The 142,500-nt window shown below is 41.7% G+C and overlaps 5 protein-coding genes across 7 annotated transcripts; 4 read left to right on the forward strand and 1 right to left on the reverse strand.

Moving 5' to 3' along the window:
• Window positions 1-13,023: 13,023 nt before the first annotated feature.
• ankrd50l (ankyrin repeat domain 50-like) lies at window positions 13,024-31,688 on the forward strand. 2 transcript variants are annotated; one of them, XM_029458919.1, is made up of 4 exons: window positions 13,024-13,151; window positions 16,607-17,422; window positions 25,076-25,293; window positions 26,899-31,688. In XM_029458919.1, exons 2-4 carry the CDS (start codon window positions 16,995-16,997, stop codon window positions 30,444-30,446), a joined length of 4,194 nt encoding a protein of 1,397 aa, XP_029314779.1. In that variant the 5' UTR covers window positions 13,024-13,151; window positions 16,607-16,994; the 3' UTR covers window positions 30,447-31,688. The 2 variants fall into 2 exon arrangements, with proteins under 2 accessions (XP_029314779.1, XP_029314781.1); XM_029458921.1 differs by lacking the exon at window positions 13,024-13,151 and adding an exon at window positions 16,292-16,337.
• An 11,576-nt stretch (window positions 31,689-43,264) lies between these two features.
• On the reverse strand, window positions 43,265-63,960 carry fhip1b (FHF complex subunit HOOK interacting protein 1B). Of its 2 annotated transcripts, none has more exons than XM_029459142.1 (12): window positions 63,620-63,960; window positions 59,392-59,892; window positions 57,350-57,754; window positions 56,579-56,809; window positions 53,947-54,192; window positions 53,300-53,467; window positions 52,889-52,968; window positions 52,393-52,562; window positions 50,807-52,201; window positions 50,466-50,644; window positions 49,950-50,112; window positions 43,265-48,108 (listed from the first exon to the last, which is right to left on the reverse strand). In XM_029459142.1, the coding sequence occupies exons 2-12, from the start codon at window positions 59,518-59,520 to the stop codon at window positions 47,804-47,806; spliced, it is 3,471 nt and encodes a 1,156-aa protein (XP_029315002.1). In that variant the 5' UTR covers window positions 59,521-59,892; window positions 63,620-63,960; the 3' UTR covers window positions 43,265-47,803. The 2 variants fall into 2 exon arrangements, with proteins under 2 accessions (XP_029315002.1, XP_029315001.1); XM_029459141.1 differs by having other exon boundaries at window positions 50,807-52,204.
• A 1,971-nt stretch (window positions 63,961-65,931) lies between these two features.
• Window positions 65,932-69,013, forward strand: cnga4 (cyclic nucleotide gated channel subunit alpha 4). Its single transcript, XM_029459403.1, has 7 exons — window positions 65,932-65,990; window positions 66,083-66,189; window positions 66,563-67,146; window positions 67,238-67,483; window positions 67,599-67,764; window positions 68,034-68,509; window positions 68,987-69,013. The coding sequence occupies exons 1-7, from the start codon at window positions 65,947-65,949 to the stop codon at window positions 69,011-69,013; spliced, it is 1,650 nt and encodes a 549-aa protein (XP_029315263.1). The 5' UTR covers window positions 65,932-65,946.
• An 867-nt stretch (window positions 69,014-69,880) lies between these two features.
• On the forward strand, window positions 69,881-89,494 carry trappc10 (trafficking protein particle complex subunit 10). Its single transcript, XM_029458903.1, has 23 exons — window positions 69,881-70,071; window positions 73,557-73,638; window positions 74,130-74,265; window positions 76,992-77,191; window positions 77,301-77,496; window positions 77,999-78,110; window positions 78,234-78,481; window positions 78,825-78,971; window positions 79,090-79,204; window positions 79,839-79,915; window positions 80,144-80,235; window positions 80,950-81,090; window positions 81,415-81,524; window positions 81,827-82,353; window positions 82,493-82,634; window positions 82,841-82,999; window positions 83,605-83,834; window positions 84,387-84,487; window positions 84,598-84,721; window positions 85,512-85,676; window positions 85,880-86,060; window positions 87,251-87,445; window positions 87,562-89,494. Exons 1-23 carry the CDS (start codon window positions 70,011-70,013, stop codon window positions 87,807-87,809), a joined length of 3,789 nt encoding a protein of 1,262 aa, XP_029314763.1. The 5' UTR covers window positions 69,881-70,010; the 3' UTR covers window positions 87,810-89,494.
• A 1,380-nt stretch (window positions 89,495-90,874) lies between these two features.
• gdf3 (growth differentiation factor 3) lies at window positions 90,875-93,192 on the forward strand. The gene is made up of 2 exons (XM_029458904.1): window positions 90,875-91,265; window positions 92,096-93,192. Exons 1-2 carry the CDS (start codon window positions 90,977-90,979, stop codon window positions 92,947-92,949), a joined length of 1,143 nt encoding a protein of 380 aa, XP_029314764.1. The 5' UTR covers window positions 90,875-90,976; the 3' UTR covers window positions 92,950-93,192.
• Window positions 93,193-142,500: the final 49,308 nt, after the last annotated feature.

Below are 142,500 nucleotides of genomic sequence, written 5' to 3' on the forward strand. Positions count from 1 at the left end.
TGTAAGAAAACTAATTCCAAACCAAATATTTACCAAAATTGCCTAAAACAAAAGCTAAAACAAAATCCTCTCCAAATCTGTTTGCATAGACTCAATATAAACTCATGCTCACTTAATCTCTAAATTAAAATAATTCAGATTTTCATCATTTGTAAATTGTGGGCAACAACTGGTATTATTCATATAAAAGCAGACTGCGTTTAATTTAGTAATTTACACCTAAAAGTGACTCATTTGAGCATATGTTACCTTCATCTGAATTAAAGGTTTAAGTACCTTCTACGGTATAAAAATGACCTCCAAACCCTAAAACTTGAAACTTCAGTACTCTTCTATCGAAATTCACATTCAGTCTCGGACGTATGTTCAGGGAAGTTTAGAGGCTAAAAAAACCTGAGTGTTTTCAGTCCTCAGATGAACCCATAGACTCTCTTACAGCCAGTCAAAGGTCACCACACAGTGCTGAGCGGTGGAGAAGTGATCGCCTGGAGGATCATATGTGATGTAATGCTGCTTGCATCACACTGTATCTCCCCCAGCTGATGACAGTCAGGCCTGTTTCCCCTGCCAGCACATCCCAGCTGCTATGAGGCAATGTAGTCTGCCAGGCACAATACGGCGTGTCAGCCCTCAACAATGGACGACTTGTGCTCCCTGGATGGCATCATTGTCACAGTTTTCTTTTTCTTCATTTTTTGGAGGGAGAGCTTTGTGAGATATTGTTGTTGTTTTGTTATTGTTGTTTTAGCTACATGTCTCTCTAGGTTAGCCAATTATTATTAACCCCTTGCATTGTTGGCGGGGAGACAATAGATGCAGTGCGTGATGATACAGGGGTCATACGCAGACTGGATGTGGGTCATGGGAAGAAGAAGGGGTATGATGGTGAGACTTTTAGGTTTTAAGGATTTCTAACCAGGTCGCATAGTCAGAATTCATAAACAATAAAGAATAACGTTGCTCAATTTAGTTGCCTCATCTGTTCTTGGTCTGTCATGACCACTAGTTTATGGTGGCTGATTCTAGAAAACCTTTCTCTGAGATATTACTGAATAGCTTCGCTGACATTCTTCTTATTAAGTTTTTGTTTCAAAACATTTTACCATTAAGCATTATCAATTTCTTGTTGCCACAAATGCCAGTATTCAGCAAAAGGCACATACATAATCAGGAAAATTATTAATTAATATTTACCTGCCTTAAAGAATCATTTTAATGTGAGTCCTTGCTGCAGCGGCCCGGGGTATCGGATCCAACCTGTGGCCCTTTGCTGCATGTCTTCCCCTCCTGTTATAATAAAAATCTTTACCTTTTTAAACGAAGGAGGTTTTGTCCCCAGTGAGGGTTTTGTAGCAGAAAGAACACATTTCTTAATGGGTAAAAACAAAGGTTTTGATGAGTTTGTGTCCTAATGGAGCAGTGATGGTTGTCAATCTGTTATAATTACAGTTGTGTTAATACTCGACAGTCCTCTCACCTATGACACTGGGGATTGCCTGCTGAGTCTCTTCTCCTAAATGATAAATGAAAACTTGAGCTACAAAAGTCACACGAGCGTGGATTTAAACAATTTTTAGGGTAAAACTCCAATAATAGACCAAAACTAATACTTAACTTATGTTTTGTGTCACCTTAGTTTGGTTTATAATTAGACATTGAGTGGTGTTGGGTGTGAGGTTGGGGTAAGGGTTCAAATAAAGTCAGATTTATGTGATTTTGCAACAAAAATGTGTATCAAAGTAACCTCTAAACGTACGGTCAAATTCAACCAAAAGTTTGGACCTGAACTTTAACAGAACTGTGGGAAACTAAATGCTACATACTAAAAACCATAAATATAATTTTCCCACAAAGACCTACAACCTAAACGACGTCTTTGTCCTCTACAACGACCCATAGAAGCTGTCAATAATAATGTCATCTGACTTCCTCCGTTTACTCTCGTCATAATGATCGCCGTCACTTTAACGTGCACAGATGTCATTATGGGGAACTTCCTGAAGAACAGTCCTCCTTCTTCTTCTTCTTCTTCTTCTTCTTCTTCTTCTTCTTCTTCTTCTTCTTCTTCTTCTTCTTCTTCTTCTTCTTCTTCTTCTTCTTCACATGTGTTGTCACAAGGTAAGTCCTGCTCTTCTGACCCTCCTCCCCCCCCTGCTCCCCTGATGTAGATTTAAAGTCATAATCCCTCCTCTCCTCCCTCACCCCTCCATCTCACCAGGTCCCCTGAGCTTTACCCGTCCTCATTAGTGGGTATTTTTTCCATGTTTGTTAATTGTGTCCTGCTTTTTGCACCACCTGCCCCTCCCCCTCCCCTCATCCTCTCTGTTCCTCCTCTTCCTCCCCTCCCTCTCTCCCTCTCTCCCTCTCTCCCTCTCTCCCTCTCTTACCTCCCCTGCTCATCTGTGCTCTCTAACAGCCACTAATTGTCATCATAAGGATGCGTCCGCTGTCACAACTGGAGAACAGACTGCAGACCGACAGTGTGCAGGCTGGCTCCTCTGGCCCCTGGAGCCCTCTGCACTGGTGTCTCGGGGCCCGGAGGACCTTGGCAGGCAGGAATCCTCCCTCTGCAAGTGTAGCTAATGAAGACAGCATGAGAATTGTATCTGGCTGAGAGAGAGAGAGAGAGAGAGGTAGTGAACTCAAAGTAGGCAAACTGGGAATTAACTGCAAATGAGGAAGGACAGAAAGGTACAGTGGCTGCCTGACAAGGTATGACTATGTTTAGAACAACACACTACATACACAGAGATGAACTCCCACTGTACATGATTTCATCACTCAGACTCTTACCATGACTTATGACTTAAGTTAAATTCTGCTGCTTCACTTTTCATCCCCTGAATTAAAGCTTCTCTGCAGTCACATTTAATGTCTTCCTACATTTCATTAGAACACCATTGTTTCAGGTCATATTAATTATCTGTTTGTTTCATGATTTATTTATTACCAAGCTGACAGAACTATGATGACGCCATGTTTCTATGAGTGGACTAATACATTTAATGGAAATATGTTTTGAAGACTTGCACATCATTTTTTACACACTTCCCAAACAATTGAGGCTGATCTATTTATTTTAAAACAAGATGATGTAGGTTTGAACTAAATGTGTGTATGAAACAACAGGACAGCTTGTCTAAGCAAGAAATGTAGAAATACACATTTGACCAAACCTGCAGTAATTGCTTGATTTGTTTTTTAAATGGCCATTACTTCTCTCCTCACGCAAACTTCCCTGTCACTATGGTGGAAAGGACTTGTTTTCCACTGAGCTTGTCTACTCCTGCAGCACAATCCTCCAGGCTTAATCTTAAAAGATTCCTAAAGTCATTTTTACTGTCACTGTTAAATATCATGATTATCTGTAACGACTGAACAGTTTTCAAAACGGACTTTAGTTTTTCATGAATTGTAAAGCCGTGTCAAACTCAGTCACTTTAGTCTGAAAGGCTGAAATAACTGAAGGGACTGATTAGCAGTGGTGCGTAAGTATCTTTTAGTTTGTGTAAAGTTGACTAAATTGAGACTGAAGATTGGTGTTTGTGTCTGCATGCATGTTTGTGTCTGTATGTGCAGCCAACCGTGTGTCTCCATACACGCACATGTTAGTGTATGTGTGCATGTTTGTGTGCAAGTGGGAATTTGTGCTTTGTGGCATGTGTGCCCTCAGCATGGGGCCATGGCCGGCACCGTGCCGGCCAGCTGGAGGCTCAATCTGTTGAGGGGGTCCGCTGCTCAGTGGTGGGAGGTCGGCTGGACTCACAACAACGCCTCGACCATTCGCCCTGGCCTCCCCTCTGACCGAGACGTGCAGCTTGGCAGGCCCAGCCAGGGACTGACAGCCCTGCACAACCCAATCCACAAGACTCAAGGAGGAGGAGGGAGGACGACGGTTAGAGAGATACAGGAGAGGAGGAGGTGATAGGAGGGGATCTGGAGGTGAGGGCAACTTTAGGGAGGGAGGCAGGGGGAGACTGCTCACAGCAAGGCAGCAAAAACAGCAGTAGAGCAAAGTCCAGGCACACTGCCAACTGCAGAGAAGACGGTAGTGCAAACAGATGAAGGAGGGAGGAGTGGAATAGAGAAAGGTGAAGAGAAAGGGGAGAGAAGGAGGGAACAAGAGACAAAGGAGAGAAGATGTAGAGAGGGAGTAGAAAGGATACATTTGGGTAGGTGGTTCCTGGTGGTTTTAGTAGAGACCTCTGTCCACAGTGAATCACCTGAACCACATGAAAAAGAATCAATCTCCTCTTCTTCACCTTGTTTTCAGTTGGCAATCAACAAAACTGATTACACAAAAAAAGTCAGACGACAGAAAGTTGTCTTGTTATTCTGCTGAGTCTCCTCCTGCTCTCTGTGATCACATATATTGTGTTTTCATACAGCAGAATTCACAATATAATATATATAATAATCTGTTTCTGTTGTCAGACAACTGAACTCTGAAATAGGCCCATAAACACTGCATGTTAACCAACAGTCACTCCCAAGCTGCTGCATTGCAGTGATAAAATATTTGATGTATAGTCATGATGTCGTCTGACAAAATCAACCTAATTCCAGGTGAATAATAACAGCTCTGCTGTGTATTCGGATATGTTGGCATTTAAATTGAACGACCACAGAGAAAGTTAGAGGCTTCTTAATTTTACTGGCACTGCGGCTCACAGACCCCCCCCCCCCCCCCTAGCTCCACAGGGCTCGTTTCGCAAAAAAGCTCTGTTTACCCCGAACACACTGAAAAACCAAGCCAGCATTTTAAGATTGACACACTCTGGAGGTTGCTTTGGAAAAGTTCCATTTTGGGGGACAGAGCGCTGAATGTAGAGAAAAAGATGCTTTAATAAATCCGACCAGCTTGGACGTACTATTAGTCCAAAACCAGTGGTTTCCATCTGGTCTTGCTTCAGGTCCACGATGTCTTTTAGTCTAACACCCATTCAGTTGCACTAAAGTAAACAAAATAAATAAAGTGAAATTGAAACATAAAATCCAAACACTTAAAGTTTTATTTTGTTTTATTGTTTTAGTTTAGTTAGTATTATTATTATTATTATTATTATTATTATTATTATTATTATTATTATTATTATTATTATTATTATTATTATTATTATTATATTATTATTATTATATTATTATTAAGTTGTGCTGAACATGCCTGTGATGAAGTAATGTATCAGTAACCTATAAACAGGAAGCTTAACATTTTGTAAATCAGATCACAAATTTTCAATTTATGAATAATAATAATAAATAATCATTTTACTAATAGTGACTTATTAAACCATTTATTCATCAAAAAGCAATGTCTTTTATCATATTAAATGTGCTCAGACAAACTACTTCTGCACCAAAATACTTTAAGAGCAACTGACCTAAAGGGGCTTTTCTCAGAGCTTTATCCACATCATTTTGTTGTGTAGACACGGGTGTGTATGTGTGTGTTTTGGTCCTCTCTGTGTGTCTTTACCAGACTGGTTCGCTGCTCTCTCTGACAGTTTGATGCAGGGCACCGGGGTTACATCTGAGGGAGTGTTTTTAGCGGTCACCAGTCTACAGAGGGGACGCTAGCTGGCACCATCTGGTCATGAGATCCAACGTTTATCTGGCACAGTCTTGGCCAATGTCCATACCTGCTTGTTACACACACACACACACACACACACACACACACACACACACACACACACACACACACACACACACACACACACACACACTTACTGGGGGTCAAGCTGCCCTAAACGACAGGCTGGGAGCAGATGTCCGTCAACCCTTCCAGTCCAGTTAAGCATCACAAACAGCAAGGAGACACACACACACACACACCCACACACACACACACACACACACACTGGACATGTCCGCAGCCGGACAGTCCAACGGCTGTTTGTCCTAATAAGAAGAAGCATGGATAGCCACAAAGACAGTGTGTGTGTGTGTGTGTGTGTGTGTGTGTGTGTGTGTGTGTGTGTGTGTGTGTGTGTGTGTGTGTGTGTGTGTGTGTGTCAAAGTGAAAGTTAAAGCAGGTCTGAGCCATCAGCTGTGACTGTACCACATGTCATGAGGTGCACTGCTGTGTATCTTTGTAGTTTATTGTCGTTATGGTTTCACAGACAGACCAGACAAACCGAACGCTCCCCCAGGCATGACTCAGAGGTGATGGGCTTCAAATATTGATGCTAACACAGCTGACTGCAGAGGTAGAGAGAGCAGAGGGTGCATGAAGATCGCAAACACAAACGACACCTCAGGTTGGAAGTAGAGATGAAATGCTGCGATGCATCAGAGTAACTGGTGCCTGATTTTATTATATATCTTTTCTCATCTTTTTAAACTTCTTGTTTTATGGTGCTATATTGTACCGTATTATGTATTGTTTTTCTCTGGGGTTTTGTGTTTTAGTGGTCATACCTATTGGTGAGTTTAGATTCTTTCTGTCTCTTGTGTATTTGTTGTTGAGTTTGATGTCTTTTAAACGCCAATCTAGGGACGGGCATTGCACTATAAATGTCACGGTGTGTGGCGTTGGTTTGTTCTCCCTGTCCCTTTGCAAAGACACCTCAAAATAAATATATACATTCAACACATTCTTATAAAAGTAGTTGATGGAAACATTAATGGATACATGTACGAGTCCTGCAGGGTACTTCCATGCTCTGTCTGCCTGCTTGTGCTGACCTCTTCCATGTTTTTCACCAGGTAAACATTACTTTTACTCATCTGTTTTAAGTCCACACACATGATCAGACTATACTTTCTCAGATTTAAAGATTAAAAACCAACATTGAAATAAATTACTGACACTTTCTATATCAAAACATGTTCTTCTCATTAGACACATTACCCAGATTTGATGTGTGTGTGTTGTCGGGCTGGCAGCCTCTGCGGTTGACTGTGGCATCATATCAGCGCTGGTGAAGGGCCTCAGTGTTTCTCACCACAATTGTCATCCCAGCAGGCAGTGGGGGTGAAGTAAGGGATTGTGTGAGCCAATGAAGCGTGCTGTCATCAGAGGCTTCTGCCCCGGTCATGAAGCTGACATCATCCCATTGCCTCAGTTTAGAGCTGCATGATGCACAGCAGCAGGTCAATGGGGACGGGAGGGAGAACCCCAAAATCATTGAAAAGCCTGTGTTGTTAATGATCAAAGTCTTCTTCTTCTGCTTATTACGCCTGGTTTTGCTGGGAGGTCATTTCTGTAGCGCAAATAAACGCACCTAAACCGCAGTTTCATATCGAATGAAATAAGTTTTGTTACAGACTTGGACCTGAGGCTTAATTTACTTCACACTCTCTAGCGACTTGACAGCAGAAACATTCAAACCAAGTTTTGACTGTAAAATCCTGGGACAATACAACATTAAGACGGCAGTAGACAGGCCTTAAATAGCTTTTTATTATTAGTCCCGTGTACTGGAAGGTATCAAAAAGAAAAAGTATTAACACAGCTTTGAGAAGAACATGTTTGTGTTGTGTTGACACTTGAAAGAGTTGAATCTTTACCTCATGAATCTTTGGATTATGAAAGGCCAGCCATATTCTGTATCTTTGTACATGTTGGAAGCTGTTGAGTTGTGTGGGTTTGAACAAAGTCTGGTAGTTTGTTGAGAGTTAAATCATTATCATTGTGCAGACACTATTCACCAAAAATGAAACTGCGGGTTTCTGCCAACTGCAGTGTGTCTGCAGGGGGGGGGCTCACATTTCCACATTTCAGTCTGAAACCTCAGCTCCCCGTGGGTAACTCAAATCTCAGTAAATGCTTGAGAGGAATATAATGATCTCACACCTGCACTGACTTATCTGCGCTGCTCTGCTGGAGGGAAACAACACTTTGACAGACATACAGGCCGAAGCCAAACGTTTTACTGTCATGACGATCAGGCCCTGAAGTGGAACTATTGTGCCCTCTACTGGTGGAGAGCCAGACCTCGCGCCTGTTCTGGCTTTGAAGGTGCCTGAGGCTCAATTACAGCGGAATGAGAGACAGTGTTTAATCAGTACACTTAATTGATTCATTCTTTTCAATTAAGAGCTAACTTAACCCACTTATTACCTACAGGCCAGAGGAACTGGAGAACGCTACCAACCAAGAAATAGGGTTACATTTGTACGGGGCGTAAATTGAGCTGTTACTCTATTTAAAAATTAATTAATTAATAATAATAATAATAAGCAGATAAAGTATATAAAATAGTTGAAATTAGCCCAAACTACTAGCTTCAAAATTAATGCATCAAAAAGTATAATTATAATTCAATGATATAATATATATATATAATTCTGAAATGTATATTTTAATGCTAATACTTTTGTACTTTTACTTAAAAGTAAAGATTTGAATGCATGGCTTTTACTTAACACTGTGTTATTACTACTTGTATTTCAGTACAAGATCTGAGCTCCTCTTCCACCCCTGGTATGTATACTTGTCATTTATTGCATCTATATTACTTTGCTCTGTGGTTTCTCGTCAGCTGCGATATTTCAGCCTTGCTTTGTTTTGTTATCTCACTTGGTCTCGCACTTTATGTCCTGTTTTTGCTGCCCGCCTGTTCCCAAAATCATCCGCCTGGTAAACTCTGATTTAGCCTTACATGTTCTCTCTGAGAGACGAGTATCTGTGTGCTCATTTCACTAACTCACAGTCTTGTTCTTGAGCTAGATAACTTAGAATACAGACCGAGAAATGATTTTCTTTACAGCCAAGTCTAGGACAGCATTGGAGTAAGCAGCTCCTTCCTCAAAGAGCTCATTTTTAGGAAGGATTACTTTTACTCTTAACATTAATAAAGATCAGAAGAGTCAAAGTACCATACCAAGAAGAAGATCATGTCGTCGGGATCGGAGGGGCTGCAGCGCATATGGCCCAGGTGGTGATGGTCATCCAACTCCCAGAAGGACTCATTGGACAGCTCTGCTCTGCCATGGAAGCCCTTGAACAGATGGTCATCTGAAATACAGGACACACCCTTTAGATAGAACAATACACGTTTTATTTTGTTCACTGTGAGCTGAATCTTCAGACAGTGAGACCAGAACATGGTGTGATTTTACAGAAAGCAACACTTAATGTGACTTAACGCTCCGCAATCTCTTGACACGTGTTTAAGTGTGATTTATTTTTGAGGACACGAGGCAAGATGTACTTCCCATTTGTATTGAGATTATGAGATGAATCCTAACCAGAGACTTGGAATAGGACTTCCTGTTTGTTCACGACAACAGTGTCCATCTCAAAGCCCTGACAACGGTCAAGGTCAGCTGCAGAATATCATGTGAAATCAAAAGAAATGTTAAGTTTTTGACTATTTTTATCATTCATGATGAGAAATGTGTCGCTAATGACTAAGTACAGCAGATGTCAAAACTAGTATGAAGGCTTTCCATCAGCTCGCCTGATGCATGTGCTTCCTGGTTGAACAACACAGAGAAAATAAATGATTCTCATTTCATATTTTCAGAATATAAGATGCTTCACATTTAATATTTTAGATCAGTTGTAAAGCACTTTCATCAGATTATATTAGAGAATGTAATTATGGTTTAAAAGCATAAAACTGCGACTGAAAATAATTCTCCTCTTACTTTCCACTCAGATGATTCTGTGAAATATTCAAACCCAAGATCTTTTGATTTCAAGGCTCCATTATTACAAACAGAGAATACTCCGGGTGTCTTATGCACCATTTTACACTTTTCCACAAAAACATCCTAAAGGGTTAAAACTACATGACGGTCACTGTGATTTCCTCTGGTCCAGGAGAGACTGGAGAGGCCTGGAAAGACAGCAGAGCAGGGCAAAAGGTCCCCTGGCTGCTGCTGCAGTAACCTTTTATGCTATAGCCCAATCTCTGTGGGCGGTTTGTGTACCAGAGAAGGAGGAGCGGACAAAATCAAACACACCCCAAACGTCTGACATGCCCGAGAGCTGTCCCCTCCTGAGATCTCTACAAGCCAGCGACCAGGAATGTGAGTGAGGCAGCAGATACTCATAGAAATGATAGAAGGTTCCCTTTTTCCCATGTAAATCTAATTAATAGATGTGTATCTTATTCACCTTAAATGATATTATGACTGAGCTTTAGGTTTTTTTATGTCTTTTTTAGAATTTCACATAAGTAGAAAAGGTTTTTTCTATATTATTTTGCTTTACATGATAAAGTTTTCTAAAAGAAAAGTGTAGCCTAGTCCGTGATAAACATATTATATAGAAGTCTGCCAAATGGTATGTAATACTTATCAGTTAAAATAAAAGTTATCCACTGTGTGTAGCTCATGCATGTGCTGCATTCGCAACTTAAAAAGTAGTTCTTTGGAAACTTTACTTATACTGTAAAGGGTAGTAGACAATATGAAACTAAGTACTTTAAGTCTATTTTGATGCAGATTTGCATTTTTTGAAAACCTTCCTGCTCCCTTTTTGGGCTCTTTTGCGTGCACAGATGACCCACCTCTTTTCTTACCCTGTTAAGTTTCACTCCCTTTTCTGTGTTAATCAAGTGTCAAACATGTTCTTGTCCTATTTACATCATCAGCTATGTGGCCCTCCTGTATTTATGAATATTATGGATGGATGGATTTCCCTCTCTTGCTGAAATAATAATGGCTGTTTCACATTACTCCTAATACCAAGTGTTGTAATACATTTGATATAATATGTGTCTATTTGTGCACCTGTGAAGCTCTTTGGATCGACTGTGCCGTGTGTGAATGCTGTTTAAAGACAAGATGAGGTGAGTTGAGTATCTGATAACACAGTTAATATGTTAATAAGTAAATAGATTGTATGTATATGGCACTGTTCAAAGCAGTATAGTTACAACAGGCTATTCATTTATTATTTATTCATTTATAACAACATGGTCACAAAGTGCACAAACCACAAAATGCATAAGATCACAAAGACATAAGACGTGTTCTGTTTGTTTCTTTAAATATTTAAGATTAAACAACTTTTCTTCATAATCACTGTGTTTTTAATGAAATGTTTTTAAAGCATAATTTAACCCTGAGTCTCATTTTCATTTTCAAGTCATTGTTGAACAATCTACTGCTAAGGGCACTATAGGAATATTATACAGATTTGTATTTATTTATATTAATCTGTGAATAAATGGATTAATCTGTAAAAATGAATACAATAATATATCCTTAAATTTGCAATTAAATGATGCATTAAAAAGCTAAAGTGTTTTTGGACCGAATGTGTTGAACTGCTACTTAATGGTATCGTGCATTTCGCCTCCACAGCCTAATGATGCCTCAGTGCTTCAGAGAGGGGGGAGAGGGCGTTTGAGGACATTAATGAATTATTAATCTTTGACTGGATATGACTGACTGTGGCTGATTTTTTAATTTTCTTTTGGACTGTTAAAAACAGTGAATTTTATACAAGAAATACAGCCGATGTTTTCTATATCGTGCATGAGAAATTGTGCGATTATACACACGAGGGATAACGTTAACAATCATTTACTTAGTTTGGATGATGTGTGTTTGGTACCTATGTTACAAACTCTTTATTAAAATGCAACTCTGTGAGATGTTAAAGAAATCAAATGAAATGTGATAGTGATGCATCTTCAGCCTGTCATTACCACAGATATCCAGTAGAGGTCTCCCCTGTTAAATATAATATGACCTCCACATTGGAGACATACTGTATCATTGATAAAAAATTAACTTTGATTAGAGATGAGCTGCATTCATGACATCATCATGTTGAATACATGACCAAACCTTCAGAGGGATATATCAAAGTCATTATGTAAGAGAAGAGATGTTTGGTGTTTGTTGGTCTATGAGAGTATGTTAGAATGTGGAGAATTGGGTAACAAGGGTGAAAAGGTCATTTCTCATTTCACTGTGAATTCAGTTGTGAATGTGGGACAGTTTAAAGCAGAACATTTAAAGCAGTTTATGTAGTTTGGACAAAAAAACATCATGTCTCCAAGTCAGCTGTGAAGTCTGCTGCAACTGTTGGAGGAATGCATTAGGAAGAACTCAGGGCACCAAACTGGAAAATATAAAATACTTTTATACAGTGATTGTATATTATGGAATACAAAATATGCAGACAAATTGTTTTTAAAGTATAAATTAAAGCCACATTCACACATTTAATCTGCTTTGTGTACAACTGATCAAAACTTCACTGACTAGTCTGTGTCACTTTTATATTTACAAATGTAAACAAACCAACAGTGTCAGGAAAACAAAAGTAAATGATATTGATTTTGTTCTCTATTTACGCAAATGTAAGGTGGGGCTTTTGTTTATGGATCACAAATTGTGCATGTCAAACCAGCCAAGTTTATGGGGTAAAGCTGTACATTTAATTTATGGAGGCCAATTTCTACAGTTAAGAAGAAGAAGAAGAAGAAGAAGAAGAAGAAGAAGAAGAAGAAGAAGAAGAAGAAGAAGAAGAAGAAGAAGAAGAAGAAGGTTAAAAATACGATGTAAAAAGTGTAAATTATGGGAAAATAATCACAATTTTATGATTCAAAGAAAGAATTGTATGAATTATGACTCGTTAAGACAAAAGTCATTATAAGTTTTTATTTTATTTAGTTTTTGTACTTTGAATCTCACAATTTGACTTAGTATAGTCAACAGTATAAAGTATAAAAGTATAAATTGTCTGAATACTTTATAATTGTTATTTATTATCTCATAGGTTTTACCAGGTAAGTACATTTCTTGTTATCTTTTTTTCTGTCATTCTTAACATTTCATCTATTTTTGTATTTGTCTGGCCTCCATAGTTTACTCTCATACTAAAATGTAGACAAATGTTTAGTCCAGTCTATCAAATCTGTGTGAAACGAGCCCTGCGGAGGACGTCCATGTAACATCCCCCCCCCCCCCCCCCCCCCCTCACCGTCAACCCCCGTCTTGAACATCCTTTTTCAAGAGTGTGCACGGAAGCGGAGAGAGCAGCCCCCCCCCCCCCCCCCCTGAGAGACGGAATGAGAGAAAACGACAGTCTCTGAAATAAACAGGACATCTATACCAGAAATAGAAACAACTTCACCTTTAATGTGATGTGTGGAGGATCGTGGGAGTGGATACACGTGACTAAAACCCGGTGGAGCGCTTTCGGTTTGTCGGTAAAGAGGAAGACGGAGATGGAGAGCGAGGTAAGATTGATCAGTCACTGCATTTCTGACTTTATCGGAGCTTTTGTCAGAAACAAACTGACAAAGTATTTTGGGCAGCGCTTTGTGTTTACAATGGCGTCGACCGACCACTGCGCATGATTTTGATTAATGAGGTCAGTTAATACCGCAGGTTTAAACACACATGAGCAGGTAGATTATGTTTCATTAGCTATGCCTGGAGGGAATATCGTTTCATTGTAGGTGTAGACAGCCTGCAGCAACACCTGTAGAGCCGAACACTACGGGATCATAGCGAGCCAGCTGATACTGACACTAAATGCCACATGAAGCAGATCATTTATGTTCATTACAAATCAGCGTGGAGTTCAATTAAAAAGTGAGACAGGAAAGAAAAAGATGTTTATTTTTAATAAATACTCAATTAATAGTGATTAACACATGTCTAAACCTAAAACCTAAAAATGCAGTATAACGCATATTAATACAAACAAGACTCCTTAATATAAACTGAAAGTTATTCAAAGGAATTATTCAACATTTTTGGAAATACACTCACTTTACACTAATTAGTCTACATTGTTTAGTTTTGTGCTGCGTGTTCGCTGTATGCCTGGCAACATCATTAGACTAGAAATAACCTAGCATAGCATGTCGCTCCCCCTTTAAACAAAAAATACTTGTTTTTACATTTCAGTTTAGCCCCTAGGCACACCTGGCTTTAACTGCGTAATTATGAATTCCACTGCTTTTCTTGGCTAGACCCTCCCTATAGCTGTTGGAGGTTAGGCATTGACCTTGAGTGGTTAGGGTCAGGATAGCCCATTGGTCAGGGCACACAACCTGAACAAATCGGGTTAAGTCAGAGATATAGTTGCTTTTAATTATGGGTTTGTGTACGAATGTAGCTGCCTTGCTTGTCCTGTGTCCGTTTGGAGCGTTGTATGAGGTGTACAAGCACCTTCTTAAAAACAAGTATATCTCCGGCCTTATAGGAACTGTACCTTCTTGTGCCAATCCTAATGCTTGAATGTTACGTCATAATAACGCGTCTTCAGACAAAGCCAACTTACACAATTTGAGAACCAAGTGGAGATGAGGAAAAAGGTGAAACAAAAGGAGAGCCCTAAAGACATATCTTTCTGTTACGTCTTACGCATCAGGACGCATTAGCGTTTATGCTACAAAACGTATGTGGTCAAATGCGTCCCAGACCGCTTTTGCCAGAGGTTTGAGTGATCAGATCACAATGCGTCTTGGGGGTCACTTGTACTTAGCACTGGCCATTACGATTGAACGATTTGGAAAAAATATCAAATTGCGATTATTTTGACTTGTATTGCGATATGATTCACACAAAGTAGCCTTTCTAAGTCTAAATAAGTCTTTTTCCACCTCGGGTCCTTTGACTATTTGTTATTTAATTGTTGAGGCACGTTTTGTGCTTTAAGGAACAAGAAGCAGTGTCTTATACCACAGTTCAAATAAATACAGTAAAAGAAGTTATGCCTCCAAATTAGGGTCTGAGGCCTGTTTGGGCTGTAATTTAAATTGACTTGACTTGATTTGACTTCTGCATAAACAGCATGTCTGTGAAGAGCTAGGCTATAAAGATGCTGCTGCAGGCTTTGGTTGCTGCACCATCATCTTTACAGGCCACACACCAAGCTTAGAGGGATTTGTGAATACCACAAGTAATGACAAGAATGTAGACAACTTCACGCTTTGGTGTCAGTCTTCAGTGTGTCCCTGCTAAAACAACACATCTCTTAATTTTCCAGTTAATTGTCAGTATTTGTTGTGTAGTAAGTGTACAACATGTGTCATTCACCTGTAGGAGCTTCCATTTAGCTCTCAGTCATGCTGTCACCACGCTGTCATCTTGCATGATATGCATCGCAGTGAGATGTTTTTTTGCTCAATTCTCTTTAAGAGTTAAATCGCAGTTTTAGTCTGACAGATTCAGTTTAGTGTAGCTGGTGTTTGATCAGTCATTGACTTGAAATGCAAAGCACTCTCATCACAATGTTAACTGTCACAGAAGTCTTTGACATTCCTCACCTGGATTCCTTAAAGGTTTATCTTTCAGAGGACCAAACATCTTGTATGGCTTTTTGTTCTGCACTTCATCACGTAGTTTCATGCAGTTTAAAATGAATTATAAGTGTTGATTGGCACATGAACTCATGGTGGAAATTGCTCACAGCTGATTATACAGTGGTGGAAATATGTGCCTGTAAAACCAGAAAATTACATAATGACTGTAATTCCTTGAAAGCACTATTTAATTTCTATACTGTAACTGTAAGTCTGCAGATTCAGCAGCAGCTTCCAAAGTCTGAGTTTTATTGACTTAATTTGCCTTGTATAATTTTTTTTGATACAAAATGGTACAGTGGGATTATTATGGCTCTTAGCTCCTTCTCAGTTTGATAAACTAGAATTTCTATAAGTAAAGGAAAATTGAGAGAAATATTTTAGAAAATATATGTAATCAAATGAACGCTAAAAATACAGATTTAAATCAAGTAAATGGGGGTGTAAATGTGCAGATAAATATGTTATGTTTCAAATGATAGATTCATCCCTTGATTATGTTTTTGATTTATTTTGTAAAATGGTGAAAAATCTCATTACACCTTCCTAAAGTCTAAGATAGAAATTGCTTGTTTTATTATATTGAATTTACAATGATTTTAAACTGAGAAAAATAGAAAATCCTTATTTGAGAAGCTGGAGCCACAATGTATTTATTTTTGCGTGATAGCTTGTCTCAATCATTCTTTGTTGATTAATTAATTGTTTCATCTCTACATGAATGAATCATCCAAAAGTAAATCAGAATGAAATCAAATGGAACAATGGCACCAAACTAAACTTAAATAGCATGCTGTGGCTTTACGTGGATAAATCACCTAAAAAAAGCCCAAGGTGTAGTATTGCCCTGTGACTGAACCTTGAACCCAGGTAACCCCGCCCACCTGTCAACTATGAATCGCCCACAGCCACATGAGTCCTCCCTCTCTCCTCCCCCCCCCTCTCTCTCTCTCTCTCTCTCTCTCTCTCTCTCTCTCTCTCTCTCTCTGTCTCTGCTCTCCTGTGCATGTCAAGACATGTCGAGAAACACCAAGGGAGGGAGGAGACAAAAAAAAAAACCCAAACAGGAAAAACCGGAGCGCATGAGAGATGGAGAAAAGGAGGTGTGAGGTATGAACGCAGGGTTGTAAAGAGCTGAGGGCGTGGGAAAGGAAAAGAGAATTTAATGCTGAAGTCGCAGTTTGGGATGCTTACAATCTTAAGAGAAGGGGACAGAAACTGAGAGGAGGGGATACTCCAGCTGTAATTGGAAGACGGAGGAGGACTCGGTCAGGGGAGGGGGTGAGGGGGTGAGGTGGTGTGTCATTATATCTGTGAAAAACATGCTGTCAGTTTCTTTCTTGACTCATTCATTTCCCTCCTTTCTGATTTCTAATCAGGTTCACGATCTCCAGGGAAGGCATGATGAACGATGGTATCCATGGATCCTCTTCTCCGCTTTTGGCGTCTCAAACGGTGCAACAAAAAGATCATGACAAATCCGAATGAAGAAAATTAAGAATTGCACCATTAGCCGACTTTCTCTGACTGCTCTTCTTGTCAGAATTCCAGTTCAAGACCTGCAGGGGAAGGACAGCCACTGATAATAATCTCCTGATGCAACACTGTCGGGAACTGTCGGTGTAAGAAAATACCCAGAACCATCACAAACCAGAGGTGTCACCAGCTGCAGCTCAACCTAGAAGTCGGAGTAAATTACTAGGGGAGCATGGGACGTGGTGTTCAGAGCAGTGAGTTGTCTCCTGGAAGTCAAATCCCCAGGACAAAATGAGTAGCAGTGGATTTGGCAGCAGCCCCAGCTTGCTCCAGGGCCGGCGTTTCTACTGCCGGGAATGGGCCCTGGAAAAGCTGCGGCGCTGCCTGGACACCCGCTCCGTGCCGGGGCAGCCGCCGGGGCTGCTGGTGACGGGGGTCCCCGGTGCCGGGAAGACCGCTCTGTGCACAGAGGTGGTGTGGCCCACCTCGAAGGCAGGGCTGGCAGTCGGGCTGGCACCGCGCTGCCTGGCCTCCCACTTCTGCCAGAGAGAGGACCAGAGGAGTACGATGCTGTGGAGGTTCGTCCTGAGCCTGGTGGAGCAGCTGAGGGCCTCACCTCTCCTCCCTCCTGCCTACAAAGAGATCCTCAACAGCCCGTCTGTATCCTCTTCTCTGGAGCCTCTCAACTGTCAAAGAGACCCTGACGACACCTTCAAGAGGTTTGTATCACATTCAAATGATTATTTATAAAAGGTTTTTCATGTGACAGTCACATGCTTGGTCTGAAGAGGGTTATTCTTTATTGAGGCAGACTTGAGGGAAGTTACACGTTTCCCAAATGAGAGGGAGAAGAAAGTTAACCAAACGTAACAAGCCTGAAACGCATCCAGCATGTGTGTGCATGTTCAAGAGCGTGGCTCATTCCGAGCTGAGCACAGCAAAATGAATGCGTGGTATCACATTGTGATCATCGTGGATGAAAGCAGGAGCTGAGTTACAGCTGACTCATGTCGAAAGGGAAACAAGTGGTTTATTGGTTTCACAACATGGTGAAAACCTGTGCCACAAGTTATTTTTTTGTTTTGTAAATGTTCAGTTTCAACATGTGATTGTGGCGACCAAAAACATTCAATGTTTGGAGTCATTTCAATCCTGTTCATGAGAAGGTATTCTGGCCTGCTGCCGAGCAGAAAAGCTTCAGTTTGAGATCATAGACACTAAAGACGCATGTTTTGGTTTAATAACATGAAAGCAAGCTTAATTAAGTTAATGCTACACAACATGGATGATCTGTTTTTGATTTGTAGCCTAGTGCTACTGTCCCAACTAGAGCTGGCATTCATATCACTTACTCCTAGATATTATTATATATATATAGTATAACACAATGTATGCAAACTCCCGTCGTTGCACTGTTGTTATTGCAAGGCATGTGTACAACAGCAAAAACCTTAAATAGGACAAGATCATTTTGTACAATGATAACATAAAATTCTTATGTAAAGTTGATTAACTATTATATTGGAATATCATCCCTAGCTGCAATGTCAGCAACACTGTAATAAAACATCCATATACATATATACAGCTCCCCATTCACACATAATGAGTGATTGAGGATGAAACGCGGTGGCCGCTCCGACTCAAGTTGTGGGAAAAAGCTCCATGAAACGGAGGTGATTCTCCGCTGCTGTTTAGACTGTCAACGGACTAAAGGAGACTAAAAGAGTTGCAAAGCCTGTAAATGTCAAAACCATGTGGCCATCGCTGAATGTCACAGGAAAAAGACGGTAGCGGCTATTCTTCTTCGTCTTATATTTATTTCTCCTCTCATAATGCAGCCCATTCACAGCGCACACAATGGGCCTCCAGTGTGAATGAATGCTACAGTGTTATTTACGACACAACTTCCTTTCAGAGAGGGGAAAAAAAGAACAAAGAGGTAAAAAAAAAATGCCTCCAGTACCCCCGTGAGCATCTCAGCACCAGCCGGCGAGCTCACCCTCCAGGACTTTCTCTCTCTCTCTCTCTCTGACTCTCTCTCTCTCTCTCTCTCTCTCTCTCTCTCTCTCTCCCCTCTCCTCCTCTCCTCTTCTCTCTCCTCTCTCCCTCCTTCTCATCTCTCCTCTCTCTCATTCTCTCTCTCTCTCTCTGTGTGTTTACTTTGCGATGAGTCTGAGCCCTTTACACTCCTCCTGTGTTTGCTTACCTCTGGTGTGAAGTACCGGGGCTGGATTCCTCATTCTCCTCAGACTGGCTCACAGCCAGACGCTGTTTGTTGTTTGGAGCTCTTGTGAGAGAGAAGTGGCCACGCGGGCGAAACATTGTCATTAGAACAGTCGTTGACAACTGTGAAACATGGGGCATGCCGGCATCTGGCTGCACCGGCAAGGTCAAACTGTTAGCCGCACTTCTATTGGTGGCCGCCTCGCGCGCTGAAACCTTGTCAGCATTTGGATTCAAGTTCATAGGTCCTGTCCTGGTTATTTAAATAACAGCAACAGCTGGACCGTGTTAATTTTGAACAGTGCTGGGTTTGGTTTCCACACACGTGTAGTTCGATTTACGTGGCCCGGGAGAGATATACATTATCGCAGCGGGTGGGAGAACAGTACATCCTCTGCGCGCTGGATGAAGATGCTACACTTCGCCGTCACTCACCCCTGACACAGCTGACATGCTAATCTGTTGCACATCAAGAGCGGTGGCTGCTTTCTCTTCCTTGAGCGTGTGCTGGATGGTGTGGCAGGTGCACTGGTGGGTCTCCGGAGATCAAGGGACTACCCGGGACTCTGAATGGCCTCTACCGTGGTTGTGCCAGAGACTGTTCCCCCGGGGGCTGTTTGTCTATGTCAGGCTCTCCTCAATCTCCTATTGGCTACCCAGAGGCCCCTCACACCCCAGCAGCTGCTCACAGCAGCCTGGACACATGACACCTTGCTCACCCTCCAGGACTTCGCACAAGCTCCGAACCCTCGCACCTCTTCTGATCGATGGCCCTGGTGGCACCAAACTACTTTTTCATGCCAGCTTTGCTGATGTGCTCACGGATGTTAAGTATTGTACTCAGAAGTATCTCTGTAGCAGAACAGAGGGTCACCAGCATGCTTGCTATGGCATTGACTTTGCAGGGACCTCATCTGGACATTGAGGACACTTGCCAGCTAGCCACACATTTAGTTCCTCAGGTCACCATAAAGATAACCCCTCATTATTGGCACTGTGGATGCTGTGGGCAGATGTGCCTCCACTTACTCCTAGCACAGTAGTACCCACTCATCCATAACCCCCCTCCTGTTCTTGTCAGTCAGGAAGTCCTTCAGCTGTTAATGAGTAGTGGGCTAGTCTGGCAGCTGTTTTTAGTAAGACAGACCCAAGTGTTGAGTGCATTGTACAGGTGAAGAGGGAAATACTTCAAGACGGGATTTGAAGGGATGTGTCTGTAAAAGCTGATAGCTAGTCGGTTGTCTGTAAACCAGCCTGGTTCTACAGATGGACAAACATTGCTTCCAGTGCAGCCCGTGAGGGTTCTGCAAATGTAGCTGAACTTCTTCTGACACACGGATATGATCCACTGGTCAGTGATCAACAGGTCAAACACCACTGACTTTGGCTTCCAGGCAGGGTCATGTCAAAGTGTTGTCTGTGCTCCTGGAATGGACCAAGAGGCGAGCCAGAAACTGCAGTGCGGATGATGAGCATGTCGACAACGAAGGCTGGACTGCACTGCGCTCTGCAGCTTGGGGAGGACACAGTGAGGCTGTCCGGCTTCTTCTGGATGCAGGGGCAGACGTGGATGGATGTGATACTGAAGGCCGAACTGCTTTAAGAGCTGCTGCGTGGGGGGGGCATGAGAAATTGTCCTGACTCTGCTAGACTTGGGGCACAGGTTGACAAAGCTGACAGCAAGGCCCGCACGCGCTTATTGCTGCTGCCTTTATGGGACATCAGGAACTGTGGAGATTTTGTTGGACCACAATGCAGAAGTTAACCTAGCTGATGGAGATGGGCGCACTGCCCTGTCCGTCGCTGCCCTCTGTGTCCCTAAAGCAGCAGGAGTCAAAGGTTATGTTTGAGGTGCAAGTCAGTTACTGGAGCATGGGGCAGATCCAGGACACAGAGACCATGATGGAATGACACCATTGCTTCTTGCAGCCTATGAGGCCATGACGACGTTGTTGAGCTTCTGTTAGAAGCTGGTGCTGATGTAGATGAGACTGCTGGCCCTAATGGCAATGTCCCTGCTGCAGCTGCTGTTACTCCCCTGCTGGCGGCTGCAGCGATGGGCCACATGAAGACAGTGTCACGGCTGCTTTTCTGGGGAGCAGCTGTGGACGCTATTGATTGTGAAGGCAGAACGGCACTCTGTCTGTCAGCAGCAAGAGGCAGCGTTGAGGTTGTCCGTGCTCTGCTGGACCGAGGCCTGGACGAGAACCACAAAGATGACCTCGGCTGGACTCCACTGCACGCTGCTGCCTGTGAAGGACATCGGGGGGTGTGCGCTGCTTTGACAGAGCGAGGCAGCATGGCACGCGTTGGGGAGAGATGGATATTGAAGGACGCACCCCTCTTATACTAGCTGCCCAGGAAGGTCACTGGAGTACTGTAAGGCTGTTGTTGGCAGACGTTCTCCCATTGACCACAGGGCTTACGATGGACATTCTGCCTTAAGTGCCGCCCTCCTGGAGGGCCATGCTGAGGTAGCGGAACTGCTTATGAGGCGAGGGACTGATACTGATGTCCGGGACGCAGAGGGAAGGCCTCTTCTCTACCTCGTGGTGTTGGAGGGTCGCCTTGAAAAGGCTACTCTCCTCATAGAGAAAGGGGGGGTGCCCCTCGAGTCCAGAGACTCCGAGGGTCGTACAGCGCTTCATGTGGCTTCCTGGCAGGGGTGTGTGAGATGGTAGAGCTACTGTTAAAGCATGGGGCAAACCCCAATGCACAGGATACAGAGGGGAGACCACCATGCATTCGGTGGCTTGACAGGACATGCTGAAGTAGGACGTCGTCTCCTTGAAACCAGTGGTGTTAATATAGACCTCGCTTGTCACCAGAGGGCAACAGCTCTGAGCATTGCCGCGCAGGAGGGACATGCAAACATTGTTGCAATGCTTCTGGAAAGAGGTGCAAATCCTAATCACATGGATAAATATGGCCGCAGTCCAGTCAAAGTGGCTGGGAAACACAGGCACTTTAACATTGTCAGGCTCTTGGAGAACTACGGAGCCAGCCGTTTGTAGGCCTGTTGTCTAACTCGAGCACTGTCTCCCCTGCAAAATCTAACAAGATCCTCTCTTCAGGCATCTTTGAGAGTAATGGAGGGGAAGTTGTTACAGCTGTTACCTCCTCCTCTTCAGTATCTTCTCCCGGTTCCACTGCAGAGCGATTCCACTCCATGCACAGCTCCCAAACCTCATCTACCTGCCACTCCCAGGCCACAGTGCAGACAGTGCCAGCTGACAGCCTCAGCTTTATTCAGCAGATCCAACAGCACTCACTGCCCCGCAGTCGTAGTCGTCCCTCCACCCTGCCCCCACCAGGGAACTCAGCATGGGCAGCCTCCATGGAAGCAGCCAGAGGCAACCCAAGGGCAGCCCCCCTGACACTGTTTGCACAGTCGCTGCCATGGTGCACAACCGTGAACTGCCTCAGAAAGGTTTGTCATCTGGACTTGAATACACGACAAAATGAACAAACAAAACTCAAACCTAATAAAAGCTGACAGGACTTCTTACGCTGGTGGTAAATGGCACTCAGTCATGGCTTCCCTTGGGATAATGCCAGGGCAAGACAGCCCTAAAAACAGAGAGAGTCCTCCTCTGGGGTACCCATATAGGTTACAGAGCCCACTTCAAGTGAAAGCTTGGGATTCGTTATCTCAGAAGAACATTTTGTCACCTGCTTGCTACAGTTTTACCCTGTCCCACCTTGTAGTCCTTGCCAGAGGATGTTATGGTCGATATGACAACCACAGACCCTCAGCTTAATCTGAAACAGCCATCAAACTGCAGTTTAGGGTCCCACCATTGCAGCCTTATACAAGAGAGAACACCCCTGTGACTGGTGCTCCACGACGGGAACAAAGTCAGCTATTGCTACACTTTCTTCACAGAATCATGACGGCAGCTGAAAGGGGGGCAGATTTGTTTGAGGCCTCATTTGCCAAAGTCTAATTATTATGGAATGAGTAATTTTCTGTGTCCGTCGAAATTTCACCCCCCCACTCCTATATGTTCTGCATATGTTAATCCTGAGACGATCCTTGTTTTGACCTCATCACGTTCAGTTAATGACCCTGTTTTTAAGTTACTAATTCAACTTGACAGGCTTCTGTTTGATTCATTCTGGACTTGCCGGAGTAAACTGAAATGTTCATGCGTCTCTGCCACAACAGCTCTGTTTACAGGTTGAATGATCTCTTCCCGGTGTTTTTAAAAACACTTCTGGAGATATTTCCTTCCCAGTAGCAGCATATTCCTCTTTTACAAGATTAGAAGCGTTGCTTAGTTTTCTATTTTTAGGGTTAGGGTTGTAAAATACCTACAGACTGTTGACAATCTTGAGGCTGAAAGGATTAAGGCTTTTTTTAAATGTAAACTCAGGGTTTAAAGAGAACCAGTTTGGTTACTAAAGGTGACTGGGCCTTCTGGTCATTCCTAAATATAGACATTAACACTAATGACAGCACACACACAAACATACACCCTGTGTTTGTTGCAGGATAATTGACTTGGAGTTCAGCCTCTGTGTGACCCATTCATACCTCATTGCTGTCAAAGGGTAAATCACTGTTTGTCACTTTAAAACAAGACCCCCCCACACACACACACACCACCACCACTGTCTGTAAGTGTAGTTCTGTCTCTGCTGAGCTGACACAGAATTAAACCAGATCTGGTAAACATGTAGGTGCAGTGTTGTGTATATGCTTTTTGTTTGATGATGATGAATGATTTGTATATGGTTATATAAGACACTTTTCAGGGATAGATCAGTAAAGCCACATGTGACCGTACGAGCATTGGAAACAAGAAAAAAATAATTATAAGGGCAAAAATTCATAAAATGTTTCAAGTAGCAAACAAGGTAAACGTTATCCTGGAAACACAAACGAGACTAAGAGTCTTCAGCCATGCTGGCGGCTCTGTGAGACTGTTCGAGGGACAGTGTTGCTTTGACCTAAATGCTTACACGCTCATAGTGAGAATACTAAGGTGCTGATGTGAGTAGGTTTAATGTTTATCATATCTGAGTTTAGCGTGCTAGGATGCTAATATTAGCATCCTAGCTGAGGTATTTAACAGGTCTTGATCTGGCGCGAGAGGAAAAGTGAAGAGTTAATACAACGTTTCATGGAAATCCATCTAATAGTTGTTAAGATTTCTGGACCACAGTGGTGGGCCGACCGAGAGCTAGCATGTCCAAGCTAAGGTGACCTTGAGACCTTGACCTTTGCTCCCTGGGCGTTGTATGTGTGACGATGAAAAAATAAAAAAGACTATTCAAAATCCTCCATTTCCATGTAACGGAAAATATTTGGTCTTTTTATAAAAAGTTAAAGCAACATTCTGAAATTCAAAGTTTTATGGTCAATGATCAGTAATCCAGTAACTACTGCTTTACAAACCTCCCCTGGCTCAGTTTAATTACAGGTCTGGCACTGCCTGGCTTTGTTAGGAGAGGGTGAACATGGGTTGCTATAATAACTAGTTTTACTATACAGTTACCAGAACATTATCGTAGGTGTCAGAAAAAAATTGTTGTTTTTGTCCTCAGCTCAGGGATATTTTTTTACTGCAGCCACAGTAATTATCTGCAAGTAACAACTTTGTTCTTAACATCCCCCACTTCCCTCATACAACTTGCACTTTCATTATGAAGTGTTCATGCTCCAACAGCTCTGTACCTCATGTTCACTGCAGGATTGTATTCTCTTCAGATCAACTTGCCTCAGGTCTTAAGTCTACATTCACAGATAAATTAGCCTGGAGGTCCAAAAAACATTTGATCTCTGTGCTCTCATACCGGGAATCATGTAGGAATTTTTTGTTTTGTTTGAATGTGTGTGCGTGTGTGCGTGTGTGCGTGTGCGTAGCGCCCAGGGCGGAGCAGGACATTTCAAATGTTATATTAACCTGAGTCACCATCAGATCACGGCAGGGTGTGGGTGCTGTTTTTGAAAGGTTTAACATTGCTTCACCGTTTTACATCATATTCCAAAGTTTAATCCCATAGAAGATACAATATCTTTTCATTCTTGTTCCTTAATAAAAAGGTTTGAGCTAACTACTTTCAACGACTCATGCATTTTTTACGTGGCCGTCTTACATTTAATCACTTCTTTTGTGTGTCTCATTTCCCCATGTCTTTAGAGCAGTGTTGGGACCCCTGTTAGACCTTCCTCCTCCTGCCCAGACTCTGATGGTGTTGGTGGACTCCCTGGACGTAGGGTATGGGGTAGGTGAAGGAGGTGAGCAGAGCGGCTCCATTGCACAGCTCCTTGCCGCCAATCAACACCTGCTGCCCAGCTGGCTGCTGCTGGTCTGCTCCGTCCACCGCCACAACAAGGCTTTGTGCAAGATGTTCTCAGGTGAGAAGAAAGAACAACTCATCTGCACTTTAAGATATCATTATGTTGTAAATGTGAGTCCATGTGAGGCCAGACAGGAACATGAACTACCTCATGTGTGTGGTGGATATTGGGCAGCCATGATTGGGCATTAAAAGTGACTGTTTTTCATGTTTTCGGGTTGTCTCTCGAATTTGGTGGTCTAAGGTCACAGCGACATTACAAAACACGTTTTTGGCCATAACTCAAGAATCGATATGCTTATTATGACGGTTTCACATAAATGTCTAATAGCATTAAATGATGAAGTGATAACATTTTGGACAGACATAGATGTAAACTGCAACTTGAGTGGTTGGCAGAGGCATACACCCGCAAAGCGGTAATTCTAGTTGTGACTTTTGAACAAACAGTAAACACATGTACATTCTTATATACAAACATACTTTTCAAAATTATTACCAAGGCAGAAAGTAGCTGTAAAAAAATGTTTTCAAATGAAAATCAAGATATTTTTTTAACTTTTTATTTCTACAGCAAAGCAGCTGATCTTAACATCCAAATCAACCATACATCCAATCACTGATTAACTGCCAATTTAGAAATACAATCTGTGGCTATGATTTAAATCAGTGGATCAAATCAAAAGATGTACAGTAATGGCCTTAATATATATATAAATATATATACATATACATATATATATATATATATATATATATATATATATATATATATATATATATATATATATATATATATATATATATATATATATATATATATATATAGTAAAAGGGATCTTTGACTGTAACTCTTGTTAAAAGCTGGTATTAGGTTTAGTGCTCTGGTTATACGCTTCAGCTTCATTTCTACTAACTAATTATAAATGAAGGGTGGCTTTGTAGCAGAGCAGAACAGAACAGTAGGCTATGCATCTCCTCTTCTCAGGTAAAAAATCACAGTTTTTTATATAAGGTGTTCTGTATCATAAACACTGGGTGAAAAAAAGAATACTAGCTCAGTCAGGACCACTTTAATCAAATAAACGTTATTTATATTTGCAGTAAAGCTCTGTTCTGTGAGCTCCACACCCTTCCACGTGCACACCAGGAAAGCCTAAGGCAGCGAGAGCACACCTCCCTGCCCTTCCATGTACATACATGGAATGTCTAGGCGGAGAGAGCACTGCTCCGCTTTTCCACGTGCACACCTGGAAAGGCAGGAAGAGCAGCAGCAAAAGATCCCCCTATAGTTTACAGAACAGAGCAGGCATCAATGACATCAATAACAGAAAATACATTTGATAAGGTAGATACATCATGAAAAAAAGGAGGAGCTGCGGTGGAGGTAGGTTTATTAGCACCTTGCAAAGGAAGCAACAATGGTAGGCAGGCTAAAGCATTAAATAAGGCGCCTTGTTAGAGGTTCACCAATCGGATGCAGAGAGGGAATCGGCTGATCAGCTGATGTAGCTGGGATTGACAGCCGAGTCTGACAGCTAAGCTTGACCTCAATTTACGCTATGCTTAATGTGTGCCTAGAACAACATGTTGTTGTGTTGTGTCAAGAAGAAAGAAATGAATGTGGGTTAAATAACCTGTAATATCTCTTTCTGTGTTGTAGGTTTTCGTAGGCTCTGTCTGGATGATCTGCGCAAACCCCCGCCAGTCCGTGACGTGCAACAGTACATCCTCTGCCGGCTGGATGAAGATGCTACACTTCGCCGTCAGCTCACCCCTGACACAGCTGACATGCTGAATCTGTTGCACATCAAGAGCGGTGGCTGCTTTCTCTTCCTTGAGCGTGTGCTGGATGGTGTGGCAGGTGCACTGGTGGGTCTCCGGGAGATCAGGGACATACCCGGGACTCTGAATGGCCTCTACCTGTGGTTGTGCCAGAGACTGTTCCCCCGGGGGCTGTTTGTCTATGTCAGGCCTCTCCTCAATCTCCTATTGGCTACCCAGAGGCCCCTCACACCCCAGCAGCTGCTCACAGCAGCCTGGACACATGACACCTTGCTCACCCTCCAGGACTTCCAGAACAAGCTCCGAACCCTCGCACCTCTTCTGATCGATGGCCCTGGTGGCACCAAACTACTTTTTCATGCCAGCTTTGCTGAGTGGCTCACGGATGTTAAGTATTGTACTCAGAAGTATCTCTGTAGCAGAACAGAGGGTCACAGCATGCTTGCTATGGCATTGACTTTGCAGGGACCTCATCTGGACATTGAGGACACTTGCCAGCTAGCCACACATTTAGTTTCCTCAGGTCACCATAAAGATAACCCCTCATTATTGGCACTGTGGATGCTGTGGGCAGATGTGCCTCCACTTACTCCTAGCAGCAGTAGTACCCGCACCTCATCCATAACCCACCCTCCTGTTCTTGTCAGTCAGGAAGTCCTTCAGCTGTTAATGAGTAGTGGGCTAGTCTCGGCAGCCTGTTTTTCAGATGCAGACCCAAGTGTTGGAGTGCATTGTACAGGTGAAGAGGGAAATACTTCAAGACAGGGATTTGGAAGGGATGTGTCTGTAAAGAAGCTGATAGCTAGTCGGTTGTCTGTAAACCAGCCTGGTTCTACAGATGGACAAACATTGCTTGCCAGTGCAGCCCGTGAGGGTTCTGCAAATGTAGCTGAACTTCTTCTGACACACGGATATGATCCACTGGTCAGTGATCAACAGGGTCAAACACCACTGACTTTGGCTTCCAGGCAGGGTCATGTCAAAGTGTTGTCTGTGCTCCTGGAATGGACCAAGAGGCAGGAGCCAGAAACTGCAGTGCGGATGATGGAGCATGTCGACAACGAAGGCTGGACTGCACTGCGCTCTGCAGCTTGGGGAGGACACAGTGAGGCTGTCCGGCTTCTTCTGGATGCAGGGGCAGACGTGGATGGATGTGATACTGAAGGCCGAACTGCTTTAAGAGCTGCTGCGTGGGGGGGGCATGAGGAAATTGTCCTGACTCTGCTAGACTATGGGGCACAGGTTGACAAAGCTGACAGCAAGGGCCGCACGCCGCTTATTGCTGCTGCCTTTATGGGACATCAGGAAGCTGTGGAGATTTTGTTGGACCACAATGCAGAAGTTAACCTAGCTGATGGAGATGGGCGCACTGCCCTGTCCGTCGCTGCCCTCTGTGTCCCTAAAGCAGCAGGAGTCAAAGGTTATGTTGAGGTAGCAAGTCAGTTACTGGAGCATGGGGCAGATCCAGGACACAGAGACCATGATGGAATGACACCATTGCTTCTTGCAGCCTATGAGGGCCATGACGACGTTGTTGAGCTTCTGTTAGAAGCTGGTGCTGATGTAGATGAGACTGCTGGCCCTAATGGCAATGTCCCTGCTGCAGCTGCTGTTACTCCCCTGCTGGCGGCTGCAGCGATGGGCCACATGAAGACAGTGTCACGGCTGCTTTTCTGGGGAGCAGCTGTGGACGCTATTGATTGTGAAGGCAGAACGGCACTCTGTCTGTCAGCAGCAAGAGGCAGCGTTGAGGTTGTCCGTGCTCTGCTGGACCGAGGCCTGGACGAGAACCACAAAGATGACCTCGGCTGGACTCCACTGCACGCTGCTGCCTGTGAAGGACATCGGGGGGTGTGCGCTGCTTTGACAGAGCGAGGCAGCATGGCACGCGTTGGAGAGATGGATATTGAAGGACGCACCCCTCTTATACTAGCTGCCCAGGAAGGTCACTGGAGTACTGTAAGGCTGTTGTTGGACAGACGTTCTCCCATTGACCACAGGGCGTACGATGGACATTCTGCCTTAAGTGCCGCCCTCCTGGAGGGCCATGCTGAGGTAGCGGAACTGCTTATGAGGCGAGGGACTGATACTGATGTCCGGGACGCAGAGGGAAGGCCTCTTCTCTACCTCGTGGTGTTGGAGGGTCGCCTTGAAAAGGCTACTCTCCTCATAGAGAAAGGGGGGGTGCCCCTCGAGTCCAGAGACTCCGAGGGTCGTACAGCGCTTCATGTGGCTTCCTGGCAGGGGTGTGTGGAGATGGTAGAGCTACTGTTAAAGCATGGGGCAAACCCCAATGCACAGGATACAGAGGGGAGACCACCAATGCATTCGGTGGCTTGGACAGGACATGCTGAAGTAGGACGTCGTCTCCTTGAAACCAGTGGTGTTAATATAGACCTCGCTTGTCACCAGAGGGCAACAGCTCTGAGCATTGCCGCGCAGGAGGGACATGCAAACATTGTTGCAATGCTTCTGGAAAGAGGTGCAAATCCTAATCACATGGATAAATATGGCCGCAGTCCAGTCAAAGTGGCTGGGAAACACAGGCACTTTAACATTGTCAGGCTCTTGGAGAACTACGGAGCCAAGCCGTTTGTAGGCCTGTTGTCTAACTCGAGCACTGTCTCCCCTGCAAAATCTAACAAGATCCTCTCTTCAGGCATCTTTGAGAGTAATGGAGGGGAAGTTGTTACAGCTGTTACCTCCTCCTCTTCAGTATCTTCTCCCGGTTCCACTGCAGAGCGATTCCACTCCATGCACAGCTCCCAAACCTCATCTACCTGCCACTCCCAGGCCACAGTGCAGACAGTGCCAGCTGACAGCCTCAGCTTTATTCAGCAGATACAACAGCACTCACTGCCCCGCAGTCGTAGTCGTCCCTCCACCCTGCCCCCACCAGGGAACTCAGGCATGGGCAGCCTCCATGGAAGCAGCCAGAGGCAACCCAAGGGCAGCCCCCCTGACACTGTTTGCACAGTCGCTGCCATGGTGCACAACCGTGAACTGCCTCAGAAAGGTTTGTCATCTGGACTTGAATATCACGACAAAATGAACAAACAAAACTCAAACCTAATAAAAGCTGACAGGACTTCTTACGCTGGTGGTAAATGGCACTCAGTCATGGCTTCCCTTGGGATAATGCCAGGGCAAGACAGCCCTAAAAACAGAGAGAGTCCTCCTCTGGGGTACCCATATAGGTTACAGAGCCCACTTCAAGTGAAAGCTTGGGATTCGTTATCTCAGAAGAACATTTTGTCACCTGCTTGCTACAGTTTTACCCCTGTCCCACCTTGTAGTGCCTTGCCAGAGGATGTTATGGTCGATATGACAACCACAGACCCTCAGCTTAATCTGAAACAGGCCATCAAACTGCAGTTTGAGGGTCCCACCAGTGCAGCCTTATACAAGAGAGAGACACCCCTGTGACTGGTGCTCCACGACGGGAACAAAGTCAGCTATTGCTACACTTTCTTCACAAACCACTTATGTATGTTATGAGTATGTTAATTAGTGTGTAAACAATTAGGTCATCAACAGTAAGGTTTAAAGGAAGTCATTTATCAAGCAAATTGCCAAATACTTTGGTTCAAGCATCTCTAATGTGAGGATTTGCTGATTTTCTTTATGTTATGTAATTTTAAATTATTTATTTTTTAGTCCATTTGTTATTTTGACGAAATAATTGACAGATCAATTGTGAATGGAAATAATCCTTGGTTGCAGCCCCAGTGTGGGTATTTACAGGTTATTTTGTGGTACCAAAACTAAAATAGTCGCCTCTGGTGGCATACATTTAGAGCATTCACAGACTTTCAAATGTTAATGACATCTTTGTTTTAGGTGGAGTTGAACATTTTTGCAGTTCACAGATAAAGCTGTTTCCTCTGTATACAATGACTTTCTGGGTTCGGAAGAGAGAGGGAGTGATCTCTCTCTCTCTCTCTCTCTCTCTCTCTCTCTCTCTCTCTCTCTCTCTCTCTCTCTCTCTCTCTCTCCACCCCTCTTCAGAAAACCAGAGGAAGAACAAACTGAATGACATCAAAGCTTACATTCCTGCCTTTCCGGTGACTGTTGTGTATGCTAAACGGGCCTCTCACAGACAAGAACATGCTTATCCATTTAAAGTGTAAAGCATAACTATATCTTTTTTCAACATCGACTTTATTTAACTCTCCATATTTTGGAACACTACTGTCTAGGTTGGGTTATGTTTTAAATTATTTTTTGCTAGTAAAATCCCTTTTTTTAAGCAGTAAACAACCTTGTTTAAGAGCTTTAAGCTTGCGGCCTTGATCTTTATTGAAGCCTTTGATATTTACTATAAACTGGCCGTCAACCCCCCAGGTCCAATAGATCCATTGCTGAGAACCAAAAACAGTTTTCAGAAGAGCAAGCCTACCAAAGCCTAACCCAATGTGAGGTTTATGATACAAACTATAAAAGAAAGCCAAGTGTACGGAACCAACAGCTCGCTCGCAGTGCGTGACTGTGAGGCAGCAGGAAGGAAAGTGAAAATTGGACCATAAAAACTGAGGGAGGATGTGGGAGGATTGTTAATTCCAAACTTGTTTGTGGCCTGAATAAGTTTCTAGTTCTTAATCATTTTTGTTGGATTCATATTTAATTACATTCATTCATTAAAGTGGCATGTGGTGCCATACAATTGTCTAACTGTTCCCTGTCTGCTTATTTTTTTGTGAATGTGTGTCATGTTGTAATTCATGTACTAACTACTATACGTCACATAAAGCTTGTGATGTTGAAGCATCATGCAGAGATGAAAGTCTGGCAGTGGGCTGATGGGGGCCACATGGGAGTATAAAACCAGGCACTTATCCTCCGTTTTTGTGATGTGTTCTGAACTTTTTGTGTTACAGTTCTGAACAACATTTTCCATGTGAGCTTTCAAGAACAATCACAGGTGTGCTCTTTTTGATGTCATAATAAGCTATGATGTCGACATTTGCCCTAACGGTGCCTGAACAACATTGGACCTACAGAAAGAGCACATAGCCTTTTTTTCACCAATGTACTTTGAACATACAGAACAAAGAAAAAGGTTTCCCCCCTCAGTTGTACTTATTAAATGACTAGATCCTCGTTCTCAGCAGGTTCAATCGCTACTTTGTCACTTCAAACTCTGAGACTTACTTTGTGTTCTCTTCAAAGCCCCTCGCTATGCTCTTTACTACTTGTAATTCAACACATTTTCTCATAAAGATTCTTTCATCAGTCTTTAGGAAGCACGCTTCTTAGATCCTTATTCAAAGCTAAATGTGTGTTTACTGGGCAGTATAATTTTAATTTCTTGTCACTTTGACTGCCAAAAAAAGCTATTTTCCTCTTCCATTTTAAAAAGGCTCAGTGGGACATGTCAGCTTGCTGTGGCCAGAAGGTCAACTACGGGAACAAGGTTTGCTTTGAAATCATACATATTAGTGAAGACAAAGTGCAGTCTGACCCCATCAGAGTTGTGCTTTATTTTTAGCTCCATATTCAGCACTTGTCACCAAGGTGACACACAAAGAGACAGCATTGTGTACATGCTACATACTATATGTTTTTATGTGTAGACCAGTCACAAGTCGTGCTGACATCTCTGTGCTTTAATAATGGCAAGCTGGAAAAACCGGCAGTAGCTTTTAACCACTGTAGCCCTCTTTAATCTCTGGTAGAAACACACTGTCTTTAATGTAAGGTAAGTACAAAAGCAAACTTGTTTCTTTGGAGATGTTAGTGTAACATTTGTGAAAAGCATCACTTGCCCTGCTTTGTAGACAGGTTTGGTTTTCAAAGGTAAACATCTGTTGCTCACAGGTGTACAGAGACTCAAACGCTTAAAAGAAAATACAGCAATGGCTGGGGAATACAGCAAAATTCATATTTTCTTACGAGAATCTAAAACTATGAGCCTCTTATTAGGTCCAAACGCACTTTACTCTGCAAATAATCTGGTAATTTTTGCGTTGGTGTTTTGTGAGTAGGAGCAAAGTTATTTCCATAATTCTTCCTCCACAGCTCAAATGTTAAATCAACGACAATGAAAACATTCAGCACAAGGTTATTATGTTCTTGTATAAATGCATTCATCTACAATTAAAACAGTGCATTGCTCCTCACAGACAGACAAACTGAACAAGTGTTTATTTGGTAAGTGTATTTACTTTGGTTTGAAGACATCTCATCTCTGTCTTTAGCCAATCAACTGCAAAATAAAATCCATCATTTAGTTGGATTCTGACTATTGTGTGAAAAGATTTCATACATTAGGTGATTTTGCTGGATAATTAGGGGAGTGAGAGAGAAAAGCTAGATTCGTTGCATCCAAATTATCTACTGTAAATACAATATATGAGCTAATATAATTGGGCAAGTGAAAGGGGCAATAGAGGGCTAGTGAACTGGAAGGAGGGGTTGAGGAACAGTACAACTGGATGACAGGGGGACCAGCTGGCTAGGAAACAATAAGGCTGACTGGAGAACAATGGAGAAACTGGATCATTCCTCAGCTGGGAAACAGCTGATAGGAAACCACAGTGAACCTGATGACCTGGGAACAGGAAGGTTTTACTCTTTAGTAACACCTGGTGGCAGGAAAATGCAAGTGTCTTCTCTGCCTATCACCCAATATATTTATCTCTTTAAAAATGGGTTTGGACATGACTCAGAGAACTTTTACAGGCTTTGTATCATAAGATTTTGTACAACAACCTAAATCCTGCACTGACTATATATTTGTCTCCACCTGCACAGTGTGACTCGCTAGCAGTAAGCTAAAGATAGCATGCTGAATATTTGAAGTGTGTTTAAATTCTGTAAATTAGCTGACATAACCAGCACTGTTGGAGGTTTATTAAATGGTTATGAAAGATGCTGTAGAGATTATATTGCTTTGTTTTTTCAACAACAAACATTAGTTTGCTAGCTTATGTGGCTCATGTTAGCCAATTTTCTTCACATTATGGGTTGCTTTCCACCAAACGTAGAATGTCAATTCTACTTTTGAGAGCAAACTGAGTATCGCTATTCTTGTGCCATGAGATGTCGAGCAATTCCAGAAAATACACAGAGCCACACCTAGCCTTACAGTGCAGAAAATACCCAGCAAATACCCAGGGCCGGAAGATAGTTCAGGAGACCTGAGAATGTGGAGCATCCCAGGAAATGCACTCACAAACTTTTAACAGCTCCAGGAGTGTGCTGGCAGTTATTTCACACAGTGTTGGTAATTCAGAGCACATTTTTTAATGTAAAGATCTGTGAAATAAATAATTTGGCCTAAGTAGTGTAGTTAAATCTACTGTGCCTGCTGTGACCGCTGATGAAAGTATTTACGGTAGGCTAAATAAACATAACTGTACCGTATAAATCATAAAGCCTTTGAGGAAGAATGCTGTAATGAATTTGTTTATATGCTAGGGTAAGTAAAAAATAGCAAAACTGTGCAGCAGTTGCGGTAAAGTAAATAAATAGTGTAGATATACACTTTAAACAGCTGGAGGTATGATATGAATACACTATAGGTCAGATATATACAGTATGGTCAGTGTATGATGTTTTTTTGGCTCAAGCCTCTAAGCACACTGCTCTTATGTGGCTAAATAACATGCCTTGTTAGAAATTCATAATCAGCCTAAAATAGTTATTTTAATTCAAAGAGAGGAAGGACTAAACTGTTTACCATAGAATTTCCTAAAAGCACCAGTGTGGATGGTGAAGAAAGTGAAACAGTTTGACCTGAGGAGAGATTGGTATGAATCTCTGATGTGCAGAAAATTGACTTGAAAATGCAAACAAAACTCTTGTTACTGTTCACTTGGAAACAGATATGAGTGTTAGACCCAAGAGATTCCGCCTTCAGATCTTTCTGTGTGCAAGTTCATTTTGTGGTTATTAATTTTTTCATTGGCTTTCAAACTCTAGTTGTGGTGTATGAACGATTTAACTCGTGATGTCCCACTAGTGCAAGAGATAGCTGGCATATTGTGTCAAATAGATTTTTATTTTTTAAGTTGTTGTCAAATGCTTCTAATGTTACATGAAATGTAGAAAATTGCTTGATATAATTTATTGAAAAAGTCTCTTCAGTAAATTAATTTGTACATGCAATATTGATATACACCAATACTCAGATGACTCCATTCACAAATGAACTGTAGCCTAATATTTTTTAATATGTACGTAATGTTTCATGGAATTTCATTTAGCTGACACTCCTGATCAAAATACATTTCTAGCCAAATGAGGAAAAAAAAATCACAAGAGACAATATTTAAGCAAACATTTTTTAAATTACTATCAACAAGTCATCACAACAGTATATTTTCCAGGATTAAACATATCTATAATATAATAATCTCTCTTAATTATATAGGTTAGTCATAAAAGCAAACCAATGTGCAACCATACCAGGTACATCTTAATTTGTTATGGCTTAATCTAAGAGAGCATGGGAATGTTTGGGATGTAACCCAATTACAAGAAAAGCACTTCAATCTCTCACTTTAGTAAAAAGAAGCAATATCAAAAAAGAAGAAGAAAAAAACTCCATTATATGTAAAAGTCTTGTATTAAAAATTGTACTTAGGAAAAAGTATTAAAAATGGTGTCTGTCACAATGTAAAATGATTGATGCATTAATATCTAAGCAGCATTTAAGCTACATTAAGCTTTGTTTGTGATACTGTTGGGGATATAAACTACAGCAATATGTCATATTGTTGCTGTCTAGAATCTCAACTTTTGAGAATTGTTGAAGGATGACAAGCTCCTTCAGAGGTTTAGAAAACTGTCTAACCTCATCCCATTCCTAAAACGGATTAAATAATGTCAGAAATGCATTATTGAAGTAAAAAAAAAAGGCTGATGTAGAAGTTCCTTTTACACGACAACAGTAATGTAAATTTATCTCATACTGAATGTAAAATCTTAATCTGAAAAGTAATGAGTAACATAAAATTGTCAAATAAATGTAGTGGAGTAAATATAGAATCCCAAAAATGAAATACTCTAGTAAAGTAAATTACTGCAAATATAACATTCTTGTGCAAATGTGCTGTAACTTCACAACTGTGCCTGATCACAAATAAGCAACGATCCTGCTATAAACAGACACATTTCACAGAAAATAATTTGGATGTGTGTGTGTGGTTTCAGTGCTGATGATTCACCCACCCTGTACTTTCTGGCAGCAGTGCATCCACATGATAAATACAGAATCCATTAAAGAGTGGAGGATATACATTACAGATACTGCTGGTGAAAGAGGGAAGTGGGAGGATTGAAAAAAGCCATCGAGCTCCAGTGGTTGTCAGAAGAGATCAGTGACAGCATGAAAAATTGTAGAATTACTGAAGAAAATCGTGACAGGATTCCATTGAACTATTTAAACCATTCTCGTTTTAACACATCAAAAATAAAAATGCCACACTGGATAATAAAGTACTGCATTCGTATGTGTCTTTGATCTTATTGAATTTATTAAATCAATTAATGGTGAATACCTTTTGGAGTCAATATGCCAGTTTTAATCTCTGCATGTTAGCAGCTGTGGGTAAAAACTCTTACAAATTAAAGGCAGCACTTAGACTATTTTACCCTTAACAGTTGATCGCAGCAAAACTAAACCAAACTTAACTTATGCTCTACTAAGCACTGTTCACTTAGTGAAGCACCAACTAATGTGTTTCTTTATAGTTTAACTTTACCATCATAACTTTTGCATTGATCATTAATGGATAGCCTTTGACTTACAAATCCAGGTGGACACATAACTCTGCTCTTAAGGTACCACTAGACCAAACACCAATATATCATTTGTCAATCTAAATGCACTTGGGCTTCACAAGTGAAGTTTATAGAATCAGCACAGGAGCTGCATCGCACTGCAGTTCAGCAGTAAAATTACCCAAATGAGTTTTTATTAAGAATAAAGTCTTGGCTGTGATTGGTTGACTCACCACAGTTTTCTTTAAACATTGTGTATTTTTAAACATCACCACTTTTTACTGGTGAATATTACCCTCTCTAGTTCTGGGTCGCTTTGTACTGGTATATCTTTATGCAATGGTGCATGCTGTCGGATACAGCTAGTTGGCCCTCAGTTAGCAGGGTCAGTCCACGTGGACTACTCAAGCCCTGGGTTACTATCGGCCACCCCACTCCCTGTGCTGGGTATAACAGGACTCTGTGCTGCTCCCCCCAGTCTGCTACCAGTACATTACCATCTGTATCTATAGAGATTCCCCAGGGGCACACCAGGACCGGTCCCATACCAGCACATACACCCAGAACTCTCACTGTGTTCCAGCCTGGCTCCAGCACTTTGATACAAGGCACACAACCTGTTTCGTTGCCCCTTTCGGACACAGCTACCATGCCTGAGCTCAAGCAAGCTGCCACTAAGTAGGGCCGGTGGAATCCGGTCACCACTGTGCGCTCAAGACGGGAGCCTGTCTTTGGATCAAGCCTCAGGGCAATGAGGGTTCCTTTCCGGATATCAGCTACCAAGAACTCATCCAGCCTGGTAACCGTCACACCCCTGGGAGCCTCAAGTTCATCTTTTGCGCAGCCCAACCCTGACCCTCCAAAGGTCTGAAGCAGGCGACCATGCCGGCTGAAGACAAGTAGGGCTCGCTCTGCTGCACAGCTTAGTGCAATTAAACCCTTAGCATTGACAGCAATGTCAAAGTAGTTCCGACATCGTCTGGCCGAACCGTCAGAAGTTGGGGAGGCCACTTGCTGGATGACATTGCCCCGAGGATCAGTCACCTGTTTAAAAAATTTAATTTAGCATTAACATCAGTGGCAACTTCATTTGCTACAGCACACATACTGTATGTCAGATTTTCTTTTAAAACAACATATATACCTGAACGCGTGCATTTCCACAGTCAACTATATAGAGTTGGCCCTGTGGTGTGGCATGGATACCACTCGGCAGCGTAAGGTCAGCCCGACCCGAACCCTGCTTCCCAAACTGCCTGATCAGATTGACTCCCCTGGGGTTGAATACTGTGAAGGACGAGTCTCCCTCCTCCTCCAACTCTACAAGGGCTGGCTCTCCTCTTTCTCCTCTGCCTCTCTTTGGTTCTTGAGAGGAACCATCTATGACAGACATGGATAAAGACCTAGCTACCAGGGATTGTTTAGAGCCAGCCACTTTGAATTTCTTCTGTGGCTGGTGCAGAATTGTATGACCTCTATATGAGAGGGTCTGCCCCATGTCAGAGACCCTGGACCCCCTACTGAGAGTTGGGGAGGTTGAGCTCGACATGGAGTTGAAGTTGCTACTCTTCACACTCCATATTCCTACGTGCTCATTTGTCCCACTGCTGATCATCGGACGTGTCTTGTGTGTCAAGTCCACTGCAGACTTTGATAGACGGCAATTATAATTCAAAGAGCCTCTGTTCATGCTGTAGTCATTAGGTGGACTAACAATGAAAGTATAGTTTGAGTCAAGGCTGTCTGTTGGGGATGGTGCTCGGCCAGAGTCACAATGGGTCCCTAGAGAGTGTTCATCAGAGGACTGGCTAAGGCAAGAGTGAGGTCGTCCCCTGGAGGTGAGATCTAGGCAGCTTTGGCTGGTCAGAGGCTCTCTTGGAGTCATCCTGGGAGATGTTAGGGTACTGTTGCCGTACCTCAAAAGTCTACTATTAGAATCTTGACTCACTTTTTCTCTATCTCCTCCCTGGCTGTCTAAACTCAAACAGGGACTCAACTTAGCATGTCTTCGTTCAGGTGAGGGGGACGGCTTCCTAGCAGAGACCACAGTAATCGACTTCCTCACATTCCTGGGAGAGTAGTGCTTTCCATTACTATTCATTTTGTACACCTGCTCCTTGCCCTCAGTATCCATGGTTTTAAGTACTGTAGGGACAGCCAGAAACACATCCTCAACTTGTGGCTGAAAGGATGCTGGTTCCATCTCTTCATCCTGGGATGACTCCCAGTCAGACTGCTCACACTTTGGAAGCCAGCGACATATCTTTGTTGAGGAGAGGTTTTGTTCCTCCTCTGATTCCAGATCACTCCGGGTAGAAAGACTGATTTTTCTGACAACCCTGCCTGTTGGTGAGGTCCACCCCTGTCCCAGGGTGCTTTTCTCTCCTCCAGCACCTTTATGGTGTGTGTCTTCACACTGCATCTCATGTGAATGGAGAGCACACAGCTCCCCCTGTGGCCCACAACCTCCGACATGCAGGCACAGGCTTTGTTCTTGCACACGGATATCCCCGAAGATGACAGCATTAGGTTGGGAGCTGGGTTTGAAGTTCACTTTCTTTAGGGAAACTGAGACTTCCCAGGGTTGAAGGAACTCTGCAATGTCTTTAAGTAGCTGGTTTGGCCCACGTTCCTCCGGACCTGACTGTTGACTTACCTCCTGAATCCGCTGCTGAAGTTGAGCCACTATACGGAGCCTTTGGTCCAATAGTGAATGGCTGACCCGGGCTGCTGCCATGTTCTCCCTCTGGACCTGCTCCAGACCTTGCTGAGTGTCACGATGATCCTGCACCACCCTCTCTAGCAGGCGCTGCTCTTCCCTGCGCGCTCCCATGATGGCCCGCTCTACACCCCGCTTCACAGATTCAGTCTCAGTTACATGCCTCTCTTGTAGGCGACGCAGCTCTGCCTCTGCCTGCGAAAGGTCGCACCGTGACTGTGTTGCCCAACATGGAGGGGACTGAGGCAGGAGAGCAGGGCAAGGACCGTCTGACTGACGATCAGTACTGGGGCTGTGGGCTGGGATAGGGGAGGAGGAATTGCTACCCAAAGGAGTTCCCACAAACATCATGATGGATGGATCTTTTCTTGTTTTCTAGCATTCAGTTTTAGTTCCTACAAAAAAATGGAAAAGGGAAGGTAAATGCACACTTAAACAACCAAATCATGAACATAATAAAGGCTAGGGAACCAGGGTATGTCAGGTAAATCAGTGTTTTGACATGAAGATGAAATCAGAATGAATATATACATGATTGTGATTGTATGCTGGTTGAACACCTAATGTTTTTCAACAGGCAAATGCATTCCTCTATAGTTTGCGATTACTGACATATGCTTTGAAATAACTTAAATTGTAAGCTATTCCTATTCAAGTTTGGTTAGATGTCCCAAGTGTGTGGGCCACTCATACTGTATATAGCCCAATTAAATATCTTTTACTTCATAATGTGTCTTTCCAAGGTACTTTTTGAAGCTGTAAGTAGCAGTGTGGTATGCAGTACGTTGAGTGGTATCCTTATATGAAACATGTCACAACAAATGAAAATGACCATGGGACTGGATTTTCTTTATCGTAAAATATGTGACCGTCACAAAAAAAGAAGAAGTAGTTTCTGACATACTGTAATTCAGCCTGGCAAAGGTGAATGAGCAACCACTTTACCAAGTATTTGCACCAGATATGTCTTTTAGTAAAGCTATTTCTACACTGCCAAGTGAACAGATGCTTGTGGAAAGGTGATACATCTATAAAGGAAGGCCATAAGAGAGAGGAGTCTGTGGGCAGAGAGAACTAGCATAGAGAAAGAAGAAAGTTTTACACTGAGAAATCTATTAGCATTTCAAATAGAGGCAGACAGCCAGAAGCATCCAGAGTGAGGGCGAGAGTGGGCGGTAAAGAGACAGCCTAAGTGTCAACACAACAATACTTCTCAACTCCCCAGTTCTGCAAACAGACCCCACTTTGATATTTTATTCATGAGACGAACAAAGTGATGTAGAGAAATGGCAGTGAAAGATGTCTGTCCTCCTGTGTGATGTTTTTTGATATTACTGGAACCCCAGGGAGCCATCACATAATACACAAAGTAGCATTCTAACCGAGTCTACATGAAGAAGTTTATGGCCCCAAACTACTTTTTCATGTAAAGGAATGGCTACGCTTGCCAGTCAATATATATGAATACTATATAATGCTTTTTTGTATTTATGTAATAGAAAAACTACTTTTAACAAATGTTTATTACAGCTGTACAAGGATTTTCTGAAGTCTGAAATTGCTAAATATTAATTTAGGTTTAAGACGACTATGGTGTATCTTTGAACTGTTTTAAATCCTGTTTCGCGTGTTGTTTAACATTCTCTTTGTTGAATTAGTTTAGTGTTGAGAAGGCAGAAAGGCATTTAACAAAGCGGGAGCGTAAGGGCCTCCTGGGGAGAGAAGCATGGCTACTAACCGAGGATAACTGTGTGCTGCTCAGCAGCGGGGATGAGTGAACGACTGGAGCAGTTGATGTAATAGTTGTGGGCATGCACTTCATATATTTTAATTAGTGTGGCTTTTGTATCAGAGGTATAAATAGTCCAAGTACTGTAAGTCTACATTACTAATTAAACATGTTCTTTTCTTCATACGAGTTGCTTGTAGTTTTGATTGTTGAGAAGATTATTTGTTGACTTTTACTTGCAATGAATTGGTTTATTTCCATTGTTGTGTGGCTACTTGTATTTATGGAAAGTGTTTTGAACAGTGAAGTTGTTTATGTCGGAGATATAGTGACAGGTGTATCTGAGGCAACGTCCCCTCTCTTTGTGTCACAGACCAGGTTCCCACTCGTATTACCAAACTACATTATAGATGAGGAGGGTCCGGTTGCTCGTCTTGTGAGTGGGATAACTGGGTCGCATTATGAAAATAGTCAACGAGCAAACCAGTGTTATTACTACACGGGCATATTAAAAAAAATACTAATCTTTAGACATTCTCAAAAGATATTGTAAAATTGTAGTCACTGTTTTCACATATAATACAAATGAAACCAAGGAGTACTCAATCAAATCATACTTTACAATAAAACCATTGAACTTTGTAGAATAATAAAAGAAACATGTATTGCTGCGTCTTACCTGCCGTCAGGTACCAGCCCTGCTGCGACCCCATGTTCTGCTCTTCTTCAACACATCTCCCCACTTCCTCACTTTTACCATCCACCTCTGGCCCTCCCTCTGTGCCGTGTCCCCTCCTTGTTGGCTGTTGCTAGGAGACCGCCAAGCCGACTTCCTCTGTATGCAAACTCGGGATGTGCATCTGCAAGTGATATTTATTCTGGTCTTCAAGCTGTTGGACTTTATGGTTTACGGTTATTGGAAGTGTTCTCGTTTGAGGTTGATTAGGGGCTCACACAGCCATCTGCACTAAACATTGATTTCTGGGGTCGGTTTGCATTTCCGTCGTAGTGTTTGGCACATGCTCAGTTCATGGTTTGAGACAGTTCCTTCTGGACTGTATGTACCGTCAGACATTATTATTTTATGTACAGATTATTTTCTTAATTGATCAATTAATGCTTCGTCCATAAAATGGCAGCAAATAGTGAAAAATGACCATCATCAGGAACCATCAAGTTCCTAGACTGTTGATTTTTAGTTTAGTCACACAAAACCAGTAAATATTCACATTTGAGAAGCTGGAACAAATTCATCTTTGCTTTAAAAATGAATTCTACAGTTTTCTTATAATAAAATTAATATTATTTATGGTTTATGGTTCTAAAATTATAAAGGTTGCAATTTAAGATTATGAATTATTAAAATGTTCAATAATATATTATTACCTAATTATTATCTTCATTAATCGTTTCGTCTGTGAATGTCAGAACATTTTTGAAAATGCATGTTATGGTAAATCACTATTAAAATGATTTTTCATGGATTACTTTAATTTAAGCTTCATTAGTTATGGAACATGATAGTGATGAGAATTATTAATTCATCATCACATTACCATTGTCGACAGGTTTCTGAATCTAGGATGTGTAAACGTACAAACATGACGCTCCAAAAAACCCTAAATTGGTCACTAGTGTGTAAGTAAACCTCAATCCTCAATACATGCTGGGATCGGCTCCAGCCCACCGGATGGATACATAATACATGAACACTGCTTAGTGTTTGTGCAGTGAGCATGTTAGCATGCGTACTAGTTAGTGTTGCAAATGTCATCAGATGCTCCTATTACACACAATCATCTATATTTCTTTCAAAGGTGTTTGCTGTTTTTCATGTTAAATACTGGATAGTTCCACCTTTTAGTTCTCTATATTTAATGTCTCTCTTTCCAATTTTATGTAAAATCCCTCTTGAATTGTTTGGCCTTCTGTCCACACTAAAGCCATATATGGTGAGAAGTCACAAGCAGACATTACTTATTGTAGAAGCCAAATATAAATACTGGAGATGTGATGTTCACATGGACACACAGTCACAAGACCACAAAGAAAGGACACCAGGACAAATGCGATATTGCTAGGCAAAGAATTTATAAATTAATAAAAACATTCCCTTTGTAGTGTTCGTGTGACAGCTTTTCCCACTTTGTATTTTTGTCCTTTTTTTCTAATGATTTCAAAATATAGAAAAATATTTCTGACAACATTCATCATTACATTATTTTTTAGCATGATTTTCACTCTGTCCTGTTGGTTAGTTCACATACCTCTGCATTTCAGACCCATTGCTTTTTCTTTTCTTTTCTTTTTTTACAGTATTTACACATTGAATCAGTCCACATCATCTGTCAGCCTCAAACGGGGGACACCAGAGCAGGGTTTGCATAGATCACATGGGAGAAATCGGTCGGAGGGGGGGGGGGGGAGTCAACGCTTTTCAAAGAAAAAAAAAGGTAAATTGAGAAGATACTGTACATCCCGTGATAAGCATTACAAGTCAACACATGAGAAATCAATTAAAAAAAACGTGTGTACATGATGTGTAAAGAAATCAGCTGTGAAAACAAAATCTGCAACCTTTTCAGATGAACTGGATACATTTTCAAAGCTAAAAATAAAAAGCCCCAAAGTGTTTCTATAGTTATAGTCACACAGTTAAAATCACTTGCAGAAAAGAACAAACTGTAAGTGTGTTTGAAACTGAAATGTGTTGCAGATTTAAAGTAGGAAACCTTGTTGGGGGGGGGGGGGGGGGGGGTGAGGGAACAAAAGGCCGTGCTATAATTCTTATTCAAATGAAAGTCATTGACAGTTGAAGACTTTGGCTTCCTGTTTGCATTTACCCTTTAAATATAAAAAACAAAACAACATGCTTTGAATTTTAACCACAAATAAACAACAGAGTGTGTGAAGTATCTGATGCTATTTTTAACTCCGATAGATCAATTGTAGTGTTCAAGTACATTCTGTCTGAAACGCAGACACAAACTAAAAAAACATCTGTGACATGACGACATTTCCTGAAGCTTAGCTTTGGGTTCACCGCTCACCACAGTCTGTCAGATAACAGTCGGAAAAAATCTCAAAGTGATCAAGCGGATAAACTACAGACAAGGAAACGTCAACCACCACAGCTGAGACGCATGTTTATCAAGCCAACACATCACAAACATAACACTTTATTCATTTGGTTTTCTCTCGTCACTTCATGACAGTAAGATGCATTTGGTGACAGTGTGTGTGTGTGTGTGTGTGTGGTGGCCATTAAAAAGGAGCTGCAGTTAAAGACATTTCTGTGTTGGCTTCAGCGTCCAGCGATCGTAGTTACTGCATATTCAAAACCCCTTTCTGTAATGTAAATCAGTATTGGTGTGTGTGTTTTTTAACAGGCTGCCCACGATCCCAACTGGTGCCTAAACAGTATGAGGTCTCACTTGTCTACCAGCAGAGGAAGCCACTTGCTGCCGTTCTTGTGGAGTGTGAAGCTAGGTAGTCCATCACGGTAACCACACAGCCTACATCATATTTGCCAAAACGGCCCGTTTTATTCGACTGTATCTCCATATCAGCGCTGTACTAAATTAAACAGGCAGGAGATATTCCCTTGTAATAACGCCCCCCTTACAAACGCCACATCTATCGTCTTTGTGTTCTTAAAAATTAAATACAAGTAAATGTTAAAAACAACAGTAAGCAGTGAACAATGACTGCAGGGAGTGTAGACAGGGGTACATGGGCGAAAATCCCAAATGAGAAAGAATGAAATAAAATCAGTCACATAGGACAAATGCCAACTATTTAGGTTTTGCATCTCAGGGTTACTGAGCAACTCCCTTTTTTAGAAATGATGGACGAGTTAAAAAAAAAAACACGAGCCCTGTCCAATGAGCTTCAGCTGGTAAATGTCTCCTATTTGGGGATGATTCCGGTTTATTGCAGCTTTGGTCTTATTCTTACAGGTTTGGACTTCTGACAATGTTGTCGCGCCAATAAAATGTTATCATAATCATGTCCTTGTATTTTACTTTTATTGTAAGTGTAGTATGTTAGACATTGGTACCTTTTGTTGTGGGTTTATTTATAGGCCTTTCAGCATTTAACAAGTGCGACATTAATAAGGTTCATTACAGATCGGATTGCTTAGAGACACTGGGAGTTTCAGCATTGTCAGAGATGTCTTTGGTGTCCACGAATGAGTCACGCAAATACAGATAACTGACTGACAGGTCTTCGGAACAATGCGACTGACCCACGTCTTTAACAGAAGTGTTTGTAAAAAATAGTTTAAAAACACAATCTTGAGTGTAAACGTAGACCTGGTGATCTAGATCTGTGCACGGGAAACATTAACCTGACTCGGTGAACGGATGGATGGATGTTCGGATGGCAGTGAGTAAAATACAGAAGTGATTTCTCTATCAAATTGAATTAACAGGAGCAAACATTCAGTGTGAAACGCTGATCTCCAGGATGCCTTACTGACCTCTAAAAACCTACTGCAAGCTAGTTTCAGCTCTGCACTATTGCACAAACCAAAGAAAACTTACTCTTCACTATCCTTATTATTTAATTATAAACCTGGCCTCAACAGGCATGCGGAAACTCTTAACTAAATGGTATAAAAACTGCAGGGTGATACGAAATGTGTCTAGAAATTCCATAGAAAAGTGAGTTACAGCAGCAATAAAGTACTACAGTTACAAACATGACGACCATGGATATGTGGTGTTCAAAGATTAAGACTTTGCAGGATGGCAGACGCTTTTAGCAGCTTCTCTGCTGCGAAAGGTTGAGAGAGAATGTGCAGGAAACCAAAGGAATTCACAAAAAGCTGGAGCATAGCAAGATGGATCTTACAAATAATGCTTCATTTTACAGGTTCTTCATTTCATAATAATTTGAAAGTGTTACAGAAAAGAACAAGAAAATTATTTAGAAATGACAGAACTGTACAATTAAGAATTACCATTTTATAAAACAAAGTGAACGTTGAGAATGTTTTTTGTTTTTTTATATACGAATTTCCTCTTGGCAAATGCTACTAACACTGTGGCTGCGACTTCATTCAACCTCAGACACGAGAAAATAAATTACACGTCGATCACAACACTGGCACTGACTCCGGCACATCCTCACATGCACATTTATACTTGGTACCTAACAATAAAATGAAGAGATAGTAGCTATTAAACGAATACAAATGGGGGTAAGTGTTAAAAAAAAACAAAAAGCATAGCAGCAAGTCCAACATGAGCAGTCGTATGTTCATTTTGGCCCGTCTCATCCTAAAGAAACAATATTTCTAAAAACCAAAAATGGAAAAAAGTGAAATTGCTTCGTACAAGCTTCATGTTTAGCTCACAAACTAAAGAACCGTTTAAAGAAATGTCAGTGAATGCCCGATGAGGACCTTTACAAATGTCAGTTAAAAGTTAATAGAAATGATATAACGCTCCCTAGAAAAAAACATCTACCTTTTTTTTTTTCTGGCAGACTCGTCTTTTAAAAAGACTACATGACACACAAAAAGTATGAATTATAAAGCAGCGCTGCCTGTTCAATCCAACAGCCTCCTTTATGGCAACAGGTGAATGGCTTACTGATGGCCTGAAGAGTTGGCGTCACCTTTTAGAAAGGAGTCATTCAAAGAAATGTTCAACTAAACCTCAAATACACAACGACAGACACACCTGCTCCCGCACGCTGTAGATATGTCTAGAAAATGGTGCAAATGCAAGAGACAAAAACAAAATGATTAAAAAAAAAAAAAAAATGGTATTCATTACCCAAAGTTTTCCAGTACATTTGTGTTGGCCGTGCTGATTGGCAGGAGAGAAAGTGGCACTCTCCCTTACCTGTGTGTTCCAGTTTTCGTCTCGTTCATTGATGACTAGTCTTTGCAGCAGAGCAGCCTTTAAAAAAATAAAATGGACATTTGAGACGCTCTGAGGAAGATTGACTGTTCCCCTGTGAGCCGTCTCTATTGGCCAGTGCTTAACGGAGGACGAACGCAAACGTGAGCTTGTCGTACAGAGATGGCCAAAGCTGATTGGATCACGTTGTAGTTATAGATGAGTCTACACTTTCAATGTGTTCCTGCCAAACAATTTTTTGGTGTTTGTCTTTTTTTATAATTTTGTTGAGGACAAAACTTTCTTCTCCTCTGTGCCGCCTGAAAGCACCCTTTCAACTAAAAAACATAAAGAGACTAGCACCAATATGTTCATCTATTTCTTTTACCTGTGGCTTTACTGCGTCACATTATACCATGACATGGCATCTGTATGTACAAGCTTCTAAACCTCAAGCATTTACTGAGATTTTCTGTGTATAGAATGTAAATATAATACATGATATGCACAATATCGTATAAGTGTACAGATGAGGAAAATTCTTCCAGTCATATTAGGTATCCTATAACGATTTTGGTACAAAAATGCCACCGTCATCATCTCGTCTTTTTGTCTGCGTCATTGCAGACGACCCACTTCAGTGACAAGGAATTCTCAATGCTTCAGTCCGTCCCTCTGGTGATGGGAGAATCCTATAGAACTCTTTTTACAGTCTAATCAGATAGAAATGGAGGCTAAGATTTAAGGAGTTCACCTTCTATTCCTCTGCCTCCTGGCTGTGAGGGAAAGGCAGAGTGACAGAGTGCTCTTGAGCCAGGGCAGCCAGCTCTTTGAGGAACTCACAGAAGATAACGGCACAGTAGACGGCATTCTTCACTCGCAGTGCCTCAGCTTGCTTCTCCAGGCCAGAGGCCCCTCCAGCGCCTCTGAACAGAGCGCTGTGCAGAGATTGGCTGCCGTCCCGTACATGTGCGAGGGCCAGCTGAGCGGCGTGTCGAGCCCGGGTCGGGCTGTTGGTGTGGCGCAGGATCAGGTCTCCGAGAGATGGCTTACGGCTCTTTACTGGAACATGAAAATGTTAAGTTTACAAGTCAGCACAGTGCTAACGAGGATGTGACATGAAATACTTCTGAACTCAAGGGACACTTTCTATGTTTTCAGGGCTTTCAAAAGGCTGAAAGCTCTGGGGAACAAAGCTATTAGGTGGAGCTTAAGTACAGATTATTTTGTAGAAACACTCGATCCCTTTAAGCTTAAAGTTCACACTACTTCTTCCCAGTACAGTTTCCAAGACAAAATAAGAAATCCGTATCACAAAAGTGACAACTGTAGGAAATTCTTTAACGACATTGTGTCAGGTAAAATGTAATAAAAATGCTTACTTCTTGAATTTTATACGTGTCTATCCATACGAGCATTTCTTTCTTTAAAATTAATTTAAATAGTTTCATTATTGTGATGGTCTTCTTTTTAATCTTTTGTAAATTAGTGGTCAAACATTCTTCAGTTTAAAAACAATTCCTTTTAAAGTTAAATTGTAAGTAAATCACTTTGAAACTACTCCAGTGTATGAATTGTGCTTTATTAAACCAAAACCCACCTTCCCTCGTTTAAAGAGGAGAATTGAACTTTAACAATAGAGAAATAACTTGTTACATGAATATTTAATTTTTGTGTGAAAAGAAAAAGAAGAAAAAAGCAATTTATCTTCAAGGTGTTAGACCTTGATAATTAACTGAATCACATGCAAAGAAGTTTTACAAACGTCTAAGGAAATCTGAGTCCTTTCCAGTTAAATAGCCGGAGAAGGGAAGGCATGAAAAGGCAAAACTTGACCGTAAGTGGTCCTAGTCTGCCTGATTAGACACTAGAGAGACAGAGACACAGAGAGACAGAGAGACAGAGAGACAGAGAGACAGAGAGACAGAGAGACACGGAGACAGAGAGACAGAGAGACACAGAGACACAGAGACACAGAGACACAGAGAGCGACAGAGAGACAGAGAGCGACAGAGAGACAGAGAGACACAGAGACACAGAGAGACACAGAGACAGAGAGACAGAGAGACACAGAGACAGAGAGACACAGAGACACAGAGACACAGAGACACAGAGAGCGACAGAGAGACAGAGACACAGAGACACAGAGAGACACAGAGACACAGAGAGACACAGAGAGAGACAGAGAGACAGACAGAGAGACAGAGACACAGAGACACAGAGAGACACAGAGACACAGAGAGAGACACAGAGACAGACAGAGAGACAGACACAGAGACACAGAGAGACAGACACAGAGACAGAGAGACAGACACAGAGAGACACAGAGAGACAGAGAGACACAGAGAGACACAGAGAGACACAGAGACACAGAGAGACAGAGAGACAGAGAGAGCCACAGAGACAGAGAGACAGAGAGACACAGAGAGACAGAGACACAGAGACAGAGAGACACAGAGAGACAGAGACACAGAGACACAGAGCCACAGAGAGACAGAGAGAGCCACAGAGACAGAGAGACACAGAGAGACAGAGACACAGAGAGACACAGAGAGACAGAGAGACAGAGACACAGAGAGACAGAGACACAGAGAGACACAGAGAGACAGAGAGACAGAGAGACAGAGAGACAGACACAGAGACAGAGAGACACAGAGACAGAGAGACACAGAGACAGAGACAGAGACAGAGAGACAGACACAGAGACAGAGAGACAGAGAGACAGACAGAGAGACAGAGAGACAGAGAGACAGACACAGAGACAGAGAGACAGACACAGACACAGAGAGACAGAGACACAGAGACACAGAGAGACAGAGACACAGAGAGACAGAGACACAGAGAGACACAGAGACACAGAGACACAGAGACACACACACAGTCTCTCCTGTTTCCATGCTCACCTAATGAATCAGAGCGCCGCAGGGTAGGAACTGCTGCAGGCGAGTCAGCCCAGTCCACTTTGCCTCGGGCCACCAGGTACTGCTGGGCTTTCTTCAGCATGGCGGGGAAGTCCTCATGGGAGGCTGCAAACGCCTCGATACGGTTCTTCACAGAACCTAGAACCTGGGGGGGGGGGGGGGCTATAATCTTTACTATCCAATACAGTATTAGTCATCCATTTACAGCATCTTAGAATACGGACGAAAATGCAATATGAAAAAGAAACTCTACGCAAATGCATTGTGGGCCTGATGCTTTTGGAACAGAAGCTAGAACAGAAGTGATGTGGGCTGGAAGACAACTATGCGTACCAACAAGAGACTAAAAAACTGTCATCACTTCAAGTAAAAACACAGAGCTCTTTTTATTCCAGTTTGTGCTGATACCTGGTGTAGAAATGTAATACCCGTAAGTTAAATACAGAGTATGGAGAGCATTCTTGGTCATTATCGCAGGTTTCGCACGGTGCAGCGTACCTGGATCAATGACTTGACGCTGGGCTGGAAGACCATGTTGGTGTTGAGCAGGAAGGAGCGTAGGAGAGGCTGAGGATAGCAGGCCAGCTGGGCTACGATGCCCGTGAGCAGGATGTTGACGTACAGCGAGTTTTGGAGCATGTTCTCCAGCTTGGCAAACAATACAACCATGAACGGACCTGCGCAGAAAGGTTTATGGATCATTTATGGAACAATAGCGCACACAACTTTAGCTCGGCTGTATTTGAGTGTTAGGGACCACAATACACCCCCCCTGAAATAAAATACATTAAATACCAGTTATTGCACAACCAGAGTGACGTGAGCGATGAGAGTCTGACCTGTGTACGGCTGAGAGGCAGGTTGATTTAGTGGTCTAGCAGGACTGCAGAGGCCCACCATAGGCCCTTCTCCCTTTGCGTCACCCGTCAGCTTCACCTCCGGGGCTGACGACAGCTGTTGTTCCTCCTCTTGTCGCTCAGAAGACACAGACTCTCTGGCAGTTTCCTCCTGCTGGAAGGCTGCTCTGCTGCGTTCCTTCACCCGGTCCTCCAGCTCCCTCAGCTCCTGTGTGAAGGCCTCGATGCTGATGCCCTGGCCGTTGGAGTCTCCAGGGAGCTGCGGTTCTCCTGGTGCCTGCTCCAGCAGCTCCTGGATAAGACTCTCTACAGATTGTTGCGCCTGCTTGGCTTCTAGAAGATCTGAGGATGCACTGTGTGGGTTTGAGGTGTCGCTGGTCAGCAGTTTGGTGTCAGACGTCGGCTGGGTGACGGGGCTTTGAGAGGAAATCTGGTTAGGGCAAAGCGATTTTGCGTCACTCATTTCACTGTTACTAAAAATGGACTGTGGGAGAGCGGTGCAGCTTTGGGAGGAGCAGGTGACAAGGGATCCATTTTGATTTGCGTTTTCATCCAAATACTGCTGCTCCCCTAAGTCTCTCTTCACTTTCTTTACCTCCAGTCCTCTGTCTCGATTGTCTGAGCACCCGTCGCCCTGCGCCATCGTTCCATTGTACATGGCCTGGTAGCTAACAGTGATGGTGGAGGTGGGATTGTGAGGTGCTGGGGACGAGGCGGGGTGGGAAGTCGATAAAGGGTTGGATGAAGGCGAGGAGGAGGGGACGAGACGAGGTATAGGCTTTGGCAGGAGCTCTTCTCTCTGCAGGCTGCGTTTCTTGGAGCGTGGCGTGAGGCTGATGCAGTTGTTCTTGCCGATCGTAACGTCCCACTCGCCGCTGTCCCGTTCTGAGCTGCTCCACTCGGACCGTGCTGCAGCAACAATGGCCGCCCTCTGCTGGCCTGGAGGGGTGTTGCTGCTTCCTCCCGGCTGGAAAGAGAAGTGCTCAGGGAACATAGCCATGGAAGGATTCGCGGTAGGGGGAGGTGGGGGTGGAGGGGCCGTGTTCGGGGAGGGGTTTTCACCATCATAGGGCGCAGACCAGTCACGGCAGGCCCAGGAGCAAATCTCAATGCCTCGCCGGGAGTCTTTGAGGTACTGCAGATAACCCGAATCCCAGTCCAGACAGTCTGTGTTAGTCTGCTGCTGGTGCATGGGGCTGTCAGGGGACATGGGGTGTGAGCTGGAAGGACCCGACTGCAGTGGCTCCATGCTGGTGGGGGTAGCGGGACCCCCTCCTCCTGATCCACCTTCCCTGCTCTGTTGGCGGATGAAGAAGGCTAAGCGGGATGGGGTGCTGGGTCTGGCTGGTGCTGGAGACTCTTTGCTGGGACTGTTCACTGCTATCGGATGACAAAATACAGACGCATGAGAGAAAGAAAAAAAACTGCACTGGAATTAAGATTTTGTGCTTGTAAAGAATGTAATTTGTACCACCCAATAGATGGTAAAAAAAGAGTTTAGAGTGTTCAGTGTTACGTAGAGCTGTAAGTGTCACCTGTTCATTTTCACACAGGTGTTTGTTGCTCACCTTTGGCCCATAATGCATTTTCCTCGTCCCGCTCAGCAGAGGACGCTGCATTCACTCGGCAGCACTCTGGGATCAGGGACAGGAACTTGTCTGCCGACTTTCCGTACAGGTCAGTCTCCCTGATAGCACGACGCTGACTCAGCATTACATGGGTACAGGGCAGTAGATACCTGGGAGCACACACACCACACAACACACACATCATTTCAGTCATTAGCAATGTTTGCTATTCTATCTTTCTGTGACAGTTACACACTTTAGTTAACATGTTAATCATGTTTAGGGGCTGCTCCTTGTTTAATTTTTCAACATTTTGAAAGAAGGACCCATATCTCGGTGACAAAGTGTGTTGCTTTGCCAATATGTAAATGTATTTCACAAAAACATTTTTTATTGATCATTCAAAAGAACCCAGGCAGTAGATCTAAAAACAGAGTGACTTTGTGACTCATAGATTAACCTTCCGTTGGGATGATGCTGAGATGTGCACACATACCTGAGAACGAGCTGCAGCATGACATCTTCACAGTTCAGAGACAGAAGAGTCCTGAAGAGGCTCAACGATACCATGCAGAGCTGCAACACACACAGATTAGCAGAGCAATTAGATTATTATCTGGAAAAAATACCTTTTTAAAGATGAAATCTTTAGTGACTGAAATTTAGGATTATATACACACACACCACTGGATTGTTTTACCAACTACACACAATGTCCAATACAACAGCCGATAGATTCAAATGACTTCAACTCTCCAAACCCGATACTGCTGTATTCTGCCAGAGACACTTTCAATCAATTCTATTTCTCAGCCCCCGCACCACCCACACAGCGGAGTTCATATAAGGGCTTTGAGGCTCCTTATCTCTCTCACTCTCACACACACACACACACACACACACACACCCTTGAATTACTGCTGATGCGTGTGAGCAGCGTGTCCAGGATGGTGTCGTTGTCGTGGCGATGCAGCAGGATGAAGCGCAGGAAGGTTTTAATTAGGGACGTCTCCGACACGCTGCGCAGGAAAAGGTCCAGGTAGGCGGTGCTGGCAATCATCTCGTCCACTGAAGACTACAAACACAAACACATTGAAATGTTGATCAAAACTGCAAAAGAGGGCAATGCAACAACTGTACATAAGATGAAGCCTAAGATCAAAAACCAGCAATTAGACAATTTCTTCAAATATTTAAATATCATTTTTTGCTTTGACTCACTCTGACTCATCTTTTGAAAAAAGTCCAGCACAATTGTTCTCCTTCCAGTAACTCAAGAGCAGCCATAAACAAGTGGTCAATTTCCATCTGTGTGGTCCACCATATCCTGTTTTACTTACAGGGCCAGTTTATCCAAATCACACAAAAAAAACTTTTTATTTGATTTATTATTTTTACAATTTACCCCACATTCCCTGAATGGTATCTGTCCATGCAGATACTTTGTTGTGCACAAAGCCTTGCAAAAAATAATCATGGGAACTATTTTCTAACATAAAAATGGTTCCAATGTCCAATGCAATGTATTCTTCCTGCCACCCATCACTTTCTTACCTTATGCAGCGCGGGTCCCATGACGGGCACGAGGAAGCCGTTGTGGAGGTAGTCCAGGAGCTGCGATTGGACCAGGGGATGAGCAACCTGCACCACAGCGTTGCAGAACTCCAGGGAGTTCATGAACAGCACGAGAGATGACACGCCCATCCAGTCCTCCCGCCGTAGGGCATGCCAGTCGTCTCCTCGAACTTCAATCTTCCTGGGCAGAGAGGAGTAGAGAGCGCTGAGGCCCGTCGCCAACACCTGAGAAGAGACAAAGAAGCTTTAGATAAGACAGCTGTGTGTCAGCAGGAGATTCAGGTGCTGCACAGCTCTCATGTCAAAAAGTGTGTATATCTTAAAGCTCAATGGGGTTTCCCCCCCTGCATATTTCAAAAGATAAATACATTTTTTAACTTACGTCATTAAATCTATTGTGCATTTGTCAATCAAATTTTTTTTGGGTTTGGACTGTTGGTCTGACAAATAACTTAATTTAAGATGTCACCATGGGCTTTGGTGAATGGTAATCTTTAGCAATTTGTAGACATTTTATAGACCAAATGATTAAATCAAGTAATCAAGAAAATTAATATGCAGATTAAAGAAATAGTAAATTGCAGCCAGATAATAAAAATCCCCGTTTTAGTCCCAGAGATGGCTCGTTTATACGGTGTATAAAGTACTTGGCAGTGTTCTCTTGTATCTTGGCTGTAACACATTTTGTTTTTATAATACCACTAGTAATATGTAGGAGCTACTATATGTATAGACATGATGGAAAAGTCAAGGTAAAAGCTCTCATGTCAGTGTTTTGACAACAACCTTTATAAAACTGTCATTTTGCTTGCTGGACCAGTGAAAATATGCGATACGGAAATCTGGACCCGGTGGCCAACAATTCATTGATGAAAATGAATAATAAAAAAGAAAAAGAAGAGAAGAGTGTGTTGATGAGCACCGCTTACAGAACCACACAGCAAGGGGCCTTCTACAGTACAGCAACACATTTATTGCTACATCCACAAATGTCAAACAAAGCTGATTGTAATGTGTGAGCATTCACAGGCAGAACATAGTGAGCATTTGTTCCTTAATGCCACCTCCACTGACCCTTCTAGCCTGTAAGTAGGTCAGACTGGAGCTGCTGGAGAGAGGGCAAGCAGAAAATAGCTGAGCCAGCTCTTTACCAACAGAGTGAACAGGCAGAGGAAAAGAGAGCAGTCCTGACCACAGCATTAAACTTTGTTATACAGACATACTTCTCAAGCCACGTCGTAATCGCTCCTAATGCAGTTTTGAAGCTAAAATGTGGCTCAGTTTCTGTAATTTGTGAGCAGATTTTGGCTGTCGAGACTGTATTTAGAACGATGGTCTGGATGTCATGTGCACACAAACCTTCGCCTCGCACTGAATCGCTATCAAAATTAAAATCAAGCGAGTTAATACAGTCTAAAAGTGCCATGAGCAAAAATATGGCTCTTTAATCACACCTAGTGGCAGCTGGAGGAAACTACAACAACATAGGCAGACTCAGCTCCAATCTTTCATATTTTTGATCATTTGCAGACAAAATGAAAATATTTCAAAACAGCCGTTGGTGGTGGGTTTGCTTCTTCTTCTTTTTTATTATCTAAAAGTAACAGCTGTCCTGGTAGTTTAGACCTTATTGATTTATGTAACACAGCAGCAAACATGTGGTTATTTTTTAAGATGCCCACAGGAAGTTGAGGCAGAGCTGATAGGATGCTGATAAAGATGAACGGGTCTGTCAGAACGCAAAGTCACATCCTTCCCCTTCCATTATCACACACCATCACTGATGCACCAGTGTGTATATGTGTGTGTTCATGTGTATATAAAACGGATGGCCCTTTTCTGTAAGAGCCAAATTTGACTAGCATATAAATAATAGAGTTGAGTTTGATAATATATGCAGAGTATTGCATAGTAATGGGAATTACTGTCAGCTAAGGTAACCGCTTGTACATTTTCGAATGCTTCCCTTTGAAAAAGACGCTCAGGTGGATTTACCTTGTGGATGGAAAGTGAACACTTGACATTGATATTGAGGATGTTAATAAACTATCAAAACCAAATGATCGGCCCCCTTTTGTAGGCTGCTAACAATTGCGCAATATCATTAATGAATGCTTGAATACGAGTCAAGACGTTCTACCTTTCTGACTTACGATTAAAGCTATTAAAAATATGCCAAAATACCAACACCAGGGTGAAAATATTACAAGTTGTGCAGTTGTTTAACCTCAAATCCTGATTGGCCGTCGTATATAGGAATTAACCTTTAACTTCATATTCAGATAATGACAAAATATACTACAACATATATTCTATAAGTGCTTGGACATAGTTACGGCCAAGTGCAGTCTCAGTCAGACCCACAACAGCAACAGTTTCTAGCTAAAGATCTCTTTTAGAGTGACAAAAACTCCCCCCCAAAAACCCAAGCACATAAAACAATGTAGGAAACCTCAGGCCAGGAAGAAAACTTGTATTACTGTAATCAAATACAAATCAAATACAAAAGACGCAGGCCAAATTCAACACCATCCTCTACCAGAACCCCAGTTTAAGTCTAAAATACAACACTTTTCATAAGAACTTAGTATCCATGAGCACCATTACTCACCGGGCAGAAGTAGGAGTTCTCAGAGATGTAACGTGCCACGGCCTCGTGGCTGGCCGAGGTCGCCATAACCAGCAGCAGCGCGTCTCGGGCCTGCTGTCCGATGGCTCCGTCCCGGTGGATGAACGGCACGAGGAGGGAGAAGATCAGCAGATTGGTGGAGCCCTGCTGAGCTGGTGATGCCCGGAAAAACATCTCTAGAACCACAGGCTGCCGCGCCATGGACACACAGATCTAGTGGGCATTTACAGAGTGACAGTTATAGACAGTACTACGGCATAATCCAAAACACAGAACAGGGTATGGTTAAAAAAGTTTGGACACAGTCTCTTGATTTTAGCAAAGAGAGTTGTTCTATAATTTAGTTCATCAAGTTTTAGTGCAGAAATCATATAACATTTCCAAACCAATCTACCATTTCATCCAAATTTGACTTTTTTTTTCTCTTTTTACATGCATATTTCAGCTAAATTAGCAAGGTTCACTTTCTGCAGTGCAAACTTCCCCCTAAAGTGCTTTACATGGATTTCTGGAGTGATTTAACTTGTGCTCCTTTCTAAATGTCAAGTCAAATAAATCTGTGTAATGTTGATCGAAATAGTCAAGTTTGACGTATCTAGTCTTCGTAACTCTCAATAATCTTAAAGTATGTTCTCATTTTTATATTCCATGAAGAAGAAGAAGACTAACAACAAACAACTTCTTATGTAGATTGTATTAGACATTGTACATTAGAGACATATATATATATATATAGACTGTAAGTGAATGTACCTGGTTGAGCAGCAGTACCAGGCTGTTTTCCAGGGCTGAAGGACAACCAAGTTCTGGGTCAGCGCAAGCTCCCAGCAGCCTCAGCAGGGAGTGGAGGACGGCTGTGTGCTGCAGCAGAGGCTGCTGGGACTGGCCGATGAGCATCTCAAACAGCTTGAGCAGCGCCCCCTGGCTGTCAGGGTCCAGTCCGCGGCGGAGGTGCCACTGAACCAGGCACTCTAGAATATTCTCTGTGACCACCAGCTCCAGTATGGGGCCCATGGGTGCCACTCCAGCGGCACCCTCTGGGCTCTCAGCAGGCCGCTCCTCTGCCAGCAGACATAACATCTGGTCGGTGTGATTCCTCACTGCCGTCAGGTCATCGCTGGAGGATGAAGGCTCCTGCTGCTCCAACACCCAAGAGACCTGAAAAAAAAGTAAGTTTAACTCTTAACATTTCTGTCCTTGTTAAGGAGTTAGAAAGTAGCAACAGTGACCTCTAACAGGCATTTTGTTCCATTTCAATTAAGTTCTGAACAAGTTTGGAATTCATTATGCATATGACAGCGAGGTCATTAGACTGATTAAATTCATTAATCTGGACATGGCATAGCAGGTGTAAAAATAAATAAATAAAGATGGCCGAATTCCATTTAGCCGCTTCAGTTTCAGAGTATCGTATGTGGCTTATTGACCCAGTGGCCGTGTATGAAACCACTATATTTACGGTCTGCCATTGTATTCGCGTGTCAAGTGTCTTGAGTGTGAAATCTATACTGACGTGCACTCAAACCCTTCAACAGTCGAAGGAGAAAAGTCATGTCCATGAGGTTTCACAACATCTATAAAGTAGTCTACTAGTCAGCATGACTGCAGCAATGATGAGTTTGCAGATCTGCACACAGATTGTGCAGATAAGAGATGTTCTTCTTTGTGTTAATGCAGTTTGAGTTAAATGTATGAGAACCAATGTGGTGAATGTTGCAGGACACATTTGCGTTTGAAAATAAAATAAAAACACACCATCCCACAAAACCTCTCTTTCTTATCATCTCCATTTACATGGATTATGGATTATGGATATATATATATATATATATATATATATATATATATATGGTATAACTCTACCCTTCCCTTACAACAGTTATGAAAACATGAAGGATTGATATTTCAAAACATTGACAGGGCACTACAGTTTTCCTCCACTCCAAAACATATGCATGACAGAACTAGGAATCATGTAGTGACATGTAGGTGTAGGGAGCACCTCTGCATATCTGCTGGATATGTTGCAATTCAGTTGCAACATATTAAGACTACCGTCTGCTTCTTCTATAATGGATTTCTAATTAAAGGAATTATAATAAGCCTCCATGCAAAATGTCTGGTCTGGGAAGAGTACAGTTTACACACACCATGAGCTTCCCACAACAAACCAAGAAGTATCACTCAGATGTCTGATTCTGCCTCTGAGGAAATTCAACAGTCAGGCAGTGGCAAGGCTCTGTAACCTATAAAACCTTCAGCCAGTGATTGGATATAAGCCAGCCACACTGTTGTTGACTGTCTGACCACTCTCATCAGCACTGGCACAGCCAACTCAATGTGTGAACATCCACACTTTGTGTCTGTTCGAATAATCATTCACTAAAACAAAGAAAGAGCCTTGACATTCAAACTGGTCTCGCTATCTTTAACCGTTAACCAAAAGTGAACATTTATAAAATATTTTCTCAACCATTGTTAATGACTTGAAGTGCAGAGTGTAACTGATTTAGTGCTGAAATGATGATCTAATTACTTTATCAACAGAAAATAAATCTTCTGTTATAATCAATTAATTAAGTCAATTATCAAGCAAAAACTTTTCAAATGTGAGGATTTTCTGCTTTTTTCTGTTTTATATAATTGTAAACTGAATATCTTTGCACTGTTGGTTGATCACAAAGTGTAAGCCAAACTTTATCCAAGATATGAAACATGTCTGTGTGTTCAGATGTGAGTTATGACTAAAGGCATTAAATCAAAATTCAACGAAAAAAGGTGCATCTTCCGCTCACCTGTCTCCAGTGGTTCTCAAACACCATCAGGCAGGTCTCCGGGTCAGCAGTGCAGGGGCTGGAGGGGGCGGCACTGCGGCCGGACCGACTCCCAGGACCCCGCGGGTTCAACCTGCTCAGCCAGCTCATACTGGACCCAGTGAGAGGCAGGTCAAAGGTCACAAGAACTCAAAGATGATGGAGGGAGTTCCCGTATTAAAAGATTTAAATGGAATATAGACGCAACAGAAATTAAGAGGGAAGAAAAGGGAAAGATGTGGGAAGGGGGAGGAGAGGGAGATGGGGAGAAGAGGGGGGAGCAAGGGGAGGGAGAGTGTTTCCAAACAGAGAGGAGGAGGGGAAGGAGGTCTGCTGCAAACGCGCTGTCACTGCCAGTCAGTGTACATCTAGGAAAAGCCCGTTGCTGCTCTAGAATCTGTGCGACCCTGTCCGCCCTGTACACCCTGTCATCCAGTCTGAAGCCAACACCACTCCATAGCCAGTCAGGACGGCCCCTCTGCGCTGTGTAAACAAGCACACAACACATCAGCATGTAATCCTGCAGACACACACTATTCTCACAACTTTTAAACTCCCACAATATTCATATGGAATTGTGTTTTTTTCCAAGTGTATATTACGTGAATATATTTCTGTATTTCCATTAGTAGATTCTAAAAATGGTTTGTAAAAGCCTTTATGTTTATGGTAGTCACTGTGCATGTTTAGCCTTCAGTGGGAAACACATTTTAACACCAAATCTAAAACTGATTGGAATCTGGATTAGACGGAGCTAGTGCAGTGTTTATAAGTGTATTTATTCCAGAGGTCCTGGAAACATTACAGTAGATTTAATGTTTCATCATGATAGAAAAACATTTTCTCTAAATTTCTATAGATAAAAAAAATAACCAGATGGAAATGTCTGTTTTGGCTAAGCCAGTGAAATAAATGTCAATTATATACATCTGTAAATCCAAGAAAATGCAATCCAGTATTTCCATAAAACAGCCTGACTCATTAATTTGCAATATAGTATGAAATGGTCTCATACAGCCAGACATATTAAAGTGATAGCTACCTCAGTGGAAAATAAGTATGCAATTAAAACACCCATTGATTCAGAACTCTATCACTTGTGTTGAAGAGCGTCTGTGTTTTTTTTCTGTCTTTTCCTAAACAAACACATAGGTCAGCCTCTACAGTATGTTGTTACCAGGGAAACCATTCAGTCGCTCTGTGGAAACGCTACATCCAGTCCACATTATGCTCAACATGGGAGTAATTGTATGACCTGTATTATGTGTACTCATTTCAAGCATTTTCCATGCTGATAAAGTAATAACATGAAATGGGCTGCTATCAAAGTCTTGATAGTTTTTAAAATGAGAACATGAGAGAATTTACACGGTCGGAGCCGATTGTGTTCTCCGCAACTGCTCGTAAAACATCTGGTTAATCAGTTTTACATGTTATTGCATTCGAGCAAAGATAAACGAGGAAGCAGTCATGATGAAGAGTTGCAGGCAACAGGACCTTACTTCAATTTGGGCTCAAACCTCCATTTTTAAAATCAGCGACACCTTTGCATTTAAGGGACGGTGTTACTGTTGACTTTCTGAGGTCACTGGATGTCTTGGTGCAATCAATTATGGAAATATGTGGTTAAAGATCTTTAAAGTATCCAATAATCTCCACCTGTTATCATTGAATAACATTTTCCACGGCAGAGCTGAATACACTGCTGTGTTGGCCATCAAATCGTAATAGCTCCTAAAAATATCTGCCGGAAGTTGTGTATTTAGTGATGTATTTGGAGGATTATTTGGAAAGGACTGAACAGATGTATTACAGATGAGCAGTGGATTATGCTGCAGGAGTGCCTTTTTTTTTTTTTGCTTTGACCCGACATCTAAAACCAACAGGCTTATTTAATACTTAAGATAGATTTTCTTTGGCATATTCAGAACCTGTGGATGCGGTTATCAAAGTTTAATTTCTGCTGGAGAATCCTGATTTCACTGTGATGCATGTAGTTCTTAGTAATGTCACCAGCTTTGATAAAAGGAGATTGAACGCTATTTCTGTGAACATGTTTGCTTTCATCTCCCAAGCGTTTGAGTAAAAGATCATTCACAAGACCCCTGTGGTGGTTCCAGAAAGGTTCAACGGGTTAATGAGTTCAATGCCACACTGCTAATAAGGAAGTATAGACAAATGCATTTTAAAAGTTAATTTATTTTATCTTTTATGGCACAAATAATGTGGACTAAAGCCATGACGTGGACTTCCCTAAATCAATAACGAGCCATGCTTTTCTTTATTGAATTTCTCATACAGCTGTTGAGTATCTACACAAACGGCACTGAAAAAGGCAGGTGACATGTAACGGCCTACCTTCTTTTAATGATTCACCAGCCCTCAACGCGTGAGGCAAAGTTACTCATAGTCATGTTGCTCTGAGAAAATCTAATCTTTCCTTTAAATGAAATTAATCCATACACAGACATAAAAGCAGAAAGAAACTCAACCTACAAAAGAGTCTAAACAGAGATCTGGCTATGATTCACCGTAAATGCCATTACCTTAAATGCACGTCAGCCAGTCTTCCTCAGCATTGAATACAAAACCTTCGGCTCAAATTTCAAAATGTGTTTTATGTCACGTCACACGCACGGAGCACCATAAAACGACACCCGGAAAATGAGTTCAAAGTTCAACTGCAGATTCCACTAAAGGGAGACTGCCTTCATAAAGCCAAGTGAGTTTGTCAAAGGTTAGTGATTAAACACACCATACCACAGATAGGCTCGACTGTTATCTCACAGCAAATTGTCTAAAAAAAGCCCAGATATACTCTCTCAGGCATTCACACAGACTGAAAGTGGAAACAAGTTTGTTTCCAAAGTTTCTGTGACTGCCTACGGACAAAATGACAGCCACACCTGTTTTCTGCAGACATTGTGCAGTGTGCACAGGTGAGAAAACAGGTTACAGCACTCAGCAAATTCTGTCCTTCACGATCCTCACATTTCTCCTTCTGTACCCATGTGTTTTTAATGTTGAACTTCACTGATCACGTCTGCTTCTGCAGTGGTATAGGCAGTGAGTGTTCATAGCAGCAGCTGGGACAGATATGAGCAGTTACAGACCTTCACCTGATGTGCATTTTCAAGTCATGGCAAAGCTGATCTTAAAAACACACACCAGAAAATGTGGCTACCTGTGTGCTTGTAAATGCAATCATTTATTTCCTGCAGCCTGCTTACAAATCTCTTGTCCCAACAGATACTTCTGCTCTGCTCTGCTGTACTGTTGCTGAGTGTAATATAGTAATATAGAATGTAGTAATCAGCAAATGTTAAAATTAGTTTAGCTGAAATCAGTGACTTTTCTTTTTTTAAATCATTGCTTATTAAAAAAAAAACCTGATCAATTGTCCAATTTGTTGCTGATTAGTTTTCCTTTTTCTAATTGTTTCTGGTCTAATGCATGAAAATGTACTCTTGTTAATGAAAGCATTGAGATGCACTTGGAAAGTTTCCAAAGCTCTGTGCAGTATACCCATTTTAGCAAATACTCCAAAGATATTGGTATTCAATATCCAACGCTAAACTTTAGATAATTCATCTCTATCAGAATACAATCTGTTAAAGTACTCTGCACTTAATCAGAGTGTAACTTTAGCTATTTGCCTTAGATCATGAAACCTACTCACCTTTTAGGTGAATTTAGATTACAGATTATTGAAGGATTAAGTGCTTTTGTCATATCTGACAAGGATAAAGATGACTACCAAAGTTTCTGGGAAAACAATATCTTCTGATTAAATTCAGACCACCAACGTGAACAGATTGTACCATAACAAGCCAGACATCAATCACTGCAGTGTTGTGTGTCATGTGTCCCCTTCAGTCTGACAGACTGTTAGCGCACCTAGTTCTCAACCATCAAAGAGGACGACCTTGCCTTTAAACTAGGTGGTTAATTAACGTTGTCTTAATAGCATTTGGGAATTACACCTGATCCTGTTGTCATCATCCTGCGCCAGATCTCATATTAGCCAACCCAAGCGGCTTACGTTAGGGTCCGCCGAAAAACAACAATCAATGCATTTTAATAGTGAGATGATGTAGCAGGCAGCTAGACAGTACTGCAAAGATAATTAGCTATGTTAGAAATGTCAACCATGTATTTGGTTAATTTATCGAGTTGAAGTGTCTTAATAGAAGGTAATAAAATAACTTACCTTTGATATTTTTGTAGAAGTCTCAACAGTTGTTGCGAGGTCCTGATTTCCACGGATACCTGCTAGCTGGTTGCTAGTAAGTTAGCGCTGGTAGGTTGCTAACGACTAGCTGCTAATGAATTCCACAATGTCAGAGCAGTAAACGGATGACCAGCACGCAAGTAACCTGGAGACACCTGGCGAGCTAGACCATATTGAGCCGGGGAAGCTAACAAATTAACCACTCCTTCATTCGGGCTGCTGTGCATCCTGTTAGAGACAGATAAACATCCCATTTGATGATTTCTCAAACACTCTTCCCTTTCCCGCAGCCATCTTACTTTAACTCCTCCCACACGACTTCTCTGACTCACACCCACAGCGACGCTGCTCCTCTGGCTCTGCTCCTCTCGGCTGTATGAAGGGTTCAAGTGCCACAATTAAGGAGATAACACGGTGAACCAATTATATACGAACAAATGTACACACAATGTCGGCTACTAACGGTTTCATTTTGACCGTTAGTACATGAAAACACTGAGGAGAAAACAGCTCATGACGACTAAGCATCATTCTTGATCTTAAGTAGTTTAATAAAGTAGTTTGACAACACAACTCAGTCTTTTCCTGGTGCTTTCAACTATATCGCATCTTCATCAGTTTGCTTCATTAGTGTATGACATTAAATTTAGAATTGCTTTTTTTCTCCGTTAGCTTATGAGCTCTTCAGGAGCCCAGAACGGACAAACCAAACTTTGGTTCTGGAGAGGGCCTTTCACATTTTTAGGTTACCTGAAAACCACAGTAGTTCTCCGGTACAAGGGAAGGGTGAGCGGAGGGGTACTCAGTTGGTTGCAATCTGCAGCCTCAACACTAGATGCCACTCAAGCAGTCTCAAGTTTCAAACCCAAACTGAGATAGCCCTGGTGCCATTACTGTGACGCCATCTGGGTTATTTTTTCAATCCTTAGAAAAAAGCTCCCAGGTCGGCTAGAACTCCTCCAGACAAGTAAAGTGAACTTCATGTGTCCTTATTAAAAACTGATAAGAATAAATAGAATTAAAAAACGTTCTCTTATAATTTTCAATGTTCTCTTTTAATGTGGTATACTTATGTACATACACAGTGCACTCAGTATGTTTAGTGACAGTGATACACATAGTTTGCGCTCTGCCCTCCTGTTATTGTCACTAACAGCGTCTGGGATGTGCAGAGAAAGACCTCCCTAGTTTTCTAGGCGAAGGAAGAATTCCCAGAGGACACATGACATCTGTTGTGGTTTTCTTCCATGGAGACCTGCATCACCAGGCAGTGCTCAGGTACATCCGGTATGTTGTTAGGTGAACCACGTAGTACCGCCTGATGCAAGTCAACGAGGTTGTTTGAATTATCGTCCAAGAAAGTGCAACACGCTCATGCAGGACGGAACAAGATCAAGAGCAAAGGCCATGCTCACTTAGAAAGATGTGTCAGTGTTAGGCTACACTTTTAGAGAATGGATAAAACAGGGGATGTAATTATTAAAGGTAACCAATGGCAGAGACTGCTCAGGTGGCAACAGGGGCAGAAAGCGACCGAAGAAGGACAAGATGGAGTCAAGGATGAAGGGAAACCTAACACCAACCTGGATCTGAAATTGAAAGTTAAGTGAGTAATTAATTCATCATAATCATGAAATTAATTCAGACTTTATCATCTCTGAATTAGTGAAGAACTACCAAGCATCTTGGATGAGAGAATAAATACAAATGTATTCTACGAGAGAGCATTTTTAGCTACAATAACAGCATTTTCGCTAAATGCATATTCTTGTTTTTGCCTCTTAATTTGTTAGAGGATTTAAAAAAACAGGCAGGCAGTTTAAGACCTTACACACAAGCAGGGGTGTGCTATGGTATGTATGAAAGCATTCAGAATCATTTGACAAACAGTGATAATCATGTAAGAATAGAATAGAATTATATTTATTTTCATTATACGCAGGTACATTTAACATATGCATGGCGTGTCGAGCCGAGCTACCGCATGAGCCCGCTATTTAGATGGATCAACATCTGCTTCAATGTTTTGGGGTATTTAAGAAGTAATGCTGTGACATATTTTGGTAACATTTAGCTTATTATTCATGTAGATATGAGAACCATAAACCACAGTCTCCTCATGTCACACCGACGGCATCTTGACTGATCATCCTCATTTCCCTCTGTCTTCTCTTCCTCATCATTTCCCTCTGTCTTCTCTTCCTCATCATTTCCCTCTGTCTTCTCTTCCTCATCATTTCCCTCTCAGCTGGAGAGAGTGGGTGTTTGATCCGGCAGAACAGTTTTATTATGTCTGGCTACAGGTCATGATCTTTCCCATAGTCTACAACTGGGTGATCATCATTATGAGGTATAAACAATGAATATCAAATAATAATAATATCTAAAGATATGACCTGTAATCTTTGGACGTCCATTGTCTGTTTTGTTATGTTTTCTCAGGACATGCTTTACTACGATTGCACTGAGCTACCTGCCTGTGTGGCTCACACTGGACTATCTGGCAGACTTCATGTATATGATTGACATGATCATCACTGTCCACACAGGTCAATGTTTTTATTGTTGAGACTTTGAAATGTAACTTTTATTAGTCACATCTAAGTCATATAAGACGTGAAATAGAAATAAACACTATACAGAAACAAATATAAAGTATTAAAGAAGCATTTAAACAATCATACCATCGACTATATAGGCATAATAAGTAAGTATGTTATGTAATATACTTGCACCTTTCTGGTCAAACAGACTACGAGACTCCAAATAGCCAAAATAGAGCCTTAAATTATTTTTATGAACAACCAATTGACATTGATATTCATATATAAGTAGAAGTGACAATCTACGCTTTAGTTTTTTTTTTTACCAGTGTATGAAGTTTACTCTGAGCTTTGTTAAACCCTGTTCTTCCCTCTCCAGGTTACTTGAATCAAGGCATCCTTATCAAGGATCTAGCGCAGCTGAAGAAGCGCTACCTGCGCTCTAAATGTTTTTTCAGGGACCTGGTGTCCTTGCTGCCCACCGACGTCCTCTACTTTGTCTTTGGCATCCAAACTCCGCTGGTGAGGATCAACCGCCTTCTGCGTATGCCACGACTCGACGAGGCCCTGGATCGCATGGAGACAAGAACCTCCTACCCCAACACCTTCCGCATCACCAAGCTCATGATCTACATCTTTGTGTTGATCCACTGGAACGCCTGTCTCTACTTTGCCCTGTCCAACTACATCGGCTTCGGAAGTGATCGTTGGGTCTACCCCAACATCACCAACCCGGAGTTTGCCTCCATGCGGCGTCAGTACTTTTACTGTTTCTGGTTCTCTGCCCAGATTTTCACCACAGTGGGAGACACCCCCCTGCCGAAAAAGGAAGAGGAGTACTTGTTCATGATCGCAGACCTGCTCATTGCTGTGCTGGTGTTTGCATCGATTGTTGGTAATGTTGGAAATGTCATCACCAGCCTAAGGGACCGTGATAATGTCTTCTTCCCTAACCACGAGCTGGTAAGAATACCTCAGTTTTTGAAATGAGTCTCCTTCCTGACAATTTCATTTCTTCTCCTGGAAAATAAGGTTTCTTCTTTTCCTCTCCCAGGTTAGGGCTTACCTGCGCAGCCATCACATTAGCAAGGAGCTTCGACAGCGTATCGACAACTGGTACCAGCATCTTCACATCAACAAGAAGATCATGCGAGAGAAAGAAATCCTGCAGCAGCTGCCCGTACACCTGAGGACCGAGATCGCTGTCAGCGTTCACCTCACCACACTCTCCAAAGTCACCATCTTCCAGAGCTGTGAGAAAAGTCTGCTGGAGGAGCTGGTGCTTAAACTAACACCTCAGGTCTGGGGGAATGCTCAAATTGTCACCTTGCCTAGTTAATCTAATACATCATAAATGCTTTCAGAAAAGAATTGTTTGAGAATAAAGAGCTTTCTCACGCCTTTTGTCTTTGAAGGTGTTCAGTCCGGGAGAGTACGTCTGCAGGAAAGGAGATGTGGGCCATGAAATGTACATCATCAAAGAGGGAAAACTTGCAGTTGTAGCAGATGACGGGGTCACAGAGTTTGCTGTGCTGAGTGAATCGAATTTCTTTGGGGAAATTAGTATCCTGAACATCAAAGGTAAGTCAAGTGTCAAGTATGTTGCTTATGGACATACAGCATTTATTAATGCATGTGGGTGGGGGGGTAATGGGCCAGTTAATGAAACAAAACAAGGCATTTTATTGTGCTTGACAAAATACACTCAGAATAGAGACTTTAGTTGAGAACAGTGCAAAAAGGTACTAGGCTATCGATGCTTCAAGCAGACATGATTTGATACCAAGAGAAGGGGAACCTTTCTGTGGTGCTTTTGCATATTTTTATTTTAAAAACATGTTTTCTTTCAGGTAACAAGTCAGGCAATCGTCGCACTGCCAACATCCGAAGCATTGGTTACTCTGACCTGTTCAGTTTGTCCAAAGAAGACCTGACAGACGTGCTTTCCGAGTTCCCTGCAGCCAAACGTCACCTGGAGGAGAAAGGCAGACAGATCCTCACAAAGATGGGCATGTTGGAGGAGAGTGGGCAGGAAAATGGAGGAGAGCCAGATACATTTGAAACCAAGATAAACAGGCTGGAGAGCAACTTGGAAATCCTGCAAACCAAACTAGCTCGACTTATGGCGGAATTAGAGTCGAGCAACCGCAAGATGCAGGCCAGGGTGGAGCAGCTGGATTGGGAGGTGGCAGCACTGGAGACTCAACTTCCAGAAGATGGGGAAGAAGGAGAAAGAGCACAGGGAAGAGGGGAAGGGGTGGGAGGGGAAGTTGGATGGGAGCGAGAAGAGGCAGAGGGAGAGGAAGAGCAGGGTTCAGATGCAAAGGTAAAAAAACAGGGACAGGGAGAAGATGGTAGTGATGTGACCAAAGAAGGTGATGGAGAGAGCACTAAAAGTACAAAGGGAGATATGGAAAGGATGGTGGAGGGAGATAAATCTGGGCTGAAAGACCCAGATGATCAGGAAAAGGAAAAAGAAGATGAAAAAAACAGAGAGAAGAGAGATGACAGACCTGGGAAAGGAGATGGAGTTGAGATTGAATCTGAAGTTGAGAAAGAAGAGAAAAGTGGAGAGAGAGATTCTGAAGAGGGGAGACAAAAGACTGAAGAAGAATCAGAAAATAGAGAGATGGAGCAGAAAGATGAAGGGGAGAAAAAATAAACAAAATGGACAATTATTTTAAATTATTTATAATTGTGTATTTTTTTCCTGTAGGAATGTGTCTGTTTTATATTAATAAAACTATTTATAACCTCAACATCTCATTGACACACTTTCTGCAATACAACCTTTTACCCCTAGATGGCAGCATTGTATTCCCCACTGTAGATCAATGTTTATCATTCAAAAGCATGGAGACTGAAAACTACTGCCAGAAGCTCTTTCAGGGACAGTGACAAATTGCAGTGACTTTCCAGGATATATACGTTATTTTCAGGAAACACTGTTCAATGTGCAAAAATAAAATGTAATCACTTGTTTTTAGATATTAGATTTTGTGATTGATTACATAACAATTTTGACTTCTTTCAAAAGTGTTTTCTAAATACATTTTACCTTGCTGAATAGTGATTTAGAAAATGATTGATGTCATGTAATTCAACCCATATTTTCCTGTATAGTAAAATGAATCCAGGTAACACCAGCTGTGAAAAGTTGTGTTGCTGTATGTGACTTTATACATATAACTGGTGCTGTAAATTATGTCCAGGGGATAAAAGTATTGTGTTCAATGTTAACATGAAGATACATACATAGTGACATATTTTAAATCACCTTTCAAAACTTAAATAAAAATAAGCTTTTTATTTATTCTTGCATAATAAGACATTATTTCCAACATGTCTTATCTGTTTTTTTAAATGTTATATTATTGTTGGGTATTTTATTTTCATTTAGTTTTTCTATTATACTATTATTCTAATTGTTTATTATTTGCCTCCTGGTTCTGCCATGTAAGTGCTGTATAATAAAGTTGATTATTATCATCATTTACTTTTGATAGTACATTTTACTGATAATACTGATAATACTTTAACTTAACTGTAACTCTACTTTTATAATGTGGTATTGCTACTTTTTACTTACTTAAAAGGATCAATTCTGAGTAAAAAACACAAACATACTAGCTTACTGTTCAACTCAGATGAATAAAACGCATGAAATGTGTCAGGTCGGCCCTTTAATGACGCACAGTTTACGTACTTCCCGGAAGTGCAGTGGGGACACAGGCCCCATCGATTCAACACAACTGCATACATAAGCATTTACTAATAATAAAGCTCGGTTTGTATATAATTTTCATGGAGTACTACCGCTAACACACATGGAGTGTCAAGAGGAAAAGCCGATCATCTATACTATGGAAAACAAGCCGATTGTGACATGTGAGTGTTTATTAAAAAGGAGACGTCTTATTTTTTCTGGTCTTGACAGTTCGCCAGCTAGCTATATTCAGCAGCTCGTTTTAGCTAAGCTAGCTGGTACCCTTATATTAAACAGCTTGGGCACGCTGCGTGTGTGTGTGTGACGAAGTGTGTCTTAATTTGTCATGGCTATAATAGTTACTTACTTACATACTACATCACTGTCTGTTCTAAATGTTCACATGGGAAACGGCATCTCTCAGCTAGCTTAGTAGCTACATTAATTAACAGGCCTAGCTAACGATATAACGTCACGGCTAGTTGCTGCAGTTTTAGGAAGGATATCACCTTGTTCCCTGATGGACAGCCACAGTTTGCTCCGTTCGCAGCGCAGACTGTAGTCGCCACATCATGTTTGGTCAGTGGGGTCATGTCGCCATTCATAAATCCCTTGGAATCTTATGTAAGCTTCTTGGAGGGGTTATTTTAGGAGCCGACTCTGGTAGTGGGTGCCAGCTTTATCTTACATCGCAGGCTGCTCCATTTTTAGGACAGAGTGGTCCAAAAGCTTCATTACTAGAGCAGACTGAAGCACTGGAAGTGAGAATATGATAGGAAAGCATAAGTGTGGCAGGTAACTGGTGGGGTTTGTTGGTGGTTTCAAAATCTATGGCACAGGTTGCCCCAAATGAGATTCAGGGAGCAGGTGTCCAAACTTAGGTGTATCTCTGTATCTCTCTGCATTTTGCATTGATGATTATATTCATAAATGAGCAATTTAGTAAACAAATAAACCCTGAAAGTTGTGTAACAAACAGATTTATAGGGCACATCCATATACCCCATTGCATCTGTAACCATGGTGTGATTCAAAGGTTTTGATTAAAGGTAATTAATTTGATAATTGCATGATAGACACAAATTAGGTCTAAGGTAGAAAAGGGCACTTGCAAGTCAGAATATGTATTAAATGTAATGTGTCAGGTTCCCATCAATCATTAATGTTTACGTTGATTTAAATCACCTGCAGACTCTACTGCTTGTGTCACTCAGATTTTGGTTCAGTTTGGTTTATCCAAAAAATGCAACTTTTGCCAAAACATTGATTTATGAATATAAACCTTGCATCAGAGTTATGAGTATACAACTCTCTGCCCCTTCTGCTTTTACTGGAGTCCCCAGCAAGATAAGCGGTGTTGCACTTTCACTACAACTTGCCGCTGTGTGTACGATTGGCTCACACGGTCACAGGGCTTATACTGGTGTTTGCTGTGCAGGGTTGTATTTGGTCTGTTTTTGATAGCCTTTTGTGAACATTCAAAGTTCAGTTTTGTTTGGACTATGCTTCAGTAGAGCTGTACTACCCTGGAAAGATGTTGAACATGAACTAACGCACACAGTGTGCACACTGACTGGTTCATGCTGAAATCACATTGAGAAAATACCACCGAATGACAGTGTGTGCTGCTGGCAGGCATGCAGTAGTAAGAGTGACCCGTTCATATGTTATTGTGTTGATTGTGCATGCAAATCACCCACATTTTCACATTCATGGCATATGATGCAGTATGTCATACGTCCGCCACACAGCAAAACTCCACACCCAGTGATGTCTTGTATCTTTACAGGTGATAAACAGCAAGGCACATTTATTAACAATGCAGTCAAATTGTCAGCATGGGGAAATGTGTTGGCCCACGCCCAGCACACTGGATTAAAATAGAGCTCACTATGAGGTGTAAGTGCTGAAGTCCGTCTTGCAGGATGTTTGAGGGTGTTTACATTAACACTGGATGAATAGTGTAGAACGAGTAGTCCTGTGCTTTTCTTGTGGCTAGCCTATTTATAAAAAGGGCTTGTTATGTGGTTCATTGGACGTGGCCCAGTTCCAGTGTAGCCGGAAAACAATTACCTCAGCCCTACAACTCTCTGTTTATTGAAATACACACAGCTACCATGGATGACAGAGTTTTAACGAGCTTGTCTGAAATGAGGCACTGGTGAACTGAGGGGCTGCTCCACAGGACTGGTGGTGATTTGGAGGATGGATCCACACAGTTTAGGAGCCAAATGTTAGAGGCTCTGTTGGTGACTGTCTGACTCTCAAACACAAATTCAGCCGTTGAGCCGAGCAACCGCAATGTAAAACCCCTCAAACTAAAGTTGAACATCAGCACCTTATTCTCATATTCATATTTACATTTTAAAAAGCAATATGGACATCTCTCCATATTGAGGAGTATAAGATGATCTGAGGAGCCGATTTAACTTTAAAGCACTGGTGCGGTGTGAGAAGCTCGCCATGGTGAAAAAGACCCAATGTTTGTCTTTCCAATAGGAACGACTGATGCAGTTTATGTTGTTGCAAGGCTTCTGTGTAGGATAGGCCCAGACTCTGTGCACTAAGGATAGGCTTAGAGAGGGTGTTGCATGCTGTGCAGATCATAAAGACCTCTGTCATAAACTATGACTACAAAGGTGATGGTTTTAAACTGCTGTGAACAAAATGACTTGTCAGTTCACTCACAGCATTTACCGGTCGGTCAGCAGAAAAGACGGATGTGGCAGTTTTTAGAAGTGAATAAATAATCAGTTCCACATTTAAAAAAAACATTATAATGAGTAGTGCTGTCCTTGACTAAAGACTTTCTCAGTTAGTAGAGTAACACTAATACGATTTTGTCGACTAATCAATTAGATGATTTCATCGACCGATCTGTAAAACTGAGTTTCTTTCTCTACAAATAGTCATGCAAATAAACCACCACTTTAAATCTTGTGTTCGCCAGAGATGTGTGTTCAGCGTGAACACAGGATGAAACCAAAATGACCAGTCAGTTGACTAATCGACTAAGAGGGTGCCGCCCTAATTATAAAGGCTGAACGATTTAGAAAGAATATCTGACCTTAATTGTGTTTTTTCTGACCATTTTGGAGGGAATGATCCTTTATGCATCACCTAACCCTCAATTTAATTTGAAAATATATTAAAATTGTCGTACTTGATTTAGAAGGATATTTTGACTCATATTTTGCCTTTTAATAAATATTGCGCCTCCTGTGATTGGGATATTGGTCTAGTCAGTTGAAGGAAATGGTTCCCTTAAATATGGGCAGGACAAGTAGAAATGTCAAATTGTTAGAAGAAAAGTATCTTTGTGTTTTAGAAAGAAGTTAGAATTTATGCTACAGACCTGGACAGCATACTTTACGTTCTAGCCCTGCTTTTCACTCGAGTTTTTGGGTATAATCTTTGTATTTACATTTGATTGATTGCAAATGAGCTTTCCGATTATGTGTAATTTGGCCCAACATAATCCCCCATGTCCCTCAATACTGAAACCTTTTAAGTATTGAGACATTTTGGAGCAAAATATCTTTTGTCTACAGTTATTTTATGAAGACATAAGAATGAGTAGATATTAGATTGAAACGCTATTTGAATTCTTAATTTCTGTCCCAAGTTTTTAAATGCTCATTGTCCTGCCCCCCCCCTTTCATCACAGGTGCTGGAGACCAGGGCTTGTTTACGTCTCTCTATACCTCATTGGCCCAGCAACTTCCCCGGGAGCCAATGGAGTGGAGGAGGTGAGTACGGCCCCCGTGAAGAATGGAAGAACACAGTGATGCATATCATTGTAAAGCTTTACATTTGTGTTGATGGGCTGCTCTTGAATTTCTGTGCACTCCCATTAATGTCATTGATAATGTTTTTGGTACAGGTGGTCAAACAGTTAACATGATTATACCATGCATTTTTTACATAACCACAGAACATGACAGTAAACGACCAGAAGCCCGTCTGAAGCGTTGTGTTGTGGTGAAGAATGAAAAATATAAAACATTGTCATCGTTTTACAGCAACAAACCGGTCTCAAACACTTGATAATATTATTAGTCAAAATGATGTAAATAAGCGTCCAATAAAGCTGCTGATCCAGTGACAGATTAGTGTTATTGTTTATTTTAGAGTTTGGCATTTGTCTAGTCCATATTTTGTCCCGCGGGCAATACAAGTAATCTTCATCGACCGTAAACAGCATATAATTGATCCTCCTCTTGCTTTCTTTCCTGTGCAGGAGTTACGGCCGTGCACCAAAAATGATCCACCTTGAAGCTAATTTTGTCCAGTTTAAAGAGGAGCTCCTCCCCAAGGACGGCAACAAGGCTCTCCTCACCTTCCCCTTCCTCCACATCTATTGGACCGACTGCTGTGTGAGTAGCTTGACACGCACACACACGCACGTTCATTATCAAACTGCGCAAAGATACAAAGATTGTAACTCAGAGTTCTTCCAAAGACACACTTCCTGTCCCAGTGGGAAAATGAAGGACTGTTCAATTAAATTCTACCCTGCTGGTAGATCAGGTGCAAAGACTCGAGTTTTAATATAGTCGAACACACAGTACAGATGATGTTATTGTGACAGTTGCATGAGTAATGATTTTATTTGTGATCATAAAAGCTCCATGTCAAATAAGACTACGCTGTAAATACGCTGCTGCAGTGAGAGTTTAAATGGCTGTTTTATTGTCATTATCATTGAGTTGTCTGAGACCATAAATATAAAGATGCATCAGTAAGAACACGTTTATTGTGCGATCAGATACGTTTCCATACAAACTGATTAATCATTGAGCGCTACCGGCAACACAAGTCTGCTTTTTAACGTTGCTGCCACTTTTTATGTCTAAAAAGTCAAAAAGAATAACACAGAATCTTTGATTTTTGTACATCCTGTGTGTTCTGGAGGAGAGGCGATGTCTGCTTGTCTGCCCTCTACGAATAGATGAGTACTTATGGGCATCAAATGAGCAAAAATAGGTCACAGACAGCTCTGTATGCAAGATTTGATGTAAGATTTGATGTAAGATTTGATGTCGGAAAATAGCATTTTTAAATGCATCTTAAGTTGTAGAGCGTTTTTTAAAAGCTCAGTTTTATGGAGTGAAAAATATCTGATTTGTGCGGACGGAAGAAGAGAAGAATATGTTTTCAAATGTATCTGCGATGTTGTATACATGGTCTTACTTGATGCGTTTTAGGAGCCTGCAGTCACCAGCCTAAATTGAACTTGACATCTGCTTTGCAAGACTGCTGCTTAGGGAAAGCAGGCGGGAGGGAAGCAGGAACCTGCTGCTGCTGACTGAGCAGCTGGTTAGTTTAAGGAAGTGCTGTCATCAGCGCGTGACTCATGACATTTCTTCGGGACTATGCCTGTAGTGTGGGTGTAGTGAGCCTGTTTGTGTTTGCAGTATGGACACAGTCTTACAATTCAATACACCAGACCTGCAATAAAGACTGCCTTTGTTGAGACTTCGTAGGACGGTGAATCACCACGTCATTGATAAACAACTCTTGTTTTGCAAAGAGTTTTGGAAGGCTTAAAATGAAAAACACAAAGAAAATAAAGAAATCTGACCTGTTTTTTTAATTTGTGCACAAATAATTAAAAACAAATCCAAAACTCAAAACACACAGGCTCATACTTCCCCTTATCTATAAGCAGCACAGGTTGTATCAGATTGTCCAGTTTCCCTTTACCAGTCCTTTCTCACTAGCACGTCACTGCATAGTTTTACAAATCATGACACCCCGAGTGTGTCTTATAGGCTTTTCACTCTGCATATCCTTTGCCCTGGACTAAGAGTTGGCCATTGGATAACTAAGCCCCTTTTTCACACACACACACACACACATTAGGGTGAACCTAAGCCCAGAGCAAGCCGTGGGTTAAGTGTTGTAACAAAGCTAAATGGAGATTGAGGAAAATGCCAGTCTTAACGGTGTAAGCGGACTGTGCGTGGCAGCGAGTTAGGGCTGCAGCTTCACACTGCCTGACTGTGTTGCAGATGGTGAGGACAGTTGGGCTGTGCGGTAAACAAACATTGAGCTGCGACGGGCCGGCTATAAAACCACAGTGCACCCTGTCACATCTGTATTTATATGTAAATAATGTAAATTACAGGCAATTATTTGACTGCTAAAATAAAAACATTGTTCACATGCAGCAACCAAAGCAGAAAAGACACTCAGCTGTAGGAGGCAGTGGCTAATAAGTCATTTCTATGAATACGTGAGTGCATGTGCAGTGTGACTCATATGATCACCAAGATTCACTTCCAAAACATTGTGAAACACCCCGGTCTTCAGCTCCGCCCCCTGCCACTGGACACTGTTACATAATAACTGACTCGTCTTATTACATCCCACCTCTACTCAGTAAAAAAACAAACCGTACCCACAAGTAGCAAACATCCCAGTCACAGCATTCAGCGGTCTACAAGTTAAGGGACATTTCTGTATTCTTCAAGGAGAAGTGTCGTTCTAAAAAACTCCAGAGAGGTCACTTGTTGGCGGAAAACAATGGTGGAAATATGAGTGAGCCGGAAGTTGGGGAAAGGAGTGCCGGGAAGAGTTGGTGTTAGCTTAGTGTTATCTAGAAATATTTTCAATGTCATGGTTGAATATTTAGCTGATTTTGAAAATGTGGATGTGGCCTAACTCTCCTGTGAGATTTTAGAAGAAGACTTCTCCTTGAGCAAGACTTGGTTAGACACAATAACAAACAGACTGGATCAAAAGGTGAAGACATTTATTTTTAAATGTCTCTGTTGGGTCCTTTTCACAAGGTTGTCAGACACTTATAATAACACTCCTGTCGGTGCACTTTTAGCGGACGTACATTGAAGGTGCGCAATTGCCCGGGAGGATTACATTGTCGCTCAATACTGGACCAATTTCATAAAAAGTTTATGCCCATTAGACACAAACACACGGGAAAATAGGATCCTGGTTTCCCTTTTTAGTTATCATGAAATGCAGGCCTTGCTGGTCACTTAAAGGAGAAGTATTATGGGAGTTCACGTGAGGCAATCGGAGAGAGAGAGAGAGGATGATTCCCGCTGTAATGATCGTTTTATTTTTTCTTGATTTGTAGGACACAGAGGTGTATAAGAGCACGGTGAAGGAGGACATGATGCGCTGGCAGAACAGCTTACGGACTCATAGCTCAGCAGACTGGGTCATCATCGTCGTGGAGACCAACGATACTAAGAAGAAGAACAAGACCAACATCCTGCCTCGGTCGTCCATCGTGGACAAGATCCGCAGCGATTTTTGCAACAAGCAGAATGACAGGTGAGGACACGAACATGTTCTCACAGCAGGCAACATAAGCGAGACTATAAGAAACCATGTTGATTCAACTGTCCCTGAGAATATAAAGGTTATTCCCCTTTGGACGCAGGTGTGTGGTGCTGTCAGATCCTCTGAAGGACTCGTCTCGCTCTCAGGAATCTTGGAATTCTTTGCTGCTCAAGCTGCGAACTCTCCTGCTCATGTCCTTCACTAAGAACCTGGGGCGCTTTGAAGACGACATGCGAACGCTCCGAGAGAAACGCACCCAGCCTGGCTGGAGCTTCTGTGAATACTTCATGGTCCAGGTACATAGAAAACGTTAGGCGTGCGTCTGCACAGAAAGAGAACTAGAGGATGTGCCATGGCTGAAGCTGACTGAAACTGCAAACTTGCAAAGCCTCTTCACTTAAATTACAGATTTTATATTCACCGTTTCTGTATCTTTAAATACAGAAAATGACATTAAACCAATCTCAGAGTGACTTAACCCCGCCCTGTTTGCAGTTGTGGATTACAGTGCTTAAAGCCCCTTTCCCACTGGACAAAAAAACCCACCAACAACAACTTGTTATTGCACAAAGAATTAATCTGCTCTTCTTAAAGCTTCCAGACTCCATTGAAGGAAATAGTAATTTTTACCTTGTAAAGTACAATTCATGAGAGCCCGACAGAAACTACATAAAATGAAATCTGTTTAAAAAACCTGCCTATACGCACAATTTTTTGGGGAAAAGTACATAAGTGTCACAGTTCAGTTGAGTCTCATATGTCAGTGTGTGATGTGTGTGTGTGTGTGTGTGTGTGCAGGAGGAGCTGGCGTTTGTTTTTGAGATGCTGCAGCAGTTTGAAGATGCCTTGGTCCAGTATGATGAACTAGATGCTCTTTTTACCCAATATGTCCTTAACTTTGGAGCTGGGGGTAGGTAACCAATGGTTGGCTTCAATACAGCAAGCACAAATTAAGATGAGCATTTTGTGTTTCCAAGATCAAAGGTCCATTCTGGTTTTGTTTTTTGTCTGACACGTGTGCTTCGATCCACAGATACAGCCAACTGGCTCGGCTCATTCTGTGCCCCAGTGCGCAGCTGGAGCGGCCTGCTGCTTCGGCGACCCATCGACATGGAGAAGAGGGACGGGATCCAGCGCGGGGAGGCCAGCCTGTTGGATCTGAGGAGCTACCTGTTCTCCCGCCAGTGCACCTTACTCATCTTCCTGCTGAGGCCCTGGGAGGTCACTCAGAGAGCCCTGGAGCTGCTGCACAACTGCGTACAGGAGCTACGCCTACTGGAGGTAAACAGACATGTTTTTATCATGTATTTATACTGTAATCAACATGTACTTTATAAGCTCTTCAGACTCTGTAGCCAATTATAGAAAAAGCAAAACATTTATACTTCATATTTAAAAATATGGACAGCTCTACATCCTAAATGAATCATATTTCACAGAAGCTAAACAAGTTCATCTCACTGGCAACATGAAATGTTCATTTAGGGAATGTGTAGACCTCACTAGACCACAGATTAGGGGTTACCCACAAGCATCATAATCCATATTGTGATGGATGGACAACAAAGCTACGTTGAAAACCTAAACATTGTCATTCATCATAATGCCGTGCGTTGTTGTTCAGGTGTCGGTGCTGGAGGGGGCACTTGACTGCTGGGTGTTTCTCAGCTGCTTGGAGGTCCTGCACAGGATCGAGGGCTGTTGTGATCAGGCCCAGTTAGCTGCAAACTGCTCCCATACTGTTGGGCTCTGGGCGTACGCGACTGACAAGGTAACAAAACGTACTGAATCCTGTAGCTTTTGCTTTGATCACGTGTGTATATGTGTCAAAGCAAGCAGTCAATAAATAAATACAATTCTTTATTCTTGTTCCTTTTGGCGTTCTCCAGCTGAAGTCCCTGGGGGAACTGTGTGGCCTGGTGTCAGAGAAGGGACCCACGTCTGAGGACCTGAACAGGACTGTGGATCTGCTGGCCGGACTGGGGGATGAGAGGCCTGAGACTGGTGAGTTTCCAGACTCTGCTGTGAAAAGTCCCACTGGGGGGCAATGAGAAGCTAATTTCAAGTTTACAGGCGTCCCGACCACTCGCATTGATGAAGTCATGGATTTAGATTTTCACAGAACAGTTGGGCATCTTTGTTTGGTCGTCTTGTTTGTTGCCTGTAGCTTTTGCAATGTGACCGGCCAGCTGTTTCAGGACTGACTGGATGTCTCACGAGCCTGGTTTGATCTGTGATTAGTGCAGCTTCTCTTCATTGTTTGCCTCTTCTTTTTATTTTCTTTGAAAATACCAGTCTAGCAAAACTTGGAAGAACCAGTTCAAAGTTTTTACCCGACATATACAGTACGTGTAATGTTTTAAAAAATGTTTTGGATTACACATAGAGTGTATAGGAGTGTAAGGAAATGTACACGTTTCAGCTTTCAACTGCAGACGTAAAGCAACGTCTCTGTTAGTCTAAGTTGTCACAAGTTATTTGAAGTCTGCTTGGTGAGTTACGGCCTCCATGGTTGGAATTTGCTTTTCACTGACAGAAGTGCGAGTCATTTTGATTTAAGGTGTAATGGAAATTCTCTTATTTGAAAGACAATGAATAAACTTCCTGTTCCTTGTTGTAACTGTGTCTTCCTCTACAGTCAGCAGTTTGCAGAGCCCTTACAAAAAGCTGAAAGAAGCCTTGTCGTCTGTGGAAGCTTTTGAAAGGCACTATCTTGTAAGTCAATTTCTTGCTACAGCTTTGTGATTTATTTCAGTAGTTTGCAAAGCAGGAAGTTAACACACATTCTCTGATCTGTTCCAAAACTGAAAGTTTTTTTTTTCTCCCCCCTGATGTAACCTCCTTGAAACCTCAGTGGAAACAATTGATTATCTTTCGCCTCTCTTCTTCCCTTTCACCCTCTTTCCCCTCCTCCACCACCTTGTTGACCACGTATTGCATCAGGAACTCTCTCACGCTGCTATGGAGATGTACCGGGCCATCGACCGGCTGAGGTCTGCCAGACTGGTAGGAAAAAGCCTGGCTGAGTTCTACATGTAAGTTCCCGTTGGATACACATGTGACCCTCGCTCTTAAGCATCCACGCTGGTGTTTTCAGTTATTCTGGCGGATTGGGCATCTTCTCCAGAGCTGTCAATCAGTCGCTGCTCGCTAACACCCACACACACTCCTGAGGAAATGTCTAATCTCGCAGAATAATTGAAAACACTGATGTGTTACGATGGGTGTGACGGGTTTAAAAATGAAAGTGCATTGCATTTACTACAGTCATCAGGCAGTGACGGGTTTCTTCTTGCTGTGTTAAGACATGTTGCAGATTGAAGTGGGTTGAAAGAGTAATCAGAACCCTTAACACAAACGCGTGAGGTCTCACAGCATACGGTAAAGAAAACAAAACGGGGCCTGCTATTGGCCGATCTTTGTTAGATACAGATCATACCATCAGCAAAACAGAAGCATAGTTCAATAATCTGTGTTCACAGCAGATGTCGGCCTTTAAATATATTTTGATTAGCAAAATAATACCTTTTTAAAAAAAGAGTAAAGTTTAAGATTTGTTTATGCCAAGTGACGGTACAGTCTCATACTGTACGATATAGATAATACCTTTACTTTGGTCTTTAAATGAGAGTTTATTTCACTTCTAAGTGGCATTAAAATGTTTGTGGACAAGCCAACATCCTGTCAGGGATCTATGTGCCTTTCTGTAGATACTGTACGTAAAGCAATGTGATGTGTGTGTTTATTAGGAAGAAGGGGGACCCTGAGAAGGCAGAGACCTTCTTACAGGAAGCTCTGAAGTCGTACGTGTCAGAGGGATGGAGCCTCCCTGTCACTCACACCAGGAAACAGATTGCCGAGTGTCAGAAACTGCTGGGCAGAACTGAAGAGTATCCTTCCAAACACGTACGCCAAGAATAGCCATGAGACCAATCAACGGCCAAATATGTCAATTTTACAGTAGAGCCAAAGTTGAACTGTAAGTGGAGATATCTGTCGGGGTTTAGTGGCATATAAAGCTGTTTTAAATTGTATAAACTGTTTAAATAGTGCTTTAATTTAGAGAAGAAATCCAGTAATCAGCTTTGAGATTGTTCTGTCGTATTCTGGCCCATTGGGGAGTTAACAAAGGGTTCCTGCGTTCACCTGATAGACGTGTTGTTCTTGCACTAATTGCACTGTAGTGTTTGGTTTTCCTTTACAAGCCGCCGCAGCTACTTGCAAACCAGTGCCTTGTTGGCTGGTGATGTGAATCTGACCACGGAGGAGAGGGAGCACTTTTGTCAAGAAATTCTGACTTTTGCCGGCAAATCCGAAGATCAGTGTAAGTGATCATGTTCATTACAAGATTACAACACACAACAATGCTTTTAGACAACCTCAGTAGAAATTGCTCTCAACTTGTTTCACTACAGTTTATCCACTTCTAAATGATGTATAAATACAGTCTGAATGTGAGTTTTTCTTTAGCTCCAAGCTTGTCCATAGTTTTCTTCTCTCAGCATATGAATCATCACTTGCGTACCCATTCCTCAGCTGTAAACATCCACAGTGTTTGTCTTGTTGTCTTAAACAGCACAAATCTTCTACTTCAATAACACCAAATGTTGTTTTCTTCCTCCACAGCTCAAAAAGTGACTCTCAGCATGGGGGTTTTTTCTCAACTCACGCGGCTACAGTTCCTTCCAGCCACAGCCTCTGTGCACTCTGGAGCCGTCCTGCAGGTGGAGCTGACTATACGATGTTTGATGCCCGTGTCGGTGCACATGCAGCAACTAGCTGCTAGCATTCACTTTGACCTGGAGCGTGCAGGGACTAATGGAAGGTCTAAGGGAGCTCCGAGACAAACGAACCCAGGGACGGTGGAGTTTAACCAGAGCAGCACATCAGCAGGTCCCTCCTCCTCAGTTGGGCCTCCTTTAGAGCTGGAGGAGATTCAGGACAGGAGTCCTTCGGACAATTCTCTCTCCTCTACAGGAGTGGTGTGTAAAAACACTCATCTGGTCATGCGGCTTCACGACAGCAACTCGCCGCCGGACACGCCCAACTGCGTCAGCCCTCCTGCCGTTACCATAAAGGAAGGAGGACAGATGCTGAAGGTGCAGGATGTAACGTTAGAGCCGGGGAATAACAGAATCATATTCACCGCACCAGTAAGAGACACTTTGCTGCTGCCGTTAAATGAAAAAACAATGACATCATTAACTATGTGTTGTGTATCTGTTGATTAAATTGATTTAGTGTTCACTCTATAAAACCTTTTAATCTCTCACTCTTGTCTTCTCTCTGTAGAGTGGACAACCAGGTACTTACACATTGCGTCAGCTGTATGCCACCGTGGGTCAGGTGCAGTTTGTGCTGCCTCATATCTACCCATCGGTCCAGTATGAAGTCTATTCTCAGGAGCCCCAACTCACCGTCGAGCCTCTCACAGGTCTGATTCTTTTTTTAATGTAATATGAGCGCTTTGAAGTTTTGCTATCTGAGGTTATGGTATTGGTCACAGTTTTGTTTGCTTGTACAACAGAGAGTTCGAGTTCAGTTACCAAATCATGTCGTCCAGTCTCACCTGATGTGTGTGTGTGTGTGTGTGTGTGTGTGTGTGGCCGTTGCTCACTGTTGTTGTGTTTCTGCTGTCAGAGCCCCTGTTGGCAGGTTTGCCTCAGATGGTGAAGTTCACTCTGCTGACGGGCCACTACACCGTGAAGAAGGGAGACGCTCTGCAGCTCAGCAACACAGACACCATGCCCATCCTGCCCTCCACCAGCTGCTCCGCCCGCATCAGCAACCCCACAGCTGGTCAGTCCACAAGTTAAAGGGTTATTTTTGATTAAATGTAATCTGGTTTCTCCGCCTTTTATTTATGGTTTTATGTATGGCTGCAACTAACGAGCATTTTCATTCGTGGTCAATCAGCCGATTGTTTTCTCGATTAACCACTTAACGGGTGGATAGTTTTGCATTTTCAGAGAGGTTGTATCTTGCCCTGTGTTCCCTACAGTCCGCCATGATGGAGTTGTTACGCAACGCCACATGTCGTTAGAAAGCTTAGAATCTCACAATCAAACCCATAACTTTGAGCCAACTCGCCTATGAAGTGTCATCATAGTCCCGCAATCAATAATACTTAAAACAAAACACTTGTGTGTCATTGCAAAAGGTCTAATAGATCGTTTCCAGTAAAAATATATCCATCTTGAACATCGTCACATTGATAAAAGCTCATGAACAGCTGTTGCAGCTGCAGTTTTATCGTCATAACCTGAAGGAATGTTTCTTGTTTACGTAATACTTATACAATCAGGTTCCTGCAGAAACCAGGTGTTGGCGTGCCGATAAACACGCCGACTGACACGAGTGCGGAGTTCTCATGGCTTCCTTTTCTGTCCCCTTCCCGTGTTCAGAGTTGGTGGGTGAAAACGCTCTGTCCATCCAGTCGTCTGAGAAGGTGACCAGCATCAGCCTGCCCGCCACCCCTCCGTACCACACCCTGGAGTTCCAGCTGGAGGTTCTGTGCATCATCCCGTCCGGGTCCGACCGGCCCGCCAACGAGAGGCTGACCAACGGGGAGGTCCGCCACCGACCACGCAGCTACAGTCATCCTGACACGCCCATGACCGCCATCGACCAGAGGGTGAGGCCGCTCAAACAAACAAACACACTTTCAGAGTGTGAGATGAGCTACAACTGACGTGGGGGAAATACTGAGGGAGGGGGGTCACATTCGTTGGTGCAGCTCATTATGTCTTAAAGGCTAGATTATCGATAGATAATCCAGAGCTGTCACGATTATGGATTTAGGGATTAACGGATTGACAGAAAATGAATCTGCAACTATTTTGATAATGAATTGAAGTCATTTTTCAAGCAAAAGAAAAAGAAGATAATTCTCAAATGTCAGGATTTGCAGCTTTTCTTGATCCCACATTATAGTAAACTTAATATTTTGGCCTTTGGTGCTGTTGGATAGACCAAACAAGACGTTTGATTTGTTTTCAAAGATATCGTGATGGCCATTTTTCACTGTTTTCTAATGAACCAAACAATAAATCGCTTAATTGAGGAAAATAATCTGCAGATGAATCTGTAATTAGTTGGTTGCTCATTGTAATTGTGCTAATCAGCTGTTTGGTTACAAGATACTTAAAGAGATTTGATCGTAAAGTCTTGCTGGTGTTGTCCACAGATGTCTATCGACTGTCCTTGGTCGATCTACTCCACGCTGCTTGCCCTCACCTTCTACATCCCCTTCAAGACCAAACACTCTCTGCTTTCTGCTGGTAACAGGTGAGCCTCCATTCTCATGGCCATACCTGTATGTGTCACAAATAACAATAACATTCCCCGACTCGTTCGTACGCATGTCTGATCCGCGACCTTTGACCCTGGCCCCACAGGAAGTACATCCAGGTGTGTGTGCAGAACATGTCAGATGTGAACTTCACGCTGGAGGAAGTGAAGCTGACGGAGAAGCAGCACACATCACTGGAGCTGCAGTCCCTCAACACTAAAACTCAACAGGTGAGCAGAAGAAAACACGGTGGATCGGTAGATGGCTTCCTGTATACAACTTAAAAATAGTAATTATGAGAAAATATTAGAAATTAGAAGGATCGGTTCTTCTATGTGGGGATATATATGAAAATATATATTTCTTCAGTTTCAGCCTCCCATATAGAGGGAGCTGAGCCTAAAGATGAAGCTCTTGATTTACCAGTAGATGTCTTTTGTGAGTCGGTAGTGACAGAAATAATTAATTGTGTTTACAAGCAGCCGAAATGTGCTGAGCCGTTGGGAGAGGAGCTCACATATCAAGAGGAATGGATTTAAAGTTATATATTAATAACTTACAGAAACATTGCGTGCAATAGTCCACCTCCTCTTCTGTCTGTCTCTCCCTCTCTCACACACACACACACGCACGCACACACACACACACACACACACACACACACACACACTGCGAGCCGCGGCCCAAAATCTGCTTGTCTCTGTCCTTAGTCCTGACGATTGAGCTACTATAATGCAATAAGTTGGTGGTTTGCGGGTCGGGCGTTGCACATTGGCTCTTATAATGGGTCGGGTGGGTGTGGGTAATAAAACAACCCTAACCCTGACTAGTATCCGACAAATCTGTCAAAATGATCTACCCATTCTTACCGACAGAAACGGGAGAAATAGATTTTACAGTTTTACATTTGATTTATTTCTTCAGTTCAATTTTGGGTGCATCCACATCAGTGTGAACTCTGGCTGCTAATGAACACCAACCACTAATTAATATTCATGTCTGGTGTGTGTTTTTGTGCAGCTTGTGTGCAGTAAGCACAGTTTGTTCTGCCTGTGGGAGGTGAGGTGGAAGGACGACCTGCCCTCCTGTCTCCAGTGTGTCTTCTCTGCAAACTTCTCTCCGCTCAAACAAGACGTCTCTGCCTTCAAACCCTTCCACTACCAGTTCCAGCTCGAGAGAGTCACCGTAAGTCCATTTAAAAATGTACTTTGTTCCTTTGCCTTATGAGTGAAGCTGTAATCGTGTCAGTTGCTCAAATATCGATTTTAATAACTGAAAATGTTGCTAATATTGTATGAAGAGACTCAGGATGCTCTACTATGTTGTGAGGTTTTCTACATGATCTAAGCACTCGTTCCCCACCATGAATAACTGTTTGTTATTAACAGACGCTGTACAGTGTGAGAGCTGAGATCTTGCCTCCTGCTGGTGAGCAGAACTGTCGCTCCGGTTTCCTCTGCGGGCTGGAGGTTTGTATAACACGACTGACTGAACCTGCAGAGGGAGAGATGGCAGAGGACAGCAAGACTGACACTGATGGCCTCAAAACCACCAAACTCATGTATGAAGGTACGTGAGAGGAAGGGATTTATTAATCAGTCTATTAAGTCTTTTCTCAAAAAACATGGATATTTAAAATGTTTGAAATGTGAATACAAACATCAAAGTTAAGCTCTGTATGCACTGGTGTTTTTTGATACAAACTAAATGATTAAATAAAAACGTTCTGAAATTTAATCATTATCCTTTTTTTTTTTTTATTAAAATCAAATACTCAAATGACCATTCCAAATATTCTCCAGAAATGTGCCAATAACCACATACTTTACCAGTATGAGCAACTATTTTATATATAAATAATCGGTTAGATGAAAGTAATAATTGATTTGTTAACCATTAAAGAAGATATTCATTTGTATGCAGACAAAAATGAAAGTAAAAAAATCTACACAAATATTCTAGGAGTACCGTAATTTTCGGACTATAAGCCGCACCTGACTATAAGCCGCAGACGCTAAATTGACTAATTTGTACATATATAAGCCGCACTGGGCTATAAGCCGCAGACGCTAAATTGACTGACGTGTATGTAGCCGGTCTGTAGCTGACACCACGATCGACTCTGCGTTGTGTTGTGTAGAACCAGGAAATAACGATGGAGAACTTCTGCCTGTTCAATCAGCATTTATTGTCTCTGACCGTTGGTGTTTTCCTTAATTTGTCCATAAATTACCGTTGAAACAGAAGAAACACATGGAAGTCATCATCATACGGTAACTCCACAGTCGGGGTTTTTGGACATGCACCCCTCTCTTCAGCGTATCCTTCTTTCCGTCTCCCGAAAAAGTGGCGCGAACCCCCAGAAAGTGCCGGTTTCAGGAGTATCAACATAAAAGCATATTTAACAAAATAAGACTCCTCGAAAAAAATTTTCCATAATGAGGGTGTCTCACACACTGCCTCGCTCTCGTAATGTCCGTCTGTCTCTCGTACCACTCGCTACTTTTGCGCGCTCTTTCCCTGCATCCGGTGGACTGTAACCTGTAAAATCCATAGATTTAGGAATTCCCCTAGTGGCCGTTAGCTGTAAAAATCCATAGATAAGCTGCACCGTTATATAAGCCGCAGGGTCGCAAAATGGGGAAAAAGTCGCGGCTTATAGTCCGGAAATTACGGTAGATATATTTGTATAAGTATGCATGTGTTCATATTTACATTTTTGTGTGTGTGTGTGTATGTGTGTGTGTGTGTGTCCACAGTGGCTGACAGCAGCAGTAACTGGGCGGTGTGCGGGAAGAGTTCAGGGATGGTGTCGATGCCTATGACGGCCAACGCCACCCACAAGGTGCAGATCGAGGTGATGCCTCTGTTTGCAGGACACCTGCCCTTCCCCAAGATCAAAGTGCTGAAGTACCTGCCTCACACTGCAGCAGTGGCCATTCAACCAGACCCTGGTAAGACCCCCCCCCCCCAGGACAACAATAATAAAAAGTAAAATCTGTCATTGTATCAAATGTTCTTTCTCATCCTGTGGACGCTCAGTAATTAGTTTGTTTCTTGCCATCTTCAGACAGCTGCGTGGAGAACGACAGTCTGTCCCTGCTGGACAAGGTGCTGGATGACCAGGGGGACACGGCAAGCATCCGCAGCCGTGGCAGCGTGCACTCCGTGGGCAGCGGTGACCAGCAGCAGAAGGGCGTGGCCATGCCGCGTCTGGAGCCCTTTAACCCGGGACAGGTGTTCAACCACAGCCACACACGGCAGGTGCTGGTGCTGCCCGCCGCCGACGACCACATCATGGAGGTCAACGCTACATGACCCTGGTGGCAAGAACGCCCGCCTCCTTCTTAAAGAACTGAACCCCGGCCCTGGATGGACTCTGCTGAGCTTTTGCTCTGGGGCAGATCGGGTCCGTGAGTCCCTGTCGTAGACCGCTGCAGGTTGCCGGCATGGACTCACCCCTAAGCATGAAACGTTCACATCACTGGAGACATTACGGACTTAGACGCAGTGAAGAGCCAATGACATCTGCTGATAAAATTTAAATAAAGATTTTTCTTTGCCATACTTTGTACATAGCTCATTGGATGGATTTATAGTTATAAATATATATATATATATATATATATATATATATATATATATATATGGACTGATCATTCAGATCGGCGCCTGTCCTGCTCCTTCAAACTGAAGAAAAACAGTCCTGATTGTCCCATGATGCACCAAAGCCCTAGATGTGTGTACGCCTCGATCAGCTTCTCAAGTACTGCAAGTTTGACTGAGTGTGTCCAGCTGTGAGTGCTGTTCCTGTTCCTCTCAAGCAGTCATCGTTTTTACAATTGAGACTTTTGCCTTCTATGATTACGTTCTAGTTGCTGAAATATTACAGAAGTCAAAACAGGGAGGGTTAGAGTTTAATGCATCTCTGGAGACGTATCCATTATCCTGTCAGACTCTTCTGTCCTGCGAATACAAGAAACAGAATCTTAGTTCTGGGACCGAACTACAAAGTATCAGTTTGATAATTGGCCCATAATGATCACGAGCCCAGCATTTAGACCGTTGTAACGTTGTCATGTGGAGTTGAGTTGCCTCTGGCATCCTTTTTTATTTTCTTAACAACGATGTAAAAAGAGTTTCAAATGGCTAAAATAGAAATTAAAAAAGGATTTAAATCAAATAATTGGCTTTGAACTATTTCCTGTAATGACGTTTTGTTTAGATAATGCATTATAACATCTAAAACTTAAAATATTCATGATGCACCATGTACATTATTATACTATATTCTGTATTCTAAACATCTATAAGTTTACAGAAAAGACAATAGTTGTACCTGCAGGACAGAAAAGGTTTCAGTGATTATGGACGTATCTTAAAAAAATGCAGTAAGATTTATTGAATAATTGTATTTGTTGTTCAACAAACTTATTTACTGAGGCTAACATCAGCTCAAAACTCTCAAATGTAAAACCATTGATGACGCGATAGTTTCAGGCGGAGTGTAGCGGTGTGTGTATCTGTTCAGCTGTAGTTGTGAGCGTGTGTGTGTGTGTGTGTGTGTGTGTGTGAGAGTGTGTGTGTGTGTGTGATCAGGTGAGATCAGCCAGTGCACATTATTGTCTATCTATTGTCTTACCTTTATCAGTGGATTGTTCATATACAGCGTGTGTATATTTATTCTGTGGGTGTGTGTGCGTCGCCAAATCCGTATCCGAGCTATGCACACATACTGTTAGGTGTTGAATAGATTAATGAAATAAGTCATTATTGGATTTATTCATTCATTTATTTCAGAGGATGAATGTCAGCTACTTCGTGCCCCCACCCCCCCCCCCCCCCCCCCCCCCCCTCTTCCTTCCCCCCCCCCCGGCGCACACACACACAGTGTAACTACAGCCTCCTGCTCTTCTTTGACCACTGTATATACTGATCTGTAAATAATGATTCAAATCAAAATCATCTTTGATTGCCAACTATATTAAAGAAAATCATTGGAACTGACTCTGTGGTTTTTATAACTTATAACTTTATTGTTTTAAGAACTACTACTAGTAATACCGGATGTCTTTACTGCCTCGGACATGCACAAATCCTTCCAACGACACTGTCTGAAAGGGAATGCTCACTTTTTGGTTGAACTATAAACAAAAATATTAGTCACTGCTTTAAACAAATACAATAGAGATGGACAAAAAGCAAAATACACACTGGCTCAGATGTTGGTGAGAGCTGTGTGGTTTATTCAGTTTGTAGAATTACAGTAAGGAAGAAGTTTCTGCTGGAGCAGTAAGTGCGGGCAGTCCTGTTCAATAATAACGAACCTTAATGTAAAAATGCAGGAAAGAAAGAGTTCAGGCCTGGCAGTGCATGTTTAGCCATGGTGGCTGTGTAGGCCTAATATTTGTTTGTTTTGAATGAAATTTGCACAAAAAAAAGCAAAGCACACACTGAACACATGCAAATGACTACTCTGCAGTGGTGTCTGCAAACTTGTGATTTCTTATACTACCACTGGGGGGAGCCAAAGTCTAATTTTCCTGTTTACTTTCTTTATGTCTGAAACCACGGGTCTTCAACAGCGGGTACGCGACCCCTATGTGGTCCTCAGTTACTGCAGTGGGGTTGAATGGTTTTAATTAATTAGTCAATCAATTTAGAGATGAAATGCAATTGAAAAAGAGGAGAGAAATAAACAGTTTTATGGGTAATCTGAGTAATCAGAATAAGAAACATTTTATTGATCCCCGGGGGGACATTGGGTTGCATTACAGTGGCTCCATTCATTCATTCCATTTTCTCATAAAATAAAAATAAATAGCCTATATATTAACATAGAGAAGTTAAGGTAAACATTTTGATATTGTACCACAACATATAACAAAAAAATATATTGTAAAAAACAAACGGGACCATATATCTGTATAAATACTTCTTTCAACATTTTAAAATTGATTTTTTAAATTGAATTCACTCTATTAGGCATATATACCAAGACCTCAGCAGACAAAGCAGCACTTTTAATATTATTTATTTATATCAAAATAATTTATTATTTAATCGTTTTCATCAGTTAAACTATTTTAAGTTTTTATTTTATTTAAGGTAACTCACATTTATATAGTGCAAAGATACAGACTCCCCATGAATGGAAGAGAAACGTTGGCATAAAAAACAATTTACAAAAACATAATTCATGTTGAAATAGATCAACTCCAAGTCCAGTTTTTGCAGACTTCTTTCTGTATTTGGGGTCAGAAATGTCCATTTATTGATTCCTGAGTAGGTACCTAACCTGAGAGGAGTCTCTCTCTTCCCGCCCCCTGCCCTCACCTTATCACTGGCCTGTCTGCCCGCTTATAATTAGCATATGCTAATGATGCAGCTGCACACCGGGAGGTTTCACAGCTTAAAACAAACATACCGCTCTCTTGGAAGCAGCGTTCCAGGTGATGAACTTACAGAGCTGAGGCCATTCAAACATGAGGCCCAACGTGACTCGTCTGGTGCTGTTAGCGGTGTGTTTCCTCGGTGTGCGCGCGCTCTCACACGTGGAGGAGATGAAGAGCCAGGAGCGGCTCTTCCTCAGCTCCCTGGGGCTCTCCGGCCGGCCTCGGCCCGCGGGGAGCCACCAGTCCCGGCGCTACGTCCCCTCAGCGCTCTGGAAGATGTTCCGGAGGTCAGAGAACACGCAGGCCCGGGAGAGCGACCCCTGCACGGTGTCAGAGTACGGAGTCCGCGGGAACATCATCCGGTACGTTCAAGACCAAGGTAAGCTAGTGTGTAATGTTGAGACGTAAAGAACCAATGTGCTCATAAACAAGCAATTAGACAAGCTGGCATGTGAAGTGCCTCGAAACCTCTAATTAATTCAATGCAGAAATCTAATATTTTGTATAAATTATGCATTTAGGATCCAGTTCTTAAAATATGCACACCTCATCTTTGAATAGCACATGGAATTTATTTAGATTAAAATCAGACTAATCAGAAAAAATAAACTTGTTTTGTGGAGTTGTGTTTGACTCTTATATGTATTGCATAGCACTAATATTCCTTTCCATTTGGCCAATAACCTCCAACGTTTTTTTTCAGGCTGTAGCACAAATGGAGAAACAAATTTAAAATCAATTTTGTTTTAATAATCATAAGATTTCTAACTGTAAAATGTGTAATTGCCCCTGTAGTGGCCAAAGAAGGTGCTTCTTCACGCTATTCGTGTGAAAATCATGACACATCTTTGTTGTTTAAAAAAAAAAAAAAAAAAAAGCAGTTTCAGCTGAACTGAAGATTTGCACACAGGTATATGCGAGAGGGAAATAATACACATTATTTATTGATCAAAGTGTTATTCAGTAAAGCAAATTATTTCAGCTTTCAATATTTATTTTAAGAAAGCCTTGTTATTTTAAGGTAATGCAAATGTGTACGAGTAAAAAAAACTACTAAAAAGCGTGAGTACAATCACATTGTGTGTTTGAGAGCGAAGTAATTGGTCATGACGCATTATTCTTCTCCATGATTTAGGTTATCATGCAGCCCATCTCCACTTATAAACCCCTGCTGTTAAAATGCTCCTCTCCCCGCTGATGTTTTTGCAGGCAGGCTGGTGTCTGGCTGGAGCAGCAGCTGTCAGGCCTGTCTGGAGAAGCAGCTTTTCTTCAACATGTCCGTCCTGCAGCCTGTGGAGCTGCTGTCTCTGGCTCAGCTGGAAATCAAGTTCCACTGGAAGCCCTTCAGATCTGCAGAGCTCCTGCAGGGGCCTCGAACCCTCAGCGTGTCTCTGTATAAAGTGATTCGAGCCACGCTGAGGGGAGCCAATCCCCAGGCCAACCGCAGACTCCTGCTGTCCCAGTCCATCCAGCTGCAGCCTGAGTCCTCCTCCATCACAATGGACCTCACCTCGCTGGCAGAGAGCTGGCGCAAACCGGGACGCAACTACGGTTTGGTTTTGGAGCTCCTGCCTCTCAGCGTAGATGCAAACGAGCTTCTTCCTTTTCACCCCGGGAATTCCCTCCCTCTGGAACCGGCCTTCACCCTGCCGCTGATCCAGGCCTCGCTGGTGGCCGTGTCCCTCAACCCCCACCAGTGTCGCTCCAGACAGAGAAGAAGCGCCATCCACCTCCCAGTGACACTCAGCAACGTGTGCAAGGCCCGCCGCCTCTACATTGACTTTAAGGACGTGGGCTGGCAGGACTGGATCATCGCTCCGCAGGGCTACATGGCCAACTACTGCCATGGCGAGTGCCCGTTCCCGCTCAGTGAGAGTCTGAACGGCACCAACCACGCCATCCTGCAGACCCTGGTGCACTCCCTGGACCCGAATGGCACGCCACAACCCTGCTGCGTCCCCATCCGCCTCTCCCCAATCTCCATGCTGTACTACGACAACAATGACAACGTGGTGCTTCGACATTACCAGGACATGGTGGTGGATGAATGCGGGTGTCGATGAGGTCTGTGGACATTTCTGACAATCAAACCTCCACCAGTTCTTTTTTTAAGCTTCTTGGTCTCAACTTCTTAATGGGACTTAATGCTGTTTTGTTTGTTTGTTAAAGTTTCAATGTACAATGTTCTTTGCAGTCAATGGATTTTAAAGAATTTTTAACATTTGTATTTGTTCTCATAGAAATTTAGACTTATCTCTTAATAAGACTGCTGATGTTAATAAAAATTGCACTAAAGCCACACTGGAGGACTGGATTTGAAAGACAAAATCACTCATTTTGGTGCAGCTTTCTTTACTAATCCTCACTATAGATCATGGGTCTGAAAATGAAATGACCTGGGGGCCGCTGGCCAGGTTCTCCTCTACTGTCGGACCCCTCAAAGGCTTGGTGGAAAATAATCAATTTTTATTCTGCTTTTGAGCAGCAATCCAGCTGCCTTTACATGGTTTGTGCTTTATTTAATGAAAGACTTTGTCCTGTGTTTTTTGTCTCGAGGAAGATTGCCTATCATCTTTTTGAGTTTATATTTTTAGGATTCTTCCCCCGACAAAAATGTGACTCTTGTGAGACTGAAATGTCGAGTTTTATCATAATGTTATCCAGAATAGTTTCAGGCCTTATCTAAAACTCCTCTCCCTTGTCCCTAGACAGAATAAAAGACATTAGGTCCGGTAGTTTAAAATCTCACATTTGAGAAGCTGAAAGCCCAAAGACTGTTTGGGATTCCTGCTTGATAAAGCCCTTAAGTAGTTTCTGTTGATCTACTTATCGATAAAGCAATTTCTCAAATGGCCTGAAGATCCAACTTTCATCTTCTTGGGAAAACTATTAAATAGTATTACTTTTAAGACTATCCAAATACTTAAAATATTCCTCATGCAATCACATTCATCTTGGCATATTTTTTATGTAATCACTGCTTACTGTGGATTGTTGCATACATGTAAAAAAATCAATATTGATAGAAACATTCACATCAGTGAAAACTCAGGAAGTGTCGGCGTCTACGCGTCACCAGCGTGTTCCTGTGGGTTCACTGACGGACACCAGCAACTCTTTTATCTACTAAAGAAGAAATTAACTCTTATCTCACCGTCCTGCCTGATAACACCCCCCCACCACCCTAACCACCGAACCAGACGGACCACTGGGGTTGTCATGACGACGACCGGTCGCCACAGCAACCGGGAGAGGCAGTCTGGTTGTAATTATTGAGAGAGACGGAGAGTTTGGGGTCAGTGAAGGAGGAGATGAGAAGAGACCCAGAAGTTTCCCCTCACGTTACCAATACATTTCTGTTAATGTAAAAAAAAATGTTTTCTTTTTTTACGACTGTCTTTCTTCATTATTGATAATTACTGTTATTGAACTTTATTCACTAAAACATTAACTTTAGATTTTTTACTTTGGAAAAAATCTGTTTACACACTCTCAGTACTGAATCATATTATTCTGCATGTACCAAATCATAAATATTCAAACCCAAGACAGGTTTTTATCGCTACAACTCTGTCACATGGATCTTGAGTAGACGTTTAGATTAAAGTTCTGTGTTTGAACAGTGCCTGCCCCTACATCGCATTTGGGAAAGTGCTTCCACCCACAGGTAGTGAAGCGTTAAGGAGGTTGAATGAAGTGTTATCTGATGCACACCTTGTAGACAGGTGCCGAAGAAATCATGCAAAATAAAGTTTGGAAAATGGAATGTTTGAGAATACGACTTGGTGCTGACAGTGTAAAGGAAGAATGATCCAAATCTGGGTAGCAGAGGCCGAGATACATTTTAGTCCCTAGTGTTTGAGTCTAAAAACAATGAATCCCACACTTCCCATAATGCAACTTCATGTGTACGAGCAGTGGAGTGCCCCTTTAAGCACGGGTTTGCATGTGAAAATGACATAATTGTTTGAACAGCATTTAAATTGCAATATTTCAGTGTGTAGTTTAGACGTACCTCACTCTGAAATATAATTATCTAAATTGCTTTTTTTTACTCTAGTATTAGTGTGATTAAAATCATGTGACTGTCATTTTATTGCATTTTTAATACTTTATTTAACTAGGAAAATGTGGGATATTTGTCGAGCTGGGAGTACAACCAGTTGTCTTGCGCTCGTCACGCTCTAAAAGCAATCCAAACATCTGTCATTTCCACAAGACATTTGATCTGAAAGCAGTGAAGTATTAATTATTTTATTTTTAAAAACCCTTTCTTTATCCATTCCTTTTTAATCGCTCTCCCAGTTTCTGTAATCACACTGTTCTTCTGTGTAACAACTGAACTGAAACAGGAGTTGAATGAAAGAGAGAGTGGAGCAGCAGAGACGGAGACAGGAAAAGGAAGAAGCCTTAGGCTGTTCAACAGTATTCTGCTGTCAAAGACAAAGTCATTTCCACTTTACCCTCTGGGGCCCACAATACACACTCTATCTCTAACAGTCAGACTCACAGAAGTGTTTTTTCTTCCTGTCTCGAAAAACTCGCTCTCTCTCCTCGTCCCAAATGAATCTTCACTCGGTTACAGACGGGCCACGGAGTTAAATTATCTTTAAGCTTTACGTCGTCGGTGGTTAAGCCTGGGGACGCCCTGAGCTCCTTCAGGACTCTCGGAAAAAAAAGATGGTTCAAATCTTTTGTTGCTGGGTCGGTGACAAAGGGTGCAAGTCTGTTTTTAGCCATGCTAGCAGCGTGGAGCTATGGTCCCAACAACTGCTGGATGCACAGCTACAAAATGTGGCAGGATGACAGGATGAACTGTAATAACTTCCTTGATCCCTCAACATTTCATCTCAACTCTTCAGGTCAACATGTTTTTGACCAAAATACCTGCAAACTAAATGACTTCCCCATCAGCCTCATCTGTAAGATGTTGAACACTACATCTGATAAATATCAACATGTTAGCATGTTGACTTTAGCATTTCAACTCAAAGCACTGCTGAAATGATTCCAGTGATTCAAATATGAATGCATTGTGGTCTAACAAGCAGCCTTCTGACTTGTTACATACAGCTCACAAAGCTAAGAGCTAGTTGGGAATGAGGTGATTAGGAAGTCTAACGAAATGTAGCATTACCACTTAGCACACAAACACATGTTCTGTTCATACCTGTTAACCACAAATATCACAAATGATACATAAACACACACTTTTTATAAATCTGAGTCACGACCACAGTTATTGAACACAATGGCTAAAAGCTTTCTTCCTGTCATCCTTCCTCTGCAGTTTCTCCCACACGTGTACAGTCAATGAGAAATGAATAATCAATACCAGTCAAGATGGAGCCTGTGGTGCCAGCATGACTCAGCCATCCTGACTGGATGTGGCTTCTTCCGTCTGTCCGTCTGTATGTCTGTCTTCAGTTCCTTCTATCCTTGACTGTTTTCAAGGGAAGTGAAATGTGAATGTTACAGCTTACAATTATGGTTTTAGACAATAGTAAGCTTCCAACTTTGTGGAAACAGTTTGGGGAATGCCTGATGCGGATTGGCCTGCGCAAAGTCCTGACCTCAACCTCATCTGACACCTCTGGGATGAAGTGGAACACTGACTGAGAGCCAGATCACCCAACATCAGTGCTGGGATCAAACCTCTGCTGCCGGGTTTAGAAATCTGGTGAAAACCCTGAAACCAGAAGATTGGAGTCTGATATAGCAGCAGATTAGTGGCCAAGGTTCAGTACTAACATATGAGCGTGAAGTTCAATTGTCTGCATACGTTTGGCCATATCGTGCAGTTTCTGACTCGTCTTCTTAATTGTTATTTGGGTCAAAAAATGGAGATGCTGAACAGCATTTTAGAAATGACAATATCCAAGAGATTGTGAGCAAAAAGTCTTTAGTGGAAGGCTTAACATTTATTAAAGCAGTCATACAAAGAAGAAACCAGAAAACAATGGCGGTAAGTAACCACTGTACTGTGAATTCTGAGATGCTTGTGCTTTTACTGTTAATATTTCCATTTTAAGTGACATTTTATTTTAACTTCAAACCATTTCAGAGGAGGAAATTGCATTTTCAATTTAACAACATTATTCTGAAAGCTACTCATAGTTTAGTAAAGGATCTAAATACTCCTGACAATGAGAGACAATGTTCTTCTATCAACCAGCAGGGGGCAATGTGGCTTCAGCTCAAAGTCCAGAGCTGACTGGTGTGTGTGTGTGTGTGTGTGTGTGTGTGTGTGTGTGTGTGTGTGTGTGTGTGTGTGTGTGTGTGTGTGTGTGTGTGTGTGTGTCAATAATCCCAACATGAGGTAGCTGGTTAGCAGTGGGTAGGTGTGCTGAGCAGACCACTGCAGAGCCCATCAGTAATGAATCCTAGTCTGGATCAGATGTGTTTGTGTGTTTGTAATAATACAGATCTCCCTTGTTATTCCCACTTGTCTTGTGTCTTCCATGTCCCCGGTTTGCCTTTCTTTGTGAACATGTGTGTGCTTCTGTGTGTGTTTTTGTCTCTCATTCCTATTCTGCCACTCACACCTGGACCCTACCTACACCTGCACACCTGCCTGCAATTGACTCACCTCACCTGCATATCAACCCCGGCTTTTCTCCCACTCGTCTCAGCTACAGTGAGAGTCCTACAGTTAAGGCCTCTTTGAAAGTCTAGTTAACCTGTGATCTTTATTCGTGTTTTCAAGCCTTTCAAGCACCATCTTCCCTCTGCCTCATTTGATCCGACTATAAACCTTCTTACCTTCACCTACCTCTGGTCAGTGTTCCCACCTAACTGCATCGTAACAGGCATATTTTTAGTAAAAAAATCATAATGACTGGTAATATTAGTCAAATCCCCAAATCCCAATGTAGAATATGGTGTGTCGGTGTTGCTTACAGCTGCCACTAGATCACATATTACAGCACCTTTAATGTGAGTAGATGATCATATGAGTGGCAAAGATGACAGCGAGGCACTTGCTCTCTCTCAAACACACACAGACTCATCGTTCCATTGACCTCCATAGTGAGTACAGTAATACCCCGTCTGATAGGACAAGCACTCTGACTAATGTTCTGTCACCACACACACACACACACACACACACACACACACACACACACACACACACACACACACACACACACACACACACACACAAACACACACTTCTTGGCTCCCATATTTCTAATCCCTTTACAGTGTGTGTCACACCGACATGCATTTGGCACACATTCTATCACCTAATCAATGATAATGGAATCACTGTGTATCCTGCCCGGTAACACAAGCCTCTGAGTCATTAACATGCTAACATACACTTTCGGTCACACACATACATATGTTTGCATGTCGGAACATGTATGTACAATCAACAGCACACAATCAGATGTTACACAGTAGATCACTGTGCCGCCAAAATCCCAAAAGGGTTAGATAATATATATGTTATTTTATATTTTATATTTTTATTAGTATTAATTTATGTAAAAGGGGTCATTTGTGTTGATGGACACTTTACTGCCTTTATTTCGCTAACATCAGGCCGTGGTTTTCAGCAAAGAAGGCTGATAAAGTTAGCTACTAGCTGTTGAAGAAAGCAGAATAGCTACAGATACAGATACAGATATATTTATCAAGAGTTGGTGGAGACCAAAACAGAGATAAAAGCAGTGATAATATGTACTTACATTCATCAGGTGCACAGAAACACGACTTAAAACTAATGCTAATGTTGCTCCGTGTCTGCTGGATGTGTACTGTTTGCTAACAAATTAACATGCTAACTAGTCCATAGCTTTTTTCTGGGAGATGAGCGTTCAGATTTGAAATGACAGTTAAAGCATTGTTACTGACTGAAACTGATATGTGGTCATAGCTTTGGGAAGAACCACAGAGAATTTTGTATTCGCCTCCAGCCACACATCCCTCATCCACGTTGTTGTATCAGGAAGTGGTGAAGAATAAAGACCTTAATAAATCCAGCTGTCTATGGCTCTGTCTCACTGCCATTCACAACGGCAACACGTTGTGCCTAAATCAATCAATTTCAATGGAATCACCACGATGAGTGGATTTGCTCAAGATGGTGAAGAAGCTTGCGCTGCGCATTCAACTTCGGTGAACATTATGATAACATCTTTTGCATCAAACTGTCTTGACAGTGCTGACCTTTGAGGGCAGTGAGAGAACCTGGGGGGTATAAAACGAAGACAGCTGTATCATAGCTTCGTTGTACAACAGTTTATCACGAAGCTTCCAGCCTATTTTCCGAGGACGCATGAATGAATATAACTTTGTCTCTTTCTGGTATGACTGTGCAATCTGCTGTGCATCAACAACACTTAAGGAAATGCATAAAAGGTCTTCCTGAGTCCCAAATCGTGGACCTGGTCAGAATGGAGCCCAAGGAAAAGCTTCCCATAACCTGACATACAAACATTGACGTTTTTCAAAAAACACACTTGATTCAAAAGACATCTGGCAGCAACATTAGGATCAATGAATGCACTGCTGCAGTTGAAAAGAGCAGCAATACATATCATTTTACCTGCGAGTCACAAAGCACACTGGATCCTATCTGATCTGATTAGACTGAATATTGTGACGACTCCTCCTGCTTCCCTGCTCTGCTTCAGCGGAGGTCGTCAGTGAGAGCAGGTTCACCTGAGCTGCTCGGCTTGGAAACCTTTAAAAGCTGACCTGCTCAGTCCTGCTCTGCGTCAGCTCCAGCACGGTTCCCTTTGTGGGTTTGTTTTTCTTTCTTAGTTTTCAGCGTGCAACATTCTTCACTCATCATCTTCACTCGTCTTTAATAGTTTTCTCCATCCCTCAGTGAGAGTAGCTCCCAGCAGCTTTGTGAAAGGGTCTTAAGAAGAAAAACTCTTAGCTCAGAACTTTTTGGTGCCATTTAGAAGAACTCCTGGTGGTAAAATAAAATACTCTGCGAATACGGCCTCTGGATGTCAGCGTGAGTTGTGGCCGGCGGTGTGCTGTAATGAGGTGACAGCAGGTTCCACCAACACACGCTTTAACATCTCACCTGGACACACACACACACACAGAGGTGACACCATTACCCCTGACCCTACAGCCTGCATCTGTGTGTGTGTGTGTGTGTGTGTGTGTGTGTGTGTGTGTGTGTGTGTGTGTGTGTGTGTGTGTATTTGCAGTGGGAGGGACCGTGGCAGTTGGAGTATATAATTACAAAACATTCGGCTGAGCTGCTGCTTCACGCTGATTCAGTTCAACACATTCACATCAATTCCTACACAAATATGATTTTAACGAGCATGTAATAACAGTGTCAGACAGTCCGACACAGGTCACCGACCCTCTTCAGGTTAATGCGTCCCTTTGCCATATTTATGAAGAACGGTTTCAGTTCAGTGAGACAGCTCCATGACAGGAAGTGTGAAATTTGTCTTGACTTCCATTTATATAATTGCTGGAGGATGAATGAACTCAGTTAATCTACTGTTGCTTTGGAATAATTGTGCGACTCAGTGAAGGAAGCCACCTAGCTTTTTGGTTAACTTGTAGAAACTAAATGAGGATTATGTAGTATACTGCTTATAGTATACTCAAAATATTTTGTGCTTCTCCGATTCTGCAGGAGACAAAGGTAAAACACTAGTCGGGTTTCCATCCACATGTAACGCAAATTTCAAACAAATCTCCCCAACAAATCTGCATAAGAAAATACAAATGAGTTTCCATCTACTTTGGGTGCCTTGAAATAAACAGTTGGTGACGTGTTCATTCTTTAGTCAGCTACAAACACACACCCCTGAACCAATGACATCACTCTGCTAGCTGCTATACCCAAGTTGGTTCAACCATGACAGCTTGTCTGCAGCCACATGTGATAGGATGATTCATTCTTATATCATTTGCTTGTCTGGAAGGTAACTATATTTAATAAAATATTATACTTCATGTAGCTACATCATGGTTTATTCGCTAATGCTGGACTGAGACTAAAGGAGTTTCTTTTTAAATGGAGTTGCACCGCGCACATGAGGACAAACTTCACAGATGTTCTTCTCTCTAATCTCAAACACGCAGACGCCTCAGGATATTATTAAGATTACCCTGCCAGAGGGAGCGCCCCCTCACGGGATCTCATGGGGAAGTAGATGTAAACAAAATGGAGACGGACGTGACGCAAAAACTTGCTTTACGAGTTTGGATGAGAAAATGGTTGAGGACACGAGGTCAACACGGGTTGTGTATTTTGTAGCAGAAACTGGAGGTGAGATTTTAACTGTCAGTTTACAGTTTCTGTCAACTGTAGTATGTTAGCTAACGTTACCGTCAGCTGCTCCTTGTTGTCTCTCTTATTGGCTATCGTGGTTGCGCTCTGAAAGTAATGATACGATCATCCACATTTTTTATGTTTGTAATTAATCAGAGTGGAAACAGTTCGGGAGGTTTAAGACTGGATCTGTAAACCCCTCACATTACTAGATTATCTTGGCTGTGCATCGTTACCGGTATCTAAACAGGGCTTAAGTCTGTTTCCTATTGCAGTTTGTCACATTTTGTTTTTATCGATACAACTTTTCCTCTTCATCCGAGTGGAAAAACCTTTTAGTGATGATTTCTGGTGATCACACGTCAATTTTTGCTGCATACAGTTTTAAATGTGGATGAATTCAACTGTATCCAGCAGCCATAGACTCCCATTCATTCTGATACCACATTATAATTAATAAGCAGACTCTTGAAATGTGTTTGGGTTGCGTCGTCCATCACAGTGATCATCAAGTCTACATACTTAAAATTACAGACTTTTCAAATCAATGATAACAACAACAATTTAAATCAATATCAATACAAAGCAATGGCTGCTGAAAGATCCAAAACACAACAGCGTGGTTTACAAAATGCTGATTAGCCATAATGTATGCGAATAGGCTACATGTGATTTTAGTAAATGGGCTAAAACATGCAAATATCACTGTTGGTACTTAACATTTTGGGGGGCTCAGCATGACAAATGTATTTAACATATTTTGGACTCTAATCACTGGAACAAGGTGCAAGATCACACACACATGTGCTCCGGACTGGATTAAAATCAGTGATCAGCACATGCGATATTAAATCACAACCTCCCCTAGAGAAATAAATCCTGTCTGAATGAGGCCTTAGTCTGTCTGAGTCTGAGGTGATGGTGGGGAGTTGCTGCCGGGAAACCTTTTCAGATCTTCACACGCACACATGCACACACACACACACACACACACACACACACACACACACACACACACACACACACACACACACACACACACACACACACTCACACACACAACCTGGACCAGAGAGACAACAGATATAGAGGACAGGAAGACCTTTATATAGATCTGGTAGTGGTTGAACTTTGTGTGTGTGTGTGTGTGTGTGTGTGTGTGTGTGTGTGTGTGTGCGTGTGCGTGCGTTGGTGAACACACTGCTTCATTGTTCCCCCCCCCCCCCCCTGTTGGGACTCTCAGACCAGCATGAGTAAGCACCAAGTCGGATTTACAGCATATTGATTAAATTAGCATTCGTTCCACAACCTGAATATTAACTCCTCCAACACACACACACACACACACACACATACACACACACACACACACACACACACACACACACACACACACACACACACACACACACACACACACACACACACACACAAGCTGGTAGGCGTACACACCAAGAAGTGATTAATTTCTCCTCAGAGAAAGAAAATTGACTCTACAGAAAAAACGTCTGTCATGAGGCGCGAGGTGTGTCTGGTTTGAAAAAAAAGTGAAAAATGGCAGCAGGCGATGATCACCTGTTCACTCCCAGAGGGAGAAAAGGGTGGATTTTTTTTCATCTTTTTATTTCTCCAGGGAATATTGACAAAGCTGATTTACAGAAACACCCTGCATCACATCTGTACAGGCGGCTGTCCAGTCTTCTTACGTGCACACACACAAATACATATATACGCTTACTATGACAGAAACAAGCTGCGTCGTACGCAGAGTAACACCAGAGCCCAGTGAACTGCAGTGGCAATTACGAAACAATTCAATTCATTTGTTGTACAAACACGACCAATTAGGCAGAAAAACAAAGAGCTACTGACCTGTTCTCTCGTCCTTTATTTCCTCTTTCCTGTACTCAATAAGCTCTCTGGTGAGAAATGCTCACATCAATATAAATGATTCTTTCACAACCCCGTAAGATACAGTTTTATGTATGAGTGTTACATATAATTAGTCTGACTCTCTGACAGTGTTCAATAAATAATTAATAGGGAATGCTAAGGAATATATGAGGTCCGGTGAGGAAGGCGATAGCTACCATCACGATGGTCTAAGCATTAAAGACAAATAAGAAACTACAAGCCTATCATTTTACACACAAGAGTATTTTGTTCAAATATTTATTTACCATGTAGAGGTAGGTTTTTACGAAATAAGTTTTTGAAGGGTGAAGCAGCTTCTGACCATATTTTTGCTGATATTGTGTGTTTTACAATTCAACGACTTTCATGCCCCCTTATACTTCTAATAAGTATATGATGTAAAGACTGATATGAATATTAACATATGCTGTACATGTGGCTGAAATAAAAGTATAACTTTCCATAAACAGTACTTAAAATGTAATCTTTACTACGCTCGCATACATAGTTGAAACCCTTGAAGCCATCTTGGTTAAACTACTGAAACAATCTCATTAACATTCATGAAATACCTTTATATACCAGCCGAGCAGGGAAATAATGATGTGCGCTAATGAGCCTTTAAGGATCATTTGCAAAACTTCCTTGTTTCCACTCTTTGTTCCCTTTTTTGTTGACGATTTATTTTCATTTACACATTTCCCATGTGTTGTTATTTATGATTTACATCCACAATTTTCCTGTCATTTTTTTTTTACCATAATTCTACAAAAGCTCAATTTCTAATGAGCCAATAAACCAATTAACTCTCGTCAAGACGCCAACCATTTAGTGGCTACTGATCTTCAAAGCAGCATTTTCTTTTGTTTTTGTCACTAACAAGCTGGAAACACAACAGAGATATATTGACACCTTATAAAGTTATAAAGGTGAATGTGTTCAAACAGTTGCCTGTTTACACGTCCACACTGAGCAACATTAGCATTCACTTAAAGTTGTTTTTCTATCCATCATCCACTCTCCTTTTAACTCCAGTATGGTCTCCACCACCTCCTGAGAAAACAACACATTGTTCCCCTTCGCTCGCTAACTGTGTCTGCCTGCTGTTTCATGAGTGCAGCTTTAAATATCGTTGCACATTCTTTCTTTCAATGCCAACATATTTTGTATCCCTCCACCACTCTCAACTCCACCTTTAAGCCAAAGAGGTTCCTCCTCTACTGTGCAGACCCCAAAGAAGGACCCTCTCCTCACGGGCCTGCGCGTTGTGGTGATGCTACATTTTAATGCATTCTAATTGCTAAAACTTTTATTGTCTAGTTATTGATTTGATTCTATTCCTATTAACTTTGAGTGAGATAGAGGACAGCCAACGTCATTGACAGGCAAAGAGAAGCCGAGGCGCACAGTGACATGAGACTCATACATTTTCTTGCCGAACGTGCCACATCTTGAAGCTCAGTTCCCACTTTTGTTAAACAATGGGATCATTTACACCGGTTGTTTTTCCTCCCTTCTACGAGGGTAACAGAATGCAACCCTTCACCGTGAATTATATCCCACAGTCACTCTGCGTGTTGAATGTGAACTGATGATTTAACTTCGCTGGCTGCACTGGAGGGACTAACACCACTGAGACTCGCACTTTATCCACATGCACAGCGGGTAGAAAACCTGTTCTCGCTTTCTTTTCTGGGATTGCTTGAAATTTCCCGAGACAACATGAAAGTTCAAGCAGTCTATCTTGAAATCCGTTATCCCTGCCCATCTGCTACTCATGGCAGATTTAAAGCAAACAATCAAACTGAACATGATTGTTTGTGAAACCTGTGCAGCCATATGCCACGGAGAAGCGGATGATTTCAGAGAACAGCAGTGCTTCAACCAGAGAGGGAGGGATTAATCAGATGTCTCACCTCGACTGAGATTCAAATGGTTCCACACTTTCGTCGGCGCTGGTAGATTGAAATCACTTATTTTGTTGTACTCATATTGAAATTTTGTTTTCTCCAATTGAGTTTCTTTGCCCTTTGACAAACCAGGGAATGCAGCAGCTCAACAGCGTGGACAGTAAGGTAAGACACATTCCAACTCATGGCCAAAGTGAAAGTAAATGTTCAGACTGAATGTGACTGCACATTTTAAATGTGGTGCGACTAGATATAAATTAAGTAGTAAGATGCAAGTGTACAGACACAGAATTGCTTCAGGTGTAGAAAATGATTGAACTTGCAAACCTCATTCAAAACCCCATGGATTACAGAAGCCCTAAACAGCCATATTAACCCCTTTTCCCCATCGTAACAGGCGCACTATTCATGTAATTATCTCAAAACAACAAATGTTGTTTTCCCGGAATAATGAGATATAGGTCTAAGCCTATTAAGTTTAATTTAGGAAACATTGTTTTCTTGTGATCTCCAATTAATTATGTGATTATCTCGTGAAGGTTTCCTTATTTTGAAATCTCCAGAAAATTATCAAGTTACTTCTGGAAAACAGCATTTATTATTTTGAGGAATTAACATAAATAAAACTAATAAAATTAAATTATTAAAACGGGAAAATAAAGGAAATACAATGTTTGAACCATGGCCTGTTAGGGCTTCTGTAGCAACACTAAAAACTAAAGATCCAGCCTGTGTGGTTTACTTCATATGTAAGGATGGTAGTTTATTAAGTTTATATTTATTTATAGCTGCCTTTAACAAACCCCATTTCCCATAAAGCACACACTTTGCAGAGTAAACGTCGCAGCTCGACAAAAGATGCGAGTCGAAGGGCCGCGGTGATGTCAGTCATGTCTGTAGTGACGGTAGCACAGAAGGTTTTATGCAGCACACATTACATCTAAAAAGTCTAAAAATATGACTTCAGAAAGAGAGCTTCGGTGAGTTCTATGGATATGAACGAAACTAAATTGAGATTATTTAAGTATCCACGCTTCTGCGCTTGTACATCTTCATGGGAGCTGTAGTTTTGTTCTGTGCTCACAAAGTAATCGTTTAACTTTGTTAAAACAACGAAGGTTTTTGTCTTCCACTCTCTTTACCCCCCCAAGTCGGTGTGTTCCATAATTGTAATGGATCAGACCGGCGCTTTTGGGGAAATCAAGAGAAAACTGCATTGAGAGGAAAATACTTGATGTGGAATGCAACCTTTCTCGTTTTACTGTCTGTTGTACACTGGCCAGCCTTTGTCCAGTAATACACTTGTACTGACTCAGCACTTTGATCAGAACTGATGACCAGAACTGTTGCTTGAGATGTATAAAGATTGTAACACCAGCTGTAAGCCAATAAGATAGAAGCATTTCCTAAAGTGGTATAAATCACACTCAGTGTCTGCAAGCTTTGTGTGTCTGTTGTTTAAACATTTATTTGCAGGGAGCATTAATTGAATTATCCTTCACATATTCAATATTATATATATTTTGACGTGTGTTTATCCTTATCCGAAGCAAAGAAAGGACAGAGGATGTTGTATGCTGTACAGATTGTAAAGCCCCTTGAGGCAGATTTGTGATATTTGGCCATATAAATAAAATGTACTTGACATATTCAACATATGCCTTTTTACTTTACTCGTATCTCATGTGCATGTTCAAACTGAATCTTTTTCCTCCTCCATTCACAGCTCTCCTCCAACCCTAACCCTGTAAGATGTGATATAATGCAGTTATCCCCATGGAGATGGACTCTGTCTGGACAATGTCATGCGTCTCTCTCTCTGTAGATTTGATTTCAGGCTTGAGAGCTGAAGCAGATGGACGACTCTTAAGCGCCTACACTGGAATATGAAAGGTCACATTCAAGTTCCTTTTAAAGAAACAGTATGAATGCTAAATGACAAGCTTACATAAACATCAGCTCAGCAGCTTTGTGTTACTAAAAAGTGTTTCAATAGAGGAGCATTATTTAAACAAGAAAGTAAAAAGGCAAAGGAAGTGACTCGTGCTTATCAAGTGTGGAGAAGAACAAAGAGCAGAAACCAGTAATGAACTCAAAACACAGCAAAGCTAATCCTGTCGGCTGCCGTCGCTGGATAATATAAGCAACCTTGTGAACTTTGATGTAGTTGAAAAGAGGGGCATTTATCTTTCTTTTGGTTGAGAATTAAAGCTTTAGGATGTTTTGTTAGATTTCATTTCTTGTTGCAGTTTTAATGAAAAATTATAATATTTTCAATCCTGTTTTTCATGCTGGCTTTGAGACACTACGCCATGAAATGTTATTTTAATAAGCTCAAAGGAATAAGCAATTCCCGAGCTGATGATAAGATTTGTAAGTGAAACTCAGCAGTATTTTTGTTTTGACTGAAAATACCTGTGGACCAATAGCAAACGCTTTGGAGCCAAGAGTATTCAGTATTAAAAAGTTCTTCTTCAGCAGAATAAAGATTAAAGACATTACGTAACTCCATGTTCTTACCTGCACTGTATTTAAGCAGATAAGCTAGTTAGTTGGCTCAACTGCTAGAAATATAGCGAGTTACTGTCTATAATTGCAACAACACACTAAAATGATCGGACCCTCGTGACATCCTGAAATTGATCTTCCTATCTAAAAAATTGAGCCATGAGGTCAGATGAAAACTGAAACATGTTGAAGAGCCAGCATCAATACTCTGTTTTTATGCCATTCCTTCCTTCAGAGATGTCACAAAGTCTTTCTCAGTCCCACTTTTCCCATTCTCCATCCATTCACCAGATGCCCTCAAACTTTGAATGAGTCACCCGAGTCTCTCGTTCACCTGCTCACCTGTTTTCCACTTTCCCTCGTCAGCCCTGCAGTATATAACCGGTCCATTTCCACTCGTTCCCCGACAGATTGTCAGTGTTGCTCATGTCTTTGCTTTTTATTTTTCAGCCTTCTGAAAATGAACCTGACATATTCCTGTTTTTTCCTTTAGCCTGTTGTTTTGACCTGTTCTCCGTGCCTGCCTGCTCACCTCTTGTACCTCTCTTGAATGTGTTTGATTGTTCAAACTGCCATCTTGTTGCAAACCTGTTCCTGACCTTTGCTTTTGAGTGATTTTCTCTCAATCCTACCTGCTTGCATGTTGTGTATTTGTCTGCGTTGGAGTCCTCCTCCTCCCTTTGTTGCCGGATTTTACTAATCGTGATAAGAAGACTCGAATGTTCCGGTGTAGAAGCCCAAACAACTTAGACAACTTTTATTAGAATGAATGGGGCGCCATATTGGAAAAAACAAGCGTTCTGATTTAAATGACAAAAGATGTTGTTTGGTAATTTCCCTCCAGAACAACACATCTTCTTTTAGATAGGATTGTTTGTCAGTGAAAAACAAATCAAATCCAAATAAATCAGTTTTTTGCTCTCACAACGCTATGGTGAAGGTTTGGTTAGGTTTTGGTTTTAGGTTAGGGAAAGAGCATTGTTCAAGTTAATGCTTATGATTATTTTACCATTACTATCATTTTGTTCATCCCTATTATCCTTTCAGTGCGTTCTAGCCTCACTTTATGCTGCATGACTGGGATATTTGCCTTGCTCTTTTAGTTCAGCTCCTGTTAATAGTTAAAACTATAATAAAGCATTATTAAATTAAATGAAAGTCTATTAATGGTCCTCTGACAGATAATAGAGCCGAGAGAGAGAGAGAGAGAGAGGGCTAAAACATCTGTGAGCATGTTCTTGTAGCTTGGGGAGAACAGAGATGGAGACAGAGATTGAAATAGAGAGGAGAATGAGAAGGAAATAAGGTCCAGTGCGTCCTAGAATAGAAAAAGAAAATCCATTTATTCTGAGAGGCCTGTGGGGCTGGAGGTAGCAGGAGTCCACTGTTACTACACATGCACACTCTCTCACACACACACGCACACACACACACGCGCATACACGCACACACACACACACACACACACACACACACACACACACACACACACACACACACACACACACACACACACGCACAAAGAAACCTCTCATCCTACTGGATAAAATGAATTCTTTTCCTCTTTTTTCCCCTTTACCTTTTTGCTTCAGTCAGCGCAACCACCATAACTCCAACCTGGGCATAAATCCCATCACGTACACACACACACACACACACACACACACACACACACACACACACACACACACACACACACAGACACACACACACACACAAACGCACATGCACATGCTTACGCACACGCACGGAGTCACTCACCTGGTCACCTCCTGCCTGAGGGGTTGTGATGCTGTTTCACTCTGTGCAGGGGTCTCTGTTTCCTGTCTGCCAGGCCACAGAGAATAGGAGGCCATCAATAATCCTGCGGAGAGGAGAAGAGGAGAGAGGAAACTAGGAGGAAATAGGAGGGGAAAAAAAGGGTAAATGAAGAGAAGAGAGGCGAAAACCTGCAAAAAGGGAAGGTTATTCAAAAACCAGGCTAAGGAGAAGACAGAAGAACTAACACGAAGAGAGGAGCGGGGAGGAAGCAACGAGCGGACGCAAGTTAAGGAATGTTGAGACGATAGGAAACTGAAGAAAATGGGAAAGAGGAAGAAAAAAGAAGAGTAAAGAAGGGATGAAATAAAAAAGGAAAGTTAAGCAAATAGGGGAGGAAATGTTGAGGGAAAAGAAGAGGAATTAGAAAAACAGGTAAGAAAAGAGAAAATAAAAAGCGAGAGAAGGAGAGAGGAAATGAGAAAAGAGAAGGGAATGGGGAAACAAAAGAAGGAGACAAGGAGAGTGTAGAAGACAGTATTAGATGGGGGGGAGGGGGAGGTTAAGACTGAACATGGTGACTTACACCTGTTTGTACTTCTGAGGACTATTTGTGACACCTTCATCTTAAAACCAACACTTAACCCTCAAGCAGCTCTTCAATGAAGTTGAATGAAAGGACAAAATGTTCTAACTTTCATACAATGTCCTTAATGTCAAGGTTTCAAACTCAAGCTGGTCCTCACAAGGACAGACGTACAAAAGAGCTCACACACACATTCACACACATACACACACACACACACACACACACACACACACACACACACACACACACACACACACACACACACACACACACACACGCACACACACAGGGGAATGAATAAGGAGACAAAAGTTAAATATTGCCCTATTCTTCATTACACTCCACGCTGAGTTGATTCTCCCTTCACCTCAAATCCATCTCAGCAAACTAATCTTTTTCCTCCTCTTTCTTCATCCTTCTTCCTATCCACCTATCCCTCTCTCCCCGTCAACCTATTTCCTTCTCCTCTAATCCGCCAACCTTCGAACAACCTCTAAACCTTCCTCCAAAGTCCAGAAATACCTTCTGTTGTGCACCCACTGAACGATCACCTGTCAACACTGATACCTGACATTCTCACCAGAATGGCAGTATCTTCTTATGACTCATCCACATGTTCCCAACCACTTAAATGCACAATTTCAGTTTAAGCATTGAAGAAGAGCTCATTTATTCATTTGAAAAACAATACTTATTATCATACCAGGTGGGAAGTTACTGGATAACTTGATTAATTATGTAATCTGGTCTTAATGATACATTTGCATGAATGTGGTTGATGGCAACACACTGAGTGACATGTTATTTAGCAGAAATTGCGACAGTGTGTTTTTAAAGAACTGCAATATTACATACCACTGTAGCTGTAGGTGCAATGTAACTAAGTACATATACTCAAGTACTGTACTTAAGAACAGCTTTGAGGTACTTGTACTTTATACTTCTACTCAGCTACATTTCAGAGGCAAATAATGCGCATTTTACTCCGTTTATCTAGCAGCTGCAGATTAACATATTAATATGTAATAATCTTATTGAGTACAACCTTATTGTAAAACCTCCGTGTCTGTGGGTTAGTTGCATTTGAAAGCACCTCACTGCACTTCTAGATGACTGTTGCTCCCTGACTGAAAACAATGAACAGTAGTGTGTGCATTTGACTTGATCCCTTCAATCACATTTATTGCCCTGCATGTTTCAAAGCACCTTTAGGCAAAGCTTTTATTGCTGACTCCACAGTTTGCCATCTACCACATACCAACACAGTGACTGCAGCCTGAGACTGAACACAAACACACACTTTCAAAATCCCCACATCGTCTCTTTAAAGCCATATGAAGAACCACAACAGTTCCTAACTACTGTGTCGACAGTCCTCTCCTCTTTCTATTGATTTTGCATGTATGTGTATATGTTCTTTTACCGCATTGTACATTTTGTGTTGTTCGATTGTATGTTTTAGTGAGCAGTGTTCGTGTAATGCATCCTTGTTGTTCTCTTTGTATGTTATATTCAGCCAATAAAAGCTTCACCTGACCCGCGTGTCTTTATTCAGCAAAGGGACAATATTAACTACTGAGCGACCGTGCTCTTCTGATTAAGTGATGATTACTTTTTTAATTAAAATGAATGGTCTAATTAATTAGACTTGCATGTGCTCTCAGAAGTGCAATAAAGGTCATCACATGAGAACGCAACTATTATCAGCTCGGCTGCCTCCGTGCAGGTGGTGCCAAACAAGTGAGGAAATGCCCACATGAAGCTCTGTGCCTCCGGGGCTGACAATACTTAATGTTTTTGGGCCCCAAGTGAGCTGTTTGTGTGGGACCAGCGGTTCTAACAATGCCTCTGCCTCAATATATTGGTCTATGAGTGTGATGGAAATAGATTCTTATCAGTGACTAACACGAGGGGTAAATTTAGCTTTAGGAGGGCGGTAAAGTTTAGGAACGAGACTGAAGATGAATCTTGATCGCGTGAGGAATGGTAATGACCTCTTGAAAATTACTTGTCTCTTTTATCATGCTGCTAAACTACAGCAGTGGTGCAATAATTTTCAATAAGAGAATAAGAGATTTACTGTATATTGTCATCATTTTAGCCACACACACACACACACACTGAACACCTCCAGAGGAAAAGTCTATTAGAGAAATAAAGTGGACTATATAATATAAGGGCAATTTGTCTTTTTACATCGCTGGTGTGAGATAATATGAGATAGTGTTTTTTAAATTATTAACTATAAAACAAAGACTTAGTTGGGATTAGAGGGAGGGAGGCGGACTACATTGAGGCCACTATATCCTGGACCTACTGACACATTGGAGACGGGGAGGAATTAGGTCAGGACTGGAATGTAGAAGGTAATAGATGGCTACAGCAGAGATTTATGTGCGACACCCTCTCTCTAGAGAGAAATAGAGAGGGAGAGACAGAGAGAGAGAAAGAGAGATGGGAGGTTGGTATTGGGACTAAATCAGACTGTCAGTTGGTGCTGGATTCTTCCTGAGGCAACAGAGGAGAGGGAGGGAGGGAGGGAAAGGGGAGCAGAGCAATGGAGAGAGAGAACTGGGGCATGGAGAGGGAGAAGAATAATGATGGAGGAAGCAAAGAGGCTGAAAGAAAGATCCGGGTGGTGGAGTTCATGGGGCAGAAAACAGCGCAGCCAGAGTGAGGACGCAGGAGAGATCGGGAAGCTTTTAGATGATGTAACGTACTGTGTGGTGGCAAAGGAGGAGAGGAAGGGGGAGTTATTTCAGGTGTCCAGGAGAAGAAGGCCCATTCATTTTCTACATACACAATGTTAGGTAACTGACAGTTGGAGAAGTCCCAAGGCTGAGAGATGAACATGTAACTCTTGATGGTTGAATCATCAGTAAAAGTAAAAAGGAACATAATAACTTAAAGAGCGAAATCAACACTTTGAACACTGTGAAGCTACAGTAATTACACTTACTCAGTAGTTCACTTTCAGACCAATGTAAGCAACTTCAACAAAAGAAACAACTGTCAAAGACGCCAGACATGTGTGAAATGTTTAACAGATGAGATGTGATTCAGACCATCATACACCTACAGTAGCAGGTTAGGGGTAGTTGCAATAGCTGCTTTTAAAGAACCCTTGAATTTGAGCACTTTTGTTGACATTGTGTTGGCTGTGATCTGGTAAACAAAAACACAGCTCACAGACATCATTTGGATTTGTTCTGCTTTTGTGGTCTTTTAATGATGCACACTGCCGGGATTAAAGGTACTTTATGGATTTTTACACAATACAAATTATGCAAAGTACCAAATGTTGCCTCCAGATGTTGATAATGATAAAACATCAGTGGAACATGATAAAAATGCCACCGGATCAATTCAGGTCAAGGTCTTCCATGTTGAAGCACTCACATATTGATCAGTTTTACAGTCGCCTATATGTAACCCGAAACGCTGCATCTCATCCATCATATCCAACTGGATAATATCCCATTTTAAAACAGTACATGTATGTCCCATTCATTCAACCTTAACATCACTATTGACTTTTCTCTCCATCACTCAGACATTAACATCAACCCATCCAACACTCATTGGACAGATGCCTCATTCATGGGCAGCTTTTGATTTCAAACCATCGTCTGTTGTTGTGCATTTGCCAAAACCCTTCCAACATAAAGATTGTATTCTATTGTAACCCCAGACATCAGTCACATATAGAGAGTTGGGGATGATGGATCTGAGGTTTGAGTTTCCAGTCATGTCTGTAAGCTGTCTATCCATCCAATTGTTCCTGCAATTTTGGTGTCTCGGTGTGAAAATTGAACATTTAGTAAGAAATATGAAAACGCTATTGTGAAATATGTTTGACATGTCTTTTCAAATATATCTGCAGTACAGATGGACGAACCCGTGTGCTTTAAGTCCTCTTTCACAAACAGAAACAGTCATTTTGCTCTCTTTCATACTGTTACTCAAGCCCACGCACACGCACACACACACACACACACACACACGCACACACACACACACACACACACACACACACACACTAATCAGTGTTACACTTGCAGCCAGTGACACTTATCGAAGGCTTTGTTAATGATGACTTAAACAAACAGTGTGTCTTTAGCTCCAGTCAATAGCTCTAAACAGCCACGAGTCACATCATCCATTGTAATTAGGTTAGAAATATTAGAACTGCTGCTAGTGCACACATTGTCATTTTGTGTGTGTGTGTGTGTGTGTGTGTGTGTGTGTGTGTGTGTGTGTGTGTGTGTGTGTGTGTGTGTCTGTGCTTGTGCTAATGACTGTATTGAAATTGTCATTAATGTGTGTGATGACTCAACACTAGGAGAGCAATTGGGTTTATGAAAGGCTCATTGCTTTCCATATTTCAGCCTTAAGCAATATAAATGTTTATGTGTTTTCTCATTGACAAGTCCATTTAAAGCAGCTTCCAAAGACCTGACAGGCCATAACTAATTCTCTGAAGCAGCTGGCCCGCTAGGGATACACTGACACACTGGCCTCCTCATATAATGGTCCTGGATCTCCTTTTGTCTAAAATCTAACTTTTACCTGATCTGTTCCTGACCTACTCACCTGTCGTGCCCCTCTTGGACTGATTCGTCTGGACCGCCATCCTGTTGCCAACCTGTTCCTTAACCCTTACCTGTATGAGAGGACCTGCCTGCCTGGTTGTAAGTTTATTTATCTTCACTTCATGAATGAATCCCTGAACTCTTCCTGTCTGCCTGGATTATCAGCAGTTATTTCCTTCCTCTCTTGTTCCCTCGCATTCACCTGCCTGACAAAGTCCAAACATAATTACAATAAGACACCGTGTTCCTAATTACCTCGTGTTTAACCATGTGGAACGTTCTTACCACGGAGGCTTTGTCTTTGCTTCTGCTGAGTTTTCTCACAAAGGGGCTCGAATTCAGTGTGTGGTGCTCAAGTAAGTGCTCACCAGCAGTTTGTGAATCCAGATGTGATGATGTCCCATTCATCTGGATAGTTATTCAGCGACGTCTGTTGACTATTCTGCATGATTGGGACATTGTTTCTGAGAAAATACATTGTTTTTGAGTTTTAAATGTCATTTTGAATTCACTGAATGCTACAAATGAAATTCCATTTGGCTCCATTGCATCGGGAAGCGGCAGCAGTCTCAGAGATGGTTATCTAAAAACCTTAAACTGCCAATACAACTGGAAGTATCTGCATGACTGGAAACCATTGGGGCTAAGTGTGAAATTATGTTTTTGGTGTGATTTGAGAAGCCCTTAAAGGAAATCTCCACATCTGTGTGTGTGGATGTGATAAAGCTGCTGAATTGGAATGGTCTCAGTGCACTCAGTGTGTACTTGGCCTCCATTATCTTTTATTTGTAGGCTGATAGCGTCTCTTGGCAGGGAATAAACGGGCTGTAAATCAGAAATGTGTTTGTGCATTGCTATGAGGGAATTCAGACATGCACAAACACAAGCATAAATATGCAGGTGAGGAACGCATTCAGTCAAGCTCTCTCCTTTTTATTTTATTGTGAAAATCTGAAAAAAAGCTGAAAACAATGAGCCTGATGCGTCCATTAGCTGTGCAGAACATGAACACAAACCCACTGTGTGAATATGCACATTAGAGAATCAGCCATGGCAAGCTTCACTCCACAACACATTTGAATATGCAAATGTTTCCCAGCACAAAAAGCCTTGACAAGCTGTTATTACATGATTCCTGTGGGTGCAGACACAACAGCCTGAAAATATATTATAGGAAGCTGAACAAGAGAGGAGAGTAGCCCTAGACAGTTGCCGGGGAGATGTGTGCTCACACGATGCTTGAATGCATACTTTTGTGGGTGCTTGTGTGTGTGTGTGTGTGTGTGTGTGTGTGTTTGTGTGTATTCACAGAGGGATGTCATAATGCAAGTGGTGTTTCTTTACTGCTCACCAGAATATGAGATGTGCTGGGTCATGCTGGTTATGAAAGGGATGGTCACGGAGAGCATCAAAACATTCATGGAAATAAATTCTGATCACAACTGAAAACAGCAGGAGCGAAGACTCTCCAAGGCAGGACTCCAGGAGGGCTCTGCCTGAACAGCAATGACCATTTCTATAAATATCACGACTCAAATCTTACTCGTATAAAGGAGTCACAATTTTAAAATGACAATAAAAGACAATACCCTATTTTAATTTAAAGCTAAAACCATAGTCTATCAAGCTTAATGGTTAAAACTGTAATCAATCAATCAATCATCATAACTTGTTAAATATAATAATAATAATTTAATATATAATATAACTTCTGCCACACAGAGACTTGAATGGTACAATCAAACATAAAGTATAAAAACAATAATATTAAGGTAGAATGTATTCAGTATGAGGTTTATTTTGTACAGGAGACTTTAAACAGAAACTGTTTTGCCTGTACATTTTAATGTAGCTTAAAAAGTGTCTAAAAAGTGTTATTGGAAATGTCTTACGGATCATATCTGTGTCAACTCTGAAGTCTGAGTGGCAAACTGTGTGTGTGTGTGTGTGTGTGTGTGTGTGTGTGTGTGTGTGTGTGTGTGTGTGTGTGTGTGTGTGTGTGTGACTTCTGTGCATTCTGTGTCTCCCATACATTCACATACAACTAAACTACATTCTTAACTACATTTCAAGGGAAACACATTTTCTCCTGGATTAAATGTTGTCGATTGAAACAAAACAGAACTACTTGGTTAGGTTTCGTATATCTTCATGGTTTGGCTTCAACAAAAAACGGTACAATTGTTATGTTATTTACGTTGCAGAAGTAAATCAAAAATACATTGATGTTAACTTTTGCTTTCACGCAGGATACGAACAGCGGTCTGCTGGATGACACTTGTGTTTTCCTCCACACACAGACTTAGATTGAAGAGAAACTGTGTCCAAAACAAACTTAATACGGGAGAAAATTAGTTTACCTCCAAATGTAATCGCCAACGCTGTTTCGTTGTCTGGGAACGTTGTGTTTAGGATTATTTTGGAGCAGATATCAAAATAAACTTTGTGAATGTGGTTTGCTTTTTCATGACCTTCATGGCAGCGCCGTTTGATCAGTCTGTTGGTCACCTGGACGACTCAGGTGTCTTCTTTTGTTGGGATGCAACAAAGCACATTTAGTACGTGGAACCAACCCTGTCGTGCATTTCCAATGTGTAAACTGGGTTTAATCAATTGTGTTTGTCCAGAGATCATTTAGGATTTAAAGAGCGACCACACCTTAACTGATAATCCTGGTTCTGCTGTTTCATGGTTGCTTCTTGCTTTGTTCACACCCACTTGTGTGTGTACTCACCAGTGCACCTGAGTGCAATATACATCTCAAGAGGCCGCACCCAATAGAGAAGTTTCTTTTTAAAACAAGTTCAGTCTGTTTATTTTAAAGCCTTGCTCAGCCAAATAAAACTGAAATGTAACTGTTTGTTGGCAACAGTCTATATGTCTATTAATAAGTATAGTAATGCACTAACTACTATATGTTTTTATATTTTTAGAGAAAATACTTAGAGTCCAGTCTTCCAACTTTGCGCGTGTCGACTGCACTCGAGCATCCTCACTGAGCTGTGGCGAGGAAATCGGACAGCAGTGAAGGTCAAATGATAATTTGGAGGAAGAAGCAACAATGAGAGAAGGGGAATGAATACACCTCCCATTTCCTGGTCATTTTGTAAAAGGTCAGGGGGAAATGTTAAAAATCTACGGGTAATGAGAATCCGCAAATTAGCAGTGGTAGAAAGAAATACGTGTTCTTGTGCCAAATCTACACCTTCCTCTGTTTAACTGTTGGCTCTCGCTTTAAGGGTTTAAAAACTATTTCCCAAGGTAAATCACGAAAGAACAGCATGAATCTAATAATCAGATCAGTTCTGTGTAATTCACACATGCTGTTCCTGTGATATTGAACGAGTAAGACCAAGACCACGATCCACAAACTTATTAATTTACAAAGTGAATAAAAGAGCTGAGGTAAAATGACAGATTATCCTACTGTTTGGATCAATGAGCAACAAAAACAAATGTGTTTACTGTAAAAATTGATCAATTTCCAACTGACTTACTATTTCAGCTTCAGATGCTGCTTCAGATTAAAGTACCTTTCATTTAAAATGTCAGCAACTCGTGTGCAGGAGACAGCAAACTAAAATAATCAAACCTCAGAGGAAAGATATTCATGCAGAAGTAAGTGAGAAGGTTTCATAGTGATGTTGTGCAACACCATGTGTTTAAAATCCAAAAGGTAAAAGAGCTACAGGTAGCCACCTCAGACCCCGTGGAAGTGCTTTGAAGTGCGTCGGAGGAAAGAGTCTCAACAGCTCGACCTCTCAAGGTTGTTTTTTGATTTATTGCTCGCTACATGCGTCTTGGAGTCCTCCATATTAACGACCAGAATTAGGTTAATGGTGTCATAAGAGACTACTCTGCACTGCAGGTGTCTATGCACAGCAACTTCAACACCCTTCATCATCGGGAGCATGAATCCTTGAACAAAGTGCTCATGAAATGTGTTCACTAAAGTGGCAGACAAAGAGTAGGATTGTTTGGGCCAATGGTGAAAAATGTGTTCTGGGGAAAAGGCTTTTATTGGGTCATGGAAAAGATCTTGGTTTGGTTAAACAGTAGGTGAAATGTATATATATATATTTTAAAGTGTGAATCACCACAACCTCGGGAGGTCATAGAGCATACAGTCCTAAAGATTATTCCGATGGGTCAAGTACTGTAAGATCCAATATCAGATGTTCACTACATGTTTATAGTGGCCAAAAGAATGTACGATACAATATTATCGCGATAGCTACAGAAAATGTGGAAAGAAATGTGTCTCTTTTTCTGCAAATCAATTACATTTCATTTAAAGTTAAACTTAATTGGTACAGTCAACAAGACTGAACAGCACTGTTGGAAGCAGCTTTGGCTGGATACATTAAAAAAAAAAAAAAAAGAGAGAGTTGACAGAAATAGAAAAATGTATTTCCCAAAATCTTTTCACTGGCTGAGACATTCACAGTGAACACACTCATGACCTGACCTCTGAAGACTGAAACAGCCAAATGTCAAGTAACAATAAAAGGAGAATACAATAGGAGGTACAATATGTCTCAGATAATAAAAACGGACATGAATAGGCTGCTGGTCTCTTTTCCATCGGCCTGAAAGGTCAAAAAACACTTAATATATGTTCCCAGATGTCAGAATAGACTTACATGTGATAAATATTTTAAAATACTGAACACACACACACACACACACACACACACACACACACACACACACACACACACACACACACACACACACACACACACACACACACACACACACACAGGTCCATTCAGCTGGATGGTTGAATGCTATTATAGCTGACAGTGTGAGTGGACAGAAGGGCAGCCAGTCATTTACTGAAGGGTGCTCACACTGAAGTGTGTGATGGCTGTTAACAGATTTCACATCACCGTCAGTCCAGCTCTACAAACACAGTGAGAAACAGACGCTCTGCGTAACACACAACACGCTCTACTGTAGGTTTTCATTTTTAGGAAATAAGAAATAAAGTTGTTTTTGGCATTGGAGGGTTGTCATAAGTGAATTTTATTTCAGTGAGAAAAATAAAGGACACACAGGAGGAGCTTTGCTGTCTGCACTAATGTCGACATTCATCTTATCTGTTTTGGATGTTTTTCATCCTCACTGCTTACAATGTTTGGCTGTAAACCGTCACAGACGTGGTCACTGCAGCAGCAACATTAGGAAGCTTCTCAATTATCAAATTCTGTATGTCATTAGGCAGGCTTCCAGGAAAAGACTCAAATCCAGAGGTTTCTTCTAATGCAGAATAAAGTGACTTTAAAGAATATTGAATGGAGACACAGGTCACCAGTAAGGATGCACTGGAACAGGATAAGATACTTGTGGAAGGCAAAGAAGTTGAAGGTGGGACTTTAAAGACACGGCAGGCAGCAGATGAAAAAAGCAGAATTACACACAGTGAGAACAATAAGTCAACTTGACAAACCTACAAGGAGGACCAGGAAATGCTCCCTAAAATAAATCTTCCTCACAGAGTTTTAAATGATACAATCAATGATTTCTGAATTACTTTTAGCTGATTCAGTTTCAGGGTCCTGGTATTGTGGGTGACTCTCTGTCACAGTCTCCTGGCTTACTAGGACACTTGAACAGAGTAGAGCCATCATTTATGTTATTAGTAACATTTGTGCTTACTATGAAGAGTCAAAGGCACACTGTGGCAAACACACAGCCGCTGGAGTCCGGATAATCAAGGTGACCTGAGGTCCGCCAAGGACGTTATGTCTTTGGTTTGGTTTGTTGGGTTCTTTGTCAGCAGGGTAACAGACAAACTACTGGCCAAATATTCTTAAAACTTGTTGGAAGGGTTTAGCACGGGCAAAGGAAGAACCCATTACATTTTGGAGTGGATCCAAATTAAGGCACAGATACACACATTATTTTCCACTTATGGAAACAGCCTTGGCAGAGGTCTGTGCTCTCTGAGTGCCCTTCTAGTTATTATCGCTTTCATTTACATCATAACATCCGTATTGCTATGAATGATGGGTAATCTGATACAAAGTTTGTTTTAGGCCCATTGTGCTTCTAATAAATTGTGTAATTTGATAGCTCTGAGACACATGTGGACATTTGAATTCAGTTTCTTCTGCTGAGAGAATGTGGATATACAATTTAACACATGAATTGGTCACAAGTACTGATTTAACTAATTTAACCTTCATTTGGTCGTAGGTTCTACAGAAAAGTGTCTCTGTCAAAGGGCAACCTGCATAATGCATCTCAGTTCAATTCCCTTGGGGACAGTTCAATGGCAGCAAACACAATGAACTGAGGAGCGAAACGCCACTTCCCCCTCAGCACTGCGTCCACACCTCCCTAATTTGATCCCGACACTGCGGACAAACTTTCCTACTCCTCTGTTCAGCCTGTAGCCAAATCAAAAAGTTCCACATCATTAACAGCTGAAGGTTGCTATACTGTTAATGAGAGATCCAATTAGCCTTCACTAAAACAAAGAGAGCTGGAAGGAGAGACTCGGAGGAATAGTTTCCCTCATGTATAAAATGTGTTGACCCATGGCCAAGTTTGCACACAAAGAGAGAGCTGGAAAGAGAGGGGACTGAGAAATAGAAACATTTAAAATAAATTAATACATATTTATTACTAAAATAAAAGAAGGATATGTCAGAAATGCTCCTATGGCTCCTTTCGTTCTATGAGTGGGTGGGTAGTGTGGGTGTTGATTGACAGCTGCCCCATCAGACGGAGACACAATATAAGCAACAATTTCTATTTTGCAGTGCGTTGAAGAATAACATTAGTTTTTAAGCCACTGCAGATGTACTGTTTGTGCATTTAAACTGCAAACTTTTTTTACCAGGTAGATGTTTGTTTGGTAGCTCCATGAGTCAGCGCAGGTGAAACACAATCAGAAGGAGGCGTTAGCTAGAAAGCTAATGTGCTGCTTGTGATTCAGAACATGAGGCCTTTTCTGTTTTTGATGGCTGTTAGTGTGATTGTCAGCCAATCATTAGAAGCCGGTGGTTTCTACTTTATGCTAATACAGAATAAATCTAATTATTTAATTGGCTTTGTAAAATAATTCTCCATTCATGTAGACAGCAACACCAAAGGCTCTATATTGTATATTATTAGCTAGTCCGAATGGTGGGCTTATAGTTATGTAGAACAATACATAGAGCACTTTGAAAACGGCCTTAAATCACAGAAACAAGATCAGTACATTGAAGGAAGTATAAAAATACAAAAAGAAAACAATAGGTAATACAATAAAAACAGAGACCAAGTCATTCTGGATATAATACAATAAAAGTGCCCGGTAGTACGCTGCACAAAGTATATTGACAATGTACTTTAAGCTGCTGCATTGGAATTGCTTATATTAAAATGGAAAATAACTGTACATTGAATACATACAGTATACAGATATGTAGTAATTGTGTCCACATTCTTTGAAGTTCATATTTCCAGACACCTAACCCTTCAAAGTCCTCCCAAAGCACTTAAGAACCATTTTGAGACATAATTTCAAAGACATAAGGACAATGTGCTGACATTGACTGAGCTGTGTGTGTTTTTGAACAGCTCTCATCAACGTGAATATTCAGGATGCACTGTATCATGTATCCACATTGTATTATGCAGGTGTTTGTGTTCAGGTGGTCATAACTCACTGTTTAAGTCATCACATGAACCAAACCAATGAAAAAGCCACAGCGGGATGTAAATAATAAAAGCTAGAAGGCACAGAGGGAACCAAGTCTCCCCTCTGTGCCTCCAGCCAGCGCAGGAAACACCCTGCCTTCACCACAAAGCTATTACATTCACGATTTATAGGCATCATGCAATAATTTGTTGAAATTAGAGACTAGAGGCGCTGTGAGAATGGGATAAAAAGGTTTGGATTGCAATTTCAGCCCAAGGCTTTTCTTCTTGCCTCATGTTGTGACAGGTCAAGCGTCACAGAAAACAAATTGCTCTGCTCCAGTGTTGATGCTTCCTTAGACACACGCACAGGTGCAAACAGTGGCATATATTGGCACATGCAGACACCGAACAGGGGCAGGAGTTCACAGACAGACTTTGCCAAGTACCGCCCGACTCTGTTCGCTGATACTGCTTTTGTCTCCGACTGCCACTGGGTTCAATGAGAATTCCTGTTCAACTTTACAAGCTGAAGAGAAGCACCTGAACGCACCGTTAGTTTGGGTCCCTGTGAGGAGAACGAGCCGTCCTGTGGCCTTCAGTCGTCTTCGTACACTGTGTAAACGGATTGAACCCTGTGGGGGCCGTCCATTCCCTGCCTGATAATCACTTCCTTATTCAGTTAGACATTGTCTTCATGTTAGCCATTTTTGTTTAGGAAGATGTCGTGTTTTTAACCGATGCCATTGTCCCTCGACTCAGAAGTTGCAGTAGTGGTTACCAGGAGCCGTGTCCATCTGCATCCATCTCATCCGCTTATCACTATTTTTAAGTCCATTTTTCTTTTTCCTCATTTTTAATCCCACCTACAAAGCACTGATTGGACAATCCAGCCATCCAATGAGCACGACCCCAGACATGTATCGATGAACAAATTGGAAATGTGGATGCTGATTCAAATGTCTTGAACAGACTAGTCCAGAGGGGAACATGAAGAATCATTTTGTTGATTTGTGTTTTTAATTTAGATCACTGACACCGTAGTTTTTTCATCTATTCAAGTTAATTGATGTACCTTTGAATCCCCCCCTTCTGCAAACTCTTTCTAATGGCTTGATATAATGGTAAGGTTTATTGTTTTATTAAGAATTTATTCCTACAGTCTCTGTACCCGTCAATAACAGCATTGTTCGGGGTTGCCATCTAAAAGAGTGTTTTGAGGTCTGTTCAGAGGTCTATTAGAGGAGCAGAGAAGGGGGAGGAAAGAGAATGAAAGAGACAAAGCAACATAATTTCACACCATGTCAGAGAGAGCTGCTGGCAAATTAAAGAAGAAGAAAGAGGAGCGCCCTAAAAATGTTTTAGGGCGCTCCTCTTTCTTCTTTTCCAAATTTATCTCTTCCACACTGCTTCCTTTTCTTCTTTTAATCAACTCCTTCTCTCATACCCCCAAACTCCCCGTTTATCAGCCTCCATCTCGATCTTTCTCTCCCCTATTTATCTCTGTCTCCTCTCTGAAAGCTCAACTGAAGCACAGAGAAGTCTCCGGGGAAGTCTCCCTCTTCCCTCCTGCATTCTCGTCTTTCCTGTCTTTCTTCTCAGAGTTGTCAAATCAGCAGAGAGAGCAGTGGGAGCTCGGTTTTCCAAGTGACTGCTGTACAAGGTGACCAAGAATGTGTGTCACGGCAATAACAAATGGCAGCGACTTAAGGAACATTGCAGCAACATTACATGTTTTCATTCACTCTTCGTACTCATACCTACAGTATGTACCTAATGCACTATCATTTTTATACAACCCACGTGATCAATTCTCATGTAACCTACGCAAATGTGAACCCCGACGTGCAGAGCTGCCTTCGTCACAAACGCAGGCTTCTTATTTGAACCCAAACCACATGTTTTCCTAAACACACACACACACACACACACACACACACACACACACACACACACACACACACACACACACACACACACAAATTACATACAGTTTCATTTTTGCAAAAGATCAGTAATTTCCTAAAACAGCTGGCCGGTGCAGTTTTCAGCAAACGTTAGGTGCAGTTACTGGGCAGTATTTTTAGAGGTAGATTTATCCAATTTGGTGATGTGGTGAGTATATCCGTGCTGCAGGATGATGAATGTGTAATTAAGCCTCATGAACTACTGTACAGTGTTTGTGAACACAGTCCAACCGTGTGACTCACTGATGTGTTATTTTGGTTTCAGACAACGATGGAGCTGAAGCAAAACATATATCAGTCTTTCTCTACTTACACAATACTTGTTAAAAGGATCAATTTATTATTTGTTTGGGTTGTTTTCTGGGAGCACACTCTATTTCCATCAAGGACACTTAAGAAATAGTGTGTATATGTATTGTATCAGTACATTAGTTGATATAACTGAATTGGCCAATCCCCTTATTACACTGAGTTTAACAGACAGCAGCAACATGACTAATACTGTGATGGTCCACAGTTATGAAATATTAAATTCTCAAACTTTCTATCAAGCTGTGCACCTGCTTTTGGGTAACTCTGAATAATTCATATACATTTGACGTGCACTGTTGCTCGTATCTGGTCGCTGTCAGTGCAGAATGATAGAGATAACACATAAAGGCGCTGGTGTGTGGAGAAATAAACCAACAGCCTGCCAGAGGGCAAAAAAACCCAGTGTCCAGGGAAACGCTTTCATCAAGTCCTGCTCATATAAGACGATTTACAACCATCTGGGGCTTTGACCAAGGCTGAGGTGTGTTTGTGTGCATATGGGCGTCCGCGTATATTGTGTCCATAAGGCTGTGATCATAACTCACTCAGACGAGAGAAAAAGTGAGAAGAGAACCTGGTAAAAACACATCAACGTGTTTCAGCACCTGAATAGATTTTAACACGGTGACCAATGTGTCTTGTAAAATCAAAGATTTGTTAACTTGTCAACACACACACACACAGACACACACACACTCACACACTCACACACACACACACACACACACACTCTGTCACCCGGCAGATCTTTTAGTTCCTGCAACACGTACAAACCTGTTCTGAATGCCGAACAAAACAACAACATGTGCTTCCAAAATGTGAAACTAAAAATCTCCCGGTGCCTGTAAATATAAAGTGCATTAAATATTAAAATGATGGCTGCCTTTCCTGCAGGCCACACATTCGGCATATTGATGAGAAAACCATCCTAAAAAAATGAAGTTTCAAGTTAATCTTTAGCAGGTAGGTAGAATAATGATCACATGATCATTATAAGTTTTACACTACAAGATTCTTTCCAGTATTTTTGTTTTAGAGTGTGTCAGTCACATAGTACAAGGTAAACCAGCAAAGCTCTTCTTCTGCAATGGTTTAATGGCAACGGACTGGAGAATTAGCACTACCAGCTGTTTATCTCAGACTTTTAATATTCACATAACGGTAGAGGAAGGAAATGCCCATTTAGTTGAATTTTCTTTTGCCGATTTTCTGTAAATTAGGTTTGAGCTACATTTGGATAGAAACCCGACTACAGGTGTATTATTTGGGATGATTAGACCTATTCATGGTGGTGTGGAGGAACACGTATGTGTGTGTGTGTGTGTGTGTGTGTGCGTGAAATCACCTGCTGACCTGGTTGATCGTGATGAAAACCTGCAAACTGTTAGCCCTCCACAGCACTTGAAAAATTCCCCCACAGTCCGTTCAGATGAACTCAAGGACACTGATATGTTGAACAATTTATATATAAACATCTAAAAGAAATTCATAAGAGACATATTGATCCAGGAATTACATTTTTCAGTTTGATTTCTCCCAGTCTGCATTCATACTGCCTCCAGTTGGACTTTCATCCATTACACCGTAATCTTTTTTTACTTATCCTCTTCAACCAGTTTTGAAATCAGCTTTGCACTCTCACTCACAGCATGTGGTGTGAAGGTTGGGAGACATGTTTGTTCTGACATTGAATACACTGAAGATCAGCCTCAAACCTAATCATAATCCTTTTTCTGTTTATTCTAGAAAATATATCTCACACATGATCATATCACGTGGATTTATTGTCAAATCATAATTTCTATTTGGGAATATTAGTTTAATTAATCTATCATTTGGGAATCACTGGGGGGGGGGGGTTATTCCAGAGAAGTGTCTTATGCTAAACATCATATCAAATCAAAAATCAGCTCATATTGTGGAAGTTTGAATGTGAAAGCGTTTTGAACCAGCCGTTCGATTTCATGAGAGATTACAAGATTCCTGCTACAAACAGGGTTGTTGCTAATTCCTAATAGATTACAGCTAATAACATGATGTACATTAAAATGAAGTAGATGAGTACAAATGCAACCTACAGTAACACAACCTTCACATACTGATTATCTCCTCCTTGCATGCAAATCAGAGCAACTGCATTTGCATCTCACCTGCCTAAACAAGCGGGGATTAGCAGAGACAATCAGAACACATGAGCAGTGAGAGATGAGATGTGAATAGCACCTATCCCCAGGCCGGTAAATAATACAGCGCTGTCTTTTTTAAATAGAGTACACAGCTGTTTAGAGACACATACACAGAGCCGAAAACAGACTTGATCGCAGGATGAAAACCAGCTGACATCCTGACAGATATGTGTTAATTATTTTAAAACAGTGTTGACACAGGAAGCCAGCGACAAAACAAAACATTCACTCACAGCGGGTTTTCTGATACATGATACAACTTGACAAGATCAGAATTCCCCGAAGAAGTTTCATCACCACTGTTTGATGATTTAAAGTGAAAGTGTTCCGAGTAAAAATTAAAGCACTCGTAAAGTTGAGAGGAGACTCAGGCACTCGACTATTAAAAGCTTTGAAATGCTGCTGTCCATGGTGCTGAAGAGTAACCTGGTTTAATAAGCGGTTATGTAGTGAAATACAAAATACTGTAATCATTTTCTTCACGTTATTTAAGGGTGATACCCTCAATGTTTTACGTTCAATCCTTGTAATGGCAGATGTGGAAGCTTTGAAAGGTTTGTCTCCATCGAGGAGGGTATTATTCTGCTGACACCAAAAGTTTAGAAATGAGAAGAGAAAGAGAAAGTTGCTCTCAAATCTTGAACATACTCATTGTATAAGAATAGACAACACCGCTGCATCTTGCCACACGATATTATTCAATTATTAGTTATTAGTTAAACCCATAGACTGTATATAATATGGTGACGTAGTACCTGTGACGTCTATCATAGGTTTCTGAAGCGCCATTGCAAAACTCAATGTGGGTGCATGGCTCCGGCCGTCGCGACTCAAAGCTAATCCAAAATTGGGCAAAGAGGTGGATCATCAGCAGGGCTGAGGCGGGCCGAGGTGAGGCAGCAGAGCAGACAGATTTATTAACTATAAATGAGCCATAGAGACCAAAATCTGCTGAATGTTCCACTTTCTTCATCAGCGAGGCTATTTGCTAACTTCATCTGCCAGTTGGTGCTGGGCAGGTAACTAGGTAAGGACTGAATCAAAACAATAAAGTAAAACCAAATGAGCTGAAATATACTAAAAAGCTTTGTAGAGATGCAGAGTAGAGAATAGATTCTCACATTATTATTTATCTAAAAAACATTGATTGGTGAAGCTTTAACATTTTATCAAGGAAGAAAAATAACTTTTCAACAGGATAAAAATATGATACAATGGCATAACCAGATGATAATAATATCATGTTGTATACCAGCAATAAAAACAACAGCTTTACTATAATTGTAAATAGCAAAGAAAGAATAGAAATCCAGAAGCTCACACGTCTTCTTCCTTTCTAACGTTGCTGTTGGCCTGGTAAGCACATGACTGGTAACTGCTTCTTTATACCTGCAAGTATCATGTGAGTGTGTCTGTTAAGAAGTTATGGAATGAACTGCAGAAGTAATAACTGTATGAATCTGACTGTGATGCTTGTATATAAACCAGAGTTTTGGCTGCAAGAGACTTATTCTGATTCTAATTTGATATTGAGATGAAATACCACCTCACACACCCATAGGTGGTATTGCTGAATGTCACTTTACAGCCATGCTGACCTAGATAAAGCCTCAGAGAAAAAGTGGCCTGCACTTTCGAGACTGAAGCCATGTTTCAATTTTAATTAGAGGGGAGAACTTTATCTCCCTTCTCTCCCTCGCTCTGTTCCCCTCAGCCACCTGGTCGAGGCAGCAGCAGAATGTAAATTGAGTTCTGGGCTTTAATTGGATACTGTACATGCTGGGACAGACCTACACACACACAACCACACACTCACACAGAGACCTGCTGTCTCATATTGAAAGGTTGAACTGTAGGATACTGACAGAAGATCGCTGGACAAGGGAAGCGCTGCAAAATTAAGCAAATTGGCTCAGATGCTCCAGTGTACATTGAATTGTTACACCTCCATAATGGAGACAGTATTTTGGACATGTTTGAAGATGAAGTCAGCAGTTTGGAGATACCTGTAAGTAGAGATAATTAAATAACTGACTGTACAAAAGAAAACAAAGGAAAACAGTTTATATTCAGAGGTAACTTCATGCTTCCTTGGTAGGTGAAACCAATAGGTACAACCAAGATGGTCGCTACTATTGTCAGCTGCCTCGCCTTTGCATCTAGTATCATATCTTAAACTGACTAATGAACACAGTTGCCAGTCAACTAGAGGAGATGTCAGTGCTGTGTCTCAATTTACATACTTCTGCACTTACACTTGCTTTTTTGAGTGTAGCCTATAAGTGGTTTCACACCGAGAATTATGACAAAATGCAGTGCACTATGAAAACGCCGATGGTGCACTTATGACGGTCAAAAAGATGAATGTGGAACGCTGGACACTTCTCAGCCGCAGCAGTCGCCATCTTGGCTACGTGGAGAAAGGGGAGGGGACCAGCAGCGGTTACGGTTTCTCTGGGGAACTATAGAAATATAAGTTATACGTGTCTTTTCCCCCCCACTAAGTACCACTATACTGTTGCTGTATAGAAGCCATCAGTATGTTATTGGGTTAATTGGGTAAGTTAACAGCTAGCTAACAGCTAGCTAACAGCTAGCTAACAGCAGCAATTGTCATTTCAGGTGAGTGCTCAACAGCTGTGTGCGAAATGAAACCCTACCCTGTCGAAACGTACCTGCATAGTGTACCCAGTGTACTACATGGCAGTGTACTAACGTAAATATATCCAAATTGAGACACAGCACAGGAATCACTACTCCACGGAATAGTGTGGCACACAACCCTCCATAAACAAAAGAGTGATAACGTGTCAATTATTAAGCTTTAGAGGTGCAGGGAGGTGGACTTTGTCCCCTTTGGACGGAGCCAAACAAGCTCTTTCCTCTTGCTTCCACTTTTTGTGCAAAGGTGTTATGATTCTGCAATGTTGCCCTGAGTCAGGACGGCGAAATCCGCGGTAACCGCCGTATGAGCACAGGGCAGATCAGCAGCCATTAGCTAGCCAGTAGGGCACACAAACAAAGACTCACACGCACACGCCGCCAGCAAACCAAACACAGAGAAGCTCAGATTACAACACACACAGAGGGACACTGACTTCACTCTCTGCTCAGGTAGACATTACTCCACTTTATCTTTACATAGCACATAGCATATAGCTGTTTGCTGCTTTATTAAAGCTCTGAACATAGATTTGAGAGCCTTTTAAGCCTTTTAAGCCTTAAAAGACTTACTCCAGAACAACATCAAAACATTACCTTCGACCAGAACTACAGGTGTGGATAAATGAAAACCCACTCACTGAGATCCCAACATTACAGACTCCCTTATGGAGGAAACGCTGCAGGCCAAAAGATATTGTATTATGCGCAATACATTCTTTTAAACAAATGTAAATGGAGGAGTAATTATTCAATAATTAGTTATCTATAAATGTACATTGATTTTATCTATACGCGGATTGTTGGGGCTGCGAGTAACCAGATAATGTGAATTTGTGTATATTTGTGTGTACTACGTTGGTAAGGTGTTCCTTTAAGATTCAAGGATTAGTGAAAGAAAAGTTCAAACCAGTCCAACCACCCTTCAAAACGACAATATTAGGTTTGTTTGTGTGGAATCTTTATTTTTTGGAACTCTTACTTGCAAGGAGCCAGTTGCCTCCATGAATCTAGCAGCTGACAGTGACACACTGTTGTTTATTCTGCATTTGTATGTGCTGTGTGTGTGTGTGTGTGTGTGTGTGTGTGTGTGTGTGTGTGTGTGTGTGTGTGTGTGTGTGTCTGTCTGTGTGTGCTTGCTCTACCATAGCTCATTGACACACACACACACACACACTCACTCACACACACACACACACACACACACACACACACACACACACACACACACACACATCAGGACAAACACACACACCCACTGGGAGATGCTTCAAAGCGTGGCATCGCTCTCGGCTGTATTGCTTTGTGTTTCATGTGTCCTCTATTTTTCTACCCGGCACCCTCCCCCCTTTCTCCCCCCTCCTTACCAATTCTTTATTAATGGCCCAGATGTGGCGGTGGCACACGGGGAGCTCATTACACCGAAGACAACACAAAGCAGTTGTTTCCATATTCAAACATTTTGGGAGGAGGCGCTTTCATGTAACATGTAACCAAACCAGTGTCTAAAACTAACAATGTTGCTTGTTCGACAGTTTCCGCTCTATGTTTGATTAGGTGAGAGGAAGGAAGAGGAAGACATACATTATGTAACTTTATTTAGCTGCAGCCTGTGCAAGAGTTTCAGGAAGGAGGAGACAAGAGGAGGAAGTAGGGAGGAGGAAAGTGAGGTGACTGAGGGAGAAGTGATGATGAGATGGAGAAAGACATACAGTGAGGGTGGAGGGGGAAGACATTTAAGAGAGGAGGGGGAGGAAAACAAGAGGGCAGTTGGAGAAAAAGTGGAGGGAGGAGAAAACAAGTATAGGATGGGGTTAAGAAGAAGGAATAAAAGGTTTATGCTAGAGGAGGAGAAGAAGAAGAGACACAAACAGTGACAAGGTGAGGAAGAGGAGGAGGTGAGACGAAAGATAAAGAGACAGAAGCAGTGGAGGAGATTGAGATAGGAAGAAGTAATGAGGACTAGGGGGCTGAAGAGGAAGGAGGGGAAGAATAAGGAAGAGGAGAGGAAGGAGGAGTGGAAGGAACAGGGCGAGGAGGAAGAGCAGGGACAGGAGAGAAAAGATAAGGAAAAGGTGAGGAAGTGTTAGGGAACTAAAAGATAAGATGAGTCAGGCAGTGGAGGAGATGAGGAGGAATGGGTAAGGGAGGGTGATGTTAAGTGAGAAAGAGGTGATGAAGACTCTGAGGCTGGAGGAGGACACAAAAGAGGAGGTGGATGAGGAGAAAGGGTGCAAGAAAGTAGGCAAGAGGGAGGAAGAGGAGGAGGAAACCTAAACAGGGACGAGGAGAGAGACAAAGAGGGGAAATACATGGGGTAGGAAGACAAGAAGGAGGTGAGGTGGGAGGAAGAGAAGAGAGGGTGGTAAAGTAGAAAAAAAAGAAAAGAGAGGGATGAAGTGTGGGATGAAGTGAGGAAAAGGAGGTGAGGAAGAGGAGGAGGTGGGCGCCAGGAGTCAGAGTCACTTTCGTCACAGAAATTTGTCATGTTGATCATAGGTGTGAACGCAGCAGATCTGACAAATCTCTCACAAACCCGTCCCGTGTGCATGTGTATGTGTGTATGTGTGTGCGTATGTGTGTTACACACCATAGGGGACAGTCAACATTTGCAGTGAACAGTCTTTATCAGCCTCATGTTTGGTTTCGTGTCTCCACCACATGATCTGCCGTTGTTCTCCTCCTCAGAGACGGAGAAACTCAGTAAACACGTTACATCCCTTCAGACTCTTTTGCATACGATCACTTTTCCCTCATTGTGGATCAGAAGATGTAACATGACACAAATGTTTTATTTTGATTTGTTGTGTGTCGCCTGCCGCTCATCATCTACCCAGCTCCGTGTAGCTGCATCCTCTTTTACTGTTCCACTTTTGCAACATTTATTATATATATTACAGTTCATTTAGCTGACGCTTTTGTCCAAAGCGACTTACAATAAGTGCAAACAATCATGAGGACACAACTCCGAACAGTCTTGCAAGTACATCAGCTTCACATAGGTGCAATCCTTAAGTGCAAAACAAAAGCGACAAACAAAAGTGCAACTTACAGAAACAATAGAATACAAATTCAACTATTAGCTACAAATAAGCCAAACCTAATGTAAGTGCAACATACAAACAGTTTATACAATGAGTTTATTATAAAAAGACACATTCTTGTGTAGGGTGAAGTTTAACTTAGTTTTTAAGCTCACTCGCTTTCTCACTTTGTCATTTTCAAAGCATTTGGAGGATGGACAGAGAGAGATCATGCCTGAACCATATTTATTTACTTTGTGCATGGGGACACTGCCATGTTGAAACAGGAAATGCTTTTCCCCTAACTGCCACACAGTTGGAGGCAAACTATTGTCTAAAATATCATTGTTTGCTGCAGCATTGAAAGTGGAATAACGTGCCGAAACTAAGAAAACCAGCCTCAGAACAAAAGTGCACTAAAGTCTGTAGCACAGTGTGAGTTGTCCTTCCTCCTACAGCACTGAATGCCATCTTTCAGCAGTTTAGGTTTGTTTATGTCAAACATAAGTAAAAGTTCAATTTAACCAAAACCAAACCCAACTTTTTATTAATTTACTGTCAAAAAAACATACATTTTAGGATTGTGCTGAAGGATCTGGAATGACAATAATCATCCTGTATTTAGCATTCTGTGTGATTTCACCACGTTAAAGTAATAATCCTTAAGATTTAAGTCCTGCTTGATTTAGCAACACACACGGTTACCACGGTAACGGTAAGTGTGGTTCAGCACCAGGGCAAACACTCTCTGAGCAGCTGCTTTGTCAGAAATACAACGGCAGAGCAGCTGGTGTATCGGTTTACAGAGCAGACAAACAAACTCATGTTGTTTTAGTAAAGAAATCAGTAAATAGTCGGCCTTTTTCCATCATGCTAAGAGCAACAGCTATCTGGTTTCATACAATGCGCTGCTTGAGTAGTTTTCACACAACAGCGGGATAAAAGCCGCCCTTTGAGGTGTTTTAATGTGACGCCGCAGCAGCAGGAAGTCTTGGGTAGCATGAGCAGTAACTCTGACACGGCTGCAGGAGAGTGATCTGTAAACAGTGATATCAATGGGATACAATTGCGCTGGATTTCATGCTGCATGGTTTTCTGTGAATCCTGCCTGCTTGCAAAAGTGCACTCCACCACTAATAATAAAGAGTACTGTATAGAAAAGTAAGTGCAGAATTTAAACACAGTGAATGGCTATTATGGAACCAAATGCAGACTGTAAATAGTATAAAAAACATTTTCATCTAAAGGTTTATACTGCACTTCCAACTTTATGCTATATTATGTTGTGCTCTATTTTTATTTGTTTATTTTTTGGGCACATTGTGCTTTGGCAAACTAATATTTTGCCAAAGCACACCGAATGTTTTTCTTTTTTGTCTGTATTCGCTGCCATCTGCTGCCTGGCTGGCTTTTTGGATCAGATCAACAGTGAATACATAAAGCACCACGGTGATCCAACAGAAACCTCTAAGACACCACTCAAATAAAGGGAAAGGACTGCATCTATATAGCACTTTTCAGTCAGAGGCTACTAAGGTGCTCATCAGAAGTGATACACACACACACACACGCCACTTCGGGAGCAATTTGGAGTTCAGTTTGCCCAAAGAAACTTCAACATGTTGACTGCAGCGACCGGGGATCGAACCTCCGACTGGGGGACGACCACTCTACCTCCTGCTTTACCTTTCCTATAAAATTGAGTTTCCTTTTAGCTATGCTTTGTCCGATCCTGCTAATTCGAATTTATCCAGAAGTGTTGCAAATGAGCATTTTGCTTCAAACACTTAACACCTTGCATTTGGTCATTGTACATAAATGTTCCAATTCTGATGCCACAGTGATGTCCATATCAAATAAACTACACTAAACTAAACCCCCTAAAACTTCCTTTGGTTTGTGTTTTCACATAAAGCCTTTGTGAATCTGCCAGTGTGTGTGAACATGTGTCCAAACGTGTGTATGTGTTTGTGTGTGTGTGTGTGTGTGTGTCTGCTAAGGTATTATGAGCGGCTCAGTGGATGCTGCTGTATTAGCAGATATGAGCCGAGCAGTCCTGCTTGTTTGTTCAATCTGTGGCTCCACCGCTTCAAATCAAATCTCATGTAATTAGCTCTTGTCATGTGTTCAAGTTCAGGGTGTTCTCAGTGGGCTGTGTGTGTGTGTGTGTGTGTGTGTGTGTGTGTGTGTGTGTGTGTGTGTGTGTGTGTGTGTGTGTGTGTGTGTGTGTGTGTGTTTGTGTGTGTGTGTGTGTGTGTAAACAGAGTGTGTTCGGGGCTTGTCGTGGTCCAGCTCAGAGTGCACTGCCTGCCTGAGTGTGCGGTATTTAGGAATACTGGTGATGCTGATTTAGCTGGCTGTGGGCAGAGTGTTCCTGTTATACCACTTATATCACATCAACGTCAAGAAGTACTGAAGTTAACAAGCGCACATTTGCAATTGATGCGAGCACGTATGCGTTAATGCATTCACACACACAACCTCATAAAACACTTCACCATGCCAAATTTCCGCTTACAGCAAAAAACAATGTAGCGGACCGTCCGACCGCGCTGGTCGCTGCTGAATGTGACCTTTGGCTTATGTGATGCAATCATGTTTTTTAGTCACTTATGATGATTTAGCGAAGAGTCAGATCTATTGGAGATTCCCAGTTGTAATTATGACTTGAACTATGATGTAAGTGATATTTACAGTAACTCCATCAGGAAGTGAACATGGCATCAATGTTGTATGTATCTCTGTAATGCAAGGTTGAAGTACTGTAGACAACAGACCGAGTGATGATGCTGATGGAAAGAACAAGGAACCATTAAGTCTTTTAACAGTGACATTAACATGCAAGATTTACCTGTAACAAGAAAGACAAAGAAGAATATACACTTAATTTGTTCTGCCTCCAGTTTCTTCTTGTTTAGAGTCATAAACCTTCCAGATAAGACTGAAATATTTGCTTCTTAGCATCAATTTTAATGAATCTAAAGATAATCTACACCTTGCATATTTCTTCTAAACTTTTAAGCTATTTGTTTTGGTCTAAAATGTTCTTCACCTTCAGTCTGAACTCTTGTTTACATTGCTAACACACAATGAGAAAGTCTTTTGATTCTGCAAAGTAAAGATATTGCCCTTCTTTGAGAGTTACTTTGTCTTCATGATTTTGAATAAATATTATAGGACATCATTTTTAATTCATAAATATATAAAGAATAAATGTTGTAATTCACTTAATTACTGTAACATTGCTCTTTGGCTATGTAGAAAATTAACCTTCTAAAAAGAAAGTTTGTCAAGAGTTTGAGAAAAGCTCAGTTTTCCTAATTCCTAAATTTAACAATCGACTAGTCTGGTTTTTTCTCCAGATGCTTCCACTCTCACGAGCATTTTTAGCTCCCATTAGCATGGATAAAAGGCCACAATGGAGAGAGAAAAAGATGCAATTTCAAATTCATCCACATTAGTGCACACATGGCTTAAGAGGCAGAAGGACAAAAGGGAGAAAATCAGACAGTGCCGTGCTTAAAACCCTGGAGACTGATAGAGAGAAAAGGAGACAGTTTCCACTTATTCCCTTTAGTCTGACCCTTCCTTCACCCTGCCATCTCCCTCTCTCTCTCTCTGTCTGTCTCTCTGTCTTTCAGGGCTACACACATACACACACATGCACACACACAGTGTCCACGCACAGCTCTGGCATTCAGCTCACACATAGCCTACAGCATGCTGGGTAAATACATGATAGACACACAATAGAAACTGAGCATGAAGATGCACACATCCGCTGCCCACACACAGTTCTTGTGAGGAATTGCTTGTGTATGTTTAGATGGAGTTGTTAGGTTGCCAGCTGGTGTTGCTGGTTGCCAGGTTTCTTGCGGCTGCCCATGCTTGTTTACAGCTGCGACCCACATCAGTGCTGCCTCTGTGCCACACTCACCACCTCCACTGGCCTTCATGGAGCCCAGTCAGAAGGACCAGGAGTGTACTTGCTACAAATTACAGGCGTTTGATCAAAAAACCACAAGGTTTTTTTTTTCTTTTCATTGATTGTTCATTTTCTTGTGTTGGCCCAGGTGAGGCCTGAAACTGAAAATATTGATCTTCGAGAAATAAACTTAAACATGTCTGCAGATCTTTACAGAGAAGAGTGTAGGTCACAGAGGCTCCTGCACACCTCCCAAGTGCAAGTATTACAACAAAAAAAACCGTGTTTACATGCAGCCGCTCGACACATGTTTCAGACTTAATATGAAGCAAATGTTAGCCATGGTACAAAGTCAAGTGAAATACAAATTTGGACACGAACAGATGCAGACTCACACTATGTGGCACTAATTAAGGCAAAGACAAGTCCATTGTTCTATCTTGAGCGACACCGTCTGTCCAATTGACTAAACAAACAGTCTAGCTGTCAAAACTGCACAGATAAAGTTGCAATGATCTTTTTTTTTTATGTTTTATTTTCCCCAGAGGATGATTCTGAATGAGCTATGTAACACTTTCAAATCGCGGGATGTAAACACATTAAAGCACGAAGGGTTCAAGCGGCACTTATAGTCGTTTTTAAATTTTGTAAACTGATCTCAGCGCTGTCTTCCAGCGTCACCGTGCTTTACAGTATTACACTCGCACCCATTCACAATGGGCTCCTTAGTGAAACCACAGCCACAAACTGTTAGTCAGTGTTGGTTCCCTGTTCAAACCACAGTCCTGTAATGTGGTCTATAGCAACTAATTCACTTTCTACACCCACATTTTCCTCAATGTTGGAGACATGTAGGCTGGGGCTGTGAATTATTTTTTCTTCTTTCTCCATCCTTTCTTCTCTTTCTCTCCCCCCCTTCCTCCACTCTCCTCAGCTTGATATCAAATAAAGATGAAGGTGTCGCCCTAATCGACATTGTTGCCAATGAATCATTTAGCAGTGTTAGTCTAACATCCCAGATTCCAGGTCAGTGCGTCTCACTACTCATCCCGCTGCCAGCAGGGTTTAGCCTGGTTGGGCCTGCCTGCTGCAGACTGGCAGTGCTGTCTCTGCCGCTGCTGTTGCCAACCAGCAAACCCTTTTTCTGCCCCAGCCGTCCCTTGGGCACAGAGACCCGATGTGTGCAGGCACTTCCCTCCTAGAGCAGAAAAACACTGAGGGGGTGGAATATTTTAAAGAAAAGCATAAATTTGCACCTCAGCTTGGCTTGCTGCCCATCTTGGCAAAGATTGTCTTAAAAAATATTTTCCTGGTATTTCTCTTGAGGTGATCTGGGTCAATTTAATAGGCAAATACTCCAAATTATTATGGTAAGGATAGTGTAAAAATATTCCCTGATTTTCACTTTTGATGTTAAATTGGCAGTGTTTGGTTGTTGTTTTTTTGGTAATGTTTTCAAGTAATTGTCAATTTATTTGTCTGTGTAATTTTTCTTTTCTTTGGACATTTACAAGTACAAAGCTTTGCATGTAGGGAGACACCACATTTTGAAAGCTTCAGTTGTATACTAAGCCGTGCATTGTATCTGTGCTTTTCTCAAGGCATAGTGTTTCTTATAAAAATGACAACAATGACTGAAAAGACAGGACTTTAATCTATAGATTATATATATATATATATTACATGTTCAGATCTATGTACCCTTGCATAGTAGCATAACATTGTCAGTTGTTCATGGTGCTACTTTCCTGCATAGGAAAAGAATAGTGGTTGGTAGTATGAATATACAAATATGAATTAATTTAATTTGTGCATATTCATCAATGCATTTTGTAACTTCATATGAGCTTCATAAGCTTGATTTACATGCATCATTTAATGTACGACGTGCAGTGTTGTTAGTAAAAATGCATTCACAAGATTGCAATTTGGAAATTGCTCACAACAACCAGAAGCACCCTGATAATGAAATGACGTTTTTATTAGAGCTCTGCACCTGTCCCTTATTATGAAAGTTTTGTGTGTGTGTGTGTGTGTGTGTGTGTGTGTGTGTGTGTGTGTGTGTGTGTGTGTGTGTGTGAGAGGAAAAGAAAATTATTTGTGTGAATTAAAAGAAAAATTAAGTTAATTAAGCAGGGCATGATGATGCTTGTATATGATGACACACTAAGTGTGTAATCTTTTTTACTCTAATGGATATAATTCATGTCTATATTTTAGTCTGTGTGTCTGTGTGCATAGCTCTGTCGGAGTCTGTGTGTATGTGTGTGTGTGTGTGTGTGGGTGTTTTTGTAAGTGCGCTGCAGTGTAGCAGCCAGTAAAAGTAGGTCAGAGGAGAAGGGCTCCCTAGAAGACGATGTGAACTCGTCACCTTGAATCGCGTTACAGGCTGCTGAGGGAAGAGATGGATAGAGAGGAAGAGGAGGATGGGGAGGAGGAGAGGGGAGGTCCATAAAGAACATGAAGCGAGAGAGAGAGAGAGAGAGAGAGAGAGAGAGAGAGAGAGAGAGAGAGAGAGAGAGAGAGAGAGAGAGAGAGAGAGAGAGAAGAGAGAGAGAGAGAGAGAGGAGGAGAAAACAACAGGAATAATGAATGGGGGGTGAAAAATAAGTCCTCCTGACTGTCCCGTGTCCCCGATGACTTCATTTAGTTTGAACACGTCATCATGTAAAATATGTAACAAAAAAACAGCAAACAAAAAAAGCATACCTCTAAGCCATAATGAAATACTTTTGTTATGTGTTATTGCTGAATGGTTTACTGCATATTACTAAAGACGGGGTGAACATTCTTTAAAGCTATCCTGTGGAGTTTAGACCAAAACACATCATATGTTTCCTTGAGGCTTAATGAATGTGTTTAATGTATTTTCTCCCTCATAAAATATTTACAAACCTTTTCATGTTTTGTTTAATCCTGCATTGTTTCTATCCGTGTTTGCTAGCTAGCAGTCTTCTTCTTCCCTTCCTGAAAAGTGTTTTTAAGAGTAATAAAAAACAAAAATGTTTAATTTATATTATTGTATTTATATGCACTACTATTTGCACTTCATTATTTTATGTAACGGTGACAGTAACTGCCTGATAGTTTAAGTTGTACAGTTGTCTTTGTGCAGTAGCCTGAACATAAAAACAAAATATTACGGGAATGTTGAACCATAAAGACCAAAAACAAATCATTTTAATAAATTAAGCCAAGGGTGGGACTTTGTCAGTGTTTGTTTATCACAGCTTGACGTATACATTTGAGGTAAAATTATGACACACATACACACACACACACACACACACACACACACACACACACACACACACACACACACACACACACACACACACACACACATACACACACACACACACACACGGGGGTTAAACTATCAGTCTTTTTGCATTGCTCTTCTTATCACAACACTGTTGACTTTCTCTCACTCTTTCCTTCAATCTTCACTCACTCCACAAACCTCCCTGGTGAAGGAGTCAAAGCACACAAAAAAAGATGAGAGATGAGAAAATGATGGCGTGTGAGATCATAACTGACATCTTTAAAAGCCTTTATAAACCATGACAGCACCGGGGACTCAACATGTACGAGGAGAGAGAGAGAGAGAATACAGATGGAGGGATGAAACACGAAGCGCACTGAGGGGAGCTTGAACTTTTCAGTGTGGGAATGTCACATGTAAAAAGCGTGTATCAGGAGTCACTCAGTCTCTGTGCACACTTGACTTGTGTTTGTCATTTGGCAATGAACATGGTAAATCAATTAAAATGAAGGTCACTGGGTAATGGACATGCTATGTACAGGAGAGGTCAAACACTGCAGCTGTCTAAGACCCTGTGTGACAAACAGAGCCACAGTACAAAATACAGTACTTGAGTAAATGAGTTACTTTCCAACCCTGGATATGGTATAATATGTACTAAAGTACATCAAGACATATCAATAACTTACACTATTTGACATATCTTATGTAATGTCTTTGCTGGGTGCAGTAGACGAGTATTAACCAACTAATACAAGCTTTTTACTCGTCTATAGCGCCAACAATTGTCGTTTACCAATAGAAATGTGTGGCTGTGTGTGTGTGTGTGTGTGTGTGTGTGTGTGTGTGTGTGTGTGTGTGTGTGTGTGTGTGTGTGTGTTTGTGTGGGTGTGTGTTTGTGGGTGAATGGGAGGCACATAGTAAAGCACTTTGGTTTGAAAGCACTAAATAAAAAGTCTATTTCCAGCTCACACAAAATCCAAGACACACAAAAAAAAAAAGCCTTGTTAGTCCAATTAGAGGAAAACAAATGTGCCGGGACAGTACACAACTACCGTCTACTGTTACCATGGGGATAAGTTGGTGTGTAGACTGTGCCGCAAAGATTCATGTAGAGGTCAGCACAAATCTTTAAGGCTTCACTGAATTAAACAACTCTGCACTTGGAGACTGAGGAGGAGGGGGCTTAGAAATCCTGGATTACTGAGGCTAATGAAGAGAGAGCTAAACCCACTCAACCTGCTCAGTTGTGAAACATCATCAAGTGAAACTGAGGGAAGTTAGAGAAAAAGAGAGGTGGAAAAGAAGAGAGGGAGAAGGAGGGAAGACAGTGAATTCTTCCTGTGTAGTGACGAGGTTTCATTCGGTGTTTGTCTCGGTCCAAACACATCACACACACCTATCACAACACACCACAACTACAAAATGTAAACAGCTCACCCACATGTCTGTGGATGGTAAATCCATCCAACATCCCACCAATAAAATAACATAACATGTAATGGATTCAAAGATAAAGTTAACAAAATGTTGTACCAATCCAAACAGCTGTAAACATGTACAGTATATCAGGTGAAGTTAAATTCAGGAACAAGATGTTGATGTTCAGTTCTGAGCCGTGATGACATCTTGTGATCCTTCAAGATTACAGTTTCACTTCAGGGATGTTTCAAACTGCACATATTCAAATGTTATTATGTTTCTGCTAAATGTCAAGATAAAGGTAGAAATGTATGGGTACATAAAGAATATAATGAGTAATAATTATATATTCCGTCGATGCTTTTTAAACAACCATAGATCACAAACCAGATGAAAACAAAGCACAGACAGAAAAGACACAGAGATGAGCTCTTCTGCTGCTTTGTCTCTCGGCTCTACGTGCAATTTTGTGTTTTGGCAAGCTGGAACAGAAAATAACAGTAATTCAGGTAATGATAGTGAAATGGCAGGATGAGACACAGAGGCTTAGCTGTTCCTACATCTCACACTGCAAAAACCTCAAAATCAAGCTGAAAGATGGGAGGAAAAATAAAAAGATAGAAAGACAAGAAAGAAAATATATGTCCAGTGCTGCTGAGAAGTTGTCAAACAAGATCTAAAGTGATTTCTATTTTCCTGACCAGGACGTTTCAGCTCTGGCCGCTCTGAACAGACATGAAAGATGGTGAAACTGCTGTCGAAACGCTTTTTATCAAACCATAAAACAAGATATTCTCACTGCAAGACAAAGAGAAACAGAAGCAACCAGATCCAACAGGGACATTTGTGGATGCACCTTAAATCTTAAATCATTTTGATGAATGCATCCTACTAACTAATATTCACGTGAGGAAGTCTCTAACCCGTCGCATGTTGCATCAACACATGCAGACTGTCACTTTTAAGATGAGGGTAGTCGTGAGAGTATTGACCAAAGGAGTTCCAAGAAGCAAAGATGGAAGAAGCTTGATGTTGTTATTCTGCCAAAAAGCCTTTTAGTCACCAGGAACAGTTCGTCTACAACATTTAACATTTGATGATAATGACATTATGTTTTTATGAGAGCTCTGCACCTGTCCCTTGTTACATCAGTGTGTGTGTGTGTGTGTGTGTGTGTGTGTGTGTGTGTGTGTGTGTGTGAAAGCTTTGTATGTGTGAGAGGAGAAACGACACACAGAAGTGTTTCCGACAGGGGGACAGCGTTTGTCAGTGTCTTCCTAAATATCTTGATTTGGGTTCAAATCAGTAGGGACCTCCATGGTCACGCTCAGGACTTTGTTCTATTATAACGTCACCTGACTTCCTTTTTTTCCCTCATGATTACTGCGGCCACTTGAAGCTAAACAGATGTCGTTTTTGGGGCACCTCCATTAACCACAGAGGTGGCGGATCAGAACATCTTCATGTGAGTCATCTTTTTAAGTGGCCAAAGTGTCGTTACATGACAAACAACCTATTTATGATGTTTAGCTATGAGGTGGTACCAAAAGGCCTTGCAGGAACATGTTTATAAGCTGTTTACTTGCAAAAAACATCCGAGTTGCAATGTGTCTGAGCACAGAATTTTCTTCAGGCGTTCAGCACTTATTTTTATCCCCCGGTCCAGGAAGCATTAAGAGTCATCTG

This window comes from Cottoperca gobio, chromosome 21 (assembly GCF_900634415.1).
Source record: "Cottoperca gobio chromosome 21, fCotGob3.1, whole genome shotgun sequence".
In the NCBI taxonomy this organism is placed as follows: Eukaryota; Metazoa; Chordata; class Actinopteri; order Perciformes; family Bovichtidae; genus Cottoperca; species Cottoperca gobio.

What these genes read in the sequence shown, in the direction of transcription:
- ankrd50l (XM_029458919.1), top strand. Translation starts at nt 16,995, where the DNA reads ATGAGTAGCAGTGGATTTGGCAGCAGCCCCAGCTTGCTCCAGGGCCGG. An exon ending in CCTGACGACACCTTCAAGAG is followed by an intron (nt 17,423 to 25,075) that starts GTTTGTATCACA and finishes CCATGTCTTTAG; the next exon opens with AGCAGTGTTGGGACCCCTGT. An exon ending in TTTGTGCAAGATGTTCTCAG is followed by an intron (nt 25,294 to 26,898) that starts GTGAGAAGAAAG and finishes TCTGTGTTGTAG; the next exon opens with GTTTTCGTAGGCTCTGTCTG.
- trappc10 (XM_029458903.1), top strand. Translation starts at nt 70,011, where the DNA reads ATGGAGTGTCAAGAGGAAAAGCCGATCATCTATACTATGGAAAACAAG. An exon ending in CACCGTCGAGCCTCTCACAG is followed by an intron (nt 82,635 to 82,840) that starts GTCTGATTCTTT and finishes TTCTGCTGTCAG; the next exon opens with AGCCCCTGTTGGCAGGTTTG. An exon ending in GGCCATTCAACCAGACCCTG is followed by an intron (nt 87,446 to 87,561) that starts GTAAGACCCCCC and finishes TGCCATCTTCAG; the next exon opens with ACAGCTGCGTGGAGAACGAC.
- fhip1b (XM_029459141.1), bottom strand. Translation starts at nt 59,520, where the DNA reads ATGAGCTGGCTGAGCAGGTTGAACCCGCGGGGTCCTGGGAGTCGGTCC. An exon ending in AGAACTCCTACTTCTGCCCG is followed by an intron (nt 54,193 to 56,578) that starts GTGAGTAATGGT and finishes GTCTCTTCTCAG; the next exon opens with GTGTTGGCGACGGGCCTCAG. An exon ending in ATGCTGCAGCTCGTTCTCAG is followed by an intron (nt 52,563 to 52,888) that starts GTATGTGTGCAC and finishes GTGTGCTCCCAG; the next exon opens with GTATCTACTGCCCTGTACCC.
- gdf3 (XM_029458904.1), top strand. Translation starts at nt 90,977, where the DNA reads ATGAGGCCCAACGTGACTCGTCTGGTGCTGTTAGCGGTGTGTTTCCTC. An exon ending in CCGGTACGTTCAAGACCAAG is followed by an intron (nt 91,266 to 92,095) that starts GTAAGCTAGTGT and finishes ATGTTTTTGCAG; the next exon opens with GCAGGCTGGTGTCTGGCTGG.
- cnga4 (XM_029459403.1), top strand. Translation starts at nt 65,947, where the DNA reads ATGATCTTTCCCATAGTCTACAACTGGGTGATCATCATTATGAG. An exon ending in TGGGTGATCATCATTATGAG is followed by an intron (nt 65,991 to 66,082) that starts GTATAAACAATG and finishes ATGTTTTCTCAG; the next exon opens with GACATGCTTTACTACGATTG. An exon ending in GATCATCACTGTCCACACAG is followed by an intron (nt 66,190 to 66,562) that starts GTCAATGTTTTT and finishes TTCCCTCTCCAG; the next exon opens with GTTACTTGAATCAAGGCATC.